At 40.0% G+C, this 125,685-nt stretch overlaps 1 protein-coding gene across 1 annotated transcript; it reads right to left on the bottom strand.

The window, feature by feature from the left end:
• Positions 1-6,817: 6,817 nt before the first annotated feature.
• On the bottom strand, positions 6,818-125,131 carry METTL24 (methyltransferase like 24). The gene is made up of 5 exons (XM_061131723.1): positions 124,814-125,131; positions 88,682-88,780; positions 76,687-76,826; positions 66,128-66,356; positions 6,818-9,420 (listed from the first exon to the last, which is right to left on the bottom strand). The coding sequence occupies exons 1-5, from the start codon at positions 125,129-125,131 to the stop codon at positions 9,106-9,108; spliced, it is 1,101 nt and encodes a 366-aa protein (XP_060987706.1). The 3' UTR covers positions 6,818-9,105.
• Between the last annotated feature and the right edge of the window lie 554 nt (positions 125,132-125,685).

Genomic DNA, 125,685 nt, shown 5'->3' with positions numbered 1-125,685 from the left:
GTGTTATCAAAATTTTTGTTCTTAGTCTCCTTTTAAGTCTCAACTCTGAGACACCAGATTAAACCATTTGCAGATTTTAAATGAGTCCTTTTTCTGGGCTTCCCTGATAGCTCAGTTGGTAAAGAATCCACCTGCAATGCAAGAGACCCCGGTTCAATTCCTGGGTCGGGAAGATCTACTGGAGAAAGAAAAGGCTACCCTCTCTAGTATTCTTGGGCTTCCCTGGTGGCTCAGCTGGTAAAGAATCCACCCGCAATGCGGGAGACCTGGGTTTGATCCCTGGGTTGGAAAGATCCCCTGGAAAAGGGAAAGGCTACTCACTCCAGTATTCTGGCCTAGAGAATTCCATGGGCTCCTTGGGGTCGCAAAGAGTTGGACACGACCGAGCGCTTTCACTGTCACTTTGATTTTTCTGGGGAGTAATAATGCTTTAAAGGTGAGTATAGTATATTAATGGCTTATCCTAAGTAAGTGACAAAAATACAAGCCAATGCCCTCAGAGCACAGAGAATAAGTTTTAACACAGTCCATATTTATTCACTTGGTGCCACTGAGTCTTGATTGCACCTATTTTAGAGTACACAAATGTGTGGGGTTCTTTTCCAGCATTAAAAATTTCAAGATCATATTGTGACTGGAAATAAGTGATTACCATCTGGCTCTTTTTCCTCACTGCAACCCTTTTCTCACACCCAGGACAGATTTCCTTCCTGAAAGTTAAGGATAGTAATGATGCTTTGGTAGAAAGTTTAATGAATATTTACATAGTGAAGCACAAGCTGGGAATACTTTGTCCTTAATAAGGAGCCAGTTTTAAGATAAGGAACATGGAGTAGTATCAAACAGGCACTTCTCTAAGTATGAAAGTATAGAGTGACTTTTGAGGACGCATTGTGAGGCTGGTTGATGTTCTTAGCTATTAATTACCTGGAAGAAAACATGGACAGTGAAATAACAAACCCTTGAATGGTAGCTGTAAGAATTGCAACACCAGCAACAATTATAGAGACTCTACTTGAAAAATATTGTTTCTCAGAATGTGAAACAATGTGGACTGAGAACTACCTGGAGATGGTGCCCCTTACTGAGATACAGAATTCAGAAGAAAGTAGTGGATGATTAGGGAACCATAATGAATTCAGGAATGGAGAGGGAAGTGTGAAGTGCCATCCAGGTCAAAATATCCATCAGCAGTATTAACTTTGGGTCTCAAAGAGACCTAGGGAACACCGATGCTATTCTTCATCAACAGTGCATGTTTTTCTCATTTTTGTCATCTCTGAAATAGAGCTATATCTTAATGATGTGTCATAATTTAATTGGCAGCATTCTTTCTTAATGGATCATAAAATTACTGGTGAAATACAGTATAAACAAGGCAAATACTAAGGGGACCTAAGAAGAAGAGAAGAGCCAAAGGAAAGAAGATTCCACTATAACACTTGGCTCAAAATTCATATTATCAAATATTTATTTGATCAGTGGGTAAATAAAATGAATGACCTAGCACAAGATTGCTCTGAGGCATCACCCCCTAGAACCAGTTTTTTATCTAAATTTTTCAACTTATGGATTTCCAAACCATGTGATTATAAATTCAGTTTCTTAAACAGACTGAAGGTTTCAAATTCTTAAAACAAACTGATTTTCTCCAGAGCTACAGGAAGGGTAGACTTCCTTGTGCTTGGAAGAAGGGGGATAGAGGTCCTTTATTAGAACCGTCTTCCATTGCGATTGTCACCCTCCAAAGGTCCCACTGCTACAGGTATCAGCTCCAATCCTGTCCCACCAAACAACAAGCCTTATCTCTAATGCTCTAGGCCCCTGGCCCTCACTGGTATACTGAACTCTTAAGACCACTGCAGTGTAGGTTCCTGCTACCTCTCAGGTTCTAGGATCCCTCTGAACTTTTTGTGTCTCAAGGTTTTTCTTTCTTGGGCATTCATATATATACATAAACATGTGTGTGTGTGTGTGTGTGCATGTGTGTACACACATGCATACATACATATTCACACATAATACCTACAGAAAGATCACCATGAAAATACATCCTTAATCTAGTATCTTTGGATGTTGCCACTTTGTTAGAGCATTCTAAAAACACAGAAGTATAAACAAAGGCAGTCTGAAACATTCTGGTTTTTAGAACCTTGGGAGCTTAAGTGTGTTACCTAAAAAGGTACTTTACCTAAGGGTACTTCACTTGATGACTGGAGAGCCATTATAATGGATTCATCTTTAATCTGGGCCTTTTCTTGTGAATCAACATATCATTTGGATTCTCTTGAATTTATCCTAAGACTTGCCTTTTATAGCACACAAATCAAGAAATTACCTAACCACCATCTAAGCCTTCTCTAATCACAAAAATCTTAGAATAATGAGATTTTTAAACTAGAAGAAACCTTAGAAATCAAATATTCCAACCTAAGATAAGAAAATAGGCCAATAAGGGTGATGAATTGCTTGTTATCACACAGCTAGTTAGCAGTGTCAGAATCTTTCTCCCTTCATCCCGCTATCCTGTTTCCTCTACGTACTGCCACTTAATTGTGTATTTTAAAATTGTCATATTTGTGCTGTGAATTTGTGGCTTCCAGCTTGCTTTCTCTGAGGTAGTTAATAGACTGTGTTTATTTCGTCCTTTAGTAAAACAGAACCTGTAACTAAAGACATTCTAACAGCCTCTTCCACCAGAGTTAGACCAAATGGTAACTGTGCTGAGAAGGACTTTTCTGACCTCAGTCAAATAGCCTGGAGAACATAATATGCTCTCTCTCCTTTTTACTCTTTGAAAAACTACCTTAATATTTTTTGTCCTAAAAAACCACTGTGGTTTTAATCACTTTTATAAGAATGCCAGCCAGCCCCTGTCCTTGACAGAAGTAGCCTCACATCATCATACCTTCTTTCTCTCATAAACTGAAAAATATTCTCTATGGTACTGTGAGTTGTGATCTAATACACTGACTCTAAAAAGTTGTTTTCTGGGAATTGGTTTTTTTTTTAAAAAAAAAAAAAAAAAGGCAATGAAGGATGAGAAAGGAAGAACTGAGGTTTAGTATCCTAGGATAACTTCTAACAATAATTGAGCCTTTAATTACTATTGTATTTATTTGATTCAATTATTATATAGCTCTCAAGTCCCCAGGGTCAAGAAAGATCTTCAGGTTAGCATCTTTAATCAGGAATGAGGATTACTGCAAGTAGTGTAATAAACAATCATGTCAAGAAAAGGACTTGTGTCTTAAATTAACCAAAATGAGAGACTGATTCATCTAAATTCCAAAGATATTTTTAATATCAGAAAAAAAGTCAATGACAGATAATGATGAAATAATTTCACTGAAAAATCCTATGTGAAATAGCTTTCTTTATATTCATATTCAACAATATTTATGGAGCACATTTGACCTAGCAGATCCCATGGTAGGCACTGGGGATACAGACACGGCTCTCACCCTCATGGAGGGAAAGTCATCACATAAGGAGACCCATGAAAGTAAAAGGAGTGTGAAGCCGGGGGGAACAGAAGACACGGTGGTGGTGGTGGTGGTTTAGTTGCTAAGTCATGTCCAACTCCTGAGACCAAATGAACTGTAGCCTGCCAAGCTCCTCTGTCCATGGGATTTCCCAGACAAGAATAATGGCGTGGCAGCACCGTTTATAATAGCCAGGACATGGAAGCAACCTAGATGCCCATCAGCAGACAAATGGATAAGAAAGCTATGGTACATATACACAATGGAATATTACTCAGCCATTAAAAAGAACACATTTGAATCAGTTCTAATGAGATGGATGAAACTGGAGCCCATTATACAGAGTGAAGTAAGCCAGAAAGATAAAGACCAATACCGTATACTAACGCATATATATATGGAATTTAGAAAGATGGCAACGATAACCCTAAATGCAAGACAGAAAAAGAGACACGGATGCATAGAACAGACTTTTGGACTCTATGGGAAAAGGCGAGGGTGGGATGATCTGAGAGAAAAGCATGGAAACATGTATATTATCAAGTGTGAAACAGATCACCAGCCCAGGTTGGATGCATGAGACAAGTGCTCAGGGCTGGTGCACTGGGATGACCCAGAGGGATGGGATGGGGAGGGAGGTGGGAGGGGGGATCAGGATGGGGGACACATGGGGGACCATAGCTGATTCATGTGAATGTATGGCAAAAACCACTACAATATTGTAAAGTAATTAGCCTCCAACTAATAAAAAAAAAAAAAAAGAATACTGGCGTGGTTGCCATTTCCTTCTCCAGATCTTCCTGACCCAGGGTTTGAACCCACATCTCCTGCATTGCAGGCAGTCTCTTGCATTATAGGCGGCTTCTTTACTGCTGAGCCACCAGGGAAGCCCAGAAGACATTGTAGGGAAACATAACCAGGGGCCTTCAATATGGGAGCGTCCCTGAGGAAACAATGTTTGATTTGACATCAATCCTTAAGAAATATTTTCTTGTACCGATAGCTTATTTTTATTGATACAAAATGGCGGTTTCTCACTAATGTTATAGAACTCACTTGGACTTTTGGATATTATCACACCTACCTAGGGTGAATATCTAATGACCAGAAATGTAGGACATAAAGCAGAATAGAAGCTAAAGACAGGGAAGGGGCAGGGTCCTGGAGACTGCCTATTGTGCTATGCATTAATTGCTTGATCTTGGGGCAGTCTAAGGGTCTTGGAGGAGCTGCAGTGGAAGAGAACCACTGGGGGACTCAGGACCACAGTCATTGACCAACCTAGCTCCTTGATACATATTAATTGCATATCTGTCATATACATACTAAGCTTCTCTATTAAAAGTCTAGATTAGAATTCAAACTTAGCAGGAAAAAATAAATCCCTTACTATTTCAGACAATCTTATTCCACAAAACCAGTCACTAAGACAAACTTAAAATATTTTATGAGAATACGAAGCTGCTGGTTTAACACAGCATTAGTTTTAACAGGTATTTGTTGAGAACTCATATTTCCCTGTATCGTGCTTAACATAAAGTGTGACGATATTTAGTTTGCTTGATATACTTAAGGACAGAAATACAATAAAAGAATTTCTATAATTTCTAAATTTAGGCAGTTTAAGAATATATCGAATCTTTGGGTTACAATTTCATGTGGTAATTTCAAATACCTCTCTAAATGTGAGAAACAGAAACATATTTTAGCATATAATTAAATGTACTGAATTCACAAAGAACCAGCAATTGGCTAGTACAAAAAATAATTATGTTATTGCTTAAAGGCAAACATAAACTTATCTCTAAAAGAAGAGAATCATGTTACATAATTGAGCTTGTAGGCTTGTAGGTCAAGTACCAATAGAATTATCTGTTTCAATGAGGCCTTCATTTTTCATCTGGAGAAATATGATGATGAGGCTGGTTCCCTGGTATTAATAGAAGCTTTACAAAATCCAAACATTTAGTATTTAGGAAACACAAATCTTGCATGGTATTTACTATATAATAAATAAACTCTTATAGCCAAAGCAGAAATGCTTACATGAATAACTGATTTGAACTAAACACTGTAAATTCATAAATTTGCTTTTGTTCTAGCCTGATGCAAAGACTAGTGGACCTTTAGTCTAACAGAAGTTTGTTTACGTCTTCCTGGCTCCCTTTATTTGAACATGTCAAATAGTTACAAATATTTATTGATAACCTATTATAACTACATAAAATACAATCATTCTAAGAAAAAGGAGAACAAGAAAATTGTTTTTCTTTGACTTTAATCTCAGACTGTGACACAGACTTCATGCCTAAAGGTTGACCTCTGACTCTTTTACATCCTCATATGTCTTTTGTCTAAAACAGAATCATTTGATAAGAGCATTATTAAAGTTGTATTTTCAGATTAATTTATTAACTCTGGTAGGAGTTAATTAAGAGATGTGTGTCACAGATATTCACATCTGAGTTCATCTAGCTGAAAGTCAAAGGCGAATTTGAAGCAAAGGAAATGCAAGCTATACTTCCAAGTGACTGGGCCCTCCTTAAAATCCAGGAGCCATGTCTGACCAGCCAGGGCCAAGAGTCACTTCCAAGCCTTGCAAGATCTTTTTGGCAACCTGAATATATTGTCAGAGAAGCTTTTGGGGACCCCATATTTTTTCAGTAAGCTTCCATTTGGTGGACATATTTTAATTGAGTAGATTGTTTAAATCTGCCTGCTACAAAAATGATCCCCACTCTAACAGATCTGCAGGTCTGGTCCTGGTTTATTAGTAGACTTTTCTTCCATTTACTAACCGGGAGGCAAAAATGTGTCCTTGCATTTGTCAAATGCTATTGAAGCAGCCCTGTGGAGGGATCTGCATGGGCTTTGGGATCTGACAGGCTGAGATGTGAACTTCTGCTCCACCATTAGAATAATCTAAATAACCTTTCAGAGTTTCCTCACCCATGTAATTGGAAAACTTGGACTTCCTTATAGTGTTGTTTGGAGAATCAGGAATAATCTATGCACAGTATTAGGCACATAGTAAGCTCTCAGTAAATAGCAGCTCTTGATTCTGCCTGTTTGTTTTCTGCAGTTTGTTTATCTTGTTTTTGTGGTGGCCCTGGCCTCCAGGGTGAGGGCCAGGGGTGCTGCCCAACATCCTACAATGCACACAATGGCCCTCCTTCCCTCCCCCAACAAAGAATTATCCAACCCAAACGGAAATAACACTCAGGTTAAAAAACCCTGGCCCACACAATAAGCATAATAATTCTAGAGGCAGGGAAACCATAGCAACAGTCAGAATATTCATCACAAATTTCAAACTATCTATGAAGGGAATGAAGGACAATCTTAGAAAAAAGCACAAAATAAGTACAAATAATTATTGAACAGGCTGCCTAAGTAGGTGGGTGTGGGTGGGTGTGTTTGTGATTTATTTTGAGTTTGTCTTTATTTTTTTCTCAACAGTACATCCATTCTTGCTTCAGATATATAGATAGATAGATAGATATAGTGTGATGAAGTCGATGTTCTGTACCACCAATCTGGAATAAATGGTAACTTCAGCTGTACAAAGGGAGCTTTCAGTAATGTTCTTAATCTTCAAGACCATGAATTAGGAACCTTGGTGTGAGTATGAATACATCTAAAACCTAATCATACTAGACACTTAGAATTTGTATACTTCATGTGTTTAGTCACTTCAGTCAGGTCTGACTCTTCATGACCCCATGGACGGTAGCCTGCCAGGCTCCTCTGTCCATAGGATTCTCCAGGCAAGAATACTGGAGTGGGTAGCCATTCCCTTCTCCAGGGAATCTTCCCGAGCCAGGGATCAAACCTGGATCTCCTGCATTGCAGGCGGATTTCTTTACCAGCTGAGTCACCAGGGAAGCAGTATAACTCATACCTTGGTGTATAAGAAGGGTTAAAAGGTTTAAATAAAAAAGATCTACTGTGTTTAATGTATAAAATTTTTATTAAAAGTGAAAGGTAATCTATGATATAATCCAAACAGGATTAGGACTAAAGTTAACTTTGTTTTGGAGGCTATACCATGCAAACTAAAAAGATAAACCACTTTAGAGTTTTATGGACTTTTTGTACTTTTGAAATACCTAGGGACATTGAAAGCAACTAAACTGCTAACTTATTCAAGCTGGCCCAGTCACATCAATAACTTTTGTTAATGTCCTGTAAGTTTTAATTTAAAAAACCTCATTTATACTTAAAAAAAAAAATCATCACTACTAATTCAGAAAGTCTTATTCCCTTTTGAAGTCAAGTTAGTAAGATGATATAACTCCATTGTATTTGGCTTCTCACCTGAGGAATATTTTCAAACCACTGCAAAAAGCAAAAAAGCCAACCCAGGGAATGTTTAGAGTAGAAGGAGGTAAAACAATGGGGATAAGGAATTAAGGTCTAGTAGTAATCAGTACTCTACTTTCTCCCAAAATTTCTTAAACAAACAGTGTATGTATTACTGTTCTCTTGGGATATAGAAAATGCCAGAAGATGTATTTAATATATCAAAGGTAATAATTTGATTTATTTTTACACTATTTAATTAATTTATTTGAAATAGGATTTTAGAAAATCATTTATAGAAGTAAATGTCTAATTCTTGTAGACAGAAAAGATGGAGATCATTTAAACTATTGAGAATATGCATTCCCTGCTTACTTTTTAAAAATATATAAAATATATACCGTGTGTTTGATATTACCACACTGTATCTATCCCAGGAAAAAGAGAGAATCTGGCCCTCAGGCCACAGGCTTACAATGAATGCCAGTTGGCAGAAAGGAAAATCTCATTTAATCTTGGAGATAATGTACTAAAAAAAATAATAATAATGACACCATAGGCAAGTCCATAGTTGAGAAATCAGGTTTGAAGACACTCAAATTCTGTTTTGGATTTAGTTTCATGGGAACAGAGGGGATTTAAGGCTGAACATAAAAAGAATCCTGAGTTGAAGAACATGATAGTCTAGTCTTTCTTACTCAGTTACAGAATTTGGTGTGTCTGCATTCCCAGAAATTAGAATCAGTGGTTCTTATAAAGTCACAGCATGGCTTCAGCAAAGGTTGAGGAGGAATGATTGAAATCTACAAGGCTGTAAAGAATGTTATTGACACAGTGAACAAGAAAATCCTTGAGCAAGGTGAGTGAATAGCAAATGAAAGGCCCTGTTTTAAACAGCAGGCTACATATTTAAGGATCTCATCAACCCAGGAAAAATAGAAATGTTATATAATTTCTTTTTCATGGTGGTGAACTCATGATTTATAGATACATAATTAATTTTAGGGAAAACTGAGATAAATGGGGGATTATCTTCCAAGTTGAGGTAAGGAAGGACAAGCATTTCCACTCTGAGGCAAAAGGCATAGAGCTTGGGTTTGGGCAGATGGAGGTTGACTCCTGTGTCTGTCCCCTCAACATGTGTTAACTGTTCCCCTACCATATGCCAAGCCACATGTACTACAAAGCTAATAACACAACTTCTGCCTCAAGCAAGTCACAGGCTAGTGGGAGCCTAGACAAGTAAACCAATAACTAGAATCATGGACATGTTCCCTGCTGCAAATATTTCCTTGAGTTCTTGATGAGATCCTGTGTCCTATTTCCATCTTGTATTCACCCAACCCAGAGTATAACAGCTACTCGCATTGAAAATATCTTTTTTCAGGAAAAGCTGAGGTTTAGATAAGTCTTTGTAACTGTGAAAAAGCCTGAAATCCTGCAGTTCTAACTCTTTAAGGAGGCTGTACCAGAAGCGCACAACACTGCTGTCACTGCCGCTGACCTCAAACCCGGGCCAGTGGAGATGGATCTCAAAGATGAGCTGTCCAATTTGTTCGAGGACATCTTCCAGAATAAGATTTTCCAAAACTTTCCATTCTGCGCTTTCCAGATCCGCTTTGAGAACATCAATCTGTAACAAAATGATGAAATGAGATTGGCAGAGTCAGTAAACATTGTTAAAAATACCATTGCTATCAGGAGCATCACTATATAGCTGCTTCCCAAAAGAGCAGAAATTTTCAAATTTTAGAGTTAGAAGTCTTTTTCAAATGGCTACTTATGACATGATTTTCTAACCTCACTCCACACGCAAATAATGAAATACCAGCCAGAAATCATGATGGACCCTCTTACTCTCTGCCCAGTGGGCATGGATGTCCAGGAAGGAAATGCTGGAGCATGTATATCTCCACGTCCACAGTTTCTCCCCAGCAACCAATATGCTGCTTAGGGGAACTCAGTCCTGGAAGAATGGTGGCCTATAAGGAAGGACTGGCAGAGGGCCACTGCCTATAGGAACCACCTCAAAAACCTTGACAACCCCTTTTCCCCTACCAGTTTCACCAGGATTGAAAGCTAGGGGAAGAGATCTCAGCTCTCTGAATACTAGACTTGAAAAAAAAAAAAAGTATTAACAGTATTCCGTGACTTTTTAAAAAAGTATATGCCAGTACAGCATTCTAAGAAAAAATTAATAAAACCATTCCCTGTTCATTTAATGAACACAAGTTCACATTCCAGGTGAGATGGGATACAGGATGAAAAGTAGGATGGGAGAGAGTTTGCTATTAAGTTATGAGAAGGATCTCCTTTCTGCTGGCTTTGCACAAAATCCATTAGAATAACAGAATACCAGATACCTCCAGAAAGCAATGAAAGCTAATTACTTAGCAAATGCTTCTATATCCTGGCACTATGCTAAGTGCTTCACCTTGCAATATTCATTTACTCCTCTCAACAATTCTGCAAGGGTGTATCCCTATTTAAAATTGAGGAAACCAGACTCAGAGAGTAACCCATCCTTGGTCACACAGTTGGAGAGACAGTGGTGAAACATGAACTGAGTCTGTTTATATGGCCCATGTTCTTAATCATGACATGATATTGAATTCCCATAAACCACAAAAGGGAAAGTGGTAAATCAGAGTTCCTAAAAGGCTTTTGGTTGGGAAAATGAGGTGGTATTGGAGAGGGAGTAAGGATCATTGAGTCCAAGTATTGTTATCAGCATCACCATTTTACATTGGAAAGCAGAGCACTGTCCATCTTAAAGAATCACTTTCCCACATACATTATCTCAGCAAAATAGCCCTCTAGGTAGGCAAGGATTTGGTAAAAAGGACTTTTCTGCTGCCAAGAAATGGGGGAAGGGGTGTATAGGAGATAATTTGACCACACAGAAGAAGGCTGGCACATTCAGACACAAACTGGAATAATTAAGATGGAGGGAATCACTGCAATAGAACAAAGCCCATAGTTCCAAGAGGTGACAACAAAAGCCTAAACAGCTCTTCAGGAAGCTGCCAACTGAAGTTACCAAAGTCCTGCCCATGAAAGTGACTTTTCAGAAGGATAGACAAGAACCAACACCAGCCCTGCCCCGGCCTCTCCTCTCTCTCACTGCGTGTCTATTTGACGAGCTTCTCATTTGCAGCTGAGACATGAGGCTGCCAGTGGTAAAATTCCTTATGTGATCTCAGAGTTGACTGAAGAAGTTAACATGGAGTTTAGATATAATTGCTCTAAGAAAATGATCTTTGCCCGGCATCCCGAGACTCGTCAGGAAAGGCTTTCACTCTCTTGCCTTGAACAGTACCTCCTGGTCGACAGGGAAACAGTGATGGTAACAACCGCAAGACTATCAAGAGGCCTTAGAAGAGGCTAGATATCCATAAACCAGCTTTTTTTTTTTTAATTCAATGGTTCTAAAATCAAAGAGAAAAAGTTTAAAAAAACAAAAACAATCTTCTTTTCTAAAAGGAACTGAGCAAAGGCAGGTTCCATGTGAACATACACAAGGCTGAAATAATTCTCATGACTTGGATACAACAGAGCTAATTCATTCTTTTCTCATTTCTGCTGCCCTGGTGCATCCTTGGCTTTGTTTAATCTGTGAAGTTTTAAGCAGAATATTCCTGAATTAGGATAATTAAGCTGCTGAAAGAAATATTAAATCAAAACTTCACAAAATTTTCTAATTTATACAGAAAATATCCAAAACTCAAAGCCAACATTTGTTGGGTCAATTCACACAGTGAAGAATTTCTTAGGTTTCTTTATAGATTCATTTTTCACCATGACTTTCTCTGAGTTTGAATATATTGAATGTGATCTATAAATCAAAGTATTAAAGTGGCAGGATAAAGTTAATCAGCCTAAAATTGACCTAAAAACTATACTGGTGCATTATAGGGGAATATGCCTAACACATTTTTTCTAAACATAGTTTTTAAATAAGCTATCAACATACCTAACATATTCTTTCCAAACATATTTTTAAAATAAGCCATTAATCAAAAGTTATAAGCAACTGGGAAAAAATAATTAGGTTAAGTCATAGCAAATATATGCTTTCTTTAGAAATTCAATTTTCATTTACAAAAAGTATTTCAAATATGACCACACTCCCCCGCCCCCTTCTGAATCCAGTGACAGAATTCTCTACTTCAGTCAGAATGATATAGGTTGATCTCAATCATGCAATCCAGGGGGAACACAGAACTGAGGAGGACATAGCTCTTTCCTATCTTCCAGCCTCAGAGCACAGATAGCCAAAAGCCGTGAATAAAACATGGTCTTCTCTTCCAGTGTGCTTTTTCTATTTCTTGCCTTTTAGAATGTTCTATTACCACAACAATTTTGCAAGTGTGATTTCCATTATTACTGCATAATGCACCCAATATTATTGTTATTATAAGGTGCTAAACATCTCTGAATAAGATATGTCACTTTTAACATTTTAATATCAGTTTTCAACAATTATGGCACTAAAAATCATGCAAATTATTATATCGGAATAATCAAGTGCCAATCCTAATACAGTTAGGTTAAATCAGGTTTCTTGGAAAAAAACAACTAAATGTTAGCTCTCTGTAAACTCTGGAATAACCAAAGACATATTCTCAAAAAAAGTAGATGAAGCAGCCTACTTAGCATAACTTCAGAGGTCCTATCAAAGTTACCTCCTTTTCTTTGTGCCAGAAATATATAATAAATCACCTTTAATAGAACTTTTTGAGGAAATGAGAATTTTAATTTTAACTGGATTAAGATGTGAGGCTATCTGACAGCTCCCTTTTCATGGGCACACGTTTATCCTGTGCTCATCTACCCAGAACTGCAAAGATGAGAGTAAAGGGGGTTGGTGGTAAAATTCATTGGCAATAACTATTAACGTGCTAGATCTGCTATAAAAAAGTGCCGCAGATTGTGTGACTTCAACAACAGAAATTTACTGTCTCAGAGTTCTGTGGGCTAGACGTCCAAAATCAAGGTGACCAACAGTGTCGGTTCCTCTGAGAGCTATAGAGGATGCTCTGTTTCATGGCCCTCTCATAGCTTCTGGTGGTTTGCTGGAAATCTTTGGCATTCCTTAGCCTCTGCATGGCTCTGATCTGTCTTCACAATGTTATTCCTGTTTCTGTGTCCAAATTCCCCCTTTATAAAGACACCAATCATAATGAATTAGGGCCCCACCCTACACCATTATGACTTCACTTAAACTAATTAACGTCTTTCTTGACCCTGACCCTATTTCCAGTTAAGATCACATTCTGAGGAACTAGGAGTTGCGACCTCAGCATGTGCAAGTGGCGGTGGGTGGGGGGAGTGGGGGGTGTGCTACTGCTATAGAGCTTTGGCAAGGTTCAGGAGCCCATTTCCCGGGGCCAGTGCCTAGGGAAAGTGTCTTGTACCACAGATCTAAGCGCTAGCAACTATCTGAGGGAACTGTGGGTGTTATCCTGTCCGTCCCTACCCCAGCCAACACTGAAAGTTCCAATCTTGCTAAGTGTCAAAGCCAAAGCAGATCAATAAGCCTCCAAAGCCAATTAAAACCATCATCATAAAACCCCTATGCTTCAATCCCTGGGTCTTTCTCAGCCACACAACGAGGCCAGCAGGTGCAGCTTGTCTTTGACACCTTTCTGTTCCCTAACTCATTCCTTTCCCTCCTCTAGAACTCCTTCAAGTAGTCAACTTCCTCATGCTACACTCTCCACCTGAGTCTTTTCCCCTTCAAAAGGGCCCTCCAGCAGGGTAGGCAAATTTTGTCACATGCCTGTAGACTAGCCAGAGGGCAAAAGTGGAAGCTGCAACATCTTTAAAGGCCTGGGTTTGGAAATCACCAGCATCATTTCTGCTGCATTCTATTGGCCAAAGCAAACCATGAGGCTAACTCAGATTCAAGGAGAGATGAAATAGATGCCCCTTTTGAGAAGAGGAGCAGCATACACAGAAAGGGTGAAATGGTCATTGTTCGTGGCCCTGTCTGCATATACTTGACCTCAATCATTGAAAAAAATATTATTTTATATACAAATCCATGAATGAACTACAGTATTACCACAGAAGTGAGCCTTAACTGGACACAAGCAATACTCCAGGAAAACTGAATAATAAAGCATTTATTCATCAGAATATTATTAAGGAAAGGACATTAGGGAATTCCCTGGCAATCCAGTGGTTAGGACTCCATGCTTTCACTGCCAAAGGCCTGAGTTCAAATCCCTGATTCGGGAATTAGGATCCCACAAGCCACTCAGTGTGGCACCTCCTCCCCCTAAAAGGGCAGGTTAATTAAAACATGGCATTTTCTATTAGATCTGGCTTTCTTTGGAATTTGACAGAGAATCTGGGATATCCAATGGATTAAGGATGACTAATAAAGAAAATTCTGAAAAGAACAGTATATGTATAAGTCCTAGATATTATATCAGTCTACTAGGGCTACTATAACAAAATACCACAGACTGAGTGGCTTAACATCAAAAATTTGTTTTCTCACAGTTCTGGAGGCTGAAAGTCCAGGATCAAAGTGTAAACAGATTTGATTTCTCCAGAAGCCTCTCTCCGTGGCTTGCTGATGGCTGCTTCCTAACTGTCCTCACATGGACAATGAGGACATGGCCCTCTCCTCTGTGTGAGCACTCCTGGTATCTCTTCCTTTTCTTACAAGAACACCAGCCCATTCTAACTTCAATTAGCCTTAGTTACCTCCTTAAAGGCTCTGTCACCAAACACAGTCATATTGAGGGTGAGCACTTCAATTTGTGAATTTTGGTGGGGAAACAATTCAGTCCATAACAGATATAAAACAGGTACTTTTGCTGTACATGATTTAGAGGCAACAAGTATCTCTTCAAAAAGAGTTTTAAAATCCATCCCTGTTATTGCTAATGCAGGCTAGCTGCTGGAGAAAACCAGCAGTTCTTCCTCCACCGTTGTTGTTGTTCAATCACTAAGTCATGTCTGACACTTTGCGACCCCATGGACTACAGCACGCAGGGCTTCCCTGTCCTTCACCATCTCCCAGAACTTGCTCAGACTTGTCTTTTGAGTTGGTGATGCCATCCAACCATCTCATCCTCTGTCAACCCCTTCTCCTCCTGCCCTCAATCTTTCCCAGCATCAGGGTCTTTTCCAATGAGTCAGTTCTTCGCATCAGGTGGCCAAAGTATTGGAGCTTCAGCTTCAGCATCAGTCCTTCCAATGAATATGCAGGGTTGATTTCCTTTAGGATTGACTGGTTCATTCTCCTTATAGTCCAAGGGACTCTCAAGAGTCTTCTTCAGCACCAGAGTTCAAAAGTATCCATTCTTCAGTGCTCAGCCTCCTTTATGGTCCAACTCTCACATCTATACATGACTACTGGAAAAATCATAGCTTTGACTGTATGGACCTTTGTTGGCAAAGTGATGTCTCTGCTTTTTAAGACACTGTCTAGGTTTGTCTTCCTCCATAACTAACAGCTAACTCCAGTGCTGGATGGTAAAAATGTGAGCCACCTCACGTTAATTGAAGGCGAGTCATAGACACTGTGGCAGATTTTATTTTCCAAAGATGGTCTCACCATTAAATCCCATCTCACATTATTTTCTACAATATGGCCTTGACCTTCCTCCCACCAACAGATGAAGTTGATGTTCCCTCCCCAGAGATGGTTTCTTGAGGTTGGCAACCGGCACAGTCATATCAGGCCCCACACTTAGAAGGGCTCAACATTTGGTTTCTTGCTCTGATGTTGCCAACTTGAATTTCTTAATATGTTTTGAACAAGAGACCCTACACTTTGTACTCAGCCCCACAATTATGTATCCTGTTCTGTGATCCTGCTCTTGAATATTGATGGACTCGTGACCAGTGACTACTAAAGTATGGTAGAAGTGACTCTGGGTGATGATATCCAAGCACAGGCTTTGTTCACTGATACTCTCTCTCCTAAAAATTTCAGCCACAAGGCAAAGTGTCCAAGTGCCCTGAGGCCATCATGCTATGAGTCCAAACCAGCCCTTGCAGAGAGACCACACAAAAGAGACTCTGAATCAATATGTAGAGAGTGATGCCTGGCCAACCCCAGTTGCTCCAACCATCATCCAACTGCAACCTGAAGAGAGACCCTGAGCCAGAACCACCTAGAAAAGCCCTCCCCAAACAGACCCCCAGAAACTGGGAGAGACAATGATCAATTACTGTTGTTTTAAAAAACTTAAGTTTTGCGGGTGACTCATAATGTAGCAGGAGATAACTAGAACAGAGACCAAGTACCATTTATGCAAATCTTCTTTTGAAACATTAAAAGTTAATTGCATAGTGTCAAATACTATATATTCCAAAGCTGTGACTTCTAGATTTTAATGTATATTTAACCAAAAATATTTTCTTATTATAAAAAAAGGAACAATACGGGACTTCCCTAGTGGTACAGTGGATAGGAATCCACTTGCCAATGCAAGGGACACAGGTGTGATCCCTGGTCTGGGAAGATCCCTTGGAAAAGGGAATGGCCACCCACTCCAGTATTCTTGCCTGGAGAATTTCATGGATAGAGGAGCCTGGTGAGCGAGATACAGTCATGGGGTTGGAAAGAACTGGGCACTACAGAGCAACTAAGACTTTCACTTATTCACCGGAAGATCCCACATGCCCTGGAGCAACTCAAGCCCATGCAGCACAACTAATGAACCTGCGCTCTAGAGCCCTCAGGCTGCATCTGCTGAAGCCCGTGTGCCTAGAGCCTGTGCTCCACAAGGAAGAGTAGCCCCGCTCAGCACAACTAGGGGAAGCCTGAGCACATCAACGAAGACCCAGCACAACCAAAACTAAATAAATTTTTTAAAAAGGTACAAAGTCATTATGTAAAAATTAAAGCTACAGATAAGCAAAAAGAAAAGGAATTAAGACACCTGTGATCTAGAGTTTAAAAACAGTTAACTTGAACACCTGGTATATTTCTTGCTAAACATTTTTCTTTGCCTTCAACACACACACACACACACACACACACACATGCACAAAACACAGTTTACAGCCTACATGGGCATAATTCAGATACACATGCTGTTTATAAAATTAGAATTATACTGTTTTAAATTTGCTTTTTAATGTAACAGACCATGAATATTTTTTCAGGCCAACACATTTTCAACTAAAATGTTCTCTCAGTGTCCCTGGGAGCTTTCATAAGAATGTGATGCAGGTGAGCGAGGTCCCTGCAGGACTGAGGCAGATGTGGGGGAGGAACAGACCCTCCACCTTGGTTCAACAGGAGCAGCTCCCCTTTTCTCTCTTTTATATGCTTGGAATCCTTTGCAAATCTGTGCTTGAGAAAGAGATTTCCTGCTTAAGAAAAAAAAAATTTTTGGAAGCCTCCGTCTATAACTTGTGTTTTTAACAACTTTTATATTGGTTTAATTCACTTAATCAAATCCCTCTTCTGATGGTCATTTAGGTTCTTTCCAATTGGATGATGTTGTCAACTGAGGTGTTCAACAAACTTGCAGCTAAATATTTAAGCATGTTCAATTCTTTCCTTAGAATAAGAACACTTCCAGAAGAGAACTGGCAGGTTCAAAACATAGGCACAGCTTACACTTTTAATAATTTTACTAACCAGTAGCCCCTTCCAGTCCCTGCTCTCGAGAAACTGAGGACAAACCAGATTGTGCTAAGACTGGGAATCTGTGCAGACAGACACACCACAAAAAGCTCCTCCACTGTTATTAGTTCGGTCATCACTGGCTTGTTTATATTATCCTAAAGCTACATGATACTCTGGAGCATTCCTAAACAAACCTATGCTTTTATGTCCCAGTGATTCACTAGAGTAGATAAAAACTGCACGCCATTTAAAGAAGAGAAAACAAGCAAATCAACCTTAACTAAGTATATGTTAAACTGTCTTTATATAAATTTTTATTTAAAACATTTTAATAAAAATGCTTTATCTATTGTTCTGTGTGTGTGCATGCGCTAAGTCACTTCAGTCATGTTTGACTCTTTGCAACCCTATGGACTGGAGCCCACCAGGCTCCTCTGTCCATGGGGATTCTCTAGGCAAGAATACTGGAGTGGGTTGCCCTCCTCCAGGGGTTCTTCCCAACCCAGGGATTGAAATTGGGTCTCCTGCATGGGTAGGCAGGTTTTTTACCACTAGCACCACCTGGGAAGCCCCCTATTGTTCCATATTAAACCTTTAAAAGGAGATAGATTCTTTTTTCCACGCACAAAATGTGAGTTAAAGCTTCAAACTGGTTATTGTTGTTCAGTTGTTCAGTCATGTCTGACTCTTTGTGACCCCATGGTGCACCATTCCAGGCTTCCCTGTCCTTCACTATCTTCCAGAGTTTGCTCAAACTCATGTTCATTAAGTCAATGATGTCATCAAACCGTCCAATCAACCTCATCCTCTGTCACCCACTTCTCCTCCTGCCCTCAATCTTTCCCAGCATCAGGGTCTTTTCCAATGAATCAGCTCTCTACATCATGTGGCCAGAGTATGAGAGCTTCAGCTTCAGCAGCAGTCCTTCCTGTGAATATCAGGGTTGATTTCCTTTAGGACTGACTGGTTTGATCTCCAGCGACTCTCAAGAGTCTTCTCCAGCACCACAATTTGAAAGCATCAGTTTTTCAGTGTTCAGCCTTCTTTATGGTCCAACTCTCACATTCATACATGACTACTGGAAAAACCATAGCTTTGACTATATGGACCTTTGTCAGCAAAGTGATGTCTCTGCTTTTTAAGACACTGTCCAGGTTTGTCATAGCTTTTCTTCCAAGGAGCAACTGTCTTACCGTCCTTTATAATTAACATCCTAATTAATCATTATATTAATCAAAATCCTTGGCTAAAAGCCAAAACTACATAACACCAATAAAATGTCAATATTAACCATACAGCTTATCAAACAACTAACACAGAACAAGCGACTTCTTTCATTTGTGCCACAATTGACCTACAAACATAGCTGCTTGCTTTCAACATGGGCAGTTTAGCTTTGAAGCCAGAATCATATACTGTGTACATGGCATTTACAGATATATCTCACACTTTGTAAAAGACAGATTCCTGAAAAAGAGTGTGGAAACGGAGTTTTGGAATTAGGCTCTATTTTTAAAATTATTACTTATTTAACTACTCATTGAGTTATTCATAAATATTTTTTAATTAATTTATCAGCAATTACCTATCACCCTAATAATAAATGTTACATTCATTCTCCATACTCACTGTGGTCTAGGTCAATATTCAATCATAATTTTAAAATTATTTTATCAATACAACTCCTTTTAGTTTAATTATGAAAAGTTGTTATTTAATGATTAAAGCAAAGCAAATCCAGGCTTTTAAATAACATCTTCTTAAAGCAAGATATATCTCTGCACCTACAAAATTAAAACCTGTACAAACATATTAGAAAGAGGATCCTGTTTTGTAGAAAAATAGAAGAAATTAATCTATCTTAAATGAACAAGAGGATTAAAAGTGTCTTTAAGAGCCTTAGACTTTAAACACACTAAATCAGGCCCAGTTATCATCATTGGCTGGCAGAAATGTGGCATTACAGGATATCTGCTACCACTAAGAAATGGGAGATAAGATTGCCCTGAATAGCATGGGAAATATGAAGGGTCACTCTAAGCTAATGTAGGACCATTTCTGAACTAATAATAAAAGAAAATAATTTTATGTAGTAATCAGCTCACAGAACTGACCTCTACAGGGAGCAATACTCTGTAAATGAATTTTAAAGGAATTAAGGAAAACATTTATAAACAAAGACTTACTTTGTCAAATATCTAGCCTACTTCACAGGGGCTAACCTGAAGCTGCTGGGCGAGAAACTTCTGGGCTGGGCGAGGTCATATAACATGTAGCACCAGAAATATAGGTCAGGGACAGTAATGGGTGAGTCAGTGACACGTCAAGAAGTCAGCAGGGATTCATGTTGATGTTTGACAGAAAACAACAAAATTCTATAAAGGAATTATCCTTCAATTAGAAAATAAATATAAAAAAAAGTCAGCAGGGCTACTGGTGACATGCAACAGAAAGGAACCAAGAAGCACAAATTTAGGGAGGATCGAAGTGGCAAAAAGGGACCTGGCCCAGAACAGAGTCAGATAGCAACAAGGACAGCACCAGGCAACTGCTTGAATTTCCATCATCATAAAAAGTTCTATTGGACAGTGCTGTTCAGAGTATCACATGCATCAGATATACCAAGTGATATTTGGAGCATCACATGAATCAGCCGGGGAGCTTGTGAACACACAAGTTCTGATTCAGTGGATCTGGAGTGGGGCCTGAGTGTTTGCATTTTCATCAGGAGCCCAGCTGTGGTGATGTCATTGGTTGAAGGATGGGACACTTTGAGAACCATCAGACAAACACTTTGAGAATCACTGGACTTGGCTGATGACATTGGTTGAGTTTTTATGGTTTTCAAAGGACTTGACCTCAGCTCAACTAAGATCATGTCATCTGGTCCCATCACTTCATGGCAAATAGATGAAGAAGCAATGGAAACAGTGAGAGATTTAATTTTCTTGGGTTCCAAAATCACTGGAGATGGTGACTGTAGCCAGGTAATTAAAAGATGCTTGCTCCTTGGAAGAAAAACTATGACAAACCTGGACACCATATTAAAAAGCAGAGACATTACTTTGCCAAAAAAGGTCTGTCTCATCAAAGCTACGGTTTTTCTGGTAGTCATGTATGGATGCGAGAGTTGGACTATAAAGAAAGCTGAGCGCTTAAGAACTGATGCTTTTGAATTATGGTGTTGGAGAAGACTCTTGAGAGTCACTTGGACTGAAAGGAAATCCAACCAGTCCATCCTAAAGGAAATCAGTCCTGAATATTCATTGGAAGGACTGATGCTAAAGCTGAAGCTCCAATCCTTTGGACTCCTAAATGGAAGAACTGACTCATTGGAAAAGACCCTGATGCTGGGAGAGAATGAAGGCAGGAGGAGAAGGGGACAACAGAGGGCAAGATGGTTGGAAGGCAGGAGGAGAAGGGGACAACAGAGGGCAAGATGGTTGGATGGCATCACTGACTCGATGGACGTGAGTTTGAGCAAGCTCCGGGAGTTGGTGAAGGACAGGGAAGCCTGGCATGCTGCAGTCCCTGGGGTCACAAAGAGTCAGACACGACTGAGTGACTGAACTGAACTGACCTCAGCACAGGCTGGGTTCTCCCTCCTCTCATGAGCAGATGCAGAAAGTACCTACGCACTGGTAATCTTTGGCCTGGAAAGGTATATGTTGTTTTCCCAATACCAGATTTTTTCTTAATTAGTATACAGTTAGGTCAGGGATTCCTAAACATATCATCAAGGTGTTGGTGAGGCTTGTAACTCCTTGAAACTGTGTACAAAAAAAAAATGTGTGTTTATGCCCATGAGCACTTTTCTAAGAAAATTGTAGTTCCTGGGACCTTGTCTCAGAACCTTATCCTTATCAGTTGCCTTATCACATGGATCAGAGGAAAGCAACAGGACTCCTAACTAGAGGGCTTTCTTGAGATTAAAGGAGAAATGTACATAACTCACCATGCACAGCACCTAACACAGAGTATGTGCTCCTTTGGTGTTAGCTATTAATCTGATCAATTCTTAGTGTAGTCCATAATCCCTTCACGCCCCTCCCCTCAGTTAACATTATCATGTTTAAACTAACATTAAAATGGGCCTTGTCTGTACCATAGCAGCCAGGTTTGGGGAGATGACTCAGGGGTAGAATTAAAATTTAGTACAGGAAACATACAGAGGTATTTCAAACATGATCATCAAGAATCATCTCTATACAGCACATTGGCAGGTGAAGTTGAAAATAGTTTCAACTACATTTCCATCTGACAATGGGCAAAATAGGTATAATTCTTATGCCCTAGACTGGACACTAAGCTTCATGAGGCCATTAACTTATTTTTTATAACCTGTAGTTTGTATAATTTTAAAATATTTATTTATTTGGCTGCACTGGGTCTCAGTTGTGGCATTTAGATCTTTGTTGCAACTTGTAGGATCTTTAGCTGTGGCATGCAAACTCTTAGTTGTAGCATGTGAGATCTAGTTCCCTGACTAGAGATCGAACCTGGGTCTCCTGTACTGGCAGCACAGAGTCTTAGCCACTGGACCACCAGGGAACTTATTTATTTTCAAACCTCCAGCTTCTAGTCCACTACCAGGCATTATAAAAAATAGATGATAGGTGGATGGCTGAACAAATGAATACATAGACAGGTGGATGAATGGGTGAATGGACAAATGGTTAAAGGGACCTCCAAGGATCCAGGTTCTGGAAGATTAGAGCCAGTAGGTATATGTGAACATCTGGTCCAACTTTCTCATTTTCTAGACAAGGAAAACTGAAGCCTAATGATTTGTCCAAGATCATAAATTAATTCATCAGTGGCAGTTATTCTACATCTCAAACATCACTCTCTGCTCTGAGACTTAGATACACCTACACATTATACATACAAACACACACACACACACACCCATGAACATTCATCAAACATTAATACAGCTTTGAGACAAGTCTACAACTCTTAAGCTTTATTTTCCTTGAGACTTAAGGACTAGTGAAGTGTTTTATTTAATGACTGCTACAATATTTGAGAAAGAAGCATGATTCCTTTCTTCTCTCAATCTCTCTCTCTGCCAAGAATCACTCTGTACCAGAAGTACCCAGAAAAGCACAATCTGGCGTTTTCTAAATTTGCTTCTGATCAATACCAGCTCACCACTAAGAACATTAATACAAATTCATATCCTATAAAATGCTTTCCTCTTAGTAGAGAAAAATAGCAACATACACTATTATTTAATCTAAAGGGAACTATAGCATGGCAGAGATATTACTTGCCCACATAACTATTCATTCTTCTTTCCCAATAACAGAACCGTGATCTCTAGTTGATCACATTCCTGCCCAGATAAAAGACTATATTTCCTCATCTCTCTTTTGGCTGTGTGGCCATGTGACTAAAATCTTACCAACGAGATAAAAGTAAAAGTGTCATGTGGGATTTCCAGTAAGTTCCCTTTAAGGAAAAGGCTGTACTTAGTGTTTCCTCTGTCCCTTTGCCTGGAGTGAGTATGTGATGGCTGGAGCTGCAGCAGCAATACTGGACCATGAGGAGAAGGATTACACCCTAAGAAGAAAGAAGAACTGGATGAAGTTTGGATCCCTGAGGACTACGGAGTCTCTTGTACTACCTACCTCTAGAATTCTCTTATGTGAGAGGAAGACAATTTTCCTACTGGTTAAGCCAACAGAATTTTTTTCACATGTAAATTAACCTAATTTTAAATACATTCAACCGATTATGGTATTCTTAGCTGCTGTTGCCCCTGTTGGAAATTTTATTTAGAGTTGAAGTCTTCTGTGAAGAAGTAGTTAGTGGCAGTGAAACAGCCTAGCAACCCATGCCTGTTAGAAGTTAATTTATTCATCACTTACTGAGTTAGTAAGCAATTTTCTAATTCTGGAATTGCCACTCTTCCTGTAGATCCCCTACCTATTTCCTTCTTGTTTCCTCCTCCTACACTCCAAAACCATGGCAATTCCTCTCCTTCCAGAATTCTCATGACCACTACACTGCAATCTCCCTTCCTCTCTCAGCCCAGAAATTTACAATGCATTGACAAAATGGATCTGAAAAATCACAACTGGTCAGTTCCTTTAGCCTTAAAAACTCTTTAGGCTTGAGTCGTCATGTTAATGAAGTTAGTACTCTTCTTTATCTATTCTATACATGTGAAATTCTAGTATATGCATAAGAAGCCAGATACTGACTTTTTTTGACCATTCAATGAATTCTACACATCTGTATATTTTTACTGAAAGAACAGATGATTTTCCTTGAAGGAAAGCAAAACTTAGTCAGGCCTCAAGTGGAACAAGAAGATAAGATTTGATGCTTTTGAACTGTAGTGTTGGAGAAGACTCTTGAGACTCTCTTGGACTGCAAGGAGATCAAACCAGTCAGTCCTAAAGGAACTCAGCCCTGAATATTCATTGGAAGGACTGATGTTAAAGCTGAAGCTCCAGTGTTTTGGCCACCTGATACGAAGAACTGATTCACTGGAAAAGACCCTGATGCTGGGAAAGACTGAAGGCAGGAGGAGAAGGGGACAACAGAGGATGAGACGGTTGGATGGCAACACCGACTCAATGGACATGAGTTTGAACAAACTTGAGGAGATGGTGAAGAACAGGGAAACCTGACATGCTACAGTCCATGGGCTTACAAAGAGTCAGACATGACTGCGTGACTGAACAACAAGTGGAACAAGAAAATAAAGATCTTTCATCTTATAATGCTCCCATAATAACATTCAGTCTAGGCAATTTTAAGTTGAATGTGTCAAGTCTTTCATCTGCAAAACAAGTGTAACATAATTAGGATATATCAGCTTTTATGAAGCTTGAAGCTTGTTTTATTTGAGGGCCCTCTTTAAGAAAAAGAATATGAAATTGTAAATACGGAATTAGGTAAAAATCATTTCTGCTTATAATCAAGGTATATGTACAGGTCTCAACTCAAGCAAAAAGAGAGGATTAAGTGATAACAAATTATAAATACATGTATAGCAAAAAGCCAGAAAATAAGGCAAAAAATGAAAAGGGTTTTTTAAAAACCTACAAGAAAAAAATTCAAGCAGTATCAGTTTTGAACTTCCTGATAAATTTATGTAGCAATTGTAATAAGGGGAGAAAAAACTTTATACATAGAAATATCAGTGCCGACCATCACATATGGAAATTACCCCTAAGATACCCAAAGAAATCTGCTAAATATTCAGATATAGATTGCATCTGAAGCTTCATCTTAGGGAAAATGTTAAGACAACAATGTAGAAATAACCATTCATTGGTTCTCACTGGATATGATTTAAAAGTCCATAACATTTGCCTTAGATGTGCCACCCCTCAAAACACAGCTTTCTATCTTATACCTATTGGTAACAAAAAAGTAATAGCCAACTTTAATTAAGCACTTACTATGTGCCCACCCAAGCAGCATACTAAGAACTTTTCATGCAATGCCCCCAACTCATCCCCCATACAAATGAAATAAGCATTTGATTATCTTCGCATTACAGATGGGAAAACTAAGACGTAGGTAGGTAACACAATTTGTAAGGGGTAAAGCCGAAACTAAATCCAAGCAGTTTCCATAGAAATTTGAGTTCCAAGACTCAGAGAAGTTAAACCTAAGGCACACAGCTAGTAAGTGGTGGAATCAGGAATCTAACTGGGTATCTCATCAAAAACAGGCATTCTTTTTTTTTTTTTTTTTATTAGTTGGAGGCTAATTACTTCACAACATTTCAGTGGGTTTTGTCATACATTGATATGAATCAGCCATAGATTTACACGTATTCCCCATCCCGATCCCCCCTCCCACCTCCCTCTCCACCCGATTCCTCTGGGTCTTCCCAGTGCACCAAAAAACAGGCATTCTTAACACGATATTCTTATACCCTCACAATAGAGGTTAAAGAAACCAAGCACTAAACATGATACTGTGGAGAGAGCTTGATTGACACTTCCCTTTGCAAAAATGACCTGGAAACAGGCAAGTTTGGCCTTGGAGTATGGAATGAAGCAGAGCAAGGACTAACAGAGTTCTGCCGAGAGAACACACCGGTCAGAGCCAACACCCTCCTCCAACAACACAAGAGAAGACTCTACACATGGACATCATCAGATGGTCAACACCAAAATCAGATTGATTATATTCTTTGCAGCCAAAGATGGAGAAGCTCTATACTCAGCAAAAACAAGACCAGGAGCTGACTGTGGCTCAGATCATGAACTCCTTATTGCAAAATTCAGGCTTCAGTTGAAGAAAGTAGGGAAAACTACTAGACCATTCAGGTATGACCTAAATCAAATCCCTTACAATTATACAGTGGAAGTGACAAACAGATTAAAGGGATTAGATCTGATAGAGTGCCTGAAGAACTATGAACGGAGTTTCATGACATTGTACATGAAGCAGTAATCAAGACCATCCCCAAGGAAAAGAAATGCAAAAAGACAAAATAGTTGTCTGAGGAGGTCTTACAAATAGCTGAGAAAAGAAGCGAAGCTAAAGGAAAAAGAGAAAAGGAAATATATCCATCTGAATGCAGAGTTCCAAAGAATAGCAGGGAGAGATAAGAAAGCCCTCCTCAGTGATCAGTGCAAAGAAATAGAGGAAAACAATAGAATGGGAAAGACTAGAGATCTCTTCAAGAAAATTAGAGATACCAAAGGAACATTTCATGCAAAGATGGTCACAATAAAGGACAGAAACAGTATGGACCTAACAGAAACAGAGGATATTAAGAAGAGGTGACAAGAATAACAGAAGATCTATACAAAAAAGATCTTAATGACCCAGATAATCACGATGGTGTGATCACTCACCTAGAACAAGACACCCTGGACTGTGAAGTCGACTGGGCTTTAGGAAGCATCACTACAAACAAAGCTAGTGGAGGTGATGCAATTCCAGCCAAGCTATTTCAAATCCTAAGAGATGATTCTGTGAAAGTGCTGCACTCAATATGCCAGCAAATTTGGAAAACTCAGCATTGGCCACAGGAAAAGGTCAGTTTTCATTCCAATCCAAAGAATGTTCAAACTACTGTACAATTGCATTCATCTCACGTGCTAGCAAAGTAATGCTCAAAATTCTTCAAGCCAGGCTTCAATAGTACTTGAACCGAGAACTTCCAGATGTACAAGCTGGATTTAGAAAAGGAAGAGGAACCAGAGATCAAATTGCGAACATTCACTGGATCATTGAAAAAGCAAGAAAATTCCAGAAATCCATCTACTTCAACTTCATTGACTATGCCAAAGCCTTTGACTGTGTGGATCACAACAAACTGGAGAATTGTTAAAGAGATGGGAATACCAGACCACCTTACCTGACTCCTGAGAAATCTGTATGCAGGTCAAGAAGCAACAGTTAGAACCAGACATGGAACAACAGATTAGTTCTAAATAGGGAAAGCAGTATGTCAAGGCTCTATATTGTCACCCTGTTTATTTAGCTTATCTGCAGAGTACATAGTGCAAAATGCCAGACCAGATAAAGCACAAGATGGAAACAAGATTGCTGGGAGAAATATAAATAACTCCAGACATCCAGATGACACCACCCTTATGAGAGAAAGCAAGGAAGAACTAAAGAGCCTCTTGATGAAAGTGAAAGAGGAGAGTGAAAAAGCTGGCTTAAAACTCAACATTCAAAAAATGAAGATCATGGTATCTGGTCCCATCACTTAATGGCAAATAGATGGGGAAACAATGGAAACAGTGATAGACTTTATTTTCTTGGGCTCCAAAATCACTGCAGATTGTGACTGCAGCCATGAAATTAAAACATGCTTGCTCCTTGGAAGAAAAGCTATGACCAACCTAGGCAGCATATTAAAAAGCAGAGACATTACTCTGCCAACAAACATCCATCTAGTCAAAGCTATGGTTTTTCCAGTAGTCATGTATGGATGTGAGAGTTGGACCACAAAGAAAGCTGAGCTTTTGAAAGAATTGATGCTTTTGAACTGTGGTGTTGGAGAAGACTCTTGAGAGTCCGTTGGACTGCAAGGAGATCCAACCAGTCCATCCTAAAGGAAATCAGTCCTGAATATTCATTGGAAGGTGAAGCTGAAGCTCCAATCCTTTGGACACCTGAATGGAAGAACTGACTCACTGGAAAAGACCCTGATGCTGGGAAAGAATGAAGGCAGGACGAGAAGGGGACAAGAGAGGACAAGATGGTTTGATGGCATCACCGACTTGATGGACATGAGTTTGAGCAAGTTCTGGGAGTTGATGAAGGACAAGGAAGCCTGGCATGCTGCAGTCCATGGGGTCGCAAAGAGTCAGACACATCCGAGTGGCTGAACTGAACTTGCCAAAATGACAGGCAGGAGGAAACCACATATGGAGTGCTTATTCATCTAATCTGTCTTTGTTGAGCTCCCAGCATGTGCATGGCCCCCCTGCTGCCATTCTTGGGGGTGAAGTGAAAGTGTTAGTTGCTCAGTCACGTCTGACTCTTTGCAACCCCATGGACCGTAGCCCATCAGGCTCCTCTGTCCACGGAATTCTCCAGGGAAGAATACTGGAGTGGGTAGCTATTTCCTTCTCTGGGGGATCTTCCCAACCCAGGGATCAAACCCAGGTCTCCTACAGTGTAGGTAGATTCTTTACCGTCTGAGGCACCAAAGACAGCAATTAGGCCTGCCTTTATCCAAAGCACCCACATTTTAGCAGTTGCAACTTATTTTATCATTAGAACTAGTGCCCTCTCCCCTTTGTTCCATGTGTTTTTCTAAAATAGTAACAGTGTCATTATATTCATTTCATAAGTTTTGCAAGACCAAAAGGCATAACTTAGGGCTACGGCATTTTCTTTGCCACTTCATGTTTTATAATGTTCTATACAATTTAATATAAATACATAATAAGAAGAAAACCACCATTTGCATCTGTGGAGGTTCAAACAACAGCCACCAGACTGCTGCTCCTGCTGAAGAGGGATTTCCTCCCATTAATTCTTCCCCTCCACACCAAAGATGGGTTGTGAATTCCCTTTAATTCCTAATTTCAATTTCAGGTCCAATCAAAAGGGCCAGGTCTACAGCCAATACCATGTCACATGTCAAATGGTCCAAAAAAAATTAAATTATTTGAACCCTAATATGCCAAGAAATAAATATATGATATTCCATCTACCTCTCCATTGCCTAGGGGACAATAATTTGGGATGCTGTTTGTGTTTATAAAAATTAGACATGCAATTGTTAAAAATTGGGGAAGTACAGAAAGATATAAAGAAGAAAAAATTGTTCAAAAACCCAATCAGAGGTGGAATTAACTATATACTTTTTGGTTATATTTCTGAGAAAAGAATTGAGATTAAACAGTACATATAATTCTGAAATCTATTTCTAATGGGGAGTTTTTGTCTTTGTTTTGCTTTAAAAGACCATCTGCTTAATCCTGATGTATGGACTCCCTTTTTTTCAGGCAAAGGTCACTTCAACAGCTTGATTGGAACATTCTAGAGACATCTGCAAACAGCCCAAACTTTTCTTAGGCATAATTCAGTGGGCTGTCCTGAGACTTTTTGCGCCATAGAAGTGAAGATGCACCCATTCAGTTTACCCTCCACAGAGTTATGTGATGGGAGCTGACCTTCCTGGAAAAAAAAGAACTGTCATTATCTATTTGTGCTAATATGAGTTTAGTAAGAAATTTGTATTTTTTCATGTTTTACAAAGTCTACTGATTACATCAGGCAATCTGAATTACACAAGCAGGAAAGATTGCAAATTCAAAAGAAAGGAAGGGATGCAGCACATACAGAGGAGTGGAGGAGTCATTTCAACTTTTATCAAGATAAAAGCATGTAAGAACCTCACTTATTTGATAAGGAGGAGGTGAAAGAAGAGGATGTGAAGGAGAAGGAGGGGAGAGAGGAGACTCAGCTTAATCCTCCAACTGCCATGTGCCTTATAGAGGACTTCTACTTGATATTTCTCCTTTCTAACAGCCCTAAAATCTTTTTTTATTTCTCAGTCACACAAGAAAAACAGTAGAATGGCTGTCCAGTAGTTCAAGTGAAAAGATGCCTTTAGTACTCTGCTATCAATAGACATGTGGGACATTTGACAGACGATCATCTTTGAAAATCACCCAAATCTATAATACACTTCCAAGTGAATCAAAGAGATCAATACATATAATAGATTTTTTTAAGCCTATGTGTTGACCCAGCATAGAGACAGTGGAAGTAATCATGAAAGTTTTATGGGCTGTCAATGAGGGACTTCATCATCTTGCCTGAATTTCAGTGGTGGCTGTTTTTATACTTTTCAGAAATGAAGTTCCTAGGATTCTCTATCCTCTTATTCATCTTTTTACAGCCATGAGGCAATGCAGTTTTATTGGAGCTGAAGGAGCTTTCCAGATGCCATTTTTTCAATAGAAACAAAAGAAAAGATGCCATTTACCTAACATGTGTACACCACTTGTAGAGCTTGGAGGCTAGTCTGTTGTTAACCTGTAACCAGGAACAACCTCCCTAAAATGGATGCTCTATATTTCAGAGAGTGGGTGGTTTCAGGCAGACATATTTCAGGCATCAAGGATAGATCTGAATCATGTTAACAGAATGACAGCGTACTGGCTACTTCTCTGAATAATGTAGTAATAACATATAAACTTGCTGGAAAACCAAAAAAACTCTTACAAAAACATTTTACTTAGCACCTTCAAATTCCTTCAGTTACTAGTGATCCTCATACCAGTGTTTTCCATAAATGCTTAAATGGAGACAAATGTAGTCTAATTGTCTCGTTTCTCATAAGGGAGGAAGAGCTATACCATCTTGGTTTTTTTCAAGTGCATCACCAAATTCAGTTGAGTTCCTTAGTGACTGGCTGCTTAATAAATTCATGCTGAAAACAGCTTCTTAAAGTCTTTAGTTAAGAGCATATATCCTTAATTTGTTGTTTTAAAAAATTGAGAATGATGATCTATTAATATATCATTTGTGAGCTTCTTGATCTATGTGCTAGAAATTGTCAACCAGATGTTTTTGAAATTGAAAAAAAAAATTTACAGGGAAGGATCAAGAAAAGAGAGACCATAGTTTATTGTAAAAAAAAAAAAATCTATATAGTTTATATATTTTTTGAAGTCAGTTCTCAGTTATCTATGGCGTAATTTTAAAACTCACATTCAAAAGCAGTTATAAGTACACACTTCACAGCTAAATATCAAATATTTATTTTGAGTTATCTATAATCTGGGTTAGTCAGATCCCTGGAGGAAAATAATAAATTGTTGATAATGCAAAACCAGCTTTCATTATTTCTGGGTAATGTGACTTATTTCTCTTTTCTTCATAGACAAAAACCTAGTTCAAATTTGTTTATAACAAGCCCCAGAGCAACTTTAAAATGTTTTAGTAATGAATATTTCTTTTAAAATCAATTATTAAATAGAGTTTCAAAATGTTTTGTGCTGTAGCTTTATTTTAGTGCAGTGGGATTTGACTTTTAAAAAAGAAAATTTGTTTTATTAGAATGGTTGTTAAAAATGCAGCTGGGACAGAAATGTATAAAACAAAAAGTAAAAGTTCCTTATTCCTGCCCACATTTTAAGTTTTGGTAGAGACTGATAGATGTGATAGCTAGTGCTAAAATGCCAAGGCTGACTGATGTCACCTTTACCAATACTGGCTCTTATCAATCTTTTTAATACTTGCTTGCCTAATATTTCTGATTAATTATGGTTGCTCTCAAGAGATCACAGCCTTGAACTGTCCACCTTCCACAATGTTTCCAGAATTATCTGCCTAACTTAAAACCTAATTATTTAGGTCCCCTGTTTCAGGGTCTCTGCTGGCTCCCTACACCTACAAAATGAAATCCAGCCTTCTTTATAGGGCTCACTAGGTCCCTCACCAGAGAAGGCAATGGCACCCCACTCCAGTACTCTTGTCTGGAAAATCCCATGGATGGAGGAGCCTGGTGGGCTGCAGTCCATGGGGTCACTAGGAGTTGGACATGACTGAGCGACTGCACTTTCACTTTTCACTTTCATGCATTGGAGAAGGAAATGGCAACCCACTCCAGTGTTCTTGCCTGGAGAATCGCAGGGACGGGGGAGCCTGGTGGGCTGCCGTCTATGGGGTCACACAGAGTCGGACACGACCGAAGCGACTTAGCAGCAGCAGCAGCAGCAGGTCCCTCACAGCCTGGACCTAACTTCCTTTTTATGCCTTACATCTTCCTTCTCTCCACAGATCACCTTTTGTGCCAGCCATGCTGAATTTTTTACCTTTTTGCAATTCACGATTCTCTTTCTCAAGTCTCCACCCTTGCATATATTATTTCCCCTCCCTCCTACCTCCGACAACTCCCCATTCAAGTTCCAAGAGCCAGCTAAAATAGCATCGCTTCTGTGATCTCCCTGCATGTGTGCGTGCTAAGTTACTTCAGTCCTGTCTGACTCTATGACCCTGTGGACTTGTCTGCCAGGTTCCTCTACTCATGGGGTTCTCCAGGCAAGAGTACTGGAGTAGGTTGCCATGCCCTCCTCCAAGGGATCTTCCTGACCCAGGAATCAAACCTGAGTCTCTTGTGGCTCCTGCATTGCAAGCAGATTCTTTACTGCTGAGCTACCAGGGAAGCCCTGTATTCCACGTACCTGGAGCTGATATCTCCCTGACCCCCCAACAAAAAAGAGCTTCTCTTGCATTAGCACTTAGCACATTTCTAGATAATTTTTTGCACAAATGTTCATCTCCCCCTAGAGACAATGAAGGGCAAGGACCCTCATCATTGCTGCCCTTCATTGGTTCATTTCCTGATTTACAGGAAAGCCTCAAAAAGGGTTTAGTGAATACCTAAAAAGTGTTCAATAGTATCCAACAAAAGTAAACTACAACAACAAAAATCCAGGCTTTCTTTGTCTGTGGCATGGAATACGAAATATTTCAGCATGCTTAGCACAGAACAAGCATTAACAACATATGGCTGCCTTGCACAAGGAAAACATGCTAAGAAATTGCTGGTGGGCACATCTACAGCCTCAATCGAAATGACAAAGAAGGAAATCTATACCTAAGTATTTCTCCTTCCTGCCCTCCTCCTGCTTTCCTCTCTCACCTCCTGTAACTTCACAACCACAGCATTCACTCTCAAATGCTCTCAGGCTGGATAAAGCTCTTTATTACAGAACATTCACCAAACCAGAAACAAAAATTTCCTATTTTTCCACCTGGGCCAACTTCCACTCCCTCAGTCAAGAATTATGAGACACCTACTTGAGAAACAAATAAGATTATGTGATTTAAGAATTTGATGTTTGGACAAAAATAGGCTCAGTCTTACAGAGAGAGATGCCTTTTTAAAAGATTAGCTAATTAACTCAAGTGAATCTAACTAGCAGAATGTACTGAGGAGAGATTTTTTATTAGAAGGCATTCCTGAAGTCCCTTGGACCTTCTGGGTCACTAGACCCCACCAGCCCCAAGACGGAAGAGATGGTGTCAGCAACCAGACCTCCCATTTCTAAAAGGTTGCCCACACCAGGCTTATTTGCGGGGATTTCACAGTGCACCTTCCTATAAGGGTCAGTGCTCAGAAGATCACAATCGCTCAGCATATACACTTTTGGTATGGTGAAAAGCAATCATTAAAAAACAAACTGAATTAGGGCAAGAGAGCAAGGAGGAAAAGGGTTGAGAGAAGAGTGACAGATGAGAAAGGATGTCAACATTGGGAGACTCATATAGAGATAAAAAGCCCAAATAGACAGCCCTGGACACTCACACAAAAAACCTACTGAAAAAACCGGAAATGCACCCATCTCAACATTAAAATGCTTTCTTCCTAAAAAAAGCTGACCGTCCTATAACATATTAGCTTAAAAAAAAAAAAAAAAAAAGCCATAAAAGATTGCCTGAATCAGAAAACCCCAGAGCACTTTTCTTCCTGAAATTATGAAAGCCTGCTGAATGGCTGGAAATGACTCTGCTCTACCCTCACTTCTCATGGTACGAGTTTCCATCCTCCAGTTTGATCTGATTTCCAGGGTGGCCATTCCTCTTATAGCCACACATGCTGAGATCAAAGGATAGACAGGCTGTTATATACAAGCCTAATGTTACAGAGAGAAGAGTTGGAAAGTGCTCAAACTTCATTATATAAAAAAAAAATTTCAAGGCATAAAAGCCATTTTCAGAGGAAGCCAAAACCCAAAATAGTAGCAACTTTAAACTTCATTTCACGAGCATGAGGGATGTTATACCCCTCCATGTGGTTGCCTAGGGAACAGGATTCATTTATTCTTTGCTATTCAATAATTTCTTGGAAATTGCTACCCTATATTATACCTATGATTTTTAAATCCACTCTAAATGGAAAATTCCCTCAAAAAGCCGATTTTAAGTTACAGTTCAGGAATCTTTGTCAGGAAAATGTTATAGAAAACCAAAGTTCCTATAATATATCTTGCTGTTCTGATACATTAACATTCTTCTACTTGGATAGGAGATTTTCTTATCCATAATATCTTACTCTTCATTTTGATTACTGAATGTGGAGTCTTCTTATAAATAAGTGAATTTGCCTTAATTAAATACACTTATCTGAGCATGTCAAACAACATAAACTGGAATAATCTAGTCTGAGCTAAACCATTCAAAATTATTCTGACATTCCCCTAAGCATTAATAAAAGGATATCCTTAATAATAATAATGTGTGAGAAGCTAAAAGAACAATATTTGGTTTCCTATACATGATAAATGGTTCTTCAACTTTTGTCTGTCATAGACCCAACCATGAGAGAGAAACGTATGGGTAAACTGCCATGAGAAAGCTTATTGAAAGTGCTATCCATGACATGAGCACGTGTTTGTTTTATGTAAAAATCACACTGCTGGCCAAATCCCTGCCCCTCTACTGCCTGTAACTCTATGAGCCCTAAGTTAATTATTTCACTGAGTGTGCTGGGTCCTTCATTTCTGGTTCCCTGCCTGTTAAACGAACAAAGGACATTCTGAGAGTAGAACCTCCAGGGGGTAGAATATTGCTTCTGTTTGTGTCCCTTGCTCATGTGTTTGGCCTCTCCACATGTCAATTTTTACAAGAAAACTAGATGAGGTTAAACTTTATCTCCTTACTTTCCTCTTTGAAATAGCTTGCATTAAAACCCATATTATGGCTTTCCTGGTATGGTAAAGAATCCACGGGCAATGCAGGAGGCCAGGATTTGATCCCTGGGTTGGGAAGATCCTCTGGAGAAGGGAATGACTACCCACTCCAGTATTTTGGCCTGGAGAATCCCATGGACAGAGGAACTTGGTGGGCTACAGTCCATGGGGTTGCAGAGAGTTGGACACAACTTAGTGATGAATACTTTCAGTTTCACTACAAAACCTAGATTAGGTAAGAAACTGAGGCCAATGGCTAGAGGAGGGGGTGACTGTGATTCAGAAACTTCAATTTTCTATGCAATTTTAAGATCTTTATTGTCCCGTACCTAAAACCAGAGTTTGTACCTCAAACACAGACCTTCTAGGACAACTGTATCTGAAATGATAGCCATTAGCTGAATAGCAAAGTCTCAATTAACCAGAATCTAACCACAGGAAAAAAATTCCTACCTGTCAGAAAGTACTGTCTTGGGCACAGTGGGGTTTAAAAATATGTCAAAATAATTTTTTTCTGCAGATCAATTTTAAAGGATTTGATTGATAAGAGAACAAATTCATGTAAGAAATCTTGCTTTTAAAAAACAGAAACAATTTCCACGGAGGGTCCTAAGGTAAGTGCATACCCAGTTCTATCTTTTAAAACTATTGAATAATTTCAGTGCCATAAGAGTGAAGTTCAGAACGATTTTAGAGTATTGTAAAATACCTCACTATGCTCCCTCAATTTTTTATTATTAATACTATGGCTTTTTAAATAACTGTCTCAGGCCCCTGTGGAACACTGGATGGGGATGTTTGAACACTGAAGTGCTAAAGTGGGTCAAAAAAGTTAATCAACACAATTTTATCAATTTTAAACTTTAAATTAGTAATGTGCATTTGTTGTTTTATTTGAGAATTTCAGTTCTGCTACAGAAAATGAGAAATCAAACGGCTTAGGTGAATTTGTAATATGTGCTAAGTACAGGTAAGTAACTTATGAGACATTGTGTGTGCTTAATCACTCAATAGTGTCCGACTCTGTCACTCTATGGACTGTAGTCTGACAGGTTCCACTGTCCGTGGAATTTTCCAGGCAAGAATACTGGCGTGGCTTACCATTTCCTTCTCCAGGGGATCTTCCCGACCCAGGGATCATTAGGCATAAATAAAATATACAGATGTGTTGAACATAGGAAGGGATAGAAATGCTGAGTAAACCCTAAAATTGTCACTAAACATTAAATATACATGAGGTATTAAAACTGTCACTAAACATTAAATATACATGAGGTATTAAAATTGTCACTAAACATATACATGATGAAAACTAGTCACTCAATATTTATGAAGTTGTAAATTTGTCACCCATTGGTTATACCCATTCTAGCTCCACAGATACTCTGCCAGATAAAATCCATAACTGCTCATAGACTGGCAAATCAAATCCAACAATATATAAAAAGAATTATAAGGACTTCCCTGGTGGTCCAGTGGTTGAGACTATATACCAGCAATGAACAGTGGAATTTGAAATTTAAAACACAATACCACTTATGTTAGCATCTCCCAAAATGAAATACTTAAATACAAATCCAACAAAATATGCACAAGATCTAAATGAGGAAAGCCATCAACCTCTGGTGAACAAAATCCAGTAAGAACTAAATAAATGGAAAGATATTCCATGTTCTTGGCTTGGAAGACTCAACAGTTTCAAGATGTCAGTTCTTCCCTATTTGATCTATAGATTCAGTGTAATCCTAACCAAAATCCCAGCAATTTATTTTGTCAATAAATTGATCCTCAAGTTTAAGTGGAGAAAAAAAAAATCCAGAATCACCAATGCAGTATTGACTGAGAAGAACAAAGTTGGATGATGAACACTAACTGACTTTAAGACTTACTATAAAGCAATGGGGTGGGGGGTGCTTCCCAGGTGGCCCTAGTGGTAAAGAACCCATGTACACAATGGAATATTACTCAGCCATCAAAAAGAATACATTTGAATCAGTTCTAATGAGATGGATGAAACTGGAGCCCATTATACAGAGTGAAGTAAGCCAGAAAGATAAAGACCAATACAGTATACTAACGCATACATATAGAATTTAGAAAGATGGTAACAATAACCCTATATACAAAACAGAAAAAGAGACACAGATGTACAGAACAGACTTTTAGTCTCTGTGGGAGAAGGCGAGGGTGGGATGTTCTGAGAGAAGAGCATTGAAACAGGTATACTATCAAGGGTGAAACAGATCACCAGCCCAGGTTTGATGCATGAGACAAGTGCTCAGGGCTGGTGCACTGGGAAGACCCAGAGGGATGGGATGGGAAGGGATGTGGGAGGGGGGATCGGGAAGGGGAACACATGTAAATCCGTGGCTAATTCATGTCAATGTATGGCAAAAACCACTACAATATTGTAAAGGAATTAGCCTCCAACTAATAAAATAAACGAAAAAAAAAAAAAAAGAACCCACCTGCCAATGCAGGGAGACGTTAGAGACACGAGTTTGGTCCCTGGGTCAGGAAGATCCCCTAGAGGAGAGTATGGCAACCCACTCCAGTATTCTTGCCTAGACAATCCCATGAACAGAAGAGCCCGGTGGGCTTCCGTCCATACGTTTGCACAGAATTGGACATGACTGCAGTGACTTAGCAGAGCACAGCACATAAAGCTATGATAATCAAGACAGTGTGGTACTGACAAAAGTACAAACAAATAGATAAATGGAACAGAATAACGCGTCTAGAAATAGACCCCCATAAATACAGTCAACTGATCTTTAACAAAGGAGCAAAGGATAGCATTGAGGAAAAAGAGTTTTTCCACAAAAGGTGTGAGAACAACTTGACATCTCCTGCAAAACAAAACAAAACAAAACAAAAACTGAATCTAGACCTTACACCCTTGACAAAAATTACTTCAAAATGGATAACAGACCTAAATGTAAAATACAAAACTATGAAACTCCTAGGAGGTAACATACAAGAACATCTAGATAACCTTGAATGTAAGAATGACTTCTTAGACAAAACACCAGAGGCATGATTCATGAAAGAAGTAACTGATAAGCTGCACTTCATTAAAACTAAAAACTTCTGTTCTGTGAAAGAAAATGTCAAGAGAAGAGCGATGAGTGACAGACTGGGAAAAATATCTACAAAGGACACATCCAAAAATAAAGAACTCTTTGAATTCAACAATAGGAAAACAAACACCCAGATTAAAAATGAGACAAATACCATAATACATGCCTCACCAAAGAAGATTTTCATATGGCAAATGAGCATATGAAAAGATATTCCCCATCATATGTCACTTATCAGGGAAATGCAAATTAAAACAACAATCAGATACCACTATGCACCTATTAGAATGACCAAAATTTGGAACACTTTTGACACCATTGGAAAATTTTGACACCATTAAATGATATCGAGGGTGTGGAGCAATAGGAATTCTCATTCACTGCTAGTAGGAATATATAATGGTATAGTACAGCCTCTTTATTCTGGCCTGGAGAATTTCATGGACTATAGTCCATGGGGTCAAAAAGAGTCAGGTACGACTGAATGACCTTCACTTTCACAGCCCCTTTAGAAGACAGCTTGCAGTTTCATACAATATTAAACATATTCTTTTTATAAGATCCAAAAGAGTTGAAAACTTGTCTCCACACAAAAGCCAGCAGATGGATACTTATGGCAGCTGCACTTATAATTGCCAAAACTTGGAAGCAATCAAGATATCCTTCAACAGGTGAATAGATAAACTGTGATACATGCAGACGATGGGATATTATTCAACACCAAAAAAGTGAGTTATCAAGGCATGAAAAGACATGAAGGAAACTTAAGTGCATATTACCAAGTGAAAGAAGTCAACCTGAAAAGACTACATACTGTACGATTCCAACTGTGTGACATCTTGGAAAAGGCAACACTTTGGAGGCAACAAAAAAATCAGGGATTGCCAGAAGTTAGGAATGAGAGGGCAATGGGAGAGATGAATAGATGGAAACAGAGGATTTTTAGGGTAGTGAAAATACTATGTACAATACCATAATAACGATACATGTCATTATGGGTTTGCCCAACACCAAGACTGAATTACAAACTATGGACCACTCTGGTGGGGGATGTGGATAATGTGGGAGGTTATGCATGTATGGAGGCAGGGAGCATATTGGAAATCTCTGTACTCTATCCCCAGTTTTATTATGAACCTAAAACTGCCCTTAAAAAATAAAGTCAATAATGAAAGAGCAGATTACAAAATAGCATACACAGTGTAATGCCATTTTTTTTCTCATTCATTTTTATATGCTTCATTGGAGGATAATTGCTCTACAGTGTGGCTAGTTTCTGCCGTTCAACAATGTGAATCAGCCATGAGCATACGTATATTTCCTCCTCCCTCCCACCCGACCCCCTCCCACCCCTCTGGGTCATCACAGAGCACCAGGTTGAGTTGAGTTCCCTGTATTGTTCAGCAACTTCCCACCAGCTCTCTCTTTTACACAGGGTAAAATATGTATTTCAATGTTACTCTCTCAATTTGCCCCACTCTCTCCTTCCCCTGCTGTGCCAGACATTCACTGACAGATGAATGGATAAAGAAGTTGTGGTGTATAGACAATGGAATATTACTCAGCTATAAAAAGGAATGACTCTGGGTCACTTGAACTAAGGTGGACAAACCTATAGCCTGTTATACAAAGTAAGACAGAAAGAGAAAATAAAATATCATATATTAACACAGATATATGGAATCTAGAAAAATGGTACTGATGAATCTATTTTCAAGGCAGGAATAGAGATGCAGACGTAGAGTCTGATGCCAGGCTAATTTTATTAAAATACATATATAATAGGGAGAATAATATGAAAAAATGACTAATGTATATATCTTTGAGGTAAAATGAAAGATGATTTTAATTTTCATTCTTTTACTTTCTGTACTCTCTGTAATCTAGATTTTCTACAATGAATATATGTCATCTCCATAATTAAAAAACACTAAAATAAATGGTTTTTAGAAAAGCTTTGGAAATGAGACAGCATTTGAAAGATGAGTGAAAATTTGATTTTTTCAGATACAGAGAAATTATCAGTGAAAGGAATTGTGACTGAAGCTACATGGGATGAGGAAGTTTTGGTAACTTGGAAGGGAAATTGACTAGTTATATTTGAGCATAGAGTATCCATAGAAAAGTGGTGGAAAATGAAGAAGTTGAAAAGTGAATTGAGACCTTGCACATCAGATGAAGTGTTTATACTTAATGCAGTATTAAGTATTCCCCTGTGTTCCTAGTACAGCAGAAGAATAGACAGAGGTGGGAAACAGAACCTCTTTTATTTAGTTAGAAAATTTAGTTATTAAGAATATCCCTTTGAACTTAGTTCACCCAACAAGGTGTTATACTTGATATGTCTCCAAAAAGGAGTCAAAGTTACCTAACAGGGTTTGAGAGAGAGAAAGATCAATTCAGAGGAATCTAAATGTCAAAAGGCAAATATAGTTGCAAGTATTAAAGAGTTATTGTTATATAAAATACATTGGAAGACAATACTCACCACCCAAATTATTCCACAACAGCATACTCAATAGTTTGTGGGGCTTATACCCAAGAGTTGGACAGGGGGAAAAGGACTGAATTACAAGATTTGTACCAATGGGCATGAAGCAGGTGAACTATTTGAAATGCACACCAATTATATTTAATGTTATCACCATAGAAAGATCAGTCCCAAGGACGCTGAAGGGGTGTCTGGACATCAGATTTACACTGCTGCTGTTCTAAACACTGCCAAAATCCAATCCAGAATATTGACACTCTAACAATTTCTGGAGTAAATGTTTGGCTCATTGGAAATACCCTCAATATCACTAAGAAAGCACGTGAGCAATCAGCTCAGTTCAGTCACTTAGTTCTATCCAACTCTTTGCGATCCCACGGACTACAGCACACCAGGCTTCCCTGTCCATCACTGACTCCTAGAGTTTGCTCAAACTCATGTCCATTGAGTCAGTGATGCCACCCAACCATCTCATCCTCTGTCATCCCCTTCTCCTCCTGCCTTCAATCTTTCCCAGCATCGGGGTCTTTTCCAATGAGTCAGTTCTTCGCATCAGGTGGCCAAAGTATTGGAGTTTCAGCTTCAGCATCAGTCCTTCTAATGAATATTCAGAACTGATTTCCTTTAGGATTGACTGGTTGGATCTCCTTGCAGTCCAAGGGACTCTCAAGAGTCTTCTCCAACACCACAGTTCAAAAGCATCCATTTTTGGGCACTCAGCTTTCTTCATAGTCCAACTCTCACATCCATACATGACTACTGGAAAAATCATAGCGTTGACAGACCTTTGTTGGCAAACTAATGTCTCTGCTTTTTTTTTTTTTTTTTTATTAGTTGGAGGCTAATTACTTCACAACATTTCAGTGGGTTTTGTCATACATTGATATGAATCAGCCATGGATTTACACGTATTCCCCATCCCGATCCCCGCTCCCACCTCCCTCTCCACCCGATTCCTCTGGGTCTTCCCAGTGCACCAGGCCCAAGCACTTGTCTCATGCATCCCACCTGGGCTGGTGATCTGTTTCACCATAGATAGTATACATGCTGTTCTTTTGAAATATCCCACCCTCACATTCTCCCACAGAGTTCAAAAGTCTGTTCTGTATTTCTGTGTCTCTTTTTCTGTTTTGCATATAGGGTTATCGTTACCATCTTTCTAAATTCCATATATATGTGTTAGTATGCTGTAATGTTCTTTATCTTTCTGGCTTACTTCACTCTGTATAAGGGGCTCCAGCTTCATCCATCTCATTAGGACTGGTTCAAATGAATTCTTTTTAATGGCTGAGTAATATTCCATGGTGTATATGTGCCACAGCTTCCTTATCCATTCATCTGCTGATGGGCATCTAGGTTGCTTCCATGTCCTGGCTATTATAAACAGTGCTGTGATGAACATTGGGGTGCACGTGTCTCTTTCAGATCTGGTTTCCTCAGTGTGTATGCCCAGAAGTGGGATTGCTGGGTCATATGGCAGTTCTATTTCCAGTTTTTTAAGAAGTCTCCACACTGTTTTCCGTAGCGGCTGTACTAGTTTGCATTCCCACCAACAGTGTAAGAGGGTTCCCTTTTCTCCACACCCTCTCCAGCATTTATTGCTTGTAGTCTTTTGGATAGCAGCCATCCTGACTGGCGTGTAATGGTACCTCATTGTGGTTTTGATTTGCATTTCTCTAATAATGAGTGATGTTGAGCATCTTTTCATGTGTTTGTTAGCCATCTGTATGTCTTCTTTGGAGAAATGTCTGTTTAGTTCTTTGGCCCATTTTTTGATTGGGTCATTTATTTTTCTGGAATTGAGCTTCAGGAGTTGCTTGTATATTTTTGAGATTAATCCTTTGTCTGTTTCTTCATTTGCTATTATTTTCTCCCAATCTGAGGGCTGTCTTTTCACCTTACTTATAGTTTCCTTTGTAGTGCAAAAGCTTTTAAGTTTCATTAGGTCCCATTTGTTTAGTTTTGCTTTTATTTCCAATATTCTGGGAGGTGGGTCATAGAGGATCTTGCTGTGATTTATGTCAGAGAGTGTTTTGCCTATGTTCTCCTCTAGGGGTTTTATAGTTTCTGGTCTTACATTTAGATCTTTAATCCATTTTGAGTTTATTTTTGTGTATGGTGTTAGAAAGTGTTCTAGTTTCATTCTTTTACAAGTGGTTGACCAGTTTTCCCAGCACCACTTGTTAAAGAGGTTGTCTTTTTTCCATTGTATATCCTTGCCTCCTTTGTCAAAGATAAGGTGTCCATAGGTTTGTGGATTTATCTCTGGGCTTTCTATTCTGTTCCATTGATCTATATTTCTGTCTTTGTGCCAGTACCATACTGTCTTGATGACTGTGGCTTTGTAGTAGAGTCTGAAGTCAGGCAGGTTGATTCCTCCAGTTCCATTCTTCTTTCTCAAGATTACTTTGGCTATTCGAGGTTTTTTGTATTTCCATACAAATTGTGAAATTCTTTGGTCTAGTTCTGTGAAAAATACCGTTGGTAGCTTGATAGGGATTGCATTGAATCTATAGATTGCTTTGGGTAGAATAGCCATTTTGACAATATTGATTCTTCCAATCCATGAACACGGTATGTTTCTCCATCTGTTTGTGTCCTCTTTGATTTCTTTCATCAGTGTTTTATAGTTTTCTATGTATAGCTCTTTTGTTTCTTTAGGTAGATATACTCCTAAGTATTTTATTCTTTTTGTTGCAATGGTGAATGGTATTGTTTCCTTAATTTCTCTTTCTGTTTTTTCATTGTTAGTATATAGGAATGCAAGGGATTTCTGTGTGTTAATTTTATATCCTGCAACTTTACTATATTCATTGATTAGCTCTAGTAATTTTCTGGTAGAGTCTTTAGGGTTTTCTATGTAGAGGATCATGTCATCTGCAAACAGCGAGAGTTTCACTTCTTCTTTTCCTATCTGGATTCCTTTTACTTCTTTTTCTGCTCTGATTGCTGTGGCCAAAACTTCCAACACTATGTTGAATAGTAGTGGTGAGAGTGGGCACCCTTGTCTTGTTCCTGATTTCAGGGGAAATGCTTTCAATTTTTCACCATTGAGGGTGATGCTTGCTGTGGGTTTGTCATATATAGCTTTTATTATGTTGAGGTATGTTCCTTCTATTCCTGCTTTTTGGAGAGTTTTAATCATAAATGAGTGTTGAATTTTGTCAAAGGCTTTCTCTGCATCTATTGAGAGAATCATATGGTTTTTATCTTTCAATTTGTTAATGTGGTGTATTACATTGATTGATTTGTGGATATTAAAGAATCCTTGCATTCCTGGGATAAAGCCCACTTGGTCATGGTGTATGATTTTTTTAATATGTTGTTGGATTCTGTTTGCTAGAATTTTGTTAAGGATTTTTGCATCTATGTTCATCAGTGATATTGGCCTGTAGTTTTCTTTTTTTGTGGCATCTTTGTCTGGTTTTGGAATTAGGGTGATGGTGGCCTCATAGAATGAGTTTGGAAGCTTACCTTCATCTGCAATTTTCTGGAAGAGTTTGAGTAAGATAGGTGTTAGCTCTTCTCTAAATTTTTGGTAAAATTCAGCTGTGAAGCCATCTGGTCCTGGGCTTTTGTTTGCTGGAAGATTTTTGATTACAGTTTCGATTTCCTTGCTTGTGATGGGTCTGTTAAGATCTTCTATTTCTTCCTGGTTCAGTTTTGGAAAGTTATACCTTTCTAAGAATTTGTCCATTTCATCCAAGTTGTCCATTTTATTGGCATAGAGCTGCTGGTAGTATTCTCTTATGATCCTTTGTATTTCAGTGTTGTCTGTTGTGATCTCTCCATTTTCATTTCTAATTTTGTTAATTTGGTTCTTCTCTCTTTGTTTCTTAATGAGTCTTGCTAATGTTTTGTCAATTTTGTTTATTTTTTCAAAAAACCAGCTTTTAGCTTTGTTGATTTTTGCTATGGTCTCTTTAGTTTCTTTTGCGTTTATTTCTGCCCTGATTTTTAAGATTTCTTTCCTTCTGCTAACCCTGGGATTCTTCATTTCTTCCTTCTCTAATTGCTTTAGGTGTAGAGTTAGGTTATTTATTTGGCTTTTTTCTTGTTTCTTGATGTAAGCCTGTAATGCTATGAACCTTCCCCTTAGCACTGGTTTTACAGTGTCCCATAGGTTTTGGGTTGTTGTGTTTTCATTTTCATTCATTTCTATACATATTTTGATTTCTTTTTTGATTTCTTCTATGATTTGTTGGTTATTCAGAAGCGTGTTATTTAGCCTCCATATGTTTGAACTTTTAACAATTTTTTTCCTGTAATTGAGATCTAATCTTACTGCACTGTGGTCAGAAAAGATGACTGGAATGATTTCAATTTTTTTGAATTTTCCAAGACCAGATTTATGGCCCAGGATGTGATCTATTCTGGAGAAGGTTCCGTGTGCACTTGAGAAAAAGGTGAAGTTGATTGTTTTGGGGTGAAATGTCCTATAGATATCAATTAGGTCTAGCTGGTCCATTGTGTCATTTAAGGTTTGTGTTTCCTTGTTAATTTTCTGTTTAGTTGATCTATCCATAGTTGTGAGTGGGGTATTAAAGTCTCCCACTATTATTGTGTTACTATTAACTTCCTCTTTCATACTCGTTAGTGTTTGCCGTACATATTGCGGTGCTCCTATGTTGGGTGCATATATATTTATAATTGTTATATCTTCTTCTTGGATTGATCCTTTGATCATTATGTAGTGTCCTTCTTTGTCTCTTTTCACATCCTTTATTTGAAAGTCTATTTTATCTGATATGAGTATTGCGACTCCTGCTTTCTTTTGGTCTCCGTTTGCGTGAAATATTTTTTTCCAGCCCTTCACTTTTAGTCTGTATGTGTCTCTTGCTTTGAGGTGGGTCTCTTGTAGACAGCATATATAGGGGTCTTGTTTTTGTATCCATTCAGCCAATCTTTGTCTTTTGGTTGGGGCATTCAACCCATTTACATTTAGGGTAATTATTGATAGGTGTGGTCCCGTTGCCATTTACTTTGTTGTTTTGGGTTCACGTTTATACAACCTTTCTGCATTTCCTGTCTAGAGAAGATCCTTTAGCATTTGTTGAAGAGCTGGTTTGGTGGTGCTGAATTCTCTCAGCTTTTGCTTATCTGTAAAGCTTTTGAATTCTCCTTCATATCTGAATGAGATCCTTGCTGGATACAGTAATCTAGGTTGTAGGTTATTCTCTTTCATTACTTTCAGTACGTCCTGCCATTCCCTTCTGGCCTGGAGGGTTTCTATTGATAGATCAGCTGTTATCCTTATGGGAATCCCTTTGTGTGTTATTTGTTGTTTTTCCCTTGCTGCTTTTAATATTTGTTCTTTGTGTTTGATCTTTGTTAATTTGATTAATATGTGTCTTGGGGTGTTTCGCCTTGGGTTTATCCTGTTTGGGACTCTCTGGGTTTCTTGGACTTGGGTGGCTATTTCCTTCCCCACTTTAGGGAAGTTTTCAGCTATTATCTCCTCGAGTATTTTCTCATGGCCTTTCTTTTTGTCTTCTTCTTCTGGAACTCCTATGATTCGAATGTTGGGGCGTTTCACAGTGTCCCAGAGGTCCCTGAGGTTGTCCTCATTTCTTTTGATCCTTTTTTCTTTTTTCCTCTCTGCTTCATTTATTTCCACCATTTTATCTTCTACCTCACTTATCCTATCTTCTGCCTCCGTTATTCTACTCTTGGTTCCCTCCAAAGTGTTTTTGACCTCATTCATTGCATTATTCATTTTTAATTGACTCTTTTTTATTTCTTCTAGGTCTTTATTAAACATTTCTTGTATCTTTTCAATCTTTGTTTCCAGGCTATTTATCTGTAACTCCATTTTGTTTTCAAGATTTTGGATCATTTTTATTATCATTATTCTAAATTCTTTTTCAGGTAGATTCCCTATCTCCTCCTCTTGGTGGGCATTTTTCATGTTCCTTTACCTGTTGGGTATTTCTTTGCCTTTTCATCTTGTTTAGATTGCTGTGTCTGGAGTGGGCTTTCTGTATTCTAGAGGTCTGTGGTTCCTTTTTGTGGAGGATTAACCCAGTGGGTGGGGTTAGACGATTGGCTTGTCAAAGTTTCCTGGTTAGGGAAGCTTGTGTCAGTGTTCTGGTGCGTGGAACTTGAATTCTTCTCTTTGGAGAGCAATGGAGTGCCCAGTAATGAGTTTTGAGATGGGTCTATGTGTTAGGTGTGACCTTGGGCAGCCTGTATGTTGATGTTCAGGGCTATGTTCCTGTGTTGCTGGAGAATTTGCATGGTATGTCTTGCTCTAAAACTTATTGGCTCTTGGGTGGTGGTTGGTTTCAGTGTAGGTATGAAGGCTTTTGGACAGTCACTTGTTACTTAAAGTTCCATGTAGTCAGGAGTTTTCTGGTGTTCTCAGGTTTTGGGCTTAAGTCTCCTGCCTCTGGATTTCAGTTTTATTCTTCCTGTAGTCTCAGGACTTCTCCAACTATATAGCCCTGATAAGAAAACTTCTAGGTTAATGGCTAAAAGATTCTCCCCCGTTAGGGACACCCAGAGAGTTTCACAGAGTTACATGAAGAAGAGGAGAGGGAGGAGGGAGATAGAGATGAGCAGGAGGAGAAAAAGCGGGACTCAAGAGGAGAGAGACAGATCTACGCAGCTGTCTGTTCCCAGAGTGTTCTCCGTAGCCCAGTCACCTACAAAGATTCACAGAATTGGATTGGGAAGAGAAGGGGAAAGGAGGAAATAGAGGTGTTCTGAGGTAGAAAACAGAGAGTCAAGATTGGGAGAGAATAATCTTCGGTTTAAAAATAGGGCTTCTCTTCTTTTTTTTTTTTGTAAGGTTATAGTGTATTGAAAATGAAAATTAAGGAGTAGTAGAGGAGTACTAGAGGACTTTAAAAGAAATAAGAGAAAAAGAAAAATAGAAAATAGAAGAGAAAAAAAAGAAGAAAAAAGAAAAAAAACGAAAGAAAAAAAAATTTTTTTCCCCCTAATTAAAAAAATCATAAAAAATCTATGGAAATGAAAGTTAAGGAGTAATGGGGGAGTAATAGGGGATTTTAAAGGAAATAAAAGAGAAAAAAGAAAAAAAGGAAAAAAAAAACAAAAAAAAAAAAAGTAAAATTATATCTAGGAGTTTCCCTGGAGCTGTTGCGGTCAGTGTGGGTTCGGCTCAGTTTCAGATAGCTCCTCGTTCCAGCTTACGCTTCTTGATATCTACAGGCCCCTTCCGGTGTAGTCAGTGTTTTCTAGAGGGATTTTAATCTGTTGCACCAGTCCCTTCTGAAGCGGTTCCCTTTGTTTATTTGGCTTCTGTTTGCCGGTCTCTTCAGAGCCTCATTTCCGCCCTGACACAGGCGGGCGGAGGTGGACTCTTATTCAGGTAGCTAGTTCCGTCGCTCCGCCGGGAGGGGCTGGCGCTGTGGGGACAGGCTTGCGCTGCGGGGACGGGCTGGGGCTGCCGGGAGGGGCTGACGCTGCTTTCTCCGGCTGTGCTGCTCAGGCTCCCGGCTGTTCTATATGGAGCGCGCCCCGCGCTGCGCGAGGTTCCAGCCCTCGGGTGTTCCACAAAAGCGCGGAACGAAAAGCTGCGCCTCCTCTCTGTGCCTTCCCCGTCAGAGCGGTCCAGGCAGCCAGGGGCTTGGTGGGCGCACTCTCCCCAGGTGTGGCGCGCCCCCTCCCCTCCGCGGACCCAGTCTCAGTTTCCGCTGGCGCCAGTCGGGTGCGCGCGCCTTCTGCCCTCCGTGTCCCCAGCCCCAGCCCCCGCCCGCGCCGGCCGGGTGCCTGCGCCCTGTGTCTCGCCGCGACCTTCCCCTCCCCCCTGCCTCCTGCCTCCGGCGGGGCTGGGCCGGTCCGCAGCCTGCGAGCTCTTCCCTGGATTTTCTCGGTCTCTTTGTTCTGCGAACGGCCGGCAGTGTGTTCGGGCCGGTTAATTTACTCTCTCTCTTTTGGTCTCCCACAGTTCAAGTTGGCAACTCACAGAAGCTCCCTCCGATTGTCCTCAGGGCACTCGGCCCGGACCCCACCCCAAGCAATGCCACCTAAGACTTCCTGGGACGGATCTCCGTCCTTAGCTCTTTTGTCTCACTTTTTATCTTTTATATTTTGTCCTACCTCCTTTCGAAGACAATGGGCTGCTTTTCTGGGCGCCTGATGACCTCAGCTAGCGATCAGAAGTTGTTTTGCGAAGTTTGCTCTGTGTTCAGTTATTCTTTTGATGAATTTGTAGGAGAGAAAGTGGTCTCCCCGTCCTACTCCTCTGCCATCTCAGCTCCTCCCTCTCTCTGCTTTTTAATATGCTGTCTAGGTTGGTCATAGCTTTTCTTCCAAGGATCAGTGTCTTTTAATTTCATGGCTGCAGTCACCATCTGCAGTGATTTTGGAGTCCAAGAAAATAAAGTCTCTCACTGTTTCCATTGTTTCTCCATCTATTTGCCATGAAGTGATGGGACCAGATGTCATGATCTTAGCTTTTTGAATGTTGAGTTTTAAACCAACTTTTTCACTCTCCTCTTTTGCTTTCATCTCTTTAGTCATTCTTCTCTTTCTGAAAATAGGTGTCATGTCATTTGCATATCTGATGACATGATGATGCGTATTTCTCCCAGCAATCTTGATTCCAGCTTGTGCTTCATCCAGCCCAGCACTTCACATGATGTACTCTGCATATAAGTTAAATAAGCTGGGTGACAATATACAGCGTTGATGTACTCCTTTCCCGATTTGGAACCAGTCTGTTGTTCCATGTCCAGTTCTAACTGTTTCTTCTTGATGGGCATACAGATTTCTCAGGAGGCAGGTTAGGTGGTCTGGTATTCCCATCACTTGAAGAATTTTCCACAGCTTGTTGTGATCCACACAGTCAAAGGCTTTGGCATAGTCAATAAAGCAGAAATAGATGTTTTTTCTGGAACTCTCTTGCTTTTTGGATGATCCAGCGGATGTTGGCAATTTAATCTTTGGTTCGTCTGCCTTTTCTAAATCCAGTTTGAACATCTGGAATTTCATGGTTCACATTCTGTTGAAGCCTGGCTTGGAGAATTTTGAGCATTACTTTGCTAGTGTATGAAATGAGTGCAATTGTGTGGCAGTTTGAACATTCTTTGTCATTGCCTTTCTTTGGGATTGGAATGAAAACTGATCTTTCCCAGTCCTGTGGCCACTGCTGAGTTTTCCAAAGTTGCTGGCATATTGAGTGCAGCACTTTCACAGCATCATCTTTTACAAATTGAAATAGCTCAACTGGAATTCCATCACTTCCACTAGCTTTGTTCATAGTGATATTTTCTCAGGCCTACTTGACTTCCCATCCCAGGATGTCTGGTTCTAGGTGAGTGATCACACCATCATGGTTATCTGGGTCATTAAGATCTTTTTTGTATAGTTCTTTTGTGTATTCTTGCCACCTCTTCTTAATATCTTCTGCTTCTGTTAGGTTCATACCATTTCTGTCCTTTATTGAGCCCATCTTTGCATGAAATGTTCCCTTGTTATTTCTAAGTTTCTTGAAGAGATCTCTAGTGTTTCCCATTCTATTGTTTTCCTCTATTTCTTTGCATTGGTCACTGAGGAAGGCTTTCTCATCTCTCCTTGCTATTCTTTGGAACTCTGCATTCAAATGGGTATATCTTTCCTTTTCTCCTTTGACTTTAGCTTCTCTTCTTTTCTCACCTATTTGTAAGACCTCCTCAGACAACCATTTAGTCTTTTTGCATTTCTTTTTCTTGAGGATGGTCTTGATCACTGCCTCATGTATAATATCATGAACCTCTGTCCATAGTTCTTCAGGCACTCTATCAGATCTAATCCCTTGAATCTGTTTGTCACTTCCACTGTATAATCATAAAGGATTTGATTTAGGTCATACCTGAATGGTCTAGTAGTTTTCCCTACTTTCTTCAGTTTAAGTCTGAATTTGGCAATAAGGAGCTTATGATCTGAGCCACAGTCAGCTCCCGGTCTTGTTTTTGCTGACTGTATAGAGCTTCTCCATCTTTGGCTGTAAAGAATATAATCAATCTGATTTCAGTATTGATAATCTGGTGATATCCATGTGTAGAGTCTTCTCTTGTGTTGTTGGAAGAGGGTGTTTGCTATGACCAGTGAGTTCTCTTGGCAAAACTCTGCTAGCCTTTGCTCTGCTTCATTTTGTACTCCAAGGCCAAATTTGCCTGTTATTCCAGGTACCTTTTTTTTTTTTTTCCAGGTACCTTTTAAATTCCTACTTTTACATTCCAGTCCCCTATGATGAAAAGGACATCTTTTTTGGGTGTTAGTTCTAGAAGGTCTTGTTGGTCTTCATAGAACCGTTAAACATTAACTTCTTCAGCATTACTGGTTAGGGCTTAGACTTGGATTACCGTGATATTGAATGGTTTGCCTTGGAAACGAACAGAGATCATTCTGTCTTTTTTGAGATTGCACCCAAGTACTGCATTTCGGACTCTTGTTGACTATGATGCCTACTCCATTTCTCCTAAGGGATTCTTGCCCATAGTCATAGATATAATGATCATCTGAGTTAAATTTGCCCATTCTAGTCCATTTTAATTCACTGATTCCTAAAATGTTGATGTTCACTCTTGCCATCTCCTGTTTGGCCACTTCCAATTTACTTTGACTCATGGACCTAACATTCCAGGTTCCTATGCAATATTGCTCTTTACAGCATCAGACTTTACTTCCATCACCAGTCACATCCACAACTGGGTGTTGTTTCTGCTTTGGCTCTGTCTCTTCATTCTTTCTGGAGTTGTTTCTCCACTCTTCTCCAGTAGCATATTGGGCCCCTACCGACCTAGCGAGTTCATCTTTCAGTGTCATATCTTTTTGCCTTTTCATACTGTTCATGGGGTTCTCAAGACGAGAATAGTGAAGTGGTTTGCCATTCCCTTCTCCAATGGACCACGTTTTCTCAGAACTCTCCACCATGACCCATCCATCTTGGGTGGCCCTACACGGCATGGCTCATAGTTTCATTGAGTTAGACAAGGCTGTGTGGTCCATGTGGTCAGTTTGATTAGTTTTCTGTGATGGGCTTTTCATTCTGTCTACTCTCTGATGGAGAAGGATAAGAGGCTTATGGAAGCTTCCTGATGGGAGAGACTGACTGTGAGGGAAACTGGGTCTTGTTCTGATGGGTGGGGCCATGCTCAGTAAATCTTTAATCCAATTTTCTCTTGATAGGCAGGGCTGTGTTCCCTCCCTGTTGAATATACCAAATGATCTATGTCATAATCCTCCATTCTAAGTATTTGGGAAAAAAAAGAAAGTATTTGAATATTAGCCTAAAATAGTTCAAATCAATTCAACCCAATAACTATTTAATAAACAGCTTCTAAAAAAGTGTTAGTTGCTCAGTCATGTCTGACTCTTTGCAACCCTATGGACTGTAGCCAGCCATGCTCCTCTGCAGGCAAGAATACTGGAATGGGTTGCCATTTCCTTCTCTTCAGGACTCAGGGATCAAACTCAGATCTCCTGCATTGCAGGCAGATTCTTTACAGTCTGAGCCACCAGGAAAGCAACTCCAATCAATTCAACCCAGTAACTATTTAATAAACAGCCCCTATCTGGGGATCAACTGCCCAGACACTGTGAGCTAGGTTCTTCATAGACTTTCTGTCATTAATGTTAACAATCTCACATAAAAGGTGCTATCGTCCTCGTTTTACAGAATAAAACATGGCTCAGAGGGCTTAATTTGCTTGTGCCTTTCACACAACCAACAGCAGAGAAGGTGGTATCAGGGTCCTTTGGGCTGAGGGCCAGTGACCCCTCCACAGGGCAACATGGCCCAAACTTCCACCTGCCCTCAGACAGCATTCAGAAAATATTATCAACATTGTTTTCCATGTAAATACTGTTATCAGAGCAACTGGGAGAAACCCCCTGGATACCTAATTGGATCTCTCTAGTACATCAGAATAATGCCATAGCAAACAATTAAACCAATACAAAGTTTCTAAGGAAAGAGCTGTGCCAAGGACTTTTTCTGGCCAGCTTCTTTCTCTTCCTCAATTGCTAGCAAAATTAAAAACTGGACAGAATATTAACCATATTTTTCATTGGTTTAGGGATAAGATAAACAGATTCCTTCTGTAAAACCAAAAACCAGAAGTTTAAGTCTCCAAATATAAATGCCTATATATAATCCTAAATATCTGAAATCCCCTTGAAAAATCTCAAGAATGAAATTTCAATTTAAAATATCTATAAATAGCACAAAATTGAGCAAAATATTAGTGGAATGAGAAAATGAGTGAGAGGCCCTTTTGCTATCTTTATAGAATAAAATTCTTTAGGGAATAGAGGCAGTGTTCTAAGAATAGAAAAAACATTTCTCCCTGAATACCTCATGACTCCCAAACACCACTACATTTTCATCTGACATCCTCCAGCAGCTTTCTTTTTCTCCCCCAAAGAAAAGGCAGGGACATATCTGGTGGCAACATCTCAACATCTCTGAATATTAGATGATGCATAGAATAAGAAAAAGAACATTACTGGGGAAGTATTTTCCATAATCTCACCAAAGAGCAGTAGAGGCAGCCAAGAAAAAGCCAGTAATGTGTTAACAAATGCTCTCACTGACCTCCATTCCCATTCCCATAGAACAGAGGGCAGCTGAATACCAGGAAGGAAACAAAGGAAAAAGGCCTAATCACCAGCGGTCTCCAGGGCCTGCTTTCCCACCCACCAATCACTTATGGAGTTCCCACTATAGGCAATATGTGTGTGCACGCATGCACACTCACTAAGTCGCTTCAGTCATGTCTGACTCTGTGCGACCCTATGGACTGTAGCCCACCAGGCTCCTCTGTCCATGGGATTCTCCAAGCCAGAATACCGGAATGGGTTGCCATGCCCTGCTCCAACTGTAGGCATCAGGAGTATAAAAATAAATGGCATATTAGATTGGATTTCTCCATTAAACACTCCCCAGAGAACATTGTACTTTTTTGTAGCACTCATTACAGGATCACATTTCTATCTTTTTAGACATGTGTTAAATCTTAAGATACTTGCTTGTGGAAATGTAAAATGGTGCAGCCACTATGAAAAACTGTATGGCAGTTTCTCAAAAAAAAATTAAAAATAGAATTACCATAGGATCCAGCAATTCCGTTTCTGGGTCTATAGCCAGAAGAACTAGAGACACGATTTTGAAAACATATTTGCACACTCACTGTAAGCACTCTCACAATAGGCAAGAGGTGAAATAAACCCAGTCGTCCACTGACAGATAAAGGGACAAATAAAATTGTGTATATACATACAAAGGATTATGCAGCTTTAAAAAGAAAGGATTATTCAGCTTTAAAAAGAAAGAAACATGCTACAACATGAATGACGCTTGAGGGCATTATGCTAAGTCAAATAAATCAGTCACAAAAAGAAAATTACTGTATGATTCCATTTATATGAAGCACCTAGCATAGTTACATTTATTGAAACAGGAAGTGGGATGGTGGTTGCCAAGGGCTGGGGGAAGAGGGAAATCCGTGTTTAATGAGTGTAAAGTTTCAGTTGTGCAAAATAAAAATGTTCTAGAGATTCACAACAATGTGAACATACTCAGCATTACTTAAAAATAGTTAAGATAGTAAATTTTCTATTGTTGTTGTTCAGTCGCGAAGTCATGTCTGACTCTTTGTGACCCCATAGACTGCAGCATGCCAGGCTTCCCTGTCCTTCACTCTTTCTCAGAGTTTGCCCAAGTTCATGTCCACTGAGTCAGTGATGTTATCTAGCCGTCTCATCCTCTGCTGCCCACTTTTCTTTTTGCCTTCAATCTTTTCCAACATCAGGGTTTTTCCAATGAGCTGGCTCTTCGCAGGTGGCTAAAGTATTGGAACTTCAGCTTCAGCATCAGTCCTTACAAAGAATAGTCAGGGTTGACTTCCTTAGAATTGACTGATTTGATCTCCTTGCAGTCCAAGGGACTCTCAAGAGTCTTCTCCAGCACCACAATTCGTAAACATCAGCTTTCTTTATGGTACAGCTCTCACATCCATACATGACTACTGGGAAAACCATAGCTTTGACTACACGGACTTCTGCCAGCAAAATGATGTCTCTGCTTTTTAACATGCTGTCAAGGTTTGTCAAAGATTTCTTTTCAAGGAGCAAGCGTCTTTTAATTTCACGGCTGCAGTCACTGTCCACAGTGCTTTTGGACCCCAAGAAAACAAAATCTGTCACTGCTTCCACTTTTCCCTCTTCTGTTTGCCATGAAGTAGTGATGGGACCAGATGCCATGATCTTTGTTTTTTGAATGTCGAGTTTCAAGCCAGCTTTTTCATTCTCCTCTTTCATCCTCATCAAAAGGCTCTTTAGTTCCTCTTCACTTTCTGCCACCAGAATGGTATCATCTGCATATCTGAGGTTACTGATATTTCTCCCTGCAATTTTGATTCTAGCTTGTGATTCATCCAGGCCCAGTGCTTCATATGAGGTACCCTGCATATAAGTTAAATAAGCAGGGTGACAATATATAGCCTTGATGTACTCCTTTCCCATTTTGAACCAGTCTGTTGTTCCATGTTCAATTTTAACTGTTGCTTCTTGACCTGCATACAGGTTTCTCAGAAGACAGGTACAGCGGTCTGGTATTCTCATCTTGTTAAGAATTTTCCAGTTTTTTGTGATCCACACAGTTAACGGCTTTAGCGTAGTCAATGAAACAGATGTTTTTTCTGGAATTCCCTTGCTTTCTCTATGACCCAGTGAATGTTGACAATTTGATCTCTGGTTCTTCTGCCTTTTCTAAACCCCACTTGTACATCTGGAAGTTCTCAGTTCACAGAAGGCTGAAACCTAGCTGGAAGAATTTTGAGCATAACTTTGCTAGCATGTGAAATGAGCACAATTGTATGGTGGTTTGAACATTCTTTGGCATTGCCCTTCTTTAGGATTGAAATGCAAACTGACCTTTTCCAGTCCTATGGCTCCTGCTGAGTTTTCCAAATGTACTGACATAACGAGTGCAGCACCTTCACAGCCTCATCCCTTGCACTTCACTCAAATTTTAAACAATTTTTAATTAACGAAAGACTTGTTTGTCCCTATATTTTTATTATTTAAGCACAAACCTTTGCATATAGAAGATGTTTAATAAATATTTACTAGACAGATAGATGGAGGAATGGATAAATGGATGGATGGACTGGACAGATGGGAATGTGAAGAGAAGTGTAACATATAAACCAATAATTACTATGCCATGTAAACATTGAGAAATGGGCCCTGGATATATGAAGTGGAGAGTCCTTCCTATGGTTGGTTTTGACATAACATTTTTCACATAGAATTACTTTGTTTTATCAACCAAAACCACAAAATAGATTCACTTCTATTCAGTTGATTAATTCTTATTTTTTTCCTTTTATTTCTCTTCACTACAGTATAATCTGTCTTCTGACCTACATGATATTATAATAGAAAAATCCATTTTCTGTCACCTTTGCTTTTTATAGCTCCTCTCTTAATCCAAAAGGGTAATATGAAATAAAGCTTACACTCAACACTGCAGAAGAGGAAAGCAGGTGATAAGTTGCTTGCCTCTAGGTTATTAATCAGCTGTCCTCTGGGGCATACTGTTATGAAGCTGTGCCATGTAATAAACAAAGGCAAAAAGAATAATCTCCATTTTCTGACTCTGAAGTGCAGGCATGTGCTATAAAACTAAATTGACATCTGTTAGCAGGCTTGTCACATGAACAGTTTTTTCCTGCAGAATCTGGAATAAATTAGATCTTAAAATAAAACTTGGAACAGAGAGGCTGCTTTACATAATTCCTTCTAATGTTGTGCTGTGAACCTATCGCACTGATTTGAAAGAGAAGTTCTTATAAGAAATGTTTCATTATCATTTTAATTGCAAAAATGTTGAATGCCACTCCATGCTAGGAAATTTGTGTCTTTTAAAAGGTCCTTATGTTTTTAACTAAAAAGTGGCAAATGAAATCTTCCTTTTCTAATATTTCACAGCTGCAAAATAAATCAGCTTTTACCTCCAACTAAAACTGTGACCACCTTTCCCCAAGTACTTGGAGCCCGCTTCATGGGTGGTTTATTATGCATGGGCACCTCAGAGGCTGGCATGGCTGTGCTCCTGAGGCAGAAATCACTAGCCTGGGTGTGACCTCACAGATTTGTTCAGGAATCTCTCCCTCAGAGGATTCATTAATATGATAGCAAGTTCTTGGGGCTCTTACTGTCAAAAGGCATTAAGCATTTTTTAACACACATAGAGTAAGTTGCCCCGCTGCCTGACCTAGTGAATCTGAGCTGCGCAGTGCCGTAGTGCTGAATGTAGTTACATTCCTCTGTCAACCTACTGTTAGGAAAGGAAGTCATAAAAAGGGCAACCTTTTGGGCACCTGGAGCTTAGAGCCTCCCTCGGCTCCCTCAGGATTCACTTAGCTCTCATTCCCCAAAGTTTGTCAAAATGGCAAGATTCTCAGACAAATGCGCCAACTTTGGTACACAGCAACGAAGAAAAACAAATGCCAGCTCTCTGGAGTCTAATTTCCTCCATATGTGAAATCTTCCTCTTTGGTAATAATAATGGGTCCCTCGGAAAGTCCTGAAGGAGCAAGAGGCAGTCACAATGCTCTATGAAATAAAGTCCCAAATCTGGCTCCATGAATACCCTTCATTCATCTCTATCACTAGCATCAGTTTACTTTCTGAACAGTCTTCTCAAATGGCAGAGATCTGTACCGCTCACCCTACAAGAAGGAAAAAAAAAGGCACAGAGGCTTAGTGAGGAGCCAGGGAGTGAGGCTCCCAAAGCTGACAGCCAGGCTCTGGACCCCCTTCCTGTCTAAAACATTCTGTGCACAGCAGGGGATGAGTGATTTGCGAACAGAAGGCTGAGCTTCTGAAGTCCTCTCTATCCACAGAGGCTTCTCAAATGGTGATCTTCATACCACCTGGGGTAGAATGGGGTGGGGTTGGTTAAAAATACAGATTTCCTGAGCTCCATGCCAGACGAGCTAAATCAGAATCTCTGAGCTTGGTCCTGGGTCTGACCTCTGAGTCAAGGTCCCTTAAGAAGATTGGATGCTCTGGGGCATGTTGCCATTACTTTTGGTTTGTTTTCTGGTGTTCTGAATTCTAACACTGAAATCTGAGAAACCTGCAGTTACACAGGTGGGAGTTGGTCTCTGGATTCCAGAGCACTGTTCACACACAATCTTTCCAGTCATGGCTTTTGGCCAAGGGAAACCAAGGGAGAACACATCTAAGGAAACAAAAACTGTAGCTCAATCCAGATTCACTGAGTGGTTTGAAAATCATTAAGAAGAGTCAAGACTTTTTGCTTCACAGCAAATCTCACCATTCTAGATGAGTGAATATGGTAAAAAGCCAAAACTCATTTGCTCAATATTGAGTGCACAAGTTCTCGACTCAAGTTCTCAAGATGACTTGTCCTTAGGGTCCACTGCAGATTGATAGAGGAAGAAAGATGTCTCTGCATTTCAAATCGCAATTCAGTACCATGAATGACTCATTACTCTTAAATTGCCACTGGCTTATTTCACAGAAACACAGCACCATCATGATTAAATATAATAGCAATTCTGCAAGATGAAGTTGCATTCAAATACACAGAAAGATACACATCTCTCTTTGAAAAGAAAGGAATATAAACAAGTCTAAGTAGAAGATTCCTCTGGGCCCTAAAAGAATCACCTGGACTTCTACCTTTATCACAGCATATCTTGTTTCCATGCAGTTTTCCACCCAAATGTTCTTTTGAAATATCAGTGACTAAAGCCTCTGGATGCTCATGCTGCTGATGATTAATTCCATAGTAGGTTGTAGGAAAAGGTAAATTATTCAAACTTTGATATCCTGCACATTTTATTTAGAAAGGCACCAGGGAGAAAGTCAGGTGGACAAATATATATTTCCTGAGCACTTCACTAGGTAGTCAGGATGGGGGTATGTACAACGAAGGGTATCTTGGGTACACAGTTTAGATGGGAGCACACGTCTGAGAAGCAGAGGTCCAGCTGCAAGGTAAAGCCGTTTGTCATCTAGGACTCAGGCATGTCTGGGCCTTGCACTGGTACGGCAGATGACCAGGTGACATTTTCATGAAGGAGAAGAAAACATTTCTCCTGAGAAAAAATTTGTCCCAGAAAAACAGCATGTCTAGTACAGAAAGCTGGGGCAATAGGCTGGCATAGCAAGAAAATGACCTGGGGCACAGCATAGCATCTGTGCCTCACTCCACCCTCGGTAAGGACTCAGGCTAGAGTGAGAGGACATCGGGAGAGCACAGAGTGGCTCAGGTCCCAGCAATGACCATTACTATTAATATCGTCTGCTCCTGTGTTCCTCAGACTGTGGTACAGACATTGCTACTCAACGTATGGTCCCTAATCAGCAGGATCAGCATTATCTGGGAGCTTCCTAGAAACGCAGAGTCGGGCCTCACCCCAAACTTCCTAAGTCAACATCTACTTTTTCATTAGATTCTCCAGGTGTTTCACATACATAATAATATATGAGAAATATTGGTACAGGATATGATTGGGGGCAATATAAATAAGCATTTCAAAATCTTTTGTTTTATTAAGGCATTTTTAATGTATATAGGAAAAAAACTGGAACAGTTGACTATTGAGCCTGTGGATACTATTTCTGCAGATGATTCTAAGGAAGAAAGGTGAATCAGTTAAAAAAAAAAAAAATGAAGGCAAGATGCACACCCTCCCCATTGTACCAAACACAAAGCAAAAAAGAGAATGATAAGGGAGGGAGGGGACAGAAAGATCAAAGCGGGCTCAAAATCAAGGTGAACATCTCCAGGGGCCAGAACATAGAGCAGTAAGCAGGACTGAAGCCAGGACATGCTGGGCTCTGACATAGAGCAGGTAGCAGAGGTCCTGGGATGCACCTCCTACAAAGAACAGGAACTAAAAGTGCTCCCATCACAAAGCAGCTGAGCCACATTTACTGATTAAAGCCAAGGGCTGAAGCGGAGTTCCCTGGACTCAGAAAGGAGCCCAAAATAAACTGCTGAAAACCCCTAACTGGGGCTAAGGCTTAAAACCAGTCATTGGTCTAGGGAGGTAAGAGAAGAGAGGCTCACTCTTGCAAACAGCAAATGAGCCAAATCCAGACAATTCAGTAACTGGATATTCCCATTATCACTGAAGAAACAGAAGCCCCCAGATGCTTATATAAGACCGGGCCCTGAAGGCTATTGTAAAATCACTAGGCAGAGAAAGGTGGAACCAAAAAGGAAAGAAAAAAGCAAAACCAAACCAAAAACCTTCCACTGAAAATGAGCTAACAAACTGAACTTGAAAATACACACAAAATCAAATGATGAAAAACAGCCAACCAAAACCATAACTGGAACATTACTTCATTGAGAGAGTAAATTAATTTTGTTAAACTGTCTGACTAAATTTTAAGTATGTTTAGGGCAAAAGTAGGAAGTCAAGAGATACCTGTGTAACACGCAAGTTTCTCTTCAGAGTACAAAATAAAGCAGGGCAAAGTCTAACTGAGTTTTGTCAAGAGAATACACTGGTCATAGAAAACATCCTCTTCCAACAACACAAGAGACAACTCTACACATAAACATCACCAGATGGTCAATACCAAAATCAGACTGATTATATTCCTTGCAGCCAAAATTGAAGAAGCTCTATATAGTCAGCAAAAATGAGACCTCAAGCTGACTGTGTCTCAGATCATCACCTCCTTACTGCAAAATTCAGGCTTAAGTTGAAGAAAGTAAGCAAACCACTAGGCCATTCCATTATGATCAAATCAAATCCCTTATGATGATATAATAGAAGTGACAAATAAATTCAAAGGATTAGATCTGACAGAGTCCCTGAAGAACTATGGATGGAGGTTCATAACACTGTACAGCAGACAATGACCAAAACCATCCAAAGGAAAAAAAAATGCAAGAAGGAAAAATGGTTGTCTGAGGAGGCCTTAAAAATAGTTGAGAAAAGAAGAGAAGTAAAAGGCAAAGGAGAAAGGGAAAGATATACCCAAATGAATGCAGAGTTCCAGAGAATAGTAAAGAGAGAAAAGAAAACCTTCTTAAGCAAACAATCCAAAGAAATAGAAGACAACAATAAAATGTGAAATACTAGAGATCTCTTCAAGAAAACTGGAGATATCAAGGGAAAATTTCATGCAAAGATGGGCATAATAAAAGACAGAAATGGCAAGGACCTAGAAGAAGCATAAGAGATTAAGAAGAGGTGGCAAGAATACACAATAGAACTATACAAAAAAGAACTTAACAACCCAGATAATCACGATGGTGTGGTCACTCACCTAGAGACAGACACCCTGGAGTATGAAGTCAAGAGGGACTTAGGAAGCATTACTACAAACAAAGCTAGTGGAGGTGATGGAATTTCAGCTGAGCTATTTCAAATCCTAAAGGATGATGCTATTAAAGTGCTGCACTAAATATGCCAGCAAATTTTGAAAACTCAGCAGTGACCAGAGGACTGGAAAAGGTCAGTTTTCATTCTAATCCCAAAGAAAGACAATGTCAAAGATGTTCAAACTACCATACAATTGTGTTCATTTCATATGCTAGCAAGGTTATGCTCAAAACCCTTCAAGCTAAGCTTCAACACTATGTGAACTGAGAACTTCCAGATGTTACAAACTGGGCTTAGAAAAGGCAGAGGAACCAAAGATCAAATTGCCAACATCTGCTGGATCATAGAAGAAGCAAGAGAATTCCAGAAAAACATCTACTTCTGCTTCACTGACTATGCTAAAGCCTTTGACTGTGTGGATCACAACAAATTGTGGGAAATTCTTAAAGAGATGGAAATACCAGACCACCTTATCTGTCTCCTGAGAAACCTGTGTGTGGGTCAAGGAACAATAGTTAGAATTGGACATGGAACAACAGACTAGTTCAAACCTGGGAAAGGAGTATGATAAGGCTGTATATTGTCCCCCTGCTTGTTGTACTTACATGCAGAGTGAAAGTGAAAGTTGTTCAGTCGTGTCCAACTCTTTGCAACCCCATGGACTACAGAGTCCATGGAATTCTCCTGGCCAGAATACTAGAGTGAGTAGCCATTCCCTTCTCCAGTGGATCTTCCCAACCCAGGGATTGAACCCAGGTCTCCTGCATTACAGGCAGATTCTTCACCAGCTGAGCTACCAGGGAATCCCAATATACAGAGTACATCACGTGAAGTGCTAGGATGGATGAATCACAAGCTGGAATCAAGATTGCCGAGACAAATAGCAACAACCTCAGATATGCAGATGATACCGCTCTAATGGCAGAAAGTGAAGAGGAACGAAAGAGCTGTTTGATGAGGGTGAAATAGAGTGAAAAAGATGACTTGAAACTCAATATTCAAAAAACTAAGATCATGGCATCTGACTCCATCACTTTATGGCAAATAGAAGAGGGAAAAGTGGAAGCAGTGACAAATTTTATTTTCTTAGGGTCCAAAATCACTGTGGGCAATGACTCAGCCATGAAATTAAGAGATGTTCTTTGGAAGGAAAACTATGACAAACCTAGACAGCGTATTAAAAAACAGAGACATCACTCTGCCAACAAGGGTCCACAGAATCAAAGCTATGATTTTTCCAGTAGTGAGGATGGATGTGAGTGGATGTGAGAGCTGGATCATAAAGAAAGCTGAGCACCAAAGAATTGATGCTTTCAAATTATGGTGCTGGAGAAGACTCTTGGAGTCCCTTGGACAGCAAGGAGATCCAACCAGTCAATCCTAAAGGAAATCAACCCTGAATATTCATTGGAAGGAGTGATGCTGAAGCTGAAGCTCCAATACTTTGGCCACCTGATGTGAAGAACTGACTCAATGGAAAAGACCCTGATGCTGGGTCTTTTGAGGGCAAGAGGAGAAGGTGACAGCAGAGGATGAGATGGTTAAACAGCATCACTGACACAGTGGATATGAATTTGAGCAAACTCTGAGAGAGAGCGAAGGACAGGGAAGCCTGGCGTGCTGCAGTACAAGGGGTCACAAAGAGTCAGACACGACTTAGTGGCTGGAAAACAATAACAACAGGCTGTACATAAACTAAAACTATATCTAAAAAATATAAAAATAAAGGACTCTATAATAGCATTTCATATAAAACTAACCCCCCTCCCCCAAAAAAGCTGGTATGGCAGAATCAACAGCAGACAAAACAGAACTTAAGGCAAAAGGGATTTCTAGAAATTAAAAAAAGACATAATATATACACATGGTAGAATGTTTTTCCAGAAAGTGTCTATCATTTTCCATTTCCAACAGCAAAGCATGAACAGTATTCCCAATAAGCATTTCAGGGTAGGGGAGTATTGACATATTGCTTATATGTGCAAACTCGATAAGCAAGAAGTAAAGGGAATCTTTTTGTGGTTTAATTTCAAAGTTCGTATTCTCTTAAACAGAGCACCAACCACACAACAGAACTGTTGTTTTGTAATTAATAGCAGGCTCTCTGCCCAGGGAAGCAGAAAGTGGCATTCCCTTCAGAGTCCAAGGCGACACACAAGCTCGGGGGCAGTCTTGGGTAAGGGAGGACTTAACCCCCAGGGCTGAACAGGCAGGAAGTCCAGCTCCAGCTTCATCACCTGACTGGCATCCCCAGCCACAAGGTCTACATCTGCTTTGGATTACTTCTCAGCAGCTTCTTTCATTTGCATACAGTCCAGTATTTACTTTCTATACAATCGCCAGCAAAGCTGTTTGGTACCCTGAGTCAGTTAACAAGAATAGTCTAAGACCAAGTCTGAAGGACCAATTCCCTTCAATTTCACACAAAGATTTCATTAAAAAAAAAAAAACTCTTGACTAGCATTAGGTGCAGTTCGCAATTTCCAGAGAAATCACTGATATATTTTTCCCTAGAACAAAGAAAGGTAAAAAAGCTTCTATAAAATTTAGTAAAAACTTACTGAAATTATTAGAGGGGTGAGATGGGGAGGGAGATGGGAGGGAGTTTCAAAAGGGAGGGGATATATGTATACCTATGGCTGATTCATGTTGAGGTTTGACAGAAAACAACGAAATTCTGTAAAGCAATTATCCTTCAATGAAAAATAAATTAATAAAAAAAACTTACTGAAATATTTAATAAATAATTTCAATTTACAATCAAATGACAGATTCACTCCAGACACTCCGCTGGAAGTTTTCACCCTGTGTTCTCTGCTCTAATCCTCAGAAACAATTCATTTAGGTAGTATCATTGTCCCCATTTTATTGACAATCAAATTGAGGGCCAGAAAGGTTAAATGACTTGCCTGAGGACCCATGCCTCAAACCTAGAGTAATGAGCCTTACAAAGGTAAGCTCTAATGTAGTCCTGTTATTCATATTATTATCAGCATGATTATGACTGAAAATAATTTCTCATTAACCAGCCTGGATCATTTAGGGATACTCTGTGTAATAAAGTCTTATGATTAATATAAGCAGAAACCTCAGATTCGATATTTCTAATCACATTCTGGAAAAATTCAGACGCATAGTTACAGCAATAAGCACTCAGCCAAAAGAAGACAGTTAATCATTCCAAATAATGCTGAATCCAGGTGATATTATTCCCTGACAGACTGGGCTTCTCATGCACACACTTTTGCTGATGCAGCTGCTTCTCACTCGATGCTTTAGAAAGGTTTTTTGATTTACGGTTTGAAGTTAAAATTACCAGAGAGTTTTAAAAGCAGTATGAAAGCCATATGCATCTTACTGTCACTGTCTTAAGACTGTGCCTTTCATTTTTGGCTACATTTTTGCCTGAGTGACTGGAATCTAGGTATGGGTAAAGATAAGAAAAACAACCACTTAAAATGGAAAACATCACATAATTATATGAGATATTTTAAAGCCATGAAGTGAAAACAAAACAACAAAACCCCTTTGGTGTCTATAGTCACTTTCAGGAAAAATAAGTGAAGGAGGCAAGGCAAACACATTGACATGTTTTAGTGTGTTTTTCCTATTTGTTTTCCCTGCCAGAGATACATCCTATTTATCAAGGTCTGTACACATGTTGAAAAATGAAAACAGACCCTGTCTGCTGCAGGCCAGAACCGAGGTTTCCTTTAATCTGGTACCATGTAGCTCCTAGAAGCATGTCCTAATGGAAGCAATCATTCACCAAAGGCTTTAGATTTTGTTGTTTTTGTTTTAAAGCATTCACCCAAAAAAAATCTTTATGAAAGCATATCAGTATCTTTTAAATTTTCAACAAGGGACTTTTTTTTAAAGGGGAAAATACATACGTGGCAATTCTGAGCCAGATCACTTTCATTATTTATGGGGTTTTCTTTCCTCCATTTTTTTTATTGTGGTAAAATGCACATAACATAAAATTACCACCTTAATCATTTTTACATGTCATTATTAGTGTTTTCAATAAAAATAATGGCCCTAGGAATATTTTTAAAAGCCTCTAAAACATTTTTCTTTTTTAGGAATCTCTGAAAATATTTCTTCTGTGTGAGAAGCAGTGTTATAAGAGGCATGACATTTTATCTACAGCATAAAGGTTTGCCCACTGCAGCTCCCATGGAGTGAAACAATTCAGGTGTCTACCTGGTAGACATTTTTCATACAATATATGGCATAGATAAATTATATCCACAGATCACTTTTTGAAGTCTCATTTTATCCTAACATTTACCAAATCTTTGGCTAAAATATTATCCAAAAAAGCAAAATGTCTTTGTGTTTCACCTCTAGATATTCAGTCTTTTCTTTGAAGAATGGGAGTGGAGGACCAGGGTATAAAAAGCATGAAGGTGGAGCAGTAAGACCCCTAAATGAATGCAAAGAATGAGTAGTTAGCTCTTTGAATAATCCAGAGTTGACATGTCAAAGGGTCAAGGCAATGTTCTTCAGCCACAAAAAAAAAAAAAAAAGTCTATGAAGGTAACAAACAGCAAAAACAAAATAAAATTCTGAAAAATGCTCTCACTTCTTTGGGTTCTGTTCAAAGATTTTTATCCCCAAACTCCTATATGTGTTTCATTAAGGCTCCTAACTATCACATGCTAGTTACTCTCAATGGCAAATCAAAATACAAACACAAAATTCAAAACACATGTTAAAAGAACACCAAATTTTTTGAAGTTGTTCTTGTAGAAGCTCCTCCTGTCCAATTAAAGAAAGTTTTGTTTTCTGTTTTTTGGTTTTTTTTTAAAAGAGGAAGCTGAAGAAGCTAAAAGAGGAAGTTTTTTTATTAAAGATCAAGCTGCCAATTAAGGTTTAAAATTGAATTCTGTATACCTACTGTGTCTCAGGAACACCCATTCTGGTATGTCCTAAATTACATGCCACTCTGGGGATAATAAGCCAAGGGAAGCCAAGCCCAAGAAGGGTTGGCAATCAAATGCAAGACAACTACACTCAGGAGAATTTCTCTAGCATCTACCTACAGAATGCAGTTGGTCACATTTATACTAAAAACTGCTTTCAAAAAACACAGTTCAAAGATTAAGTTTCCTTTTGCTATCCATTCACAATAAAATATTTGTAGAGATTTGACATCTTTTGATATAATTGTATCAGTTGCAATACACATAATGTCCATTCAACTTTACAAAGTACATTTTAATCAAAGCTACACATATTTTCTCACCTTTAAGAGCCTGGAGACCCAAAATCATTGTTTCAACAGTGAGAAACATGATATACAAGCAATCTCTTATCAAACATAAACCTGGTTCTGATTACTTTTTGTATTTGAAGCCGATACAAGTAGTTTGCTCTGTCTGGAAATTTAAAATCAATTGCCAAATGGGAATGGTACTCTTGAGCCCACCATCAGAGTTAGTTTCTTATTATCCTTACAGAGTCTTGGTCAAAACCTTAAGCACCACTCAACAGCAACTAAAACCTTGAAATCAATTTAAATATCTTTATCCTTGCCAAAACTTTATATCTACAGAGCTGACTCTATAAATAATGATGAGGTTAAAACTGAACCTTCAACTATCCAATCCTTGATTTGCATTTTAAAAAAAAAGACAGCTTATGAATTTGTTCACTTTAACTATGAAATCAAATGAAAAATCTGACCTTGTGATGCCCAAATTCATTCAAAATGGTTCCCAGTTTTCTGGTGTTGCTATACGGTTTTTGGGCAGCAACAGCTGGATGGGGGTCCCGCCAGTCGATGGACAAACGGTGATACCAAAGACGCTCACTTTCCAGAACATGAGCTGATTTAACACTAGGATCAAAACGATGCACTTCACATCCATTGTTGGCCATGCCAACCTCAAAATGGGTATCATCACTTCCTAGGCTGTAAAGAAAGAGGATAGAAATCAATAACAAAAAAATATAATGGAGAAAAAGTGTTAACTGACAAAAATGATAGTGCCAAGGCCTATTTTCTTAGTCATATCAAGGCTTCTGTTTCAGAACATGGCTGGTTATACACATTCAGTAAACCTTCCTTCACAAAAAGCATTAAAGCTAAAAGCTTCTGGATAAAAGAAAAGAGAGGAATTAGGTGCTAAATGCAGACTGGAGAATCACATATTCAAACATGTAGGAGCATATCAAATTAATTTTTTTTTAAGATATAAGCTATAGTATCAATGAAACAAAGACTATCTAGTCTTCTCAGAAGATATTCTCAGAATATGCCAAAAATAAAAAGTCCACGCATCAGTTCCCTTAGGGAGAGGTGCATTCTGCTAATGAGTTCATTTGTCTTCCTTGTAATGACCATAGTGCTGTGCATGCAGTTTGACTTAAAACAACAGCTGCTTTCTTTAGAAATGGGGTGTATTTTAAATAGCACAGTTAAAGAAAAAAGGCAGACGTATGTGGTTCTACTGAATCTGGTACTCAAGAAGCAAAAGAGGTATATCGCCTCAATTCACATAAACAAGGGGAAGAAATTAAGAATTAGTTGTACTTAAGTACCCAGTTAGGTAACACATTGTGGAATATTTATATACTTACAAATTTCTAATTTACTGAGAAATATTTCTTACGTAGTGATGTAAGATTCATAGCTTTGATTAAAGCATCATTTTGAATGAAAAACATTAAATTAACCATGAGAGGACGATTTTTTTTTAACAATGAGTATGACTTTTCTGCCCAAATACTATATTTAGATGTGATTAAAGATACCAACTGGACATGGACCAATAGACTGGTTCCAAATCGGAAAAGGAGTACGTCAAGGCTGTATATTGTCACCCTGCTTATTTAACTTCTATGCAGAGTACATCATGAGAAACACTGGGCTGGAAGAACCACAAGCTGGAATCAAGATTGCCAGGAGAAATATCAATAACCTCAGATATGCTGATGACACCACCCTTATGGCAGAAAGTGAAGAGGAACTAAAAAGCCTCTTGATGAAAGTGAAAGAGGAGAGTGAAAAAGTTGGCTTAAAACTCAACATTCAGAAAACTAAGATCATGGCATCTGGTCCCATCACTTCATGGCAAATAGATGGGGAAACAGTGGGAACAGTGTCAGACTTTATTTTTCTAGGCTCCAAAATCACTGCAGATGGTGACTGCAGCCATGAAATTAAAAGACGCTTACTCCTTGGAAGGAAAGTTATCACCAACCTAGACAGCATATTAAAAAGCAGAGACATTACTTTGCCAACAAAGGTCTGTCTAGTCAAGGCTATGGTTTTTCCAGTGGTCATGTATGGATGTGAGAGTTGGACTGTGAAGAAAACTGAGCACCGAAGAATTGATGCTTTTGAACTGTGGTGTTGGAGAAGACTCTTGAGAGTCCCTTGGACTGCAAGGAGATCCAACCAGCCCATCCTAAAGGAGATCAGTCCTGGGTGTTCATTGGAAGGACTGATGTTAAAGCTGAAACTCCAATACTTTGGCCACCTCATGAGAAGAGTTGACTCATTGGAAAAGACCCTGATTCTGGGAGGGATTGGGGGCAGGAGGAGAAGGGGACAACAGAGGATGAGATGGCTGGATGGCATCACTGACTCGATGGGCATGAGTTTGAGTAAACTCCGGGAGTTGGTGATGGACAGGGAGGCCTGGCGTGCTGCGATTCATGGGGTCGCAAAGAGTCAGACACGACTGAGCAACTGAACTGAACTGAAGCAATAATTAATAATGGTTTTAAGCTACTGAGTTTTAGAGCGACTTGTTACACAGCAATAGCTAACTGACAAACCTGGCATTAAATGTAAATCCAAGAGTTGCAATAGTAAAAGTGAAAGTCACTCAGTCAGGTCCAACTCTTTGACCCCATGGACTATACAGTCGATTAAATTCTCCAGGCCAGAATATTGGAGTGGGTAGCCTTTCCTTTCTCCAGAGGATCTTCCCAACCCGGGGATCAAACCCAGGTCTCCCACATTGCGGGCAGATTCTTTACCAGCTGAGCCACAGGAGAGGCTCAAGAATACTGGAGTGGGTAGCCTATCCCTTCTCCAGGGGATCTTCCCGACCCAGGAATTGAACCAGGGTCTCCTGCATTGCAGGCGGATTCTTTACCAACTGAGATATTAGGGAAGCAATAGATACTGCAAAGCATTTTTTAGTAGTCAGATTTGTTTCTATATAGATCAGAATGTTATAGAAATCACTTTTCCCAAAAGATTTTTCACATAATTGAATTTATCAAAATTTAGATGAGCAAACTTGTGCTTTCACGGAAATATGGAACTCATCAGAAAAATGGAAGTTTGGTAGCCTCACTAAGAGATCAAAACACTAGTCAAAAAAGTACTCTTTAAATATGATTTGTATATAAATTTTCTAGAGTAAAGAAATGTGAATGATTTATTTCTCTTTGAATTTTCAGAACATCATTTCAAGAAAAGATCTTCTGTAAAACATGTATATATTTTAATCAAGGCCTCAAAAAATTTTAAGAATTAACAATATACAGTTGTATAACTAATTTTTATAAGCATTATATTATACATTGATATGTTTTCAATTTAAACTCGTTTCTTATAGTTAAAAAAATAGCAAATGCACTTTAAAAAGTTTAAGTTGTGTACAAATATACAAAACAAAAAGTAAAAGTTTCCTACCACTAGAATTTTAGCCATTAATTTCCAGAGATAAAATCTTAGCAATTTTTTGTGTATCCTTCCAGAAATTTTCTACATATGTACAAGGATTCTCTATTAGAAATATCATAAGTACCCATATGCATATATAAGTTAATTATTAGATGATGAGGAACTATTTGGGGTGATATACTAAATAACATGAAACTACTGAAATTTGAAAATTTTTTATTATGCTATTTTTACTGAATAAAATTCACTTAATTTAAATATATAATATGCACTGTATTGGAAAGTAATAAACTACATTTATTTAATCAATGCCTGTAATTCTTATTTTCCTTTATTCACAACGGTACTTCTTCACACTTAGTTTAAATTAGTCAAGTTTGTGGCAGGAGTAAAAAGCAAAAGGAAGAAAAAATTTGATATACATAGGTGTTGCAAAAAGTGGCCCAAAGGGGTAAAGTCAAGACTCAAACTCAATCCAGGCAGTTCCAAAGCATGTGCTGTTTATACTCTACCTCATTGCAAATAAGTGCAGGACACAGAATTATGGAAGGAATATTTGTGAACTTGGGGATCTACAAAATTGTCAGCTACTAGACAATAAAGCTCCATAAAGTAAAGGACTGTGTCAATCTTGCTTACTTCTGAATCCTTAGTGCTGAGGGGATAGATGAATGATGACAGATAAACCTACAAAATGCTGTGCTAATTAGTGAAAGAAAACTGTTAGGTAGGGCCTGGAATTGCCAGAATATACAGTCCAATATCCAACATGACATGGGATGGGCTATATTTCATTGACAGATAAATTAACCTGGTGCTTGATCTGAAGAAACTCATAAGTAGTAAGGAAGAAATATTTTTGAACAAATATCTATAATAAACTAAAATAAAATGATTATTTATACCAAAAGTGTATTTAGTCTATAAGGAAACTATTTTCTGCTCTTATTTAACTGAAAAGAGAATTCACTGTGGAAAAATTTTACTTTATAGAAATTTTTAAAATATATATTTTATGTATATATTATAAATACAGATCATGAGCACATGGCTTCTACCTTAAGGTTTAAGATAGTTGTTCCAGTTCCTGCCATCGTAACTGCATTCCAGCCATCAGGAAAAGTAAAAGAGGAGGTGAAAGGCACATGCTTTCCTCCTCATGACGTGGCCTAGAAATTGCACCTATCACTTGCACTCATATCATATAGCTAAAAGCTAGTTACATGGCCCCTTGCAGCTGCAAGAAAGTCTAGAATACGCAATCTTTGGCGATGACTGTGAGCCCTGCTAAACTCAGGAGTTCTGTTACCAAAAAAGAACGAAAGAATGAATATTGGTGGACAACTAGAAATTCCTGCTACAAGCCATGTTTGAAACAGGTAAGCTGTCAATACATATAGTCAAAGATATAAGCTTTCATGAACACTGTAACCTATCCCTCTATATGGAGGAGAGGATAAATTATATAACTCATGCTTATATTAACAAATATTAATATTATTCCATATATGTGGATGTAAAAGTTTGAGATCACAACAAACTCTTCAGCACAGAAGGGTTGTCAAATCTGAGGGATTTGTTGGAGAAATAGGAAAGTAGGAAGGGGCAAATTATAGGGCTAAACACCCAAAGGTAACAGAATAACAGAGTAACCATCTTGGCCCTCCTCTCCTGATGTCTCAGAGAGCAACAACCAGTATCCCTAAGTGTAGTTGTGTGGGTTGCACACTAAACAACTCTAGGGGGCACCACTCCTAGTCATCATAATGATTATCCAACAGATGGTAGTAAAAGTTCTTGAGGGAGGAGATGCCTTTTCCCACATGCGTAAAAGTATCCCTTGGACTAGCTACAGTACTGACAATTGCATGCTCTTTGATGTTACTGAAGGGTAGAAGGGATCTATGTGGCACTTTAAAATCCTTGATTATTCTTTTAAAAATATTTCTATTAGGGTAACTGTCCTTTATGTTCCCTAAGATGCAAAAACTCAGAGTATAAACACATGAAGAGATATTCAATATCATTAACTAGTAGGGAGAAACAAAATAAAACTATAATGAGATGCCATTTCACAGCTACTAGGATGGCTATACACAAAAAGACCAAGAATAGTAAGTGTTGATGACAATATGGAGAAATTGGAACCCTCATACACTGTTGGTGGGAACATAAAATGGTATATAACCAAGACATATGAATACATATGTCCACACACAAAAATCCATACATGAACATTCATAGCAATATCATTCATAGTAGCCAAAAGGTGGAAAAAACCCAAATGTCTATCAGCTGATGAATGAATAAATAAAATATGGTATATCCATACAGTGCAATATTATTTGGCAGTAAAAAGGAATGAAGTACAGATACATGTAATAACATGGATAAAACTTGAAAGTATTATGCTAAATGAAAAAATCAGTCAAAACACCACATATTAAATGCTTCCATTTATATGAAATGTCCAGAGTAGGTGAAACTATAAAGACAGAAAGTAGATTAATGGTTGCCTAGAAGTGGGAGATGAAAAGAAGGAAGTGGGTATGAGGAAATTGGGAGTGACCACTACTGAGTACAGGCCTTTCTTTCTTGGGGTGATGATAATGTTCTAAAATTGACTGCGGTGATTAGAAACCATTGAATCGTACTCTAAACGGATGAATTTTGTGGTATGTGAATTATATCTCAATTCAAAGCTGTTTAAAAAAATAAAAAAATCAGACCATATATAGGGAAAGTTTTTAACTCTCATCACTGAAGACAGAAAGGTTGGAAGAAGTAAGACAATTTGTATTTCTCCCAGGATTATCAGTCATCCTTTCCTCATTCCAGCAGAAACCAGAGAATCTGGACAAATAATCACTTAGATCTGTAAACTGCCAACTACTAGAAAGTAAGTGTGTGTGCTCAGTCACTAAGTCGTGTCTGACTATGCAACCCTATGGACTGTGGCATGCCAGGCTCTTCTGTCCATGGGTTTCTCCAGGTAAGAATACTGGACTGGGTTGCCATGTACTCCTCCAGGGGGTCTTCCCAACCCAGGGATCAAACCCACATCTCCTGCGTCTCCTGCATTGCAGAAGGATTCTTTTACCGCTCTGAAAAGTAATAGGCTTTCCAAAGCATAAATGACAATGAATAGTGGATAAAAATATTTTATAATTATTCATTTTTATTAAATAACATTGCATAAAATGCCAAGATTTCATCTAAAACATATATTCTTAACTGGAATGATATCATCCCTAAGCAGGGGAGAAAACTGATTCTTTAAGTATATGTTTAGAGTATAGATAATACATAAGTTATGTAAATAGATATACAGTGTATAGTATTAAAATTTCATGGGGAGGATGATTGGGGGAAAATTGTCTAAAAAGAGTCCTTGGGACCATGATTTTCTAATTTCTCATTCATATAAAAAAATGAGCTCTTACTGTGTTAATTAAACTATTAAAAGATAAAAATTTTGGCTCTGGAGCTCATTCATTTCTCTTGAAAGGCTCAGGGTAACCAGAAGCCCCAGATTTTCTGCCTAAGATATTGGCTTTTGTTGCCTAAACCACATAACAAATTTTCTTGTCTCATGCTGAGAATTTATATCTTAAAACCAAATGGTACATCATGTCAGAAAACTAAACAAGAGGCAAAAAAGATTTATTTACATATTATCCCCTCAAGTTTTCTCCTCTACTCCCACTCCTACCCCTGAAATATAATCTTTAATATAAAGGATTAAAAGGTGATTTTTCCCAGTTCACTTTAGCTACCATCTTCATTCCCACCCCATCCCCCTTCCATCACCCCTCCACCTCACATACAAGAAGACTTGCAGGGCAGACCCCATCTGAAGTCAAGCAATAGACAATATTATCATATGACCTCACAGCCTCTTCTCACTTAACTTCTCTTTCCCCTTCTCCATAACATAACCTTCCTTTTCAGTGCCTTCCCCTATCTTAATTGGTCTATTCTATTCCTTTTCAAAACTAAAATGGATCTGCTTTAAATTTTCAACTAAACTTGACTCAGACTACACTCCTAGAAAAACTCTTTTACATTAGCTGCAGAATAAAAAGCTTTGATTCCCAGTAAAGAAATTTCAGATATCAGAGAGAATGTAGAGGTGATACCTCCTTCATTTCTTGGAGGTGGAAGAAAGGTAGGACACAGATCAGAGAAGGGTATTCAGCTTCTGCCTTCTGATCAGTATGTCCTGAGATCCTTTCTTCCTCTCACTCCTCAAAGGTCACCTCCAGCTGCAGCTTCATTCATTATGCTCAGTTAGGATAGGAATGGCTAAGCACAGCAGTGGCTTGGATGGTCTGCTGCTGCAGCCCTGGGGCTTAGGGCTTGGGCCTGAATGTAGGAGCACCATGACCCACTGGCCTCCTGCCCAGCCTATCTATCTCACAACTCTCCCAACACTCCCAAATGTTTCTGCTTCATTTCAGAACCACCATATGTGGCCTGGGTCTCTTTCTTCCCTCAGCATCAACTGAGATGTTGTCAGTTGGCTATTACCTTCCCCTGAAGAAAACAATTCACCTGAGAATATTCTCAATCCTGAGAAATAGTACAATGAACATAAACACCCATAATCCAAAGCATTCTTTTTTAGGGCATAAGAAATATTTTCTTTAGTTTCCAGTTTTCAATTAAAGCATTGTTAGGTTTTGAATCAAATGTTGGCCCTTGAAACCAATCCATTTCTTTTCCCAGTAGAATTCAACTGTTCCTATCTGCTCTTTACAAAGTTGATTTTGAATAGTGAACATTTAAATGAAAATAAGAAACTACCTTTTATATGTAATAATCTGAAATCTTATAGCAGAATGACTTTATCTAATGGCTTTGAAGTATAAGAAAAGCAAAGAGGAACTTGAAAAATTTCCCCCAAAACAGCTTTCCCAGTTTTGTTTTACTCAGTTATATTCTTTAAATGAAATTATTCCAGGGTGTAAAATATTAAGCAAAACATAAAGGCAGTTTGGAGCAAGAAAATAGGACCAAGCTGAGATCTTTAATTTGCATGTAGAACTATGCAATTATTTTTATGACCTACTTTCATGCATTTTTAATATGATATAAAATAAACTCCACTGTCACAACGTCCCATTCTTTCTCCAATCTTGCAGCATAGCTGGTGGGCTCCAAGAAAAAAGGAGCTCTGTTCTAATCAACTGGCTAAGCAACTCATTTACTAATCTTCAGCCTCCTAGTTTAATTCATGGCAGAACCAGCTTCCCTCTTGAGTCTTCTTACCTCAGGCAATGTTTATGTAGCAAATATATATTGAGTGCCTACTGTGTACCACACTTCACTGATATACACTTCATTTAACCCATAAAAGAATGTTTCCATTATCCTGAGATTCTTCTTTGAAACCTGTTTGCTTGTTTTTTAAATCCACAATGACTACAACTAAGGATTCTTGCTTGGTAAAGTTTGACAGCAATCATGATCCTCTATGCAATTAGCACCTTGGGTGAGCCTCTGTATCACCCAAATGTTGGCTCTGAACCCTCATCATCTAGGAATCTGGTTGGCAGTTGTCACTCATGAGCCTGAATGTAAACTACAGAGGACATGAAACCTACTGGTGAGTAACAAACATGACACTTGTGAGGGTCCCCAGTATTTTGTAAAGGACTCCAGGGATCTTGCCTGAGAAACTAACCACACAGCTTCTAGAGTCAAAACAACAGGGTATTCCAAACAAAAGTAACCCTCTCCTGCCTTTTATTTTTTGTGAGATATATATAATTTGTAAATTTTCAGGACTGTTTATATGAATACTGATGCACTGAGTAAAATAGTCTCATTATTTTATATGTATCCTTTTACAACAAGCCCTCCAAATCTATTTGAACATTTAGGTCATTTTCAGCCTGAATAACTGAATATCAGTGTCTCCCACAGTTTTGACAAAACCTTGTTATTTTCACAGGCACTCCCTCTTTTTATTTATTTATTTTTTTAGTCTAAAAGTATACACATAATTACCATTGGCATAAAACAAAAAAATTCAACAGAGGCCATTTGTCCTGGGTCACTCATCATCAGTTCAGTCAGTCAATTCAGTCGCTCAGTCGTGTCCAACTCTTTGCGACCCCATGAATCACAGCACGCCAGGCCTCCATGTCCATCACCAACTCCTGGAGTTTACCCAAACTCATGTCCATCTAGTCGGTGATGCCATCCAACCATCTCATCCTCTGTCGTCTCCTTCTCCTCCTGCCCCCAATCCCTCCCAGAATCAGGGCCTTTTCCAATGAGTCAACTCTTTGCATAAGGTGGCCAAAGTATTGAAGTTTCAGCTTCAACATCAGTCTTTCCAATGAACACCCAGGACTGATCTCCTTTAGGATGGACTGGTTGGATCTCCTTGCAGTCCAAGGGACTCTCAAGAGTCTTCTCCAACACCACAGTTCAAAAGCATCAATTTTTTGGCGCTCAGTTTTCTTCACAGTCCAACTCTCACATCCATACATGACCACTGGAAAAACCATAGCCTTGACTAGATGGACCTTTGTTGGCAAAGTAATGTCTCTGTTTTTTAATATGTTAACTAGGTTGGTCATGACTTTCCTTCCAAAAGTAAGCGTCTTTTACTTTCATGGCTGCAATCACAATCTGCAGTGATTTTGAGCCCAGAAAAATAAAGTCTGACACTGCTTCCACTGTTTCCCCATCTATTTCCCATGAAATGATGGAACTGGATGCCATGATCTTAGTTTTCTGAATGTGGAGCTTTAAGCCAACTTTTTCACTCTCCTCTTTCACTTTCATCAAGAGGCTTTTTAGTTCCTCTTCACTTTCTGCCATAAGGGTGGTGTCATCTGCATATCTGATGTTAATGATATTTCTCCTAGCAATCTTGATTCCAGCTTGTGCTTCTTCCAGCCCAGCGTTTCTCATGATGTACTCTGCATATAAGTTAAATAAGCAGGGTGACAATATACAGCCTTGACGTACTCCCTTTCCTATTTGGAACCAGTCTGTTGTTCCATGTCCAGTTCTAACTGTTGCTTCCTGACCTGCATACAGGTTTCTCAAGAGGCAGGTCAGGTGGTCTGGTATTCCCATCTCTTTCAGAATTTTCCAGAGTTTATTGTGATCCACACAGTCAAATGCTTTGGCATAGTCAATAAAGCAGAAATAGATATTTTTCTGGAACTCTCTTGCTTTTTTGATGATCCAGCGGATGTTGGAAATTTGATCTCTGTGTATAAAATTTCTAATATACTCACTGTTGCTTTTTTTTTCTAGGGGCATTCTTAATATTTTTCTGTTTCTAATAAGAATGCTCTAATACTAGTTGAGAATCACTGGCTTCACCAAGGAGATCATCATTAGGCTGAAAATGGAAGTCATCAATTTACTACCAACAGAATGGGAGAGAAAGTGGCCCTGGCCATTGGAGCTCTGCAAGTGCCTAAGGTTACATAACAGACAGAGGAGTCTGAGATGACGGCAGGAGAAGAAGCAGAGCACCTGTTAAACCCTGCAACCATTCATCATTTGTCTTGCTGAAAAAACCTTGTCTGCCTACAGGAGAGTTTTTTGTTTTCTGCCTGTAAAATGTACTTACCCTAACGAATAGAGGCGGCACTGCTTGATGCGGATTTGATGAACTAACCCAAACCTGTCATCGAGACAGACCGACCAGGGCTTTTTTGTAGGGCTGGAGGCAGTAGCCAGGCTGTCTGTGCTCATGTGATCACATGCAATCTGTAAGGATTGGAAATCAATGTGAATAATTTAAAGTACTGGATGATAGATGGCAGGTAGAGACTTACTGCTTCCCCGGTCACTGAAAACCATAATGGGAGAGTTATATCCTTCTCCACTGATAACCACGCACCGCCCCCTCCCCACCCAGGGAATCAGAGGATTGCTGTAAAATGTTTGGAGGAATCTCAAATACTAGATTATAGGTAATCTTGTGGAGATTAGAGGCAGGTTTGAAGGGAAATTAAGAACTGCTATTAAAAAAAAAAAAAACTATAGCCTTTTGCACAGAGTATACAGAGGACAACAAATCAGGAGCAAGGATGGCAGAGAGGAGAAACCAGGAAAGGCTCTACAGAGGTGTGTTAGTCTTGGAGAAGGAACAGAAGTTGAATAAGAGGCTGAGACCAAGAAGGGCATTCCAGACATGGAGAACAGTGCTCCCAAACCACAGAGGTCTGTTACTCACAGCATTCCTATTAGAAATTGTGAGATATGGTTGAGGGCATAGATCTTAGAAGGACACAAGATTATTTACTCCTTATCTCAGGCAGACAAGGTTAGGCCAACATGCTCCAAAAAGGTAGCATGTGTTAATCAAGGTAAACAACTCATCAGAGGTCAAGTGAGAATAATACAAGCCCCGACTAACAAGATAGTATTGTCTGTGATACACTTCCAATAAGCTTCCTCCTGTGGGGATGGGCAAGAGACCCAGATGGGAAGGAGGCTCCTCTTGATCTAGCCAACGCACCTCTCATAACTCATCCATCAAAATTAGACAAGAAAACCAAAGGGAACATGTATCTAAGTCAAGCGGAAGGAAGCCAGTTTCTAATTTCAAATGCACATTAAGTAAATATACTTAGCGAGGAATTCTGACTTGTGTTTGAGCCTGGCACAGTATGCATGGCTGAGGCTGTCAGAACCAAAGAAAACAAGTTCTGTGGCCAAGGTATTTATCTTACTGAGCAACAGTGTTTCCCTCTAATCCCTCAAAACTCTCATAGTCATCATGATGCCCCATGAATCATGCAGCAGTTCTTGCTGTCACATCACAGACAACAGACCATACCAGAGGCAAAGGATGTTTTGAGTTTCATTGCTTTAATTCATTGGAAAATATAATAGTAAATGATTTCTTTCTTAAAAAGGTATTCTAGGCTTGCTCAATCCTTTCATCTATTTTTCAGAATGTTAATCTGAAAACAGCATATTATGTGGAGCCAGCGTCTCCCTTACTTTTGCTGTAATCTAGGACTGACCTGGCAAAATCATCCTAGCACTATCTATCCATGACTGAGAGAGAGCTTCCTACTAGAATTTGGACCTTTTATAGGAAAGCTTAAAAAGTGAAATCCTAATATTTATTTGTTCTTTCCTTTTGATGAAACAAAAATGCAAATTTTAAGGCAATAAAAATTTAAACATAAAATTTTATGAACCACCACTCACCTTATATGTGCAGACATCTTTGGTGAACTTTATGTACAATGCCAATATATCATTTTCCTTAAAGAAGCAACTGGTGCACAATAGAATGGGTCAAGTAACCTGGGGAGATTCTGGACCTCACTTAATGGAAGTTCTTAGCTTAAATACGTACGTAAGACTTTATTGATGTTACTAGCTTTATTACTTGTATTCTATTTTACAAGATTATTATTTCTTGTACTAACAAATGTGTGACTGAGCCTCCAATAAAAGTAATGATCATTAGGCAACTTAAAACTATTGACAAAATATATAGTCCTATAAGATCAAAGATTGTAATAGTGTAACTCTAGACAAAACAAGAAGTAAGCATTTCCTAGACCATAATAGACTAGTAAGACACACAGTCCAGAGGTGGATGGCCAAGTCCAGTAGTAGCACATTGAGTAGGCTAACAATGAAATCCTTGACTGACTTGGGAATAAGCATTCCTAGTGCCTTGGGACAAGCTTGCCATGAAATGCCTCCAAAACCTTGGTCAAAATTAAGACTAAAAGGGAAGGGACTGTAAATAAAGGATATTATTCATTATATAGTTCTACAGGAATCAAGTTATTTGCCACTGCAGTCACTGACCTACAAAACACCTTGAAAGGAATTCAGAGCAAAAATCAGAATGAGACATTCTGTGCTCTGGAAAAACTGGCAGAATGGGCCTTCAGATAGTTAGATATTTTCAGGGGAAAATGTTGAATCCAGTTTCCTGCATTTTCCCATACTATGAAAAAATATAACCAGTAAATAAAATATATGTTTTTCACTATTAATAGTAACTTTCTACCAAGATGTGTGCTTGCAACAGGCACATGCCCTGTTCTCAAAATCATATATCTACCAATCTCCCCACTCAAAACAGTCCTCAGAAGCTGAGAGACCATCTCCAAGCTTATAATTCTGAGTTTGGCTTATAAAATTTTCAATTTCTTTCTCAGACTGACTATTGATTAATTTTTGTCAACATCCTCAACCCAGTTTTTTTTTTCTACTTCTCAATCTGCAATCACTGTTCAAAGGAAAAATAATAATAGAAAATGGAATTGAATCTTCTCCCAAGCAACTAGTAGAGAGCACATTTATTAACTGGATCTGTCAACATGTCAATTTGTAGAATTCATTTCCTACTATTCTCCCACAAATAAATGGAAAGTATGCCACTGCCTACCCACTTCATGTCCCCATCCACCCATCCAAAGGAGAGGGTGCTAATCTAATAGTCAAAACTTAGTGTTCATCAAGCTTGTTCTTACTAGTAGGTATGTTGTGATGCCTTAAAACTTCACTGGCACTCGGCTCCATGCCCTGCTTCCTGCAGTCAGTTAGTTAGACCCGGGGCAGTTTGGTGGGTACCAAAGGCATGCCTGGATCTCCTAATCCTGAACCATTTATTCTAAGGTAGCCTCCTGGGGTATCTTTATTAAAGTGGTATGATGATCCCATTTCCTGTTGTTTCTTTTTATGTACCCTCTCTGAGAACCTCCAAAAGACAGGGATGTTCACAGCTGCTTGTTCATCATATCCTCCCAACACCATTTAAACCTAACTCTAGCCTCTCTTAATCTTCTAGATTAAGAAGAGGTGGCAAGAATACACAGAAGAACTATACAAGAAAGGTCTTAATGACTCATATAACCACAACGTTGCAGTCACTCGCCTAGAGTCAGACACCCTAGAGTGTGAAGTCAAGTGGGCCTTAGGAAGCATTACTATGAACAAAGCTAGGAGACGTGATGGAATTCCAGCTGAGCTATTTCAAATCTTAAAAGATAATGCTGTTAAAGTGCTGCATTCAATACGCCAGCAAATTTGGAAAACTCAGCAGTGGCCACAGGACTGGAAAAGGTCAGTTTTCATTTCAATCCCAAAGAAGGGCAATACCAAAGACTGTTCAAACTGCCACACAATTGCATTCATTTCACATGCTAGCAAGGTAATGTTCAAAATCCCTCAAGCAAAGCTTCAGCAGTATGTGAACTAAGAACTTCCTGATATAGAAACTGGGTTTCAATGAGGCAGAGGAACCAGAAATCAAATTGCCAAAATTTGTTGGATCATGGAGAAAGCATGGGAGTTTCAGAAAAACATCTACTTCTCTTTCATTGACTACACTAAAGCCTTAGGCTGTGTGGATCACAACAAACTGTGGAAGTCTTAAAGAGATGGGAATACTAGACTATCTTACCTGTCTCCAGAGAAACCTGTGTGCAGCTCAAGAAGCAACAATCAGAACTAGACACAGAACAACTGACTGGTTCAAAACTGGGAAAGGAGTAAGACAAGCCTGTATATTGTCACTCTGCTTATTTAACTTATATGCAAAGGACATCATGCAAAATGCCAGCCTAGTTGAATCACAAGCTGGAATCAAGAATGCCAAGACAAATATCAACAACCTCAGATATGCAGATGATACTACTCTAATGACAGAAAGTGAAGAGGAACTAAAGAGCTTCTTGATGAGTGTGAAAGAGTAGAGTGAAAAAGCTGGCTTGAAATTCAACATTCAAAAAACTAAGATTATGGCATCTGGGCCCACCACTTCACAGCAAAATAGAAGGGGAAAAAGTGAAAGACGTGACAGATTTTATTTTCTTGGGCTCCAAAATCACTCCAGGTGATAACTGCACCCGTGAGATTAAAAGACACAGCTCCTGAGAAGGAAAGCTATTGCAAACCTAGATAGTGTATTAAAAAACAGAGACATCACTTTGCCAGCAAAGGTCCAGATAGTCAAAGTCATCTTTTTTCCAGTGGTTAGGTAAGGAAGTGAGAGTTGGATCATAAAGAAGGCTGAGCGCCAAAGAATTGATGCTTATGAATTGTGGTGCTGGAGAAGACTCTTGACGATCCCTTGTACAGCAAGGAGAACAAACCAGTCAATGCTAAAAGAAATCAGTCCTGAATATTCATTGGAAGGACTAATGCTGAAGTTGAAGTTCCAATACCTTGGCCACCTGATGTGAAGCGCCTACTCATTGGAAAAGACCCTGATGCTGGGAAAGAGTGAAGGCAAAAGGAGAAGGGGGCAGCAGAGGATGAGATGATCAGATAGCATCACTGACTCAATGGACACAAATTTAAGTAAACTCTGGGAGACAGTGAAGGACAGAGGAGCCTGGCAGGCTGCAGGCCAAGAGGTCAAAAACACTTGGACACAACTTAGCAACTGAACAATATCTAGCCTCTCCCACCATATTTCTCAAGGTGTGGCCACCTACATCCTGATAGATGAGTGAGTACTTAAAAATTTTTGAGTCCCACTCCATATTTATAAAATCAGAATCCTTGAGTCTTATGCATGTGAACATACACTTTAATAAACTCTCCCAGGTGATTCTTAAGCAGGAGGTCCTGAGAGTTTCCTGGCAGCCTTTTGTAAAGCTCCACTGAAATGTTCCAGATTGGCCTCACCCATGCCTTAGCAAATTAAGGGAAGAGGCTATGCTTGAGCTAGAGCTTTCAACTGAAAACAGCAGCACCTCCAAAACCTCACCCCTAACAGAGAGCCAGAGAGGTGACACTACAGTTATCCAGAGGCCCCCCAAGAGTCAGGTAAATATTAATGGTCAAAATTCAGGGCATTGAGGCTCAGCTGCTCCCCCTTTATGACCCTTAGGGAGTGGGATTTTATCCTATTAAAGTTAACACTTTCTTCTTCCACAGATTTCCTCTTGTTCAGCTATCTCTATTGGAAAAACATTCTTTTCCATTCAGTATTTGTTATTGTTCCACTTTTCTTTCCTAGCGCAAACATATAACACAGAAGTTTTTCCATTTTCAGTTCATTTCAGTCACTCAGTCATGTCCGACTCTTCGTGACCCCCTGGACCACAGCACGCCAGGCCTCCCTGTCCATCACCAACTCCCAGAGTTTACTCAAACTCATCTCCATTGAGTCGGTGATGTCATCCAACCATCTCATCCTGTCGTCCCCTTCTCCTCCTACCTTCAATTTTCCCCAGCATCAGGGTCTTTTCTAATGAATCAATTCTTTGCATCAGGTGGCCAAAGCTGGAATTTCAGCTTCAGCATCAGTCTTTCCAATGAATATTCAGGACTGATTTCCTTTAGGATTGACTGGTTTGATCTCTTTGCAGTCCAAGGGACTCTCAAGAGTCCTCTCCTATACCACAGTTCAAAAGCATCCATTCCTTGGCACTCAACTATCTTTATAGTCCAACTCTCACATCCATACATGACCACTGGAAAAACCATAGCTTTGACTAGACAAACCTTTGTGGACAAAGTAATGTCTCTGCTTTTTAATATGCTGTCCAGGTTGGTCATAGCTTTTCTTCCAAAGAGCAAGTGTCTTTTAATTTCATGGCTGCAGTCACTGTCTGCAGTGATTTTGGAGTCCAAAAAAATAAAGTCTGTCACTGTTTCCATGTTTCCCCATATTTGCCATGAAGTGATGGGACTGGATGTAAGCCAGCTTCCTCACTCTCCTCTTTCACTTTCATCAAGAAGCTCTTTAGTTCTTCTTCGCTTTTGGCCATAAGGGTGGTGTCATCTGCATATCTGAGGTTATTAATATTTCTCCCAGCACTCTTGATTCCAGCTTGTGCTTCATCCAGCCCAGCATTTCACATGATGTACTCTGCATAGAAGTTAAATAAGCTGGGTGACAATATACAGCCTTGATGTACTCCTTTCCCGATTTGGAACCAATCTGTTGTTCCATGACTGCTTCTAACTATTGCTTCTTGACCTGCATACAGGTTTCTCAGGAGGCAGGTAAGATGATCTAGTATTCCCATCTCTTGAAGAATTTTCCACAGTTTGTTGTGATCCATACAGTCAAAGGCTTTGGCATAGTTAATAAAGCAGAAGTATATGTTTTTCTGGAACTCGCTTGCTTTTTCAATGATCCAACAGATGTTGGCAATTTGATCTCTGGTTCCTCTGACTTTCCGAAATCTAGCTTAAACATCTGGAATTTCATGGTTCACATACTGTTGAAGCCTGGCTTGGAGAATTTTGAGCATTACTTTGCTAGTGTATGAAATGAGTGCAATTGTGTGGCAGTTTGAACATTCTTTGTCATTGCCTTTCTTTGGGATTGGAATGAAAACTGATCTTTTCCAGTCCTGTGGCCACTGCTGAGTTTTCCAAATTTGCTGGCATATAGAGTGCAGCACTTTCACAGCATCATCCTTTAGGATTTGAAATAGCTGAACTGGAATTCCATCACCTCCACTAGCTTTGTTCATAGTGATGCTTCGTAAGGCCTACTTGACTTTGCATTCCAGGATGTCTGGCTCTAGGTGAGTGATCACACCATCATGGTTATCTGGGTCATTAAAATTTTTTTTTTTTTTTTGTATAATTCTTCTGTGTATTCTTGCCACCTCTTCTTAATATCTTAAGCTTCTGTTAGGTCCATACCATTTCTGACCTTTATTGTGCTCATCTTTGCATGAAATGTTCCCTTGGTATTTCTAAGTTTCTTGGAGAGATCTCTAGTGTTTCCCATTCTATTGTTTTCCTCTATTTCTTTGCACTGATCACTGAGGAAGGCTTTCTCATCTCTCCTTGCTATTCTTTGGAACTCTGCATTCAAATGAGTATATCTTTCCTTTTCTCCTTTGCCTTTAACTTCTCTTCTTTTCTCAGCTATTTGTAAGGCCTCCTCAGACAACCATTTTGCCTTTTTGCATTTCTTTTTCCTGGGGATGGTCTTGATCACTGCCTCCTGTACAATGTTATGAACCTCCATTTGTAGTTCTTCAGGCACTCTGTCTATCAGATCTAATCCCTTGAATCTGTTTATCACTTACACTGTATAATCATACGGGATTTGATTTAGGTCATACCAGAATGCTCTAGTGATTTTCCCTACTTTCTTCAATTTAAGCCTGAATTTTGCAATAAGGAGTTCATGATCTGAGCCACAGTCAGCTCCCGGTCTTGTTTTTGCTGATTGTATAAAGCTTCTACATCTTTGGCTGCAAAGAATGTAATCAATCTGATTTCAGTGTTGACCATCTGGTGATGTCCATGTGTAAAGTCTTCTCTTGTGTTGTTAGAAGAGGGTGTTTGCTATGACCAGTGCATTCTTTTGGCAAAATTCTGTTAGCCTTTGCCCTGCTTCTTTTTATACTCCAAAGCCAAAATTGCCTCCATACTCTTAACTTCCTACTTTTACATTCCAGTCCCCTATGATGAAAAGGACATCTTTTTTGGGTGTTAGTTCTAGAAGGTCTTGTAGGTCTTCATAGAACCATTCAACTTCAGCTTCTTCAGCATTACTGGTTGGGGCTTAGACTTGGATTACTATGATATTGAATGGTTTGCCTTGGAAATGAACAGAGATTATTCTGTATTTTTTGAGATTGCACCCAAGTACTGCATTTTGGACTCTTTTGTTGACTATGAGGGCTACTCCATTTCTTCTAAGGGATTCTTGCCCACAGTATGAAATAATGGTCATCTGAATTAAATTTGCTCATTCCAGTCCATTTTAGTTCACTGATTCCTAAAATGTCGATGCTCACTCTTGCCATCTCCTGTTTGGCCACTTCTAATTTACCTAGTTTCAGGGACCTAACATTCCAGGTTCCTATGCACTATTGTTCTTTACAGCATCGGACTTTACTTCCATCACCAGTCACATCCACAACTGGGCGTTGTTTTTGCTTTCATTGTTTTTTTTCCATTTTAACCGTTAATTAATCATCTCATTTATAGACATTAGCTTTTGAAAACAACTAGGAGTACTCAGTAAAATTCAGCTCCTAAAAACTAATTAAATATTGATTTTTCAAACTTTCTTGTTGAGATTTATGGCCAGGGCTTCAGTGAAGTCGCTTGCAAGCAAAACCAATGAGGGCAGTAACTCCTAGTTAAGCTCTAATTTAGGTAAATATGGGGTTTTTTTTTCTTCCCTCCAATTCCCCTTGTAATTTTAGCCAAATAAAGAGAATTAAACCTGGACAAAGGAAAACAGATTGCAAGGAAAAAAAAGTGTTTCCTGAAATGCCTTTTAGTTAATTTAAGTTGAAGAGATCTAATTTATTTTCGTTTCATTTTGTATCCCAAAAGCCTGAATAGCATTTCTGCCAACCCATAACCAGAATCTGGCAAAAGGAGCCCTTAAATTTTGCGTACGTTGGCAAGAATCACTTCAATAATCAAATTGCATGTTAAAGTAATACATTATTTTGAAAGGTAAAATATCAAGGAAAGAGTTGTATTTTTGTTGCTCTTATCCAAATTTGTGTGAGTGTGAATGTGTGTGTGTGTGTGTGTATGCAGCAGTAAATATAATAGAAACCATTCTTTTATTAATAAATGTGCAAAATCTGAATGTCCAGAGCCGTAGGTTCTTATGTCATTCTTAGAAACAGTTAGATGAGTAGATGATTAGATAGATAGATAGGCTGACTTTAAAATGTATTTTTTCTTTTTAAAACAGCAACTGTTGCTTATATTAATTTTGTACTGCAAGCCATGCTTCCTGAAGGCATATGGTTTGGGGGTTGCCATAAAAAGCTGAATCTGGAGCTTTCCTTTAGAACAGAGCACTGGGTTTATGATTTAACCATTTCTTGTTAGCAGCAGATCATCTATGCCAGAACTCAGAGATGCAATCACAGCCTTTCACACTAGAAAACAATACCTACTAAAACTGAACTTGATATTCTGCCCACTCTAACCAACCATATCCTTTGGTGTTTCATTAAAAAATGCAGGTCCCCAACCACACCTTTAAGGTCACCACAATCACAAGTCCACGGGCACCTTCCCCCCCACAGTCTAATGTCACACTGTCCCATGCTCTGTGCTCCTGTTTCCAAGCTCCCTGGGCCTGGGGAAGCTTACCTACCTATCTGTCCACTCTGGTAAAGAACAACAGCTCTCTTGCTCCCTAGCTGTTTGCCAATGTGTGGGGGTATTTAATTCAAGTTTGACATCCCAGCCAGTGCCTAACACCATATCTTCCTCAGAGTAAGTACTCAACAAATGTCTGCTGAATTGATGAATGAATAAATTAATGATGAACATATCAAATGCTAGGTTTTGCTGTACAAGCCTGAATATGGATTTGAGGGAAATATATTTTATATATATATATATATAAACCAGCATAAGAGGATGGAAGTGGAATTTGCTCAAGTATCTACAGAGGTTTTTTTGGTTTATTGTTTTTTGGGTTTTTTTTTGCTTGCCCATTATGACTCACTACTGCTAACTGTGAAAATTTTAGGTAATAGGGATTCTAATATTCTGCCAGTTTTGTAGGCTTTCATTGTCGAGATGAGTTCTAAAAGAGGCACAAGCTTCCAACACAGCTGAAAAGCTCTGCAGAACAGAGAAAAGGGGAGGGAGCACTGGTTAGTAGGATTCCAATTAAACCAGTTAGTGTCATCTCTGATGAGCTCCCAGCTCCTGGGCCAGTGACTCAGAAGCACACAAAAGCACAGGACTTTAGCTGGTAAAATGACCTCTGATTTCAAAACCATTGTGAGGTCTGGAACTTTATCTAGTGCCTTCTAGAGGATGCAAAACCTTCTAGTGAGCTTCAACAACGAAATCTCTATTACTATACTCCTCAAGGTGAATAATAATTATATGTCCATTTATCTACCTTCCCAACTAGTTTGTTAGCCACTTGAAGGCAGAGACTATTCCCAAGGCCTACATTTCTGGCACAGAGTGGGTGCTCAGTAATACTTGGTTAATAACAATTCTATACCAGTCTTATGGTAAAAGCTCAAGGAGCTGGGAGGGACCTTAGAATTTGATACAATCTCTTCCTTTCCAAGATCAGAACAGTCAGACCAGACAAGCAAAATAAATTGCCCAGGATCACAACATCAGACCACATCACAGGATGCTTTTTTTTTTTCTTTTTTGTTTTTTTGGGGATGCTTTTTTTAAAAGAATCTTTCCCTCTCAGTCCATAATTCATGGGAAAACTTGAAGAGGGACTTGAAATAATGCTTTCACGCCTCAAGAGCTTCTTCTAAGTTAATATGCCTTTTATAAGTTACAGAACATTAACCTGAAATACATATAGAATGGAATTTCGAGGCTTTCACATGGTCAATTTTTGTGGGGGGAGGGGCAGGGGGTTAAGCCCACCATTCTCAAATTCAACTCATATTTTTAACACCTTTCTCTGGGGCTTTTAAGGGCTTCTTCAAGTCACAGTTAAGAGGTCTAGTTTCTTATTCTTTATGTAAAACCAAACTATAAAATTAAAACTTCAGTATTTTAATTAAGTCAGTGTAAGTCCACCAAATTAATTTGCAGCAGCAAAATAAGATGAAATTATGTAAAGCGCAGGGACCAATTTATCATCCCATTACTCATGATGAATTCAACAAGCTTTTACTTCCATGTCTAGGTGACAAGTATTGAAATCTCTGGTTGTCTGACTGCATCATATGAGAAATGAATTTTTTTTTTTTTACCCCTAAATTAGCCTTCTAAAATTCCAGAAATATATGTTCCTCCATGGATGAAAAATAGGCTTGGCTGCCAGTTGGGCAGAGAGAGTGGGATGTCAAGAGCCAGTGGGCTGAAGGGAGATCAAAAGGCCCGGGGACCCCTCAGTACCATACCAGCTCTACAATGCAGCTTCTGGGGCTGCAGCTTCACAGGCGGTCTGAGTTCTTAATTTACTAGCACTCTCAGTCCAGGGTGAAGTTTCCCTCAGGCCTTGATTTCCTTTTCCATCTCTCTTTCCTCAGGATCAGGCTACTTGAGAATGGAACCTCCTGATTAATGTGTCAAGAGTCATAGACTCTCCTTAATGAAGGGTCTCTGCCCGCTCGGGGCGCCGGGCAGGAGCTGCCACAATGCGTTAAGTCACTAATGAAGGCGGTGCTCAGTAATGATTTAAAGGGCCCTAGGAACAGAGAGCCTTCGGATTCATTAGCCTCTCTTCTGACTGCCTGCGAAGTCTCCTTGGCTCTCAGGCCTAACGCGTCTCTGTCTGCCAACCTTCTGTGGCAGAAAAGTAAAAAGGCAGATTTCTCCAAATTGGGACTTGAATCTCCAGATGATGGTTTTGTGAGACACTGGACTGCCTACTCAAGGGCAAGAATCTGTCACTTCAAATGGTTTCCCAAAGCAATTTTCTAAAGTGGATCTTTAAAACACATTGCGATGAATCATTAAAACATCTCGGGGTGACGATACTCCTGGAAGGGATAAGATGCCAAAGCAGATGGAAGGCACCTATTATCTGCCTCTCGGTGAGTGGATATATTTAAGCAGTAAGGCCTCAGAAACTGTCCCTATCAAGCATCTATCAGGAGGCACTGAGAAACTTCCCAGACTCTTATTGCCAAATCCTTTAAAGGGGGCAACTGGCAACTTTTAGTTTCCAAACCCACTTGTGCTTGAAACACAACCTGAATGGTGCTGATGTATCTCAGGAACCTCAAGGCTTCTTCATCCAGGGAGCGAGCAGGGCCTGCCCAAGGCTGGAGGTCTATTTGCCACCGGGGACCCTGAGAGGAGAAAACATAGGTTAGTGTGAAAAGGATCAGGAGGCTGGGGTGGGGTGCGGGAAGGGTTGCAGAGTATCACGGAGGTAAGACTGTTTGCCTCCTGCAAAACAAACACTGCTGCTCTTGAGCAGCAGGGAGGTGGTTTGGGGCTGCTATCACGAAGGCCACATGAGTCACAGGGAGACAAATGAGGCCTGAGAAAGCCCAGCTACCAGCTTAAACAGGAGACTGCAAAAGCCAGATGGGATGTCTGTCTTGAGCTTCTGATCAAAGGCAAACTCCACTTGACCCCATCAGGTTCTCTGATACAAAACTGCAGCTTTGTATTACCCGGAGCTTCTTCCCATTGTGAAAAAACCTCCACAGTCTATGGGTTACAGCTTCAGAAATAGGTGCCTCCTAAGGCCCAGTTTTGTTGTCATGACACCATAATGCCTCAATCCTCAGGGTGCTTGGGTACCCCCTGCTTCTAGCAGAGGGAAATGCAGGGGAGGAAAAGGGGGACCACTGGGTATTCCAGACGTCAGTACCCCTGTCGTCTGCACCATGCACCTGCCAAAAGACCTTGGAGCTTGCACCACCAGGGTTGGCAATGATGGCCTTCTAGCACTGCAAGACAACCTCTAGCTTTCAGCAGAAGACGCAAGGAGCTCCCAGGAGCAGAGTGATCAGAACCCTAAGCCTCCTTTTGTGGCAAGGGTAGAGTAGATGAAGGGTTGGAGGAAAGTAGTGGTGATCTAGAAGAGTCAAAACTGGGGATACCTCCAACTGGGGAAGCTCTAGTCATGAAATCCTTTCTAGAACTCAAGTTCCCCACCTGTAGTAGTCACCACCTGGAAACCTCCAGGAGACTCCTGTGATCCCAAGGGCAGAGTATGGTGCAGGGTGTAGGATGGGGAAGGGCAGGAGCCTGGGCAAGGAGAAGCCCCAGCAGTTGGCAGGGTGAACATCTCATGTGAGGAAAGACTTTGGGAGTCTTGGCACAGAGCTTCCTGCAAAGTGGTTCGGATGGGCTCCTAAACCCCATTTTATGGTGAGGAAGGGGGCAGGGGAGGGTTCTGGGGATCATTCATGTACACAACCCTCCCCTGCCCCCTTCCTCATCATAAAGTGTGGTTCAGGAGCCCATTTTAACAGCTTTGCAGGAAGGGTTCTGGGGACAAAACAAGGATCATGTACACACATTGTTCTCCAGTCAGATATTGCAATGGTCTGAATGTGTGTCCCTGCCCCCAAAATTCCTATGTTGAAATCCTAATGCCCAATATGATGATATTAGGAGGTGGGACTTTGGGAGGTGCTTATATCATGAGGGTGGGGCTTTCATGAATAGGATTAGTGTTCGAGCTCCTGGGACCCTACCAGCATGTGAGGACACAGCAAGAAGGCAGCCATCTGCAGCCCAGAAGAGGACCTTCACCAGGACCCAACCATGCTGGCACACTAATCTTGAACATCCAGCCTTCAGAACTGTGAGCAATAAATTTCTGTTGCTTATAAGCCACCCAGTCCGTAGTATTTTGTGACTGCAGCCAGAGGAGACTAAGACAGGTATTATGTCTGTCACCCAAAAAGAAACATCTAAACAGACTAGTACTGGGGCACTTTCTGTTCAGTTCAGTTCAGCGGCTCAGTCATGTCAGACTCTTTGTGACCCCATGGACTGCAGCACACCAGGCTTCCCTGTCCATCACCAACTCCCAGAGCTTGCTCAAACAAACTCATGTCCATCGTGTCGGTGATGCCATCCAACCATTTCATCCTCTGTTGCCCCCTTCTCCTCCTGCCTTCAGTTTTTCCCAGAATCAGGGTCTTTTCCAGTGAGTCAGTCCTTCCCATCAGGTGGCCAAAGTATTGGAGTTTCAGCTTCAGCATCAGTCCTTCCAATGAATATTCAGAACTGAGTTCCTTTAGGATGGACTGGTTTGATCTCCTTGCTGTCCAAGCGACTCTCAAGAGTCTTCTCCAACACCGCAGTTCAAAAGCATCAATTCTTCGGTGCTCAGTTTTCTTTATAGTCCAACTCTCACATCCATACATGACTACTGGAAAAACCATAGCTTTGACTAGGCTGACCTTTGTTGGTAAAGAAATGTCTCTGATTTTCAATATGCCTAGGTTGGTCATAGCTTACCTTCCAAGGAGCAATCGTCTTTTAATTTCATGGCTGCAGTCACCATCTGCAGTGATTTTGGAGCCCCAAAAAATAAAGTCTGACACTGTTTCCATTGTTTCCCCATCTACCTTCCATGAATAGATGGGACTGAATGCCATGATCTTAGTTTTCTGAATGTTGAGTTTTAAGCCAACTTTTTCCACTCTCCTCTTGCACTTTCATCAAGAGGCTCTTTAGTTCTTCTTTGCTTTCTGCCATAAGGGTGGAATCATCTGCATATCTGAGGTTATTGATATTTCTCCCAGCAATCTTGATTCCAGCTTGTGCTTCATCCAGCCCAGCATTTCTCATGATGTACTCTGCACAGAGTTAAATAAGCAGGGTGACAATATACAGCCTTGATGTACTCCTTTCCCGATTTGGAACCAGACCATTGTTCCATGTCCAGTTCTAACTGTTGCTTCTTGACCTGCATACAGATTTCTCAGGAGGCAGGTCAGGTGGTCTGGTATTCCCATCACTTGAGAAGAATTTTCCATAGTTTGTTGTGATCCACACAGTCAAAGGCTTTGGCATAGTCAATAAAGCAGAAATAGATGTTTTTCTGGAATTTTCTTGCCTTTTCAATGATCCAGCAGATGTTGGCAATTTGACCTCTGGTTCCTCTGTCTTTTCTGAATCCAGCTTGAACTTCTGGAAGTTCACAGTTCATGTACTATTGAAGCCTGGCTTGGAGAATTTTGAGCGCTACTTTGCTAGTGTGTGAGATGAGTGCAATTGTGCAGTAGTTTGTACATTCTTTGGCATCGCCTTGGTAACGGGGCACTTTAGTACATATATATATATTTGCCCTTACATGGGGTGGCCTAGGTGACTTGGGGTTAAACAGAAAGCAAGAAGAATGAAGGGCAAGCTGGTTAGTCAATGTCAAGCCAAGTGTGTGGGCTTGGGGAAGCACAGTACACTCTGGCATGTGGGTCTGAGATAAATGCAGACACTATGTAAGTGATAAAGCATTGTTCCAGGTTAGGCATTACAAGACTCATATCACTGTACCAAGTCCCGAGAGTCCACAGTCTCAGCAGCCAGACAGACAGTGGCGGAGCACCCTGCAGTCCTCCGGGCTGAAAGAACCCTCACTGATCACCCACAGGCTGCCTCTTCCTCGGGAGTCGTTAGCACAGGGCCAGTTTCATAGGCACACAAGTTGTACATTCTTAGATGGGTTGTGCTTGTCTCAGTGCTGACACTGTCTTGAAACTCTTAATTTTTAAACAAGAGGCTCAACATTTTTATTCTGTGCTGAGCCCTGCAAATCATATATAGTCAGTCTGCCCTGAGGGGCACCTTTTCTTGCGGAATAGGCTTTCCATATAGCTGTTCTTGTTTATGAAGGCTGAGGAGGCAGAGACTCCAGCCAGGGAGAGTCTGAGAACATTAAGTAATAAATCTTCCCAGTTAATGACTCCCACCCCCCATTTCTTTTTTTCGTCTTTAAATTAGTTGTTGATTATCATTTGGTCAAACAATATTTATTGAGCATCAGCCACTCTGTGCCAGCCACTAGTTGGTACTCATATGAATAAAACCCGGAACTTCCTGAGAGGCTCTCACAGTCTGGTGGGGGAGACAGATATATACAAAATAAGCTTGATAGAGACATGCTGAAATATTAGGGAAAGCCATTCTTTCCAGGAAATTATTAATTACGAAATCATAAATTACAGACACATTTAAGTACAAATGCCTCTTAGCTTTGCTTGGTTACACTCCTTTTGCATCTAAGGTTGCTGCTGCTATCAGCACAGCAACACAAAGCTGCCTGCAAGTTTGTCTGGGCCTGGGGTTTCAAACTCCCCACATTAGTCTCATGGGATCCTGACAAGTACCCCAGTGCCTGACCCAGGAGCCTTTTGATGAAAACAATAAAGTTTTCATGCTATGGTTTTCCTCTAAATCAGGGATCTGTAAATTTTTTCTATAAGAGGTCAAACAGCAAATATTTTAGTCTTTGCAGGCATACAGTTTCTGCTGCAATTCCTCACCGCCTGTTGTAGCTCAAAAGCAGCCAAAGACAGTAAATAAACAAATGGTCAGGACTGTGCTCTAATAAAACTCCATTTACAAAAACAGATGGCAGGCTGGATTTGGCCTGCAAGGCTGGAGCTTGCTGACCCCTGCTCTATCTGACTGTGATTTGATTGTAGGCCATCCTAGAAGAGAGTGTTTACTTGAAATAATGCAAGACACACAGATTATGATATCTAGATTACAAAGAACTTTGTCATCTGGGTGAGTTGGGATATGTCGGTCAGGTCCCAGCAGGATACTATGGGAAGAATTTAGTAGAGAGACTATTTATAAAGGTGCAGGCAGAGTTTCAGCTCAGTTCAGTTTAGTCGCTCAGTCGTGTCCAACTCTTTGCGACCCCATTATCACAGCACGCCAGGCCTCCCTGTCCATCACCAACTCCCAGAGTTTACTCAAACTCACGTCCATTGAGTCGATGATGCCATCCAACCATCTCATCCTCTGTTGTCCCCTTCTCCTCCTGCCTTCAATCTTTCCCAGCATCAGGTTCTTTTCAAATGAGTCAGCTCTTTGCATCAGGTGGCCAAAGTATTGGAGTTTCAGCTTCAACATCAGTCCTTGCAATCAATATTCAGGGCTGATTTCCTTTAGTATGGACTGGTTGGATCTCCTTGCAGTCCACGGGACTCTCAAGAGTCTTCTCCAATTCCACAGTTCAAAAGCATTAATTCTTCGGTGCTCAGCTTTCCAACTCTCACATCCATACATGGCTACTGGAAAAATCATAGCCTTGACTAAATGGACCTTTGTTGGCAAAGTAATGTCTCTGCTTTTTAATATGCTATCTAGGTTGGTCATAACTTTTCTTTCAAGGAGTGTCTTTTTATTTCATGGCTGCAGTCACCATCTGCAGTGATTTTGGAGCCCAAAAAAATAAAGTCTGTCACTGTTTCCACTGTTTCTCCACCTATTTGCCATGAAGTGACGGGACTGGATGCCATGATCTTTGTTTTCTGAATGTTGAGCTTTAAGTCAACTTTTCCACTCTCTACTTTCACTTTCATCAAGAGGCTCTTTAGTTCTTCTTCACTTTCTGCCATAAGGGTGGTGTCATCTGCATATCTGAGGTTATTGATATTGCTCCCAGCAATCTTGATTCCACCTTGTGCTTCATCCAGCCCAGCATTTCACATGAAGGCAGAGTTTAGGAAACCAATAAGGAGTAATGCAATAACTGTGACTGGTAGCACCAGAGAGCCCTTCCAAATCCTGAGCAGGAAGGAGCAGGGAGAGGAGGGGAATTTGTGGAACCCAAAGAGGGAAACTGCATGGAGAAGGTGTTTAATAGAAATACAGCCAACCCGATCACATACAGTCCTATTAAAGTACACACTCACCCTAACTGTCAAATGGAAGGAGAAGCTAAAGAAGTGGGAGGCTGTGGTTGGTCCATAGGTCAGCCTACTGGGGTGAGGAGTAGGGGATCAAGATGGAGAGTGGACCTGGAGAGGCAAGTGAAAGGTCTCCCACACAGCATCCTTTGGAAAGAGGAATTGAGACTTAACCAGGGAATCATTCACTCATTCAGTGGTCATTTGTGCCTTGTGCCAGGATCTGGGTTACAATTTAATATAGGACATAGCTGTGTAAACCAATAAATGCAACAAAGTTCTGCAAGAGCTTTGACTGAAATCTCTATAGGCACAATGGTGTTACAAGAGAGATGAAGGATCCAAGTGCCAATCCAAAAAAAATGCCAGAAAATACAAATATAGATTATGGGAAGCAGTTTCCAATGTGAGAAGCCCAAAATTCTCATTAAAGAGACACTTTAAACATAGTAGAAGCACATAACCTGGGCTAACACACAAAGGTAACATTCTGGATCAATAATAGTGGATCTATAGGGGGAGGTGACTCAATATGATAAAACTATACAATTATCTTAAGAATCCACAAGCTATATCCATCTTGCTACCTGATATTTCTCAGTTCTACTGAGTGTTGACCATGACAAAGCTAAACACAACAGCTGGAACAGTGAATAAGTTGAGGGTTCTCAGGTGGGGATATAATAGAAATATACAGCAGAGAGATGCCCTCAAAAGTGCTCTGGCTTAATGCTTTCGTTGAGCTGTTTAAAAAACATTTCACATAAAGTAATGTTCTCATTGGAATCAGCCTGACAGCAGTTTGTGATTATTTCCCCAAGGAAACCACCAGCTTTTATCACCTCTTTCAATTATCATTTGTCTTAATTCTCTAGCGCACACATCAATATTTGTCCTTCAGCAGTCCCACAAACAAAGAAAACAACAACAACAACAACAAAAAAGAAATTCCACAGAATTCCCGGAGCACCTTAAAACACTGAAGGCTGGTGTTTAGTACAACAGGGCAAAAAAAAAAAAAAAAAAAAAAAAAATTTTCTTTTAAAAAGAAACAATTCCCCAAACAACTCCCTAAATGCCAAAGTACACTGTTATCCATGTGCTCCAAATATCAAGTGACCAGACAAGGTTACCCCCATCACTCCCAGGGGGTGGAAAGGTAGATTCCTGGTCCCATCTGTTGCGTCCACTTCCTCCTCAGATCAGTAAAGGAGCAGCTTAAGCAGAAGGTGGTGGAGGTATTGTCACTGGGGATTGGGGCAGATCCATCTGTCCCCAACAGGCTTGAACCGAAGTGTCAAATGGAGCCTACACAATGTGTTGCCACAGAGAAGTGGTCAGGCTCCTGACCACTTGCAGGGGTGGGGCCAGGGGTTGCTCAATTCCTTTGCAATCTGTGGTCCTGCCCCATACATAAACCACGAGGCCACTCAGACAAAGGAGCACCTCCTCCAACAGAGATAAGCATCCCAGGAAAGGCAGGGACCCAGATCTCTGAGGAAAGGAAGCAGCCCCCACCCACTTTTGTCTGTGAAGGATTTATCTGGCTCTTCCTCCAGATACACATGCATTGCAAAGTGAACTGGCTTCTTCTAAAGAGGGGAAATGGTTTGATTATATAGAAAAATTTTCCAAAAAATTAACTTAATGTTAATGGATTCTATACACAGCTAACTCATGTTGTTTGGGGGCTATTTTGCAGACATCTGAGAATCTCTTCCCAAAGGGTAAAAAGCGATCGCTGAGTCAGCCCAAGTCGGTGCACAGAGATAATGTATCTGGCTCTAAAAACTGCAACAAGCACAACCGTGAGGCTTTCACATAATTTTATAATTTATGACTTCAGCATCAAATTTGTTTCTGGAAAAAGGAAAATGATTCTTTCAAGCCAAAGAAACTGAATTCCGAGGTTTCACTATTAAAAGATAATGCAAAAAATAAAGCAATCTTTTAAAATACTCTTTTGCCTACCAGCCTACACATATGCACATAATAGAAATATATTATTTCAAGACCATGAGCCCCAAGCAAAACTGGTTGCATTAAAATGTATATATACATATAAAAGCAGACCCACCCATGAGCTGAAAAGAGAATCATCGATTCTGTCTTGTGCAAAAGCTTTCTTTGCCTTGAAATTTGGCATAACAGCTTCCTTCTTCACAAGTCATTTCTCCCACACCCATGAATGACCTCACGTAGGCCACACAGAAAGTGTCAAACTAGCAACAGTGCCACCTCCAGTTGTACAAGCAAGTTTTAGACAAACATACATATATATTTTTTACTTTCTTTTGAAATAAAAACCAAAGAAAGAGTCTAATGGTCCATTCCTCTGTGTTTCAATGCTACAGCTCTTTGGGGATGACACTGTATGATCAGTGATTTAAATGATCAGTTTCTTTATTGTGACTGATAATTGGTAGAGTGTCTGGGGTATTTTTACCAAGTTTCGGTATTCTCAGATTCACATTCCCACAGCTAATAAGCTCTTGAAAGGTTTTAGAGACAGCAATTTTCTGTTGTGAGAGATAGCTAACAATTGATTTTCTGCGTTACGGTTGTGCCTGTGGAAAAGAACAAGGTTGTGAGTCCTTGACTCAAACTAAACAATACGCTGAGCGCGTGCAATGAGTTAATGTTGGAAAGCCTAAGCTTTCTGGAAAACAACAAACTCAAAACAAGCAAAATCTATTTATTTAGCAATTTTGCTGCAATTTTGTGCTAATTAACAGCATCTGTTAGCAGGCAGGAAACAAAGATTGAAGGAAATTGTTCTTTTTTAGAAGGAGAAAGGGAGTTGGGGGAGTTGTTCGGGGAAGGGGAGGCACAGAATGGGACCTGGGCAGAGCAGTCATCCAGACACAACAGGGAGCATGTGAGCACCAGCCACTGCCTTTCTGGGATGCCCTGGGATAATCATAGTTTCTAGGACTTCACTCAAGTGTGATTCTCAGAGTCTCTGGGGTAGCAGCTCACGTGTCCCTCCCCCCAGCTTCATGTAACTGATCTTTCTCTCAGAATGGGCCCTGCTTCAGAAAGAGTAAGGGTCAGCTACACACATTTAAAATTCAGGTCCCCATGCAAAAATTTTGTTTAAAAAAAAAATCTCAGTTTCAGTTGTGGATAACATGGGTAAGCACACCCCCACCCTGTGTCTGGCAGTGAATACAGCAATAAAACCTGGACAGAACGCACTAAAGCAGCTATTTGAGAAATCTGAAAAGTAAACACTGGCAGGCAGGCTGGGAAAGACCAGAATTCAAAGTACCAGGAAGCAGCAGTGAGGGCATCACTGTTTTTCTTCTGGCATCCCCCTCGTGCCCCCAGTCAAGGTGGTCCCGCACTGGAGGTAGACATCTGCACAGACCAAGAGCTCCAGAGAAGCCCTCTAGCTCAGGTTCAAGGGGGGAAGGGTCTCCTACTGCTCAGAGAAAGTAGGAGGATTCCCTATTTCCCCCTCGTCTTGTATTTCCGTTCCTCCATTCTAGCACCCCAACTCCCAGGCCATCCCACTGTAGTGGAAGCCACAGCAGGAGTCTGCAAGAACCTAAAACTCTTAGGAAAGGGAAATTTCTTCTCTGATCTGAGGCTGTGGCCCCAAGAGGGCAGGGGAAAACCCAGTTGAGTATTTTCTCTCTTCTCAAACAGCTTGGCTTTGGACTTGCACATAGTCACAGGAAGGGTGTTGTAACTAAAGTCTAACCTTTCTAGCCAAAGGTTCAAAAACACAGGGAACTAGATAATACAGTCAGCTCAATATCTGTGGGGATTCCCTGATAGCTCAGTTGGTAAAGAATCCACCTGCAATACAGGACACCCCGTTTGATTACAGGATTGGGAAGATCTGCTGGAGAAGGTACACTACCCACTACAGTATTCTTGGGCTTCCCTTGTGGCTCAGCTGGTAAAGAACCCGCCTGCAATGTGGGAGACCTGGGTTCAAACCCTGGGTTGGGAAGATCCTCTGAAGAAGGGAAAGGCTACCCACTCCAGTATTCTGGCCTGGAGAATTCCATGGACTATAGTCACAAAGAGTTGGACACCACTGAGATACTTTCACTTTCACTTCAATATCTGTGGATGCAGAATCCTGGGGATACTGGGGGCCAACAGTAGTACATCACTGTATGACACTTGAGCATCCACAGATTTTTATTTATCTGCAGGTGTGCTACAACCAATTCCCCTCCCCCCATCCCCAGACACCTAGATATGTGCATGCGCAAGTGCATCTGTTAGCATATCAAAGACATGGAGAACCAGGCTAACAGACAGACCTCCACCAGGTCTGAGTCTGGCCACTGGGTGTCATGCATGTGGGACAGATCTGAAGACCAGTGAGAAATTTTTAAAACAGAACTGACAACTGATAGTGAAATCACAATCCATAAAAGGCTGGCTGGAACTTGAGACCTGAACCCAACCAGCTCAACTACCTGGAAAAACAAATATTGATATATGGACATTATCTATAGCATTTAAACACAACTCAGAGACTCAAGAGGAGTCGGGGACAACAGAAGACAAGATGGTTGGATGACATCATCAACTCAATGGACATGAGTTTGAGCAAACTCTGGGAGATGGTAAAAGACAGGGAAGCCGTAGTCCATGGGGTTGCAAAAGAGTTGGACATGACTGAGCAACTGTACAACAACAGAGCCTCCATGATATTATACACACGTAAGGATATAACTCAAAACTACTCAGCATATGAAGAATCAGGAAAATCCCAATTGGTGTGGAGAAAAGACAGTCGACAAACGCCAATGACATGACACAGATCCTGAAATTATTTGACAAAAACTTAAAAGCAACTATTACAGAAACACTCCAAGAAGTAAGAGTGTACACTCTTGAAACCAATGGAAAGATAGAAAATCTCAGCAAAGAAATAGGATATATAAAGAGCCTAAAGGACATTTGAGACCTGAAAAATACAATAACCAAAATAAAAATCTCAGTGGATGGGCTCAATAGCAGAATGAATATATCACAAGAAAGAGTCAGTGAACTTGAACACAGATAAATAGAGAGTATCCAATCTGAACAACAAAGAGAAAAATGATTTGAAAAAGACATGAAAAGAACCTCAGGGACCAGTGGGGCAATATCAAGAGGTCTAACACTCAGTTATTGGGATCCCAGAGGAGGAAGAGAAAGAATGCAGTGCAGAAACAAATATTTTAAAGGTACAATGGCTAGAAGATCCCCAAATTTGACAACAGACATAAACCTAAAGATTCAAGCAGCTCAGCAAACCCCTAACAGAAAGGCACGAGGAAATCCACACCCATACCCATCATAATCAAACTGCTGAAAATGAAAGACAACGGCAACAAAAAGCTGAGTCTCTTTAACCTTGTGATAGACTTCATAGTGGGCCAGGGTCTAAATAAATAAATGGAAAAGGTAGAGCCAGCCCAGCTCATAAAGGGCTTCTTACCCTGAGGCCCCCTCCCTGGCCAGGCCCAGTCCCACATCCCCAAGTCCATCTGCTAAATGTCTCTGGCAGCAGACAGCACACATACTGAAACCCAAATCCAGAGCACATTCTGAATCCTCTCCCCATCAATCTGCCGCCTCTGCAACATTATACAGAGTGTAGGCTGGGAAGCAAGGGAACCAGAAATGAAATCAACTCTGACAAGAAAAAAATGCACTATCACTCAAGCAGGCCCTGATAACTTTTAGGAAGAAATTTTTCTAAATAAAATAAAAGGACAAGGAGGAATAAATTCTCAGCTCTAGATTTATTCTCTAAGTTATCCTGGTAAGTTGGAAAGAAATGCCAAACAAATTTGAGTTGGGTTTTGTTCTTAAACTGACACCTTAAAATTCACTATGTTTTCTGTGTGTGGCAAAATAGCTCAAGTCTGGGTAAGATTGATACACAGAAAGGGGTAGTGAAGAGAAGAAAACATATAATGTATTTTAGGACAATAGAAAGAGAAGCCAAACTTCTGGAGTAGATTCAGTGAAATGCAGAGGTTTTTATTTGTTTTCATGATGGAGAAACTATATAGCATCTGCGTACACAGTAGGCACTCAAACATCAATCATAGTTCTTACCAGAGTTACGTATTAACCGTGTAAAGAAGGAAGAGTTTCATTTGTCTTACAAAGGTAAAAGTATAGAAGACTGTTTGCCTAAGACAGCAAATAGGAATGTAGAAAAAGCATTTATCACATTTTTAAGAATTCTCTCTCTCTCCCTTGTACTTGTGTGTGCGCATGCACACACACACTTACACACACTGTATTAAAAACATATACGTTACCGAGACCTCTTGAGATTCAAAGTCGTAGAAGCTTAACATCATCTGAATCAACATCAACCTGTGATGAGGTCATGGATTCACTTTTGTTTGAAAACTCCAGCCAGTTCATATTCCCCAAATATTTACCAGTTTCAAAAACATGAGCATCTCAGGATGGAAGGTCTGCAAGACCCCTATGAACCCATTTCAAGGATCCTTGGATCCTGAGTAGCTGCCAAAGCCAAAGGAGATATGGAGTTAGCAGAGGGTGGGGAGAAGAACAGAGAAGGGAAGCTAGAAAAGGGGGGCATGAGAGGGAAAAGCGTTCTCCCCTCACACCTGCACAGCAATCTCCACACTCCCCACACATTTACCTAGGTCCCAGGGTTGTCCATAAAGTGGTACCCAGGACTCTTCAGCGGCTCTCAGCGCACATGAGTCCTCAACCTCGTGCCAAACCACAAGTCTCCCCACAGGGTCCCTCAGTCTGATCCTGCCGCTGACAGTCACGGACAAGCAGATGCCCCCTAGCCTCTCAGCCTTGGAGCCTCTTACGAGGTTCTGTGCCACAATGTTGAGCAGAGAGCCTGTCAGTGGTAAAACTCAGTGCTGCGGAGCAGTTTCACAGGGAAAGTGTTTCAGTTCCAGAGCCTAAGCAAGACATGATTCTTATTACCACAAAGAATGAAAATGCGTCACCCAGCATCACCAAGGGCAGTGGGATGGGATGCATGGCGAAAAGAATGCATTCCAGAGGCCCCATCTGAGGCGCAGAGCTGCAGCTTCCGTTAGCCACCCTGCAGGCTGATGCGGGGAAGAGCAGCTGCACGTGGCACAACACACGGATGGGACACAAAGCCGTCCCAGAAAGCCAACCAGGGTCACTGGATGATGCTTGGGTGTCATCCAGTCTTCTTTGGAAAAGGATGGAGCCAGCAAGACAAGGTGCTCTGCCATGAGTAGGACAGCCAGGGTGAATGCGAGGGAAAAACAAAGTGGGTTCAGGACACTAGAAAAATCACACACCATGGTCCAAGGGTATCATCAGTTTCCTGATGAGGCTGTCACATCCCACTGTATATAAGCCATCAGTTGCACACAACATATGTATGTGTGTTTGTATGTGTGTTATGTATACATATATGCATTTCTCAGTTTTAAGTGTTCGTTCATTCATTACCTAATTTGTCATCTTCATATTGTCTGTGTTGCATATTGTCCACATTGCCATTCTCTGGCCTTAGTCTTTTTGATTATGATATAGTATCTGGTAGCCTGAGTGAATCCTGCTGGCAATTAGAGATAAGACTCTGGTTCTGGGACATTCCTCACATGATTCTATATTTATAGAACATTTTTCTGTCTGAGTGCACTGTAAGTTATAGTGCCTGACAAGTAGAACCAGCCCAATAAATGTTTCTTTTTCATCTGTGGAAGGCTGCCAGCATAAAACAAGGCAGAGAGGGAGCTGGCTGGACAACTCTGGAACCAAAAGCACTTTAAGCTTCAAACCTAAATGGAAGGAAAGATCTACAGTCTTTATCATTAAGTGGCCCTTTTCGGGAACATGAAGAATTGCTGAAGGAAGCAGACCTCTTCAGAGGTCAATTATTGCCGGGTCTGTGACTCTGAACTGAGAATTCTTTGGCGAACAAGACTGGGACTCTCCAAGATTAGAAGTGAAGCTGCCAAAGTGTTATCTGACCTCGGCCCTGTCCCCTTCCCCCATATCAGACTGAATAAAAAGACTAAAGGGAACAAATTGTGCAAATAAATACAGCTGATCTAAGCTGATGAGAAATTCTGACTATATTTCTCAAATGTAAGGGCAAGGAGGACTAACACCTCCTTGCATCAAAGAAGAACAAACTTCCACCAAGGAGGAGTTTTAAAAACAAAAGGTTATAGACTTCAGAGGACAGAAACTATCTCTAGCCTTAAATTTTATTTGTTTCATATTAGCAGAGAATCATTGTGTTCAAAGAGAACGTAAGGGTGATCTAGACCAACTCCTTTATATTAAAAAGTAAAGAAAATGAAGCTCAGAGAACTGGAGCGACACATAAGCCACAGAGGTAGGAGGGGGCAGGGCCCTGGGCTGCTAGTTCCATCCTTGCTCTGCTAGACGATGCTGCCTCCATCCCAGGTTCAAGTGTTTCGTCTTTGCCATGTCTAGTTTCCCTGTTAAGATAGACATTGTATGCCCAATAGCAATTTAGAAGGGATGCCCAGGTAAAAACCACAATGGGTGTCTTGCACTAACACACTCACTGATGCAATGGGTAACAAACTCCGGAAATTCTTTATCCATAAGATGTGGAATACATTAAAAAAATTCTCCAGTGGCTCTGCAAATGTCATACATGACAAATATTCAGTGAGTTAAGCAGAAGGATTAGAAAAGATTTAGGCCTTTCTGATGAATGGCAATGGTATGTCCAAGTTGAGACAAGGGCAGCCTGAGTCTCCGAATGATAGCAAGAAGATGAGATCTTGCCTCTCATCCCCACCAACCCACACTGAAAACACTGCCTGAGTGATTAACATTTTTTCTTTTAACCTACCAAAATTTTGAGGATGTTCGTTACTGCCTAACCTAGCCTATCCTGACTGATACAGGTCTCTAAAAGGTACTGGGTAAAAGATGGCTATCATAATTCTAAGTGTATCCCCACACCCTTTCCAGTGCCATGGCATCAGGGATTGGATGATAGGCTAGAATAGACCATTGGTCTTATGGAGATTCTCCCATAAGGAAAGAAAAGAAGTGTAACCAAAGACAATCCATTGCCAGGACAAGATTCAAGGAAGTCAGGAAGTGCTCAGATAAACACCAGGGACACAAACAGATCCTACTCTTTAGTCTGTTTCCTGAGAACGTCTTGTCCCTAAAGTGTCAGGCCAGGCCTCCTTCCTCCTAACCAGAATTCTCTCTATCACTCCCTCATCAGTTCAAATTCCACTTACTCTCAGGGTCCAGTTTTAGTCCCACACACTTCTCCCAAATTTCTTAATCACTCAGGCCTCTACTACACACAAAATAAACTCTGCAAAGCAGGTGTTTCAGCAACTATTGCTTATACTTCTCATTTTATAACTAATCAGATGTTTGTTTGTCATAGGTTTGTCTGTGACAAACCAAGACAGCGTATTAAAAAGCAGAGACATCATTTTGCCAACAAAGGTCCACATGGTCAAAGCGGTGGCTTTTGCTGTAGTCTTGTATGGATGTGAGAGCTGGACCATAAAGAAGGCTGAGCACCGAAGAATTGATGCTTTCAAACTGTGGTGCTGGAGAATACTCTTGAGAGTCCCTTGGACAGCAAGGAGATCAAACGAAATCAACCTTGAATATTCACTGGAAGGACTGATGCTGAAACTCCAATACTTTAGCTATCTGACGTGAAAAGCACCGACCCACTGGAAAAGCCCCTAATGCTAGGAAAGACTGAAGGTAGGAGAAGAAGGGGGTGATAAAAGATGAGATAGTTGGATGGCATCACTGTCAATGGACATGAGTTTGAGCAAACTCTGGGAGATAGTGAAGGACAGGGAAGGCTGACATGCTGTAGTTCATGGGGTTGCAAAGAGTCTGACCTGACTTAGCGACTGAATAACAACAATAGATATTTGTTATAATTTGTTTCAAATGTGTCGATCTTGTTTCTAGAACCAGATTACAGGCCTTGTGAGGACACAAGGTGTTTTACTTCTTTTGCAGTCCCCCACAGAAGTGATTCCAAGAGACATTTTTACATTGATTTAAATACCAGCAAGGAAAGAATATAATAGAATTCTTAGGATTAAGGATTTTTTTTTTTTTACTACTTTGGAAGAAAGTGGGGAAATTTACTAGCAGGGATTTATAGTAATATCTTAATCTAGCTAAATATAAATACTATTTATTTATTTCAGTGGAAATAAATTGTTATCAAACTTCAATGGTCTTTGATTCAAACTAAAGTAAAAGAGATGACAAGTAGCTTAGCAGGAATTCTGAGAGAAACTTTAAGAAACATTGGGGAGTTTTTTGTTTTTGTTATTTTTTTATTGTTGCTGTGGGTTTGTTTGTTATTTGGCCACACCACTGGGCATGCAGGATCTTAGTTCCCCAACCAATGATTGAACTTACGCCCCCTGAATTGGGAGCACAGAGTCTTAACCACTGGACCGCCGGGGAAGTTTCCAAGAAAGCATTTTGAGAGAAAGAAAACAAGCATTGTTGAGAATTTAAGATATTTCATTCAAAATTAACATTTGTTTTGCTACTTACATACAATGAAATATTACTTAGCCATTAAGAAAATGAAATAATGCCATCTGTAGCAACATGGATGGACCTAGAGATTATCATAGCTCAGTGAAGTAAGTCAGAGAAAGACAAATATATAATATCACTTATATGTGGAATCTAAAAAAAAAAAGATAACAATGAACTTATTTACAAAACAGAAAAAGAGACACAGATGTAAAAAAAAAAGAAAAGAAAAAAAACATGGTTACCAAGGGAAAAAGTGAGGAAGGGATAAATTGGGAGATTGGGATTGACATATACATACTACTATATAAAAAGCAAATAACTAATAAGGACCTACTGTAAAGCCCAGGAAACTGTACTCGATACCCTGTGTAATGACCCATATGGGAAAAGAATCTAAAAAAGAGTGGAAATACATATATATATATATATATATAACTGATTCACTTTGCTATACAGCAGAAATTAATACAACATTGTAAATCAACTATATTCCAGTAAAAATATTTAGAGATTATGAAAGTAAAAAAAAAACAACATCTGTTTTAATATATTAAAAGGCTAATAAATATCTACATATTGGTTATAAAATTTAAGTTAAATCTGCACATATTCTATATCTTGAAATTGTAAAGTCAGGTTTTATCCAAATCTATTGGTTAAAAAGAGCACAGAGTTTTTCTATAAAATGGAAAGTTTGTTTTCATAATTCTAAAGATTGTTGACATGCAGCCTTGAAACTATAAATATTTGTTACTATAAATTTTGTTAAATGCAGAAAAATTAATGCTTTGGTAAAAGTGGAAACAGGCTTCCCTGGTGATTCAGACAGTAAAGAATCTACCCAGGAAACCTGGGTGCGATCCCTGGGTTGGGAAGATCCCCCGGAGGAGGACATGGCAACCCACTCCAGTATTCTTGCCTGGAGAATCCCCATGGACAGAGGAGCCTGGCGGGCCACAGTCCACAGGGTTGCAGAGTCAGACACCACTCAGCAACTAACGAAGCACAGCACAAAGGTGAAAACTATGTTTGCCACGGGGTTTGATCCCACAAAGCCTTGCAGAAACTGACCTTCTGCTCATAACTGATCTGATCTGGTTCTACTCATTCAGTCTACACAGCAATGCTGTGTAGATCCTCTTAAAAGTAAGCGGATATTCCTCATCGTAGAAATTCACTTTATAAATAAACTCCAACATACTTTAGAACACAGTGCACAGTTTTCGTTTTCTTCAACATCCATTACAGCAGAAGCACTCTTAATCTGTCTATATAACACCAGCTCGTCAGATGTCAGTTCCTGTGCACTCCTGATGCTACCACTTCAGTCATATTTTTACAAGGAGTCATTTGATTTGCTCCCAAACCAGTTTATGTCAGTTGTACAAGCTACTGAAATTACATACTTTCATTAAAATTTAGGCAAAATGATGGAATCTGCACACAGAAAGAAAATGGGTTCTCTTTTCTATAGAAACCAAGTCGAGTAAAAGCTAGGTGCTATTTTTAAGTACTGTTGCGTTAAGCATGGGTGAAGTAACTGTAAAAAAGAATAACAGGATCACTAAAGTCTAGAGGTGTTCTGCACTCAGATTGCTTCAGAAGTGTCAAATTCTCGCTCTACTTAAGAAACCAAAGCTGGAAATGGTTGGTGATACAGTTCAAATGGGGTTTTGCAAGAATTCCAGCTAGAGGACATACTCACAGCAAAAGATTGGCCAACAAATGCACTTGCATATGTTTTAAGTTCAAATGGGCTGTGTGTATACTACTTGTGATTCTCTATTTTAACCACCTTCTATATAACTGATTGATTACTGTGAATTGATGAGTATGTATATGGGTCCACCTACGAATTATATGGTTGTAGAGATTCCATAAGTGCGTAGTTAGAGAGTGCAACATTACCAATTAACTTAGATGCGGGACTAATGTTGGTGCATAGCTGAGGAAATATAAACATAAAGCAGGACTGTGGATAAGGCAGGAGACTGGAAGAGATGACCTTTAACATAATAAACATAGCTTCTCAAGAAGCCATGAATTTTTTTTTCTAAATGCTAAAATTTTTTAGCATTTAGCATAGAACAAGCACTTTACAAATGAAATGACATAAAAATCAATAACAGGGAGGAATCATTGGCTACAATTCTGAAAACAAACCATGAGGCTCTTCTTTAAGATATAGCTTGAGACCCAGGAGAGCTGAATAGGCCATCAGTAGGGTTGCACCTCTTAGCACATATGTCAACACCAGGCCAGGCCTGGGCTGGTCCCAACTCCACAGGCTGTTAACCAGGACTCTAAGCTCCGCCTCCTGAGGACTCAGCCCAGTTGAGATGATTACAGCAGACAAAAGCCCATCACACAGGCACATCTCTCAGTTAGAGACCAACACTAGTTATTAAAATACCTACTCCCAACTTCAGGAATCAACCATTCAAATCATAACTGAACCTGTCTTAACCCAGCACTCACGCCTCCCAAGGGAGGGAGTGGTCCTTCACAAGACGCCTGAGGGGGCAGGGGCGGGGCTTGAGGCATCCGTATTCTGAAAACCCCTATGAGTGATTCTGATCCACTCTCAAATTAAGAATTTTTCTGAGGTCTGTGAACCCCCTGAAATCAACTGTAAACAAATGTGTGTGCAAACAGATGTTCAGTATTCTGGAACACTTATCCATAGCTTTCATCTAATTGTTTTAATCAAATTTTCATAATTCAAAGAATGTGAAGATTCATTGTTCTGAACTCAGTTCAAGTCTTCACCAATCTGGTTGTCTACATTAACCAGAGGAATTTGAGAAGCTGAACACAAGCATTCCCTGTACAGAGACTTCCTGTTATATTTCTCTTTTTTGCTTTAGTTTTTTTCCCTCCAAACTCCAATCTGTTCCTATTTCTTCACTTCTATTTTTAAACTGAAATTTTTTGCTTTCAAAATAACTATAATCTAAAAACTCCTCTGATAAAAGACAGGGAAAATTAAGTTTCCAATTTCCCTTACAACACTTCTCCCCTTCCTATATATATGACTTTGTTATTAAAAAAATTTTTTTAAACCTTACAAGCACTTTTGCTCTGCTTTTCATATTAGGCTAATAACTTGACCAAACATATGTATCTTTATTTTAATTAACAGCATCCTGGCTTGCCTATATTTTTAAAATAATAAATTATACATAGAGATAGTACTTTTTTTCTCCTGTTCCTTGTCTTGACACATCACTATAACAAGGAATGATACTATATCGTATGTGTTAAATAGGCTCCAATCTGTGCTGGTGGTTTGGTTTTATAAATAAGAACATTTTTTGTCCAAGAGGAAGGCCTAGGCACTCAGATTTTCCAAAACAATTCTCTGTATCCAGGGTACCCAAATAAATTCAAGCACTTCAGTATCAAAACTGATGTAGCTGTCTGCTCCTGATTGAGATTATGTCCTCTAAGTGCACATTAGTTAAATAAGCCATTTTTTACTATTTCTGTGCAAAATGAGTATTCACTATTCAAAAGAACATTCCCTATCATAATTATATAATCAGTTCAAATTTGTTCTTAAGTAATGTGAGGCATGCTTGAAATTCCAACCTGACAAAATGGCTAAAAGTAAGCTTTAAAATATATTATTTGACTTGGGAAATATCTAAGAAGACTTTGTATCAAACTTAACATCTACAGTAGTCAACAGATTTTCCTGAGATACAGATTTCAGCACGGAGGTAGTCACAGCATATAGTAGACACTATACTAAATATGACCTCAGTCAACCTGGGTTATAATCTCTATTTACCTGAAACCAATTATTTAAGCAGATTTCTACTTGATGAAATGGAAATAACAGCCACCTCACTCATAAAGATACTATGAGGACCAGTAGGATAACATCAGAGCAAGCCTGTGGAAGCTGGGGAAAGTTATGAAAGTCAGATACTAGCATAACTGCTGCTCTCTTTAACACAAATGCCCTCCAAAACATATAGGATGCGTCCTGCACACAGATCATCATGAATGAGGTGACAAGTGTCCTACGGGTGAAAATGAAGGCAAGAAAAAGAAAGTGATAAGGGAGCTGAAGTCCTTACGCAGAAGCACTCACTCATAGAAGAGGTGCAGTGGGCCGACCAGTGCCTGACCATTTCTTTTGACAAACACCTGGTGGTCTGAGTCAGACCAACATCAAAAACCACCACCACTATCAAAAAACATACAGATGCACTAAGAGGCCAGCAAGCTCACAGTGATGGCAGCGGGGGCATCCCCTTTATCGGGCAAACAGCCAGGTCCTGAGTTCCTAATGTAGGGCTGTACATGCCTGATACTACAAGGCATCTTCCAGGCTTGGGGCACTGATGAGAGAGTGAGCACCACCCGGTTCACCAGTCGCCAAGTAACCACACCGAGACACCAAGCCAGGTGCTTCCTAGGAAAGCAAGCGTGTGGACTCTGCCTTTCTATTGAACGTGCTATGCCCAGGAGTGAGCACATCAGACTGGGCTCCCAGGGCTCTTGCAAAGTTAGTTTATCTTTATCTGGACAGAGCAAAGCACGTGGTTTCACACCAGCCATTCATTCCATGGGCTTCTGAGAATATTTTTTAACTGACATATAATTAACACACCATAAAATTTACCATTTTTAGAGTGAAATATTAAGTGGTGATTGATATATACACAGATTAGGCAACCATCACCACTAAGTCCAGAATATTTTCATCACCTTGGAAAAAAAAAAACAACATTTCCAGTAGCAGCCATTCCCCGTTCCCCTCTTTCCCTCCCCTCTCTCCAGGCCCTAGCAACCACTAATCCATTCCCTGCATATTCTGGTTATTTCATTAAAATGGAGTGATGCAATGTGTGGCCTTCTGGGACTCTTTTCTCTCACTTATCACAATATTTTCAAGGTTCATCCACACTGTAGCATGGATCAGGACATGTACAAGTTTTGTACAAACATGTTTTCAATTCTCTTGGGTATATACCTAGCTGGGTAATTTCTAGGCGCTCTTGAACCCTAAAGTTCATGTTAGCACTCTCTGTGTAAACTATCTTCCATGGCAGACAGAAGGAAATACAGTTCACCAGGGTTCCCAAAAGCCAAAGGAAGTAATGAAGATGCATAAGAAGGGAAAAGGAGGCTATGCATGAAGCAATATATTACTGTTCCCAAAATGTCACTAGTAATATATTTCCCCTATATCACAAAACAGCAGTAGCCATAGCCAGGATGAGAGGAATAGCCCTGGACCTATGTGGGCACAGTCAACACGTAATGAGTGCAACCTATGTATATCCAAGGCACTATGCTGAGCACAGTATATGGCTTGTCTAATCATAGACAGCATGTTGGAAACTTGACTTTTGAAAATAAACACTGATTGCAACCAATTCTGCCTTCCTGCCAGAGTGGCTTAATTCATCCCGATGCTGGGCCTGGATGCAGAAGAGAAAACTAAATTGCCTAAGTAAGAAAATGACATACATTTAGGATTTGTTTGCTGTAAGCTCAAGAGAATTGGATGGGGAGTGATGCTTTGAAGGCTTGAAAAATGGAAGAAAGGGACTGATGTGTAAATAAGAGAAGGCAAGATCAATGGTATAGAAGCCTAAGAAGAAAAGACAGCATAAGAAATTCCCAATGGGCAAGAAATCCTTAATCAATTTTATGTTGATTTTTGTTTTGAACTTCATTGACATCCCCCTCTCTTACCCTGAGACTATCAGTAATGCCTAGATCATTCTGGGGGATAAAGGAAGTGGGCAGTGCAAAACAGAGAGGAGATGGCAGTGGCCAGAGGTGAAATATTTGACTAGGAGAACCATCAGAAAATTTAAATGCTAGATATTACCAGAAAATTGAGTGGAGGAAAGGTACTGGATCTCTCACAGCACACAGCTCAAACCATTTTAAGTATTAAACAACGAGTGAACTCAGAGCTGGAAAAAAATGGGTTCATCTGACTGTCATAATAAAATCTAAACAATTCTATATGTGTGTTAGAAAAGGTGGGTAACAGGAAAACACCAGGGTTTAAATCATTTTAACATTCACTGCCTGGAAATGGCCTCAAAACAGAGACCTTGGATGACATGATGACATTCCCATGAGTAATTAGAGAGGAGTAAAGCATGTCTTCAGTATCCCTGTGGAAAGCCTAGGCCCATTCTTCTCATGCTGCAAATGGCAAAACTCTAACAAAGGGTCTCAAGGACTAGATTGGGGCCACTGTAGGTCACTGGTCTCCCCCACAGTCACAATCATAGTTAGTGGGCCCTGAGGCTACTCCCAGAACAGGGGTTGGCAAATGTCTTCTGTAAAGAGTCAGATAGTAAATATTTTAGACTTTGTGAGCCAAGAGGCAAAATCAAGGATATTAAGTAGATTCTTACATAATGAGGAGACAAATTTCTACATTTCTATTGATGAAATTCAAAATATAATAAAAACTATACAATTTTTTGTAACATAGATATATTATATTTAGATAGCATTTTGCTTCATTGGGGTTCAAAGTTAGTGTTTCCTAACATCATATCAATTGCAAATATTCATCTATGAAAACCATTCTTCACTCATGGGCCATTACAAAACAGGTACAGGCTGGATATGGCTCCAAATCTCTGTAGCATAGTCACCATTGTTTGAAGCAGTCAATGCTGGGAGCTCTCTTCCAAGAGTCTGGGTGTAAAGCCCTGATCCAGAAATTGGAGATCTGGAGGGGGTTTTGGAATAGCTCTTGAAGGATCCAAATGTTCCTCACACACATTGGTCTAGTACCCCAGTGATTGAAATAACCATTTTTTAGCCCTATTTACTAAGCACCTGCTTTGTGCTGGTTCTATCATAGTCTCTGGGGATAGAGTGTTGACCAGGACACATGAGGCCCCCACCTTTATAGGGGATGCGACTGCAAACAAGAATTAGAGAAAGAAAAAATGTCAGAGCGGGAATGCCATAGAAAATATAAGAGGAGGTAGCAGAAGGGCAACTGGGATAGGGAGCTACTTTGGATAAAGTAGTTTAGTAAGGAGTTCCTTTTCCTCAATATTCTTCATTCTTCATTTTATCAGACATTGTATACTGTTTCCAATATGACTTGAGGGAGAGTAAAATATAATCCCATTGTGCTTTAATTTGCTTCCTCTGCTTATTGGTAGGATTTATCATCTCTCTGTACTCACCTCTCTCTTTCCATATTATAACTGTATTATAATATATTATCTAGTAATTATATATGCTGTACATGTAATCTACATAATATATATATTTATATATTAGTCTTTCAGATTTCCTCTTCTATTAATTCCTGGTCAAGGCTGTTTGTTTTTCTGTTCAGTTGTTTATCTTTTTTCTTATTGTTTTGTTTTTTAAAAAACTTTAGGGTATTACCCTTTATTCGTGGTGATGTGTGTGTGCAGTCACTCAGTCATGTCCGACACTCTGCAACCCTTTAGACTGTAGCCCGGCAGGCTTCTTTGTCCATAGGATTCTCCAGGCAAGAATACTGGAGTGGGTTGCCATGCTCATCTCCAGGGGATCTTCCCAACCCATGAATCAACCCCCTCCCGCATCTCCTGTGTTTCCTGCATTGCAGGCGGATTCTTTACCCACTGAGCCATTGGGGAAGCCGTTATTCACAATATGCATTGCAAATACTCTCTCCCAGTCTATGATTTGCCTTTTAACTTTGTGTCTTTTGTTTAAAAGAAGATTTTAATTTTCAGGTGGTAAATGATCCACCTTACATGAGATTTGGTTGTCTGCTGTCCTTTTCAGTGGGCAAATGGAGGGTCATGGATATTGAGTTTACACCTTCATCTCATCGTTTTTAGCTATGTCTTACCCACATTTATTAATGTCTCTGAGCCTCAGCTTCCTCATCTGAAAAATGAGGACAATTCCTACCTCACAAATTTTTTGTGAAAATTAAATGAAAGGATACGAGTACAGTGGCCCCCTAACACCTCACTTTAGTTGTAAGCATTTTGAAGTCCTTATAGTATGCAAAATACTATGTGCAGGGTCAGCACCTAGATTTAGTTTATCATATTGGTTGAATTTGCTTTTAAATGAATATAAAGTGCCAAGTATAATAATATGCACTTAATTATTAGACCAAAATGTGGAAAACGGAACCAGAAAAATAGAGCAATTATTAGCTCCTTAACCCACAATTACTCCAGTGGACTCCCCTAAACTAAAGTAGCAGCAGAGTTATAGTAAGTGGCAGTATTAAATAGGTGATTTGTAAGCATCCCTTTAAGTGAAAATTGTATTCCAAAAGCTTGGAAACACATTTCATACTGTCAACCCTAACACAGGCCAAAATTATTTAACAGAAATATTGTAAATGATATTTGTAATGGTTTTGAGGGAAAAAAATCACAAACTGGTATGAACAGGTAAGCCCTAGCAATTTTATAATAAATGAGTTACATGAGGAATAAGCTTATAATTAAAATGCTAACAAAAAGTTAATATTTACTTCCAGCTTTTACTTATGATTTTAAAAAAAATTTCAGCACTGGAAATATTGACAGTTGAGCATATTATATATGCCATAAATTTCAAGAATAAAAAGAGGAATATTAAAAATTTCAATGAATATTATGCTTCATACTACCCAGTCACATGGGCCTACATGTGTTCAGGAGCCAGCATGACAGTAATACAGGGTTGAACAGAGACAACTTAATTTACAGAACTATTTCCACAGGCCAGGCATTTTCACCTACACACTCTCCTTTAGCCTTCATGAGTTAAGTACTACTAATTTTTTACAGAGGAGGAAACTAAAGTTCAGACAGGGTATGTCACTTGTCCACATTCAATAAGTAGGGGAGCAGAATTTAAACTTCTGACATCAAGTGTAAAATTATGAGCCCATCTTATAGGTGAGGATGCATCATAATAAAAAGTTTTCATGACATTTGCAAATCCATGTAAATAAGTCCCCTAGGATCTCAGGTGTTACTTGCCTTCTCCATATTCTACCCCTAAAATTGCTGAATGAAGAGGCCTCCTTTCATACGTAACTAAATCATCCTGCACTCAACGGGTATGTGTTTTTGCTAATTAGGATTTTTAATTTATTTGTTATGCTCTACTGTGGTGCTGAAGAAGACTCTTGAGAGTCCCTTGGACAGCAAGGAGATCAAACCAGTCAATCCTAAAGGAAATCAACTCTGAATATTCATTGGAAGGACTGTTGCTGAAGCTGAAGCTCCAATACTTTAGCCACCTGAGGCGAAGAGCCAATTCATTGGAAAAGACCCTGATGCTGGGAAAGACTGAAGGCAAAAGGAGAAGGGGATGACAGAGGATGAGATGGTTAGATAGCATCACTGACTCAATGGACAGGAACTTGAGCAAACTCCAGGAGATAGTGAAGGACAGGGGAGCCTGACATGCTACAGTCCATGGGGTCCAATAGTCAGACATGACTTAGCAACTGAACAGCAATAACAACTCAAAGTAGATGAACAATAAACTAAAAATACTTGTTGTTTTATTGTGTGCAGTAACAAACACTATACAACATGAATACTGTCTCTGATTTGTGACCAGATTCTGAAAACATGCTTGGAAGTCTTTTGGCTTGCTCTGACTAAAAATAAGTAAATGATTGCCATGAAGATGCATCTTAAACATGAAGTTTGAGTCACCTCACCAGAGGCCTTTGTTTGATTTGCACTTATGGTTTTATTTATTCAAATAACTTGCCTTTTTTCCCCCAGGAGAAAAGACCTACAGATCATCACCCCATCACTGCTCTACACAAAGAATAAACAACGTCAACGAGAATCACTGTACTTAACAAACTCCAGGACACGCTACAGCACTGTTTATAAGATGTAAATCGCATCTTGTTTTATTTCACTGTTCTGCTAAATTCAGAAGTCTGCTTCATTTTAGATCTATGTCCCCTGAAGAGAGCCTTCCATGCTTTATTCAGTGCTGCCAAACGTGCAAATTCAGTGAGGCACTGCAAACAGCGAGCATGAGACATGACCTAGACGATGTCCACTTAGATAGGGATGATTGAAGGGTTACCATAGTGTGGTGGCCATAAGTGCTACTCACCAAACAGTTCCTGCTCTCTGACTTCTGAGCACACAACAGACCTCTGGCCCCCTGCGTGAGTAAGGCCCAGCAACCAGCTCTAGTCATTGGAATGTGAGCAAAAGTGCTAAGTCTGGCTTCTGGCCAGGACCATCAATAATGCCACACAAGAGCCTCCAGAGCAGTTATCCCTCTGCCGAGGTGACAGGCAATGTTCCAGTCTGGGGTCTAGAGAGAGGATGAAGACAGGACAGACCAGCACCCCACCCCTGCCAACCCGCAACGGATACGCAGCATAAGCAAGAAGCAAACCTTTGTCAGTAAGAGCCCTGAGATTCAAGGGTTGTTTGTGATCACAGCATAAACTGGCCTCTCCTGCCAGATACCCCAGACAAAGAAGGCCATGAAAAAGAACTTGGTGTCTCTAGTGACAAGTTAGCAGATTTATATGATTTAGTATCTGGCACTAAATGCTATTATCTTGTCAGGGAAAGGTCCATTAGCCCATAGTTATTCGGACCCCAATCATCATGTTCCAAAATCTGAATTAAATAGAGCAAGCAAAATTGAAGAGGGAAAGCTACAGTTGTAACCTTCCAAACTGCCAACTCTAATTTATTGATCTGCCAGGGTTCTTGGTTGTAAACAATAGAAACCACTCTGGCTAGTTAAGTAGAAAAGGAATTGACTACAGATTTATTAGCTTACAGAATCTCAAGGGCAGGAGGAATACCACCAAGGGCACCAATGTAGCCTGTGCTGCCCCACCACCGCTGCTCATTTCACCACCCTCGGCACTGGATGCGTCCACTAGGACCAGAGGCTCTGTGGTCCTTGTGCTGAAACGTGCTTCTTCAAGTCTCTAAAGTCTCCAGACTCTCATGAAGGTGTATGTGAATGGTGAAGCCCAGGTCACAAGAAGGCCCCTTAGAGCCAAGGAAATGTATTCTTTACCTTTTTTCTTAGAAAGGTAGAGAATTCCTTAAACACAGGAAGGGAATTCACAGGTATGGCCTAGAAGAATGATAAATACCCACTGGTTGTGGTGGTTTAGTCACTAAGTCACGCCCAACTCTTGCAACCCCATGGACTGTAGTCTGCCAGGTTTCTCCATCCCTGGGATTCCCTAGGCAAGAATACTGGAGTGGGTTGCCATTTCCTTCTCCAGGGAATCTTCTCAACCCAGGAATCAAACCCAGGTCTCCTGCATTGCAGGCAGATTCTTTACCAACTGAGCTATGAGGGAAGCCCATATACTCATTATATATTTGATAATAGGTAATATCTGGAGAGAAGGGAAATGGCAATCCACTCCAGTATACTTGCCTAGAGAATTCCATGTACAGAGGACCCTGATGGGCTACAGTTCATGGTGTCACAAGAGTCAGACAAGACTTAGCAACTTAAACCACCACCACAAATGGGTAACATGGATAACCAACGTCCTCAATACTCATTTTAGTCCATAATCAAGTTCTGAGAGCTCTTCTGGTTTCTGCAGGTCTTTCTTCAATTCTACCCAAGTGCCTTTCCAGTGAATCCCTGTTTTTACTAGCTTCAATTGGGTTCAGTCATTTGTAATCTGTATCAGAGTCTTAATACAGAAATAATCATATGTTGAAGAATCCCAAACTAATTGCAAAGAGGACTGTAAATATTCAGATGCTCTGAAGAATTTTTCAGATCTTTTTTTTGCAAAGTAACTCTCTGAACTGACAGACAAAAGAATCAAACAAAGAACATAAAACCCTAACTTTGGTTTGAGAACCCTAGTGGGGATCATGAGTTGAATACTGATTATACTTATCTTCTCCACAAAAGTCCTCACAAATAATGTCTTACTTAAAAAGAAAAGAAAAAGAAAAATATTGCATAGATATAGATCTTGTGTATATATGCCAAACTGAATAAAAAATCAGAAGTATGCACAAGTTACCAACTTATTGATGAGTGCTACTTGGAAATAAGTTTATTTCTAACAGTTCTAAATAGAGAAACTGTTAACCAATAAAGAAATACACAAAGGGAAAGGCACAGAGGCTAAGCTCTGAGATTATTATATGTAAAAAAAGACCTATGCTCTATTTCCAGGTACTCAGAAAATTTCCTCTTTCTCTAAGAATGGATCCCTGGATGGAGGAGGAGGAGGTGCAGTTTGGATATTGGGCTAGGTTTGTGGTCTGTGGCTAGTACTGGCTGACCCAGGGTGAGTAATGGTCCCAGCCCAGGAGTCGAGGGAGGTGAGTCTCACTATGGTGGCACCAGAGGGAGAAGGCCAAGGAAAGCTGAGATTTCCAGAGTAACCTTATTCCTTCTCTCCTCAACATCATGATCATTTACCTCTTCCTACAATTCAGTGATAAATTCCCAAATTTTCTCAATAAATTTAATTTTTTTTTTTTTTTGCTTAAGCTAGACCAAAGTCTTTTTTTTTTTAATAACCAAAAGAATATTGTATTAACTAAGTACACTCCCCTAAACCTTACTCTCCCCAGTAGCCAACTCCAGCCTTAGGTTACTGAACTCTCTTGACTAGGAATGACATAAAAGGATCCTTAGCTTCTGTGTATTCAGTATTTATGTACCGAGCGGCCCCTGAGCTTAGCAGCATTAACCTAGTTTGTCACTTTTTAGGAAAAGTAATTGCAAATTCTGACAACTGGCTCAGGGGTTGAAACTTCAAATGCCTTTACAGATCAGACAGATAATATAAAGGCAGACAGTGCTGAACTGGACTCCACTGGACACTATATGCTGCATCTGAAGATGTTTATGTTTAGTTACTTGAAACACTGTGTGGCTCAAACAAAATTCTTCACAGGCCTCCTAGTCATAAACTAACAGGCCACTTTGCTATTAGTTTAAATTACATATGGTCATAGACTAGAAAGCTCATAAAAGTCAATTTTGTTTCAATCATCCGAGCAGGATAAAAATGCCCCTTGAACAGCAAACTTTCCCACCCTGTTTTAGTAGAAAATTCTACAGGCCATTAATACGAGTGATGTGAGGTATCTAAAAGAACTCAAGGGCTGCTTTTAAGAGAAGCTTATCAACGCTGGTAGATAATATGCCTTAGTGTGAGTCTCATGGTAATGAAGCAGGCACCTGTTACTACCAACAAATCACAGAATAAAGAGCCAAACTACCTATAAGCACAAGGACTCCGAAGGTGTCATAACACAGATGGAAAAAAACCAAATGTCTACCATTCTTAACAGTCTCCAGTTGAACTACACAGCTCTGATTCTTTTTACAGACCAAAAATGAAATCCAATTCGAGAAAACTGATAAGGCTTCCTGTTTCTTGGAGAAAATGTACTGGACGAATTGCACATAGAAAACCTAAAATCTCCACCACCAATTGTTGAAAAACAGTGGGGCCTCCATTCACAGTACTTTTGCCCACAGAAAGCTCTCAGAGGAGCTGTGAGGTTTGGAAGGAGTGCAGAAGCCTACTCTCCATCAAAGTTTTCATCAGAATCTGCTTTTCTTTTCTTTTTTTTTTTTTGGCAAAACTAAGCAACTGCTATTTCACACCCACATATTGCTGGAATCCATTCAATTACCCTCAACGACTGTTTAAAATGAAAATGCTGTGCCTCCTGAGGACAATGTGAGAGGATTAATGAATGTTGCTCCTGAGGGGCAGACGTGTAGGGAAACAGCAGAAACCTAAAGAAGCTGGAAACTACTGCTGGGCCTTCTTTTACAAGCAATTCAAACCTACCTTCAAGTATTTTGTAAAGAATAATAATGTTGAAGGTAGTTGGATATATCAAGGGGCCTACTATGCCATTTTTCCTCATTCTTCTTGATGATAATCATGGAATGAGAAAACTAAGAGGACGACAAGAAGTGATGAAGAAAAGACAGAATTTTGCCATATGGTTTTTCAGGAGAAGAGGAAAGAGCATTTTTTCCCCTGACACACTGTTCCAAAGGATCTGTAACTAGCAAACCAAGCCAGCACTTTGCTGGGTTCTGTAGCTCTGTGACTCAGAAGTCACTTTTCTATCCAACATATTAAATGTCAAGCAAAATATATCCGATAAGAGAGAAGAAATTTCTTCAGGAAGCTTTGCTCCTGTATGAGTTCTGATGAAACAAAATTCATATTTTAAGGCAAGACAAGAAAAATTTAAATAAACTTTTTTCTCTGCCTGTCTGGACCTCCTCCCTCCCTTCTAGTCTGCATTGTGCACCTGCATGATGCATTAACCAGACCACTCCAATGGCAAAAATATCAGCTTAACCATAAAGCTCAATTTTTTTTCTTCTGGAGCCAGCCACATAATTTCTTAGAAGGCAACCTTCCTATCTCAATCCTGCAAAATGCCACGATGACCCACCACTCATCTTATACACACAGACTTTTTGGTAACTTTATGTACAGTGCCAATTTAGTACTTCCCTAAAGTTGGCTTAAAGCTCAACATTCAGAAAACTAAGATCATGGCATCTGGTCCCATCAGTTCATGGCAAATAGATGGGGAAACAGTGGAAACAGTGGCTGACTTTATTTTTTTGGGCTCCAAAATCACTGCAGATGGTGATTGCAGCCATGAAATTGAAAGACGCTTACTCCTTGGAAGGGAAGTTATGACCAATCTAGATAGCATATTAAAAAGTAGAGACATTATTTTGTCCCACAAATGTCCATCTAGTCAAGGCTATGGTTTTTCCACTAGTCATGTATGGATGTGAGAGTTGGACTGTGAAGAAAGCTGAGTGCCAAAGAACTGATGCTTTTGAACCGTGGTGTTGGAGAAGACTCGAGAGTCCCTTGGACTGCAAGGAGATCCAACCAGTCCATCCTAAAGAAGATCAGTCCTGGGTGTTCATTGGAAGAACTGATGTTGAAGCTGAAACTCCAATACTTTGGCTACCTGATGCAAAGAGCTGACTCATTTGAAAAGACCCTGATGCTGGGAAAGATTGAGGGCAGGAGAAGGGGATGACAGAGGATGAGATGGTTGGATGGCATCACTGACTCAGTGGACGTGAGTTTGAGTTTGGGTAGACTCTGGGAGCTGGTGATGGACAGGGAGGCCTGGCGTGCTGCGGTTCATGGGGTTGCAAAGTGTTGGACACGACTGAGCGACTGAACTGAACTAAACTGAAAGGAGAGCAACTGCTACAGAACAGACTGCGTCAGGTGACCTGGGGAGATACTAGGCCTCACTTAATGGAAATTCTTACCTTAAATACTCAGGACTTTATTAATGTCACTAGCTATATTATTTGTATTCTACCTATTTCACAAGATTATTACTTCTTGTACTACCAAATGTGTGATGGAGCCTCCAGTAAAATTAATGATGATTAGGCAAGCTTAAACAATTGACCAAACATATTGTCCTATAAGATCAAAGATTATAACAGTGTAACTTTAGACATAAGAAGACGCAACAAGAGACATCTCCTTGACCATAACTGACTAATAAAACAGATGGTCCAGAAGCTTTTGACTATTGTTAACAGGGCCAAGTCCAGTAATAGGGCACTGAGCAGCCTATCAATGAAATCCTTGACTTACCTGGGAATGAGCATTCCTAGGGCCTTGGGACAAGTTGGTCATGAAATGCCTCTCAAACCTTGGTCAAAATTAAGACCAAAAGGGAGGGGATTGTAAAACAGAGACTGTTGCCTATTATGTAGTTCTTTGAGAATCAAGTCATTAGCCACTACATTCACTGACCTGGAATTCAATACCCTGGAATTCAGGACAAAATCAGGACAAGGCATTCTGTGCTCTGAGAAAAGACAGGCCTTCAGACAGTTAGATATTTTCAGGAGAAAATTCATAAACCCATACTTAGAAAAGCACTAAAACCTGTAAAGATACCTGTTACTTATGAATAACAGTAACTCTTCATCAAGCTGTGTGCTTGATTGCACTGCCCTGTCTAGAGAATCACTTATACTGGCCTCCCCCTTTACCTCTTTAGAGCAGTTCTCAAAGTTCTCTGAGAGATTGTCTCCTGGTTATAATACTCAGTTTGGTTCAAGTAAAATTTTCCATTTCTTTCTTAGATTGACTACTGATTAATTTTTTTGTCAAAAGTACTTCTCCTGGGCATATGAGCCATATATTTTGCTGCTTTTAGGTAGATTGCCAACTTGTAAAAGAAACATCTATCCAAGATTGTAGAAAAAAGTATAATCAAGGATACCATCATTAGTCCTCTATTTATGTCCCCCAGAAGAACTTTAGCCATGGAATCATAGTAAATGTCTAAGAAAGAAAAACCAGAAAGAAACACAGACAGAAAACAGAAAGTAAAAGAATAAAAAAGAATTACAGTGATATGTGTATGCTTAAAGTTTCTGTAATATACAAAAATGTATGGATTCTAGGGGAGTCCTAATCCCACAGGGCAGTGTTTATCTACCATGTATCATTTGCCCTCATTTCATAATGCTTTAAGATTAGAACCTCTGATGGAAAAGATGATTTAATATTTAGAGCTATTTCTTGTATAGCTTGTTGAAAGAAGAGGATAAGAAAAGAGGAAAAAAATTACATGAGGACTACACATCATTTCTCTTTTTTATAACAGACTATTTGCTTTAAGAGAAGCATAAGCTATGATTAAAGTGGCAATATAATTGCTGATTTTTTGTCCTCTAACACCTGCAAAGGAAGCACATTGACAAGAAACACTTGGCAACCCAATTATTTCATGCAGGTTTTCATCCACCCAGAAAGCCATCCTCAAAATAGAATGGAACTTTTTCTCCTTCACCAATCTGGTAGGTGCCAATGGCAAAGTATCCAAGAACCTAAATAATATTGTTTATCATTATCCTCAACAAACAAAATTTAAATAAAATAGAATCCAAGGAATTTAACACATTACTTCCAAACTTATTACATTAATTAACTGCACATTCAGTTTATATTTCACCTTGTCTCGATGGGAGGCTAAAAAGGAACAAGACTTATCCCTGGAGAGATACAGGACATTGCACTCTGTTCCCTAAACTGGGAGAACAGACTAGATAGTTGCTCTTTCCAGTTCGGAGGAACATTTTAATTTGACTGTGAAATAATGGAAAAATTAAACAAATTCAAGATTTCCACTATCTAGGAATTTGGGAAAGTCAGACTGTATACCCTGAAAATAAAAAAAATAACTAACTAGCTAGAGGGAAGAAAATCCAGGGAAATTTTTTTAAGAGGCTAAAACCTAAAACAATACTTAAAAAATAGTTATTTCAATTGCTATGTTCACTCAATTATTTCTTATATATTTTTAATCAAAGTCATTTACAGTTACACATAATAGGTTGAAATAATAAGATTCTTATTTTTTACTTATTGGTGTCTTGGGAATAAACATTTACTGAGGGTCACTGGGAAATGTGATCCTTTCCATCATGAACAACTGTGCAGACAAAACATTCAATCTAAAATAGATTATTAGGTCACAACACATACAAGGCAACTCACAAATCAGGACGCATTTCTGTTGTCTCCCAAACTGGTGAAAGATTAGCAAGGAAGTAGGAATGATGAAAAAAGGTTTCTGGGCCACAATCCTTGACCTGAATGTTCAATGATGGAAGGGGCATGAATCATAGGATGGGGGCAAAAGAATCAGCATAAACCAAAGGAGTGGAAAGAAGTTATAACAAATGATATTTAGGGAACGGCTGAAGCTAAAGACTTGGGACAGATTAGTGAAAATTAAAGCGACCATTATTGAGCCATGCTTACAACATTCAAGGTTCTATGCAAATATTTCCTTTTTTAAAATTTACTTTTAAAACTGAGTCCCAGGGCTCAGACTTGCATCTCTATTTTGTTAGCAACCCTCACTGCCCAGATGATCTCCTGTAGTCTCACAGCCTTAAAAGAGTCACTTGTACACGGAGGAGTCCCACATCTCTATCTTCAGCCTGGACATTTCCTCCAGTTTTAGACTCCTATGTCCAACTGCCTATGTGACATTTCCAAATGGATGTCCAAAGGATAACTCAAACTCAAGATGTTTAAAACAAAACTCCTAAAAAAAAAATTTTTTTTAATAAATAAAAAATAAAACAAAACTCCTGATTTCCATCTACTCTCCCGAAAACACAAAACTAAACAACAAAAACTACTCCTTTCTCATCTTCCTGCAAACTATATCCAATGTTGGACCACTTCTCACACCTCCGCTTAAACCACTCTAAGTCACCACTGTCTCCAGCAGGAATCACTACAGCAGGCTCCTAAAGAAAGCAGATGTGAACTTGCCCTCCAGGGGCCCTTTGAGTCTATGCATTCCAAACCTTTCCATATGCAGGCTCCAGTCATCACTTCTGTTGTCTGAAGTGGAGGCTAAGATTTAAGAATGATTCTTCAACAGGTAAAAGAGAAACAATGCAGCTGAGAGCAGATGTGAAAAGGCAAGTGCAAGGTTTCGTTAGGGGTGCCCAGGATGGAACACTTGAGAACACCCAGAGGGACAAAAGAACCTGAACTCCTAAGCAATATCAAGTCCTGAGTCGAATGTCCCCTCCAAGTTAGCCTTTCTTGACTCCTCAAGCAGAGTTCAAGACCTTAATTATAGCTCTGTGCCTCCCCTACTAGACTCTGAGCTCATGTTGTGCCCCCAGCACCTCATGCAGCATGGTCATCAGGATTGTCCTGGTAAGCCCTTGGCAAAAGGGTGTTTAAAAGCCTTTGGCAAAACATGGTATCATGGGAAGTGCATTAGAAGAATGAAGGAAGTGACTACATTCTTCAGGAAGAGCAAATTAATACTCAACAGAGGAAATGAGGTTTCAGATATAGATGTCTGAATTTATCCAGGAAGATAACACTGATGGATTAGACAGGGACAGCAGCGGTGAGGGAAGACAGAGGTCAAGGCTTGAAGAAGAAGTGAGAGACAGGAAAACAGTAGAAGAAATTGGCAGACATGCCATTGAACAGTAGCTTAGAAGTAAGCCGCAGAATCCAAGGAAGAGGTTTTCTCTCTCCCCAACAGGTGGGGATGTTTAAAATAAAAGAGGAAAAGCAAGGCAACAGAAAAAAGTTGCCCCAAAGAATGTGGTTAGGGTTGATGGGTATAAAGACCAGGCAAGCTCAGACCTTCAGTGCTTAATCTTTTCATTCCCAAGTACCAAGTAAATTACTGAGCTCCAAGAGGTGGATAGGAGGCCAGAGGCTTAAAACTCAGAGGTCAAAATTGAATAAAATAACTACTCAATGCGTGAGCCAAAAAGTTAATGAGGTAGGGAGACCAACACTGTTTGTGTTGTAAGACAAATCCAGGTTATTACTTCAGTCCTCCAGGTCCAATTAATTTTCCATTAAGCGGTGATGGGGGCTGGACTTCTCACCCTGAGTTCATCACCCTGCCGACGACGTCTGCGGTGGAGTTCAAGGAAAATTCGACTGAGTGGATCTTCATCACTGCCATGAAGGTAGAGTGGAAAAGCAATTCACAGTGGCTACCCACTCAGCTTTGTGCAGGCCTCACGGAGAAAACCAGGAGGAGCACAAAATACAAACAAAACCACAACTCCTTTCTTTCCCTTGCCTTGTCCACTGCTCATGCGCTTCCCCCTTCTCCCCGCAAAAAGTAAGCTCCTTGAGAGCAGGGCTTGGTGCTTCGCTGCTGGATGCCCGCGTAACAGTGGGCCTGGCACCCAGTGAACGCTCAGCAAATACTGGTTGATTATTGAATGAACCCAGCTCCCACTTAATCGTATCTGGGCATTGAAGGATGCCACCAATGGTGCTGATTTAGAGAGCGCAGAGATAAGAGAGGAAGCAGAAGATTTTTTTTTTTTTTTTTTTGGAAGGTCGCAGTTTGGGCAGTCCGCGGAGGCCTGGAGTTGAGGGCTCTGTAGCGAGGCCGGGAGAGGGATTCCGGTCTAAAGACCAAGATTGCATCTTTTGCAACTGACCTTCCGGCGGGGACGCCCGCGCAGGGCGCAGCAGCCAGGCTCCGGCGTCCCACTCCTGCCGCCCCGCGCCGGCGCTCGGCGCCCGCTGCGCACGTAGGTCACCTGCCTCCGGCTGGCGCCGCGCCGCTGGCCGGGCGCGGGCTGCAGGTGCGACCCGGGCGGTCGGGGGGCCTGGCCTGGCGGGGAACTGAGGGCTGGGGGCTGGGGCCCGGCGCGCTGCAGCTCCGCGCAGAGCCGCAGGCCGAGCAGCAGAGCGGCGGCGAGCAGACAGCGGCGCAGGGCACAGCAGCCCCTCCCGGGCAGCCTCTCCCGTGCCATGGCGGGCTGGGCCCGGCCCGGCGCTCCGCTCCGCCGCCCGCACGCGCCCACCGCAGCAGGGATGTGGCCCCGCGGGCCCGAGCTGCCAGCTGTGGGAACTCCCCCGCGGGCCGGGGCGCGGGCTCGGACCCGCCTCTCTTCCTCTGTTCAAGGAAGCCTCGGCGTAACCTTATCCAGCCCGGCTGGCAAAGGCGCGCGGGACGGCGGGCCAGGCGGGGTCCCAGGGACGCAGGCGGCTCAGCTGAGCCAGACTCCCGGCCCAGCCTCACCTCGAGGGTCCCCGAGGAGGCGCCCTCCAGCCCAGGCTCCGGAGCCTGAAAACTACAGGGCCAGAAAAAGCACAATCCTAACGGGATCCTGGGCCATAACTTCATTTTCTAGTACTAGTGTTGTTGAAAAGAAACACAGGAGGAGGATAGGTGAGCTGCCAGGTTTTGCTGCAAGGAACAAATTCCGATTGTCAAGCAGCTTGTGCCGTGAAGCACATTGTAAAAATACATCACACCCTTATGCTCAGGTTTACAACTTCTCTCCCTCAAGAAAGAAGGGAAAGG

Source organism: Dama dama, chromosome 28, assembly GCF_033118175.1.
Source record: "Dama dama isolate Ldn47 chromosome 28, ASM3311817v1, whole genome shotgun sequence".
Lineage (NCBI taxonomy): Eukaryota > Metazoa > Chordata > Mammalia > Artiodactyla > Cervidae > Dama > Dama dama.
The sequence above is the reverse complement of the archived record's forward strand: the minus strand, read 5'-3'. Positions and strand labels throughout refer to the sequence as shown.

What these genes read in the sequence shown, in the direction of transcription:
- METTL24 (XM_061131723.1), bottom strand. Translation starts at nt 125,131, where the DNA reads ATGGCACGGGAGAGGCTGCCCGGGAGGGGCTGCTGTGCCCTGCGCCGC. An exon ending in GCGGGCGTCCCCGCCGGAAG is followed by an intron (nt 88,781 to 124,813) that starts GTCAGTTGCAAA and finishes TTCTCCTCTCAG; the next exon opens with GGTCCCCGGTGGCAAATAGA. An exon ending in TGCCGCCTCTATTCGTTAGG is followed by an intron (nt 66,357 to 76,686) that starts GTAAGTACATTT and finishes CTTTCTTTACAG; the next exon opens with CCTAGGAAGTGATGATACCC.